Genomic DNA, 121896 nt, shown 5'->3' on the forward strand with positions numbered 1-121896 from the left:
TTCATATTGGATTCCTGGTAGAACCTCCTCGAGGACTGAGAAAGAGGGACAGACCTGTGAAAAGTGAATGAGTAGACAGCAAGAATGTTTTTCTTTATGGAAGCGATGGAATACGGCTGCTGTCTGAAATATGACCCTTGGATGAACAGAAAAATCCACACAGGAATACAAATTTGTTTCAACCCGCTTATGGAGACAATCAGAGGCCACAAAGACAAAGAGAAAGGAAAAATATATGAAAACAACTAGAAGAGATGTGGAAAACAGCAAGAAAGGATTGGACAGAATTCTGAACATTATTTGGATAGATTTGTGTACTTTTAAAGCAGCAGCAATAAGAGGATTGGATCCCTTTTGGAACTTGAAATATGGGTACCCCCAACAAAAATTTAAAATTAGGCTCTGTAATTCGGAACTTATGTGATTTGATTTGATTTGATTTGATTTGATTGGTCTGTTAATAAAAATTATTTTTTTAAAAAAAAATCTGCTGTATTCACTGCAACTACACAGCCCTACTTGCCTGTGATCACTTTCCAGACAATCTGTCAAAACTTACGGGAAGTGAAATGACACTGTGGTTACAGTTTGTTAATCATAATCATAATCATAATGTATTTATACCCCACCCATCTGGCTAGGCTTCCCCAGCCACTCTGGGCGTTCCAAAAAAAAAATAAATGTTATTCTTGCAGCCATCTTCAAAGGTATTTTTTCCTCCTGATATGGTGCAATAGCAAGTGTGGAGTAGTGTAGTGGTTAAGGTATTGATGGAGGATCCAGGGTTTGAGTCCAGAAGGGAGAGTGAACAGTCCCAGAGAGACCCTTAACATTTCCTGCCAGGGCTCTGGCTTCACCTTCTACAGCTTCCCCATGCACTGGGTGAGGCAGGCTCCCAGGAAGGGACTGGAATGGATCGCCTTAATATACACCGATGGGAGCAGGCAGTTTTATGCCCTCCCAGTGAAAGGACACTTCACCGTCTCAAGGAACAACCCTTCAAGCAAGTTGGAACTGCAAATGAATAACATGAAACCAGATGACACAGCTGTCTATTACTGTGTAAGAAGCTTCTTGCATTACCACAGCAATATATCACCCATCAAAAACCTTAGTGTGGTAGAAACTGGCTTGAATAGGTGAAATGATGGCAGAGGGAAGTTTTATATTTACTGTATTTTTCCTTGTATGAAATGTACGAAGTGTATAAGACGACCCCTATTTTGGAGGACTCAAAATTAAGGACATGTGGGGAGATTGCCCAGAGTTATTCAGCTTTTTTATGGGGGGATTGCCCAGAGTTGTTGAGCTATTGGGGGGGGGTGCCAAATACCACTCACCCAACTAACCACCACTGCCAATCTCACAACTCGCCAAAGTTACCTATCATCTGCTCACCAGCCACAAGCAACCGCCAATCACAGATTGTTAAAGGTATTTAGCTGAATCCCTGATCTGGACCTTGTTTAGCTATAAATGAGCTTTCCATCCCAAGAATAAGTTTCAGTGCTTTACTACAGAACAGTCTTAAAACTATCTACATATAAACTTTGCTAAGAACAAAGTAACACATTGCAATCAAGCAGCAGGCAATAAGGTTCAGTCCTTTAATTACTTTTATAAAGTTCAGGAACCTCTCTCTGATCCCAGAGAGAGACTGAAATATGCTGGGAGCTGGTCGCAACATGCTGGGCTGGGAATCTCTCTTCTGGCTTCCAACAACAAAGAGAATCTGACTTCTCAGGTTTCAGCTGTCTGCTGACCATAACTGCTTAACTGTATTAGCTGTATAATAAAGGCTCCTGCCTAATGTAAACTTTTCATTACAAGCATTTTAAATACAATGCATTCAAACACACATTTAAGTACATTAAAATGTTGTGTCTTTAACAAAGATGATTTGGCCAATTGGGGGCAAAGGGATAAAGCTCCCTATCCCAACACACATACCCTAATGGTACATCAGTCAAGAGTGCACTGGCTATTGGTGAAAGATGGCTTGCACCAGTAGCAAACTATATGGTTAACATCTCATGTAGTTTTTGCCCTAACTCCCACATGGAGCAGTGATTAGATGTGGAAAAACTGTTTGTACTGAGGGTGATCCTCTGAGACGAAACCCTACATAAGTAATTATCTTCCCCTGAAATTATCTGAAATGCACTCGCTGCTCAAAGGAGAAGCTTCTAGAAAAGCAACCAGGAAACAAGTCTGAAAGTTCTTTACTTATAACCCACCTCACTGTGTGCCATTCCGACTAGGGGCGAGAGGCACATGAGGTTTGGTCAGTTTGGGCGCTGATAATTTCCCCCTTACCTTGTATATTTCTGGCTTGAAATCAGTGGACATTTACTGGCACATTCAAGGCATGTTTTGGTAGCCTTAAAGATAAGGCTGATACACTTAGATATATATATTTATATATTTAATTAAGGATCTTGGCTGACTGTAACTTTTTCAAACTTTCTGATGCCAACAATGGCACTGTAGATGGGCAAAGAAGGACCTGCTCTGGTTTGCCATCAGATGGTGTGGTTTGTACTTCTGCTTCTGCTACCTCCTCTAGCGTGCAAAGCAAATGCTATGAAGTGCCGTCCAACTGGTCCCCTCCCTGTTCCCCATGAGTGGTACCAGCCAGGAGACCTCCTCATTGGTGGGATTTCCTCTCAGATCATTTACGTTTTCAACCCAGTTTCCTTCAAGGTACACCCTTCACAAGAGCTGAAATCTGATGTCCCACTGTAAGGATCCCCTCCGTCCTGCGTCACGTGAGCTTTGAAACCTAAGCATTTGTAATGCAAGGAAAGAGAATTTTGGTGTGGAGTGTCCACATCATCACATCTCTTTCTCATGCTGTGTGCATGTGTGAAGAGGAAGCTAGTAGTTAACAGTTACATAGGAAGCTGTCTAAGTAAACCACTGGTCCATCTACCTCAGTATTGTCCAGCAGTAGCTTTCCAGGGTTTCAGGCAATTCTGATTATGCATACAGTAGGCCAAAATATGCATTAAAATACACATGCTAATGAAAATGGCATAAAAATGAATTGTGTTAGGGGAAATTGGTTTGTAAAATGTGTGCGTTCAGGGAAATTGCATAGAAAATTTTGTACATTTGGATAAATTTGCATCAAAATGCTGATGAATTGTCTTGATGGCTTAAAAAAAAACCCAACCCATTGCAGACAGATGTGAAAATGTGGAGAAATGTGTTAAAACTAGAAGAAGGAAAAACTGAGAGAAACCAAAATTGACAGCTTCACCCATCCTTATGAGTTGATTATCAACTAAACCATTGCAGAAAGCCCACAGTTGGTAAGAGGGCAGGTAGACTGGATCTAAGGCAGGTGAGGTTGGGTTGATTGTGGGAGCAGACTGAAGCCATGGGATGGGCTGTGAGGACTGTGCATGAGCCTTATTTTTATGCACATCTTATCCTAGTAAATGCATGTTTGTATATATTACATTAAGGGATGTGGGTGGCGCTGTGGGTTAAACCACAGAGCCTAAGACTTGCCAATCAGAAGGTCAGCGGTTCAAATCCCCGTGACGGGTTGAGCTCCTGTTGCTCAGTCCCTGCTCCTGCCAACCTAGCAGTTCGAAAGCACATCAAAGTGCAAGTAGATAAATAGCTACTGCTCCGGCGGGAAGGTAAACGATGTTTCCGTGCACTGCTTTGGTTCGCCAGAAGCGGTTTAGTCATGCTGGCCACATGACCCAGAAGCTGTACACTGGCTCCCTCGGCCAATAAAGCGAGATGAGTGCCGCAACCCCAGAGTGGGCCACGATTGGACCTAATGGTCAGGGGGTCCCTTTACCTTTACCTATATATTACATTGCAAAATTCAGAGAGGTGTGAATTTAGCAGCATTTTGGTTTGCATATTGTTTCAGAAAGTGCAAATAAAGTAAGTTTGCCCTTCCCTAGTGATGCTTGTAGGAGTTTGTTTCAAAAATAGATTGTCTTATTTAAAGCCAAGCTTAGCCAAGCTTGCAACATCTGCTTCCAAATAAGCACTTCTCTCTGTTGGCAGTGTGATAACAAAATTCTACCAGCATGTCCTTGCCTTGGCATTTGCTGTGAAAGAAATTAATGAAAATCCCAGAATCTTGCCCAATGCTACATTGGGGTTCCACATCAGTGACAGCTACTACGATGCACAGAGGACTTACCGCACCACTCTGGACCTGCTCTTCAAATCACAGAAATTTGTGCCCAACTACAAATGTGGCAGGCAGAAAAACCTCATGACCGTCATAGGGGGGCTTGGCTCTGATATCTCATACCGCATGGCAGATATCTTGGATAGCTATAAGATTCCACAGGTAAGCTCTGTGCATGGGGATTTACGGAAATTGCAATCACTTCATGCTATTCTGGAAGTTTTTTTGTTGTTCAGAAAGTCAGGAGAGCTACACTTAATTTGCCTGATATTCCAAAGTGAAATGGGACTTAGCCTAAGGAAGAGAGCAGGATGGGAAAATATATTTATTTATTTAATGCAATTCGTATATTTATTTAATGCAGTTTGTATGCTTACTCATAAATATCTCAATGCAGTTTACATAAAATATACATTAGAATTAATGATTTAAAGGGTTAGTTGATAAAAAAACCAAAGTATGCATAAAATCAGTTATTATAAATATATTTACATATTAAAATACATATCTGGGTAATATACAGTCAATAATTTCTACCAGATATCTTTCCAATGACTAGTTCAAAAATATTACATTTTCACAGGCTGAGAAAATTCAGACAAAATACGTCTTTAAAATTCAGGTTTTCTGAATTCATATTAGGTTTAGCTGGAAAAATATTCATTGCCCAGACTGAAAGCCCTCATATGCAGATTCATTCAGGCATTCCTCCTTAAAAACTTCTTAAATCCCTACATTTTATTTCAGCTCACTTATGGCTCATTTGCCCCAGAGGAGAGTTATGCAATGCAGTCCCACTCCTTCTACAATATGGTCCCCAATGAAGCCCGCCAGTACATTGGGATTGTCCGCTTACTTCAGCATTTCAGATGGACATGGGTTGGGTTCTTCACTGTCAATGATGAGAGTGGAGAGCGTTTCTTGCAGACCCTGGAGCCATTGCTTTCCCAGCATGGAATCTGTTCAGCTTTCACAGAAAGGATTACACAACAAGCCCGGTTAAATGATATGTTTGAAATTAACAACCAGGTCCAGAGTATTTATAAACCTTTCACATTTAACAAAGTCAACACATTTGTTCTCTATGGAGAAACACTGTCCATTATGTGGCTGAGCTATTTTATTCTTCTGGGAAATCCTGAACGTAATAATGACACATCTCACGAAAAGGTGTGGATTCTGACAGCCCAGATAGATTTTGCATTAACTAGCCTTCAAAGAGGCTCAGATCTGCAAGTGTTCCAAGGGGCTATTTCATTCACAATTCATTCCCATGAACCACCAGCATTCAAGACATTCCTTCAGACTATAGAGCCTTGCTGGGCAGAAGGAGATGGTTTTATCAAAGATATATGGGAGCAAGTCTTTGACTGCTCATTTCATTGTCCAAAAGAGGTCGATGAACCATGTACTGGAGAGGCTAGGCTGGAGAGCCTTCCTGCGCCTCTTTTTGAAATGCGCATGACTGGTCACAGCTACAGCATCTATAATGCTGTCTATGCTGCTGCACATGCACTGCATGCCATGGACTCATCTACACCCAAACACAGAGCAGCTGTGGAGGCTGAAAGAGTTGCACTCCACCCTTGGCAGGTAATGTCTACACTATATAATTGTGTTTTTATTTGCCATGAAAAGGCTAATACAATATGCCTTTTTCCTAATGGTAAAATTATGTTAGACACACCAAAACATTGATGGAAATATGTAGGTTCACGTTTTCTCCTTTTCTTGGGGCTTGGAGAAGGGAAGCCGTAACTTTTGAGCATCCCTCACTGGAAAAAATAGCTTCATTTTCAGGCTAGGTCTTGCTGCATGACAAGAGAAGGTATTTGCCAAACTGAGTTATCTTGTTGAGTGACCTTTACGGAAGACAGGACAAGGGGAGTGTGACTTTGCTCCTCCTGCTTGATCTCTCTGCAGCTTTTGATACCATTGACCAGGGTATCCTCTTGGACCAGCTACATGGAATGAGAACTGGGGGCATTTGGTTACTGGTCCTATCTAGAGAGTAGAATTGCATGAGTGTTTTGTGGGGCCCAGGCAGTTAAGCTGGGGGGGGGGCATGGGGCACTGTTTCATCCTCAATGGTATTGAGATTGGAGGCAAGATGCTATCAGTATGCTGATGACACTGAACTCTATTTCTCCATGACATGGATAAGGAGAGGTCATGAGAGCCCTGTGGTGGGATGGGAAAATAACCTGAGATGGATGCAATGTGCATGAGTGGCTACCAGTTGCCATCTTTCCAAAATTGAAAATCCAAACAGAAATGTTGTTAAGGTGGTTATTTTGTTACGCTTGTTGAGTTTTTTTGTGGTGGGCAAAAGCTCCAAGAAAAATGAAGTTTTAGAATGATTTGCTATGAAAAACAGAGCATGAGAGGAGAGGAGAGCCCCACATGGCCCTGCCCATGCCCCAGCACTTCCCCAATGTAGGCGTGGCTGGGAACGGCTCTCCTCCCGTCTCCACTCGCACTGCCCTTTTGTGCTGGTGTCTGGTGTGGTGTAGTGGTTAAGAGCAGTAGTCTTGTAATCTGGTGAACCGGGTTCACTTCCCTGCTCCTCCACATGCAGCTGCTGAGTGACCTTGAGCTAGTCACACTTCTCTGAAGTCTCTCAGCCTCACTCACCTCACAGTGTGTTTGTTGTGGGGGAGGAAGGAAAAGGAAAATGTTAGCCGCTTTGAGACTCCTTAAAGGTAAGGGTAAAGGGACCCCTGACCATTAAGTCCAGTCGTGGCCGACTCTGGTGTTGCAGCGCTCATCTCGCTTTATTGGCTGAGGGAGCCGGCGTATAGCTTCTGGGTCAAGTGGCCAGCATGACTAAGCCAAACCAGAGCAGTGCACGGAAACACCGTTTACCTTCCCGCTGGAGCGGTACCTATTTATCTACTTGCACTTTGATGTGCTTTCGAACTGCTAGGTTGGCAGGAGCAGGGACCAAGCAACGGGAGCTCACCCCGTCACAGGGATTCGAACTGCCAACCTTCTGATTGGCAAGCCCTAGGCTCAGTGGTTTAACCCACACGCCCCCCACGTCCTCGAGACTCCTTAGGGTAGTGATAAAGCGGGATATCAAATCCAAACTCTTCTTATGGGAAATTGTTCAATTGCCTGCCCTTGATGGGGTTACAATCCCCCTGAATGAGCAGGTATGCAGTCAGAGGCAATGAGTGTCTGGATCCAGCTTTGTCTCTGGAGACCCAGATACCTCAGCGGGTAGAAGCACCTTTTACCAGCTGTAACTGGTGCATCAGCTAAGACTGTTCTTAGACCAGGAGAGCTTCACCACAATTGTTCAGGCATTGGTTACTTCAAGATTAGGTTACTTCAATGCACTGTAGGTAGGGCTTCTCTTGCTTTTCACTGGGAAACTGCAGTTATTGCAGAATACTGCAACATAATTGTAAAGAAGTGAGACTATATCAGGACCTAACATAACACTGACATGTGGCAGGTACCATCACTTTGCTAACTATGGCACCTGCTTAAAACAATTTTGTTAAGGCATGCCTATCAAGACCCATTCAAATCATTGGGAATTTTCATGAACTCATGAATTCAATGTCATGAATTTCCAGCAATGCATGTCTAACTCTGGATCCAGCCTATTATTTTGTTCTCCCCTTGTTTCTTTTTCTCTTTCAACTAGCTCCACCTGATTCTTCAAGACATAACATTTAACAACTCAGCTCAAGAAACAGTGTCCTTTAATGACAAAAGAGAAATGGAAGGTGGATTTGACATCATGAGCATAGCCACTTTCCCAAACAACTCCTTCCAGAGAGTTAAAGTCGGAAGTGTGGAGCCCAGAGCTCCTGAAGGAGAAGAACTAATCCTTGATGAGGATTTAATTGTGTGGCCCAGTGTATTTAACCAAGTATGGGTGCTAGGATATTGATTTAAGACCTAGGAATTCTCTCTTCTGTATCACTGGATGATGAATGATCTGTCTCTATAATAAAGACAATACCACCTATTGCATTAAGAAAAACAGAGAGAGCTGTAGCCTTAAAGTGCCTAACAGTGGGAAATGTGCAATATTCTGTTCAAGTGAAATAAAAAATAATATCCTCTATAACAATAAACTTTGATAGGGGATTTTGAACCAGTTTGTTTTTTTACAAAAGAAAATGAGACACCAATAGACACCCCTCTTCCTATGGAATGAGATACTGGATTAAGTTATTAAATTAATTTCTCTGGTATCCGCATTTTGGAGAAGGTCCCTCAGCTAGAGATGTAAGAGAATCCTGATGAAAATTAAAACAGAAGTGGAAATAACCAATCTGGACTAATTTATCCTACATCCAAATGGAAAATAATCCAGGCTTTTATAATACTGGCTTTTGTATTGTTTTCTACTTGGAAGCAATATGTGATTGATTACTTCTGCCTGCTTCCATTTAGATTGTGTTTGCCTTGCACTGAAATTAATGGTGTGGAATTAATTAAGTGTTTACTTATGTTAAATTCATGACCAGCGTCAATAATTACATTAAATAGTGGACAGTGTTACAAATAACATGGTGTTTCGTGGAAACCAAACTGCAGTGCAATGGAAATAGAGCCAATTGTGAGATAGGATAGATAGGAATAGAAATGACTGCCTTATTGCATCCCTAGCCATAGTTTGGTGATAGAGAATCTGCTTTGCATGCAGGTCCCAGGTTAAATTGCTAACAATTCCAGGTAGGGCCAGGAGATGTCTCTGTCTGAAATCTTGGCGAGCTGTTGCCTGTCACTGTGAACAATACAAAGCTGGAGGAACCAAGGGATCGGCTCAGTATTTAGCAACTTCCTATGCCCCTGTGTAAGGGATGCAGGTGGCGCTGTGGGTTAAACCACTGAGCCTAGGACTTGCCGATCAGAAGGTCAGCGGTTCAAATCCCCGCGACGGGGTGAGCTCCCGTTGTTCGGTCCCTGCTCCTGCCAACCTAGCAGTTCGAAAGCACGTCAAAGTGCAAGTAGATAAATAGGGACCGCTCCGGCGGGAAGGTAAACGGCGTTTCTGTGTGCTGCTCTGGTTCGCCAGAAGCGGCTTAGTCATGCTGGCCACATGACCCGGAAGCTGTCTGCGGACAAATGCCAGCTCCCTCGGCCTATAGAGCAAGATGGGCGCGCAACCCCAGAGTCAGTCACAACTGGACCTAATGGTCAGAGGTCCCTTTACCTTTCTATGCCCCTATGTTAGCCAAGCAATAGATGGCAAAAAACAATATCATATTCTGGGAAGCATTAGCAAGAGATGGGTGAGTGTATGCATGAATGAATGAATGAATGTGTAATGTTCCATTTAAGTTCATTATTCCATGTCAACAGTTTGTTTGCTTATTTACTTATTTAGTATGTCAGCTTATGAGCAACAAAATATTTCTTCTTTCTTCTACCCTAAATTCCAATGATGTGTACTGAAAGGTGCCACCCCTTTCTGTGTGTAGTAACTCTTGCCACCCTGGTTATCAGAAGAACAAGAGGGAAAAGGAGAAATTTTGCTGCTATGATTGTGTTCCATGCCCAGAAGGGAAGATTTCAAACCAGAAGGGTAGGTGATGTATTGCAATTATGCCCTCACTTAATTTTCATTCAAGCAGCAAATAATCATTTGCCCCTGCAACAATAATGAAGAAACGAGACATGGAGTAATGGGCAACTTAATTCACTGGCTAGATCTGTAATAAGTACAGGAATGCTAGGCTCCAATTATTCCTGACCTTGGCTATTCTAGCCAGACTGATGGGAAGTGTAGACCAAAGGCTTCTGGAAGGCACTACCCATAATGTAAGCAGTCTTCTGCAGGAACCTTCAAAACATAACGAAGGTGTTCAGCAGACAACACTGCACACAACCTTAATCGGAAGACCCGGACGTATGGCAACTTGGGCTCTTTTTATTAAAAAATCAAAGAAAAGCCCCAAAATGAAAAGAGCTCAACGGAAATATAGCAATCTTATATATACAAGCAGCAGTTAGATGATAATGTATGTGAACAGCAGCTTCCATCTTGCTTCCACACATAAAGTTTATTTTATTTATGTCTTAAATATTTTTATATTCCACCATTCCTCTCTTCTGGAACATAGGGTAGCTGACAACCCAGAATCAATAAAACAACCATGCAAAAGAAGAAACTATTAAATCAGAACACTACAATAAAATACAGTAAAATAACAGTGATAATTATCTGTAGTAACAAACTCCGAAGCCAAAATGTACTCCTCATCAGATGTGAATTCCTATTGAAATGAACCTTTCTTCTTCTTTTTCCAGACATGATTAACTGTGTGAACTGCCCAGATTATCAGTATTCAAGCAACAACCAAGATCATTGCATCCCCAAAACAATCAGCTATCTTTCTTATGAAGAACCTTTAGGGATCAGTTTAACGTCAATCACTGTTTCTTTTTCCCTGATCACAGCTTTGGCACTAATAACTTTTATTAAGCATAGAGATACCCCCATAGTCAAAGCCAACAATAGGGACCTCACATATGCTCTCCTCATATCCCTTCTGCTCTGCTTCCTCTCTTCTTTGCTCTTCCTTGGCCAACCTGGGAAAGTGACCTGCCTTCTCCGACAACCCACTTTTGGCATCATTTTCTCGGTGGCTGTTTCTTGTGTGTTGGCCAAAACCATTACAGTGGTTGTTGCTTTCATGGCCACCAGGCCGGGGTCCAGCATGAGGAAGTGGGTAGGAAAAAGATTGACCAACTCCATTGTCCTTTTCTGCTCTTGGATTCAAGCAGGCATCTGTGCCATGTGGCTGTCAACCACTCCCTCCTTTCCAGATTTGGACATGCAGTCACTGACTCAAGAGATCATATCAAAATGTAATGAAGGCTCTGTCACCATGTTTTATCTTGTCCTGGGCTACATGGGACTTCTAGCCATCATCAGCTTCACTGTGGCATTCCTGGCTAGGAAACTGCCAGACACTTTTAATGAAGCCAAGTTCATCACCTTCAGCATGTTGATGTTTTGCAGTGTTTGGTTGTCGTTTGTTCCGACCTACCTGAGCACTAAGGGGAAATATATGGTGGCTGTGGAGATCTTCTCCATCTTGGCCTCCAGTGCTGGTTTGTTGGGTTGTATTTTTTATCCAAAATGTTACATTATTTTGCTGAGGCCTGAGCTGAACAGCAAAGAACAGCTAATGAGGAGACAAAGTTAAGAACTATGCTGCAGTTCCCTTCACAATTTCTTGGGGTAACTCTTCTGGAACACAATGAAGCTTTTTTTCTGAGTAGACATTTGACTGCACTTTACCTGTCATGTTAGAATCCTAGAAGTGTAGAGTTGGAAGTCCACTAGAAGTCCATTCCTCTGCAATACAGGAATCTCAGCTAATGCATCCATGACAGATGGCCATCCAACCTCGGCTTAAAAACCTCCAAGGAAGGAGATTCCGCAGCCTCCTAAGGGAGTCATTTCACAGTCAAACTGCTCTTACTGTCAGAAAATTCTTCCTAAGGTTTAATTGTAATCTCCTTTCTTATAACTTGACATCATTGGTTCAAGTCCTACCCTCCAGAACAGGAGAAAACAAGCTCGTCCCATTTTATGCCCTTTTAAAATGTGGGGTTTGGGGGGGGGGTTGGGTTGGTTTTATTTTGATTATGTATTTTGTAGTTTTATGTTTTGATTTTATTCTGTGAACCACCCTGAGACCTCTGGGTATAGGGTGGTATACAAATTCAAGAAATAATAAAATAATCTTCCATATGGCAGCCCTTTATATAAGTGCAGATCGCTATCATATCTCCTCCTAGTCTGTTATTTTCCAGGCTAAGCATTCTCAGCTCCCTCAACCATTCCTCTTAAGGCTTGGTTTCCAGATCATCTTGGTCATTCCACTCCACACATGTTGCAGGCAGCTTCTCAAATTTGTCTGCTCCATACACATAATGTTTGAGTACATTATCCTACAAGAGAGTCACACTGCTCACTTATCCCAGAATGAAGACATTAGAGCAGGGGTGTCAAACTCAAATTCATTGGGGGGCCGCATCAGCAGTTTGGTCACCCTCAAAGGGCCGGTTGTTCAGGCAGCCGTTGAATCTGTCACATCACAGGATGGCATGCGCTCAATATAAAAACAAGTGGAGGTTTCCTGAATGCATGTAAAGTGGAGGTTTCCTGTGTAGAATGGCCGGCGCCGCTAGAGGGCAGACGTTCTCTGGCTTGTAGGCTGCCACGCATGCGCTGAAGAGGCGGCTTTCTTGTGTCAAAAAAAAAAGTGAGAATAAAAGGTGAAGGCTGGCGGCCGGTGGCGGGCCACATGACGAGGGCCACATGACGAGGTCTGGCGGGCCGGATTCGGCCCGCGGGCCTTGTGTTTGACACCCGTGCATTAGAGAAATAGAATTATTATTATTATTACCTGTGTAATACCATGCAGGAACCATGAATGTATGAAGCAATTGCTTTCCTGAAATTAAGATAAATTACCACAGAGCCTAGGGCTTGCTGATCAGAAGGTCGGCAGTTCAAATACCCATGATGGGGTGAGCTCCTGTTGCTCGGTCCCAGCTCCTGCCAACCTAGCAGTTCGAAAGCATGAAGTGCAAGTAGATAATTAGGTACCGCTCCAGCGGGAAGGTAAACGGCATTTCCGTGCACTGCTCTGGTTCGCCAGAAGCGGCTTAGTCAGGCTGGCCACATGACCCGGAAGCTGTACACCAGCTCCCTCGACCAGTAAAGTGAGATGAGCGCCGCAACCCCAGAGTCGTCCGTGACTGGACCTAACAGTCAGGGGTCCCTTTACTACAGCATTTTACAGCAATACATGCAGCTGAACTACACACAGTCTTTCCTATCCTAAGTAAATAAATGTTAAGCTAAGATTACAAGTTTCTGGGTCATGTCCAATACTAATCCACTCAGAGCAGAGCTGTTGATATTAATGGATATGACTAACTTAGGTTTATTGATTTCAGTGGGTCTACTCTGAGTAGAACTAACTTTAGATGCAAACATTGTTCATCTCTCTGGTAGTGCCTATCTAGTTCTTAAAAAAAACAAAAAACCATAGACTCATGTGTTTTTGTATGGAGCTGTATCACTGTGGCTTCCAGAATAACAAAGAAAAAAGCATGTTCTGAAGGACAGTGAAGGAGGAGGCAGCAGCAGCATCCATGGCTGGAGAAAACCCAGGGTGTTCCCAAGGTTCTTTTGTTAGTTCTTTGTGATATTCTTTGGAATGCTGCTCCAAACCACTGCTAACTGCCACTGCCTGGGGGATACATACCATCTCTTGGGTGCAAAGACTGCATTCAGGTCAGTTTCACAAAGATGGAGCTGATTTCCCTCATCAATCACTTTTCCCTTTGGACTGCTACTTCAACTTGTACACTACTCTAGCCCTGGCTCTGTTCATCAGCCTCTTCCAAATGATCCAGTATAGCACCTTTGCATAGTACAAGAGACTTGACCAAGCATAGAGAAGCATCTTGTCCTTTTCAGTCGAACCTGAAGTCACTGAGAATCCCCACTCCCTGGAGGAACAGCTGGGCAGTTGGTTCCCCTCTGAGACTGGCACACTGATGGTGAGTTTCAGTATCCCCTTTGTTCATGTATGAAGTTGACTCAGCCCACCCCCCCACATATGGATTTTTCAACTCACAACAGCAATATGTACTTACAAATTTAAGAGATTTCCTACCTTTCCTTCAGCACCAAGATTCCCAGGGCAGGTTACAGCCATATAATCAAATAATATCAAAATCCAAAACAAAACAATTACAGCAGTATCTCGGGTTACATACACTTCAGGTTACAGATGCTTCAGGTTACAGACTCCGCTAACCCAGAAATAGTACCACGGGTTAAGAACTTTGCTTCAGGATAAGAACAGAAATCATGCTCTGGCAGCGGGAGGCCCCATTAGCTAAAGTGGTGCTTCAGGTTAAGAACAGTTTGAGGTTAAGAACGGACCTCCGGAACTAATTAAGTTCTTAACGCGAGGTACCACTGTATATGACAATACAGATGATCTCACACAAATGGCGCACTTCTCAACTGTCAAAAGCAAGGCTAAGAAAATGAGCATTCATGGGGATGGATCTCCATGTTTTAGGGAAGATCAACAGCAATATGTACTTACAAATTTATTTAAGAGATTTCCTACTTTTCCTTCAGCACAAAGGTTCCCAGAGCAGGTCACAGCCATATAATCAAATAATAAAACAATTATATCCAAATTAAATCCAAAATAAAACAATTATATGACAATACAGATGATCTCACAGAAATCACACACATGTTAACTGTCAAAAGGTAAGGCTGAGAGAATGGCAGAAACTACTTAATGAGCATTCATGGGGATGAAGTTCCATGTTTTAGGGGCCTTCAATGGGCAGAAAGCACCAGTGGGGTGCCATGATCATAATGAAAATGTCATTTTAACAGTCTGGAGTCTTGCATTTACACAAGCTTCGATACTGAATGAACTTCTAAGTGAGATGGGAGGAGTCAAAAATGACCTGACAGTATTGCATGCTTTGGCCACCAGGAGACAGGAATGCAGGAATGCAGGAAGTAGCCTTATACAGATCCAGACTATTGGTCCATCCAGCTTTGTACAGTCAAAGCAGACCAGTGGTAGCTCTCCAGGGGTTCAGACAGGGATTTTTCCTGGTCCTACTTAGAGATACCCTGATGAAACTTGGAACATGCCTCATTCTGCCTGATGGCATGGTACCCTGTTTGGTAAGGTGGTATTTCCAACTGGTTGTTCTTCCTTTTGAATAACTTTGCTGCCTCCTCTCTTCCTAGAAGGAACATGTGGAACACAGAAGCCATCTCCAAGCAGCTGTTGGCAAAGAAGAAGGTAAGCCATTGAGACAGGAACCAGCTCATCCTGGTGATTTGAGAGAGAGAGAAAGAGAGAGAGAGAGAGAGAGAGAGAGCGTAAAAACTACTGCTGACATTTGATAATTCACATGGTATTTTCTTAGCATCTGTGAAAGTGTACATACACACCCTTGTCATTTGTTGCTTGGTTTATAATAAAACCCAAATCAAAACTCTTAAACAACAACCTTATTTAAAACTGAAATACACCGAGGAGAACTCGTAGAGGATCACCTAACAAAAGTACTTAGAGTTGAGTTAGTAAATGCAATCTAGAAGTTGGCTTTCAATGCCCATTACCCCTGACCATTGAACATGCTTGCTAGGGTTGATGGGCACTGGAGTCCAACAACATTTGGAAGGCCACAGGTTCACCACTGCTGCTCTGAAATAAAATCAGTGCCTCTTGGGTCTCCAAGTTGGTATATATGTATTCTAATACGTCTAATAAATATATAAATGTGTCACAAGTGCTGACAGGGAAGTATCAGGCCCCTCCAGGTAAAAAAGAGACAGGGCGCTTGGAATGCAACTGGCTTTTTATTCACAGAAAGTAACACAGCAAAGTCTTCCCTGCTCAACTCCTTCAGCTTGAGAAGTTGCAGAAAACTGAGCTTCGGGTCTGCCTTTCCCCTCTACAGCTCTTCCCAACAAATGGGGACTGCAATGTGGCAGTGAGCTCCTTTCTAGTTTTATTTATTTTTATTACTGCATATCCAATTCATATCTATTTACTAATTTCCCCTTATGTTCTCCCTAGCTTTCTCTTACTGCACGTGCTTATATCAGTCCTGCTAATGTTTTGATTTGTTTACAATGTATCTTCAGATAGTCAATAGTTCCCCCCCCCCTCCATTTAAAAAATGTCTGTGTACTTCCTTCCATTTTGGGGCAGAAATTATGGAAGGGATTTCTTTCTCTGACCCGCTCCCTCCCTTGATCACTCCACCCTCCTGCTTCTAGCACCTCTCACCACCAGGACCCAGGGTCTAAGTCCTCGTCTTCTCTGTCTTCCCTGTGGAGCTCCTGGGAGAGAGGCTCCTGCCACCAGTGGCGGAGCTTCATGCTCCGGCACTGGGGGGGGGCGGAGAGGAGGCAGGGGTGGGGCTGCTGCATGTCCTGGGGGCAGGGTGCCCAGCGCAGGCAGGGGGGCAGCCACAATGGCGTCCTACTGGGATCGCGCTGCCAGGGGCGGTGCGCTCGCCCTGCACTCCTCTTCCTCCGCCAGTGCCTGCCACTCCTCCTCATCCAGCCAGTTCCTGAAGAAATATAATTATCTCCATACCAACTGGCTCCATACCATCCTGGAGGTGAAGGAAAGGTCACCAGTGCCTTCATTTGTCTTACAGGTACCAAACACCAGGAGATAGACCCACAAAATGGAGGCAGTTGCCATTCCTCCATCCGCAGATTGCTATGTGACAACGTGACCTGTGCCATATGTGACAGGGCAGCCAAGGAGGCTGAGGAAGTGCTGCGTGTCTATGGATCAAAACCTGGGCTTCCTGCTTTGCAAATGCCATCACTTCCCGTTGCCTCTTATGTGGGGAGCTCCAGCCTACCAGCCATTTCTGCTCAAAGAGATGACACAATTTTTCCATGGAGCAGCAGTAAACCTGCCACAAACTGTGGCCATCCAGAATTGGGCCCAGAAACAACACCTTCATCCAGAAAGGAGCAACACATTCCCAAAGGCAAGAGGCAGAAGGAGAAGCCACTCCATTCTGCTCAGCAAGATGTTCCCATCTCCAGGGAGAATGACATAAGTCCCAGCTGTTCTGACAGTCATTCCATGTTTAGTATAAATAAATGTTATGACAGCTCTGAGGACAGCAGTGGGGAAATGAGCGATCCCTTTTGCTTCTCTTCAAGCACATCATCAGAGCTGTCTTTCAATAGTTGGGAAGATTACAGTCCCCTTTCCGACCTGTCCGAGTTATCAAATTTCAGCAAAAAGAGCCACATGCCTTTGAGGCATAAGAAAAATGAAGGGTCCTCTCTGAGTGAGAGGAAGAACCACCAGGGCATGAGATTCCACCATAAAGGAACAAGGCATTTCCCCAGTTCTTTACCTGTGATCTCCCAAGCAAATATCAAATCTCCTAGGGTTGAATTTGCTACTGAGGACACTGCCTTTGTGGCTAAGGCTGTGAGAAAGACCTTGGAGTGGCATTTGGTTGTTAAAAGTATTCAACACAAATTGGGTCTTCCATCAGTCGTCCTCAGGTCACTCAGGGCCTTTTTGCCTCTTGGTATGGATTTCACTTGCCCGTACCGTCCAAAGAGGGAGCATACTGTGTTGATGAGACCTCGGCTTCTTCCTTTCATGAGTGGGGCAAAGAGGAGGACACTAGAGAAACACATGAAAAAGATGATTCACATGCAATGTCGGGTGTTGCCAAAGCAAGTCCAAGAGGCCCTCAAGCACATGAAGCTAGATTATCCCCTCACCACAGATATAGCATCATCTGCACACAGGAAAGGAGGCCGAGGAGGAGTCGTCAAGGGTGAGAGGGAAGGGAAACTTCATAGGCATGTTCTACATTTGGAATCCACAGCCAGGGAAACAGCCCTCAAATCTCCCCCTCCTTCCAAAGCAAACCCCCAGACTACAACTGAGAAGAAGTCCTTTGAGGCCAGACATGAGATGCTACTTCAGTCACAGCACACTGTTGCGTTTGTCCAAGCAAGGACAAGTTTTCTTCCTGCTAATGAGAAGCAGTCTTTGGATTCCCATGTGCTTAAAAAGAAGGTGCAGCACCCATGGGACCAGCCCACACTGATACAAGAGATCCCATTCATTGAGCAGGGGACTTGGGAGGATCTGGAATGGCACGTGATAAAAAAGAGGTTGCAGCATGCTTGGGGGTTGCCAAGCCTTGTCCAGAGATCTCTCCATTCTGTTTTCCCAATTGTCCCCCAATCACAGCAGCACCGGACATTGCAACACGTGGAGGTGAATGTTCTTCTGGCTGAGCTCTCCTTCCTTAGTGATGCCATTATCCAAGAACTAGAGCAGAATCTGCTGAAAAGAATCATGCTTCACCGATGGCACTTACCACCAAGGGTCCTTGAGTCCCTCAGGCTACTTTCCCCAGAGATGGTGACTGTTGCAGGGAAACAGGATGGAACTAGGATAGGGAGGAGGACAATGCCAAGTCAGCCTTTGATGTACCCCACACTTCAGTCTGAAGCAGCAGAGAATAAGATATTCCACTTGGATGAAAAATGGCTGGACGTTTTCCCAACCTTGGCCATGAGTGCAATGAAGCCCAAACTGCTGCCCACGTTTCCTAGAGCTAGAGAAGTTGCTGTTGAGTTCTTAGAAGTGAGGACAGAGTTTCTCTATGCTCAGGTCAGAGAGAATCTGGAACTGCACATTAGAAAAAAGAAGCTACAACATGAATGGGGCTTGCCTAGTCTTATTCAGAAATCCTTGCATGGCTTCAAGTCACAGGCTCCTCCACTGCCCAGTCTCCAAAGGACTAAAGCCCATGTCTACATTCTACTGCAGAAACCGTCATTCCTTCCACAAAGCACCTACAGTCAGTTGGATTTCCACATTCAAAGGATGAAGCTACAGAGACAATGGAAGTTGCCTAAGAGGGTTTTGGAATCTATCAAGCTTTTCCGCCCTGTGTTTGGGACAGGTCCCTTGGAACCACAAATTACAGAGTACCAAAATAAAAGCTGTGACTCTCTAGGCAGATTCTCCTCTCCCATCCCAGTAGCCAGAGAAGAGCTGGCAGAGGCAAGGCAGGCGATGTTTGTGGGTGAGAACATCTTCACACATGGACCCAAGGCTTACAGGGCACAGCAAATGGTCAGGCCACACCAGGATATGGAGGCAGGAGAAGTCCCTGAGGGAGCTTTTTCTGAATCATCAGCTGCCTCTACAGATCACCCTAGCCTCAGGAGAAAGTCCACAGAATCTGATCTCCAACCCATGGGAAGCTTCAAGATCACACTTGAAGACTCTCTCCAGAAGTTTACCCCTCTTTATAGCCAAGTGAAGCCCAGAAGCACATTTCTGCCCTTTGTGGAGGGTGAAGCAGTGGATAAGGTGGAGCTGAACATCAGGCACGAGTTTCCAGAGCACCAACCTAGTCAACAGAGTGAAATCTTGAATAGGAAAGATGCCATAGCCAGGGCAGCAGTGGAAGACCACTACTTCTACTGCCCTTGCTATTGGATAACATATAAGCACCCAGGATTCAGTACTGTACACCAAGAAGTAAGCAACAGAAAAACATTTGGGTTGATGCCTGCCTCCCCACAGTCAGCTCAAGTTCTTTCTATGCTGAAGCCCCATAGTTTGGACAAGATGAACCACCACTTGGCCAAGAAGCACAGGGAGATGCAGTTGAGAGATATTCCAAATGTTGCCACCTCATCTTCAACAAGGGAACATTTCACTTTCTTGGGGGAGTTGCCCAGCATGCACTTGGAACCTTTGGCTACAGTGTTCCAGGAAAGATGTTCCTCTTCCCAAATCAGCCAAGTGAAGATTAGGGTCCAGGAGCTGGAACCCCCAATATTCCAGAATGAAGCAAGGGAGTTGCTTATGACTAGATCCCCGCGGCCGGAGGGATCTGGATCTTCAGAGACATCAGCGACCCGTGCTTCAAATATAAGACTTCCTAAACATTCAAATATGAATCTTTTGGAAGACCATCTCAAGAAAAAAAATATGGAGGCTAAATTCCAATTGACGGAAGTATTCCAGGAGCCAGTGTCAACATTTCTTACAAAGGAAGCCTGCGATCTTCTGGAACTTCACATACAGCGCAAAAGACTCCAGCATGAGTGGGGGCTGCCATCTCTTGTGCAGAAATCTTTGCATGCCTTTGTCCCTCTTCCACCTGAGCTACAGAGGAGTAAAAAAGCAGGAGCATCAACACATGTCACTGTTGAGAAACTGGGATATCAAGAGAAAGCGACTGTCCATGTACCACACTCTGTGTTAGAGGCCATCCCCCCTCAAAAGGCCCTGCATGTTGTAAGTCCAGATGTCAAGAATGGCCTGGAAGCCCACGTGAGGAGCTGGGCCATGGAGCACCAGTGGGGACTTCCCAAACTGATTCAGGATTCTCTGAGGGCAATTGCTCCCACTCAGCTTGAGTCCCATTTCAAAGAAGAAAAGCATCATACACCGCTCTCAGAAGATCATCGTAAGTCCTACGAGCAAGATGAAATCCCTACTCTTTCTGAGGGAAGAGAGCCTTTGAAGCAACTCACACCCAAAGCAGGAGCCAGGGGTCATCCAAAAGCTACTATCCACCAAGGACATGGAGTGGCAACCACAGGCACAGGTGTGGAACTGACTACGTTTGAATCATCTGAGATGAAGCCACCTTTGCTCACAGAGGAAGCTTGGAATCTTCTGGAATTCCACATTGGAAAGAAGAAAATCCAGCACATGTGGGGTCTTCCCTCCACTGTCCTGAAGTCCTTATGTGCCTTTGCCCTATTTCCCCCTGATCCAGAGAATCATCGGGGAGAAAACATAACAAATATTCACCCCTGGGATTGGGTAGAAGTGAGAACGATAATCAGTAATCTTGCGTTCATCAGCTCAGATATAAAGGAGAGACTAGAGGCTCACATGAGGAATATAACCACAAAGCACAGATGGGAAATACCAAAGCGGGTACAGGAATCACTGAGGGCATTTCAACGGCCCAGATCACTTCCTCAATCTGAACTGGATCCGTTATCTTGTCAATACAAATCTTCCCAGGGGCATACTAAGGGTTCCCAGACTGACGATGACAATGAACACTCATCAGAAGATGCCAAGAGAAGGGTAAAAGGAAAGCAAGAGAGAGCAGGAACTGTGCCATCAAACTTTAAAGTAACTGCTTTCTTAAGCCTTGAGGTGAACCTAAATTTTCTCACAAGGGTCACCCAGGACCTGTTGGAATTCCACATCCAGCATAAGAAGATCCAGCATGCATGGGGCCTACCATCCTCTGTGTTGAGGTCATTGAAGGCCTTTGGCCCATACCCCCTTGAGATGCAGATGCGACACACAGGAAGGAACATGACAACGGCAGCGCAATGCAATTGGATGGAGGTACAAGTAATTATCCCAAGTCTCTCCTTCCTGAGTCCCAACACAAAAGAGCACCTGGAAGCTCACATGAGGAAGAGGGTGGTACAGCACAGGTGGGGCCTTCCAAAGCGGGTTCAGCAATCACTGGGAGGACTTCTCCATCACAGACAACCTTTCAGATCAGGAAAGGACAATGTGCGGCCTTACCCCAGCAAATTCTTCCAAGTCCCTGCAGCTGATTCCCAAACTGAAGATGACAAGGAAGACTTGGTGAAGGAGGAAATGGGCAACAGAAGGACAGCAGGGAAGGGATGGGGCTTCCCTCAAGGAAAGCAGGGAGCAACCACAGCTGTGAACTTTGAAGAAACTACTTTCTTATGGCCTGGGGCAAAGCTTGCTTTCCTCACAGATGAAGCGCAAGATCTTCTGGAATTCCATATCCGACAGAAGAAACTCCAGCACACATGGGGCCTACCCTCCTCTGTGCTGAAGTCCATGCATGCCTTTGCCCCATTTCTCCATGGGTCTCAGACGCATGTGCAAAACTTAGACAAGAGAATGACTAAGGCAAACCAATGGGTTAAGGTAGAAGTGAAAGAGATTGTCTGGGATCTCTTCTTCCCAAGTCCAGACACAAAAGATCGCCTGGAAGCTCATGAGAGGAGGAGGGTGGCTAAGCACAGGTGGGGGCTTCCAATGAGGGTTCAGCAATCACTGGGAGTATTTCTACATCCCAGACATGCTTTAGGATTGGAATTGGAGAATGCACAGTATTTTTCTCCTTCTCACTACAAATCCTCCCAGGTGGCTAGAGATTACTCTGAAACAGAAGGTGACAATGAAGACATGAAAGACTCCATGGTCAAAAGAAGGACAATAAGGAATATGGAGGCCTTCAACCAATTGAAACAGGGAGCAGACTCAACTATGAACTTGAATGTAACTGCTTTCTTGTGGCCTGGAGTGAAACTTGGTTTCTTAACCAATGAGACCTGGGAATTTCTCGAATTTCACATCCTGCGCAAGAAACTCCACCATGCTTGGGGCCTACCCTCCAATGTGCTGAAGTCCTTGCATGCCTTTGCTCCATTTCACCTTGAGACAGAGAAACACAAGCAAAGCATGACCATGAGATACCCATGGGAGATAGAAGAAGCCCATATTATTTCAAGGAGTCTTACGTTCCTCAGCCAAGACTTACAGGAGAACCTGGATGCCCATGTGAGGCGTATGACTACACACCATAGGTGGCAACTTCCAGAACAGGTTTCACAATCACTGAGGGCATTTCGGAATCCCAGAGTATTTTCCCAATGTGAGTTGGGTGAAGCAAGGTCTCTAACACCTTTTCATGGCAAATTTCTCCAAGAGCATACTGTTGATTCCCAGAGTGAAGATGAAAATGAAGTCTTGGTGGAGGAGGAAATGGACAACAGAAGAACAGCAGCAGGAAAGGGATGGGTTGTTCCCCAAGGGAAGGAGGGAGTAACTCTACAATCAAACTTTAAAGTTAGTGCTTTATCAAGCCTTGAGGTGAACCTAAATTTTCTCACAAGGGTCACCCAGGACCTGTTGGAATTCCACATCCAGCATAAGAAGATCCAGCATGCATGGGGCCTACCATCCTCTGTGTTGAAGTCATTGAAGGCCTTTGGCCCATACCCCCTTGAGATACAGAAGCAGATGCAACACACAAGAAGGAACATGACAACGGCAATGCAATGCAATGGGATGGAGGTACAAGTTGTTATCCCAAGTCTCTCCTTCCTGAGTCCCAACACAAAAGGGCACCTGGAAGCTCACATGAGGAAGAGGGTGGTACAGCACAGGTGGGGCCTTCCAAAGCGGGTTCAGCAATCACTGGGAGGATTTCTGCTTCCCAGACAACCTTTCGGATCTCGTCAGGATAATGTGCAGCCTTCCCTAGGCAAATTCTTCCAAGTGCCTACAGCTGATTCCCAGACTGAAGATGACAATGAGGACTTGGTGAAGGAGGAAATGGGCAACAGAAGGACAGCAGGGAAAGGATGGGGCTTCCCTCAAGGAAAGCAGGGAGCAACCACAGCTCTGAACTTTGAAGAAACTACTTTCTTATGGCCTGGGGCAAAGCTTGCTTTCCTCACAGATGAAGCGCAAGATCTTCTGGAATTCCATATCCGACAGAAGAAACTCCAGCACACATGGGGACTACCCTTCTCTGTGTTGAAGTCCATGCATGCCTTTGCCCCATTTCTCCATGGGTCTCAGACGCATGTGCAAAACTTAGACAAGAGAATGACTAAGGCAAACCAATGGGTTAAGGTAGAAGTGAAAGAGATTGTCTGGGATCTCTTCTTCCCAAGTCCAGACACAAAAGATCGCCTGGAAGCTCATGAGAGGAGGAGGGTGGCTAAGCACAGGTGGGGGCTTCCAATGAGGGTTCAGCAATCACTGGGAGTATTTCTACATCCCAGACATGCTTTAGGATTGGAATTGGAGAATGCACAGGATTTTTCTCCTCACTACAAATCCTCCCAGGTGGTTAGAGATTCCTCTGAAACAGAAGGTGACAATGAAGACACAAAAGACTCCATGGTCAAAAGAAGGACAATAAGGAATATGGAGGCCTTCAACCAATTGAAACAGGGAGCAGACTCAACTATGAACTTGAATGTAACTGCTTTCTTGTGGCCTGGAGTGAAACTTGGTTTCTTAACCAATGAGACCTGGGAATTTCTTGAATTTCACATCCTGCGCAAGAAACTCCACCATGCTTGGGGCCGACCCTCCAATGTGCTGAAGTCCTTGCATGCCTTTGCTCCATTTCACCTTGAGACAGAGAAACACAAGCAAAGCATGACCATGAGATACCCATGGGAGAAAGAAGAAGCCCATATTATTTCAAGGAGTCTCACATTCCTCAGCCAAGACTTACAGGAGAACCTGGATGCCCATGTGAGGAGGATGACTAGACACCATAGGTGGCACCTTCCAGAACAGGTTTCACAATCGCTGAGGGCATTTCGGCATCTCAGACCCTTTCCCCAATGTGAGTTGGGTGAAGCAAGGTCTCTAACACCTTTTCATGGCAAATTTCCCCAAGAGCCTGAAGCTGATTCCCATTCAGAAGAGGATAAGGAAGACTTAGTGAAGGAGGAAATGGGCAACAGAAGAACAGGAGAGAAAGGATGGGGCTTTCCACAAGGAAAGCAGGGAGCAACCACAACTGTGAACTTTGAAGAAACTTATTTCTTATGGCCTCCAGTGAAGCTTGCTTTCCTCACAGATGAAACACAAGATCTTCTGGAATTCCATATCCGACAGAAGAAACTCCAGCACACATGGGGACTACCCTTCTCTGTGCTGAAGTCCATACATGCCTTTGCCCCAATTCTCCATGAGTCTCAGACGCATGTGCAAAGCTTAGGCAAGAGAATGACTAAGGCACACCAAGGGGATAAGGTAGAAGTGAAAGAGATTGTCTGGGATCCCTTCTTCCCAAGTCCAGACACCAAAGATCGCCTGGAAGCTCATGAGAGGAGGAGGGTGGCTAAGCACAGGTGGGGGCTTCCAATGAGGGTTCAGCAATCACTGGGAGTATTTCTACATCCCAGACATGCTTTAGGATTGGAATCGGAGAATGCACAGTATTTTTCTCCTCACTACAAATCCTCCCAGGTGGCTAGAGATTACTCTGAAACAGAAGGTGACAATGAAGACATGAAAGAATTCAAAGTCAAGAGAAGGACAACAGAGAAAATGGAGGTCTTCAACCAATTGAAACAGGGAGCAGACTCAACTATGAACTTGAATGTAACTGCTTTCTTGTGGCCTGGAGTGAAACTTGGTTTCTTAACCAATGAGACCTGGGAATTTCTTGAATTTCACATCCTGCGCAAGAAACTCCACCATGCTTGGGGCCTACCCTCCAATGTGCTGAAGTCCTTGCATGCCTTTGCTCCATTTCATCTTGAGACAGAGAAACACAAGCAAAGCATGACCATGAGATACCCATGGGAGAAAGAAGAAGCCCATATTATTTCAAGGAGTCCCACATTCCTCAGCCAAGAGTTACAGGAAAACCTGGATGCCCATGTGAGGAGGATGACTAGACACCATTGGTGGCACCTTCCAGAACAGGTTTCACAATCACTGAGGGCATTTCGGAATCCCAGAGCATTTTCCCAATGTGAGTTGGGTGAAGCAAGGTCTCTAATACCTTTTCATCGCAAATTCTCCCAAGAGCCTGACGCTGATACCCATTCAGAAGATGACAAGGAAGACTTGCTAGAAGATGCCAAGGTAAGAAAAAAGGCAATAGAGAAACTGGAGAGGAGGCTCAATTATGTTCAAAAGGCAGCAGCTACACCTGTATTGGCTCAAGCGACTACTTTCTTATTGCCTGAGGTGACTCTTCCTTTCCTCACGGATGAGACCCATAACCTTCTGGAATCACACATTCAGCACAAGAAACTCCATCATGCATGGGGCTTACCTTCCTCTGTGTTGAAGTCCCTGCATGCTTTTGCTCCATTTCTCATTGAATCAGAGAAGCACCCACCATACATGGAAGGAGAGAATATAGCCAACGGAGTTTCATGGGACAGAGGGGAAGTATACATTATTACTCCGACTCTCTCATTCCTCAGTCCAGACACAACAGAGTGTCTAGATGCTCATGTTAGGAGTATGACTGCAAAGCATAGATGGGGGCTTCCAAAACATGCTCAAAATATGCTTAGAGCATTTCTACTTCCTGTGTCACATCAGTTTGAGGAAATCAGGCCTCAAACTCATCCCCACAACTCTACATTTTATCAAGACTCTCACACCCAACTTCTGGGGGAGAGTGAGGAGGAGAGACTTCTGGCAAGAACCTCATCTATTACCCATTTTATAGACTGTGTGGCAGAGTTGCCTTTCCTCACTGATGGTGCTCAAGATGTTCTGGAAGTCCACATCCAGCACAAGAAGATCCAGCATCAGTGGGGCTTGCCAGCCATTATTCAGAAATCGGTGCGTGCATTTGCTCCACCCCCCTTGGAGCCACAGGAGAGCCCCCAAACTTCAGTGGGAGTGAGCACTGCTGGAAGGAGACAAAATAACTTTATTGATGAATGGAGAGCTGGTGCCAAGGAATGGCCTGCGGCAACAGAGGTTCCTGTTTCTTCCCAGCACTCGCATTTCTTACACTCAAAATCAAAAGAACACCTGGAAAAACACACCAAGAAGCTCAACATAGAGCACCAGTGGCACCTCCCTAAACTGGCTCAGAAGTTAACAAGGGACTTTAGCCCAGAAGTCGATGAAATGGAGGAGGAGCCTTTGACTTATTCTGGCACTCAGACCCTCCAAGTGCCAAACACTCCTTTTCAAACAGGAGCAGAAAAGGAAGCCAGCTCAGGGTCAGAAGATCAACCCACATACACCTCAGAGCTGTTTTGGAAAATACAGCATAGGATGGTTTCCTGGCCAGATGCCGAAAAGGATAGTGAATCTCTCTATCCTCTTACAAAAGTTCAGCATTTCACAGTAATCCAAGGGACAAGCAGCAGCTCAGAGGGTGAAAGAGAAGCACCGCAAGTGAGTGCACTGCAGATATTTACACTGAATCTACATCATGCTGCACAGTATCCACAAATTCCTGGCAAGACAGAGGAGTCTTGTGAGATATTCAACTGTCCCTGCTCATGTCATTCATCAACATCCACAAAAGGCTCAGCTTCATCATTACAATTAGTTGCAGAGCAAAGGTGGAGGCAAGAGCAGCAAGAAAATTCCCAGGAAAATGGAAAGGAGACAGAGGAAGGGTCCTTTTCTCAGATATCAGAGAATAATGGGCCCCAGGACTCTGTTTCATTCCCAGGAAAAAGTAGAAAAGATCCTTCCATTTCAAAGGAAGCCGAGGTGGATTTTTCTGTTCAGACATCAGCTAATATTGAATGTCAGGACTCTGATTCATCCTCAGGAGACAGAGATAAGAATACTTCCCTCTCAAAGGAAGGCAAGGCTGACTCCTCTTCTCAGCTATCATTGAATACCAAACTCCAGATTCATTCTTCATCCTCAGGAGATAATAAAGATCCTTCCCTCTCACAAGAGGCAGAGGCAGATGCCACTCCTCAGATATCACATAATATTGAATCCCAAGTCTCTGGTTCATCCTTAGGTGAACATATGAAGGATGCTTCACTCTCAGAACATGAATTTTCCCAGGCATATTTTGGGCCTTTGAAGGCAGATGACACTCAACAGTACAACACTCTTGTCTCCCAGCAAGCCTTGGATCCCACCACACAGCCATCCCATACCCTTGACTCTCAATGTTTCCATGAGCATGTGGTGGACCCCGTGCATTATAGCCAGGCAGATCAACAGCACCAGGCAGAATGGGACAAACAAAGCTGTGACAGTGAGGAAAGGAAGCAAATAGCCAACCAAATTATTGAAGATACAGCCACCAGCAGTGACAAAGGGGGCCAAGCACCTGGACAGCTAAAAGGGTGGTCCTCTGAATCCCCTTGCTGTAACCTGAAACCTCCCCCACCCACCCCCAAAAGTGAGGACCACGTGGAGCACCAAGGTATCCAAGTATCTGAGAATAGGGAGACCTCAAGTGAAGACTCCCAAGATGATGAACAATCCAACCAGCAGGTGTCACATTTATCTCAAAATCAAGATTCTGCAAACACAGAAGTTGAATTCCAAATGCAGCCCACAGATGGTTCCCTGCTACAGACAAGTGATGATATGGGGAAAGAAAGGGAGGAAGGTGGTGCCTACTCATCTTCTGAGTACAGCACAGAATGTGAACTGGAGAGAGTCGGAGACTGGGATGGTGGCGAAGTCATAGGCGAGGAGAGCTCATGTGTGAGAAAGGAGGAAGGAGTCAGTAGTGAAGATGCAGAGGAGATGCCCATGGTAGAGCCCAGAAGCCTGAAATATGCAGATTCTCTGACAGCAGGAGCACCCCAAGTTTCTCCAGAGGATGTTGTGCCTTCCTCAGAGACCTCAGATGAAAGGGACAGCCTAAGCAAAACAAAGGTGTTTGATGTGGCAAGGCAAGCGGTTTCTGAACAATTTGAACACCTCCGTACACCTCAGTCAGTTGCAGATGAAATGACAGAAGCTCTGGAGCTCTCCAGGCCACTGTCTGTATCTCACAAAAGAGTGGCCTTCTGGGAGGAAAATCATGATTTTGAACAAACAGAGATCTTGGGGAATGACAGGGAAGGCGAAGGAAATACTGGTGGAGAAGCATCCACAATAGATCCTGAAGGTGGGAAACACCAAGGAGCTGGGAGGAAGGATGAGGAGGAAGAAAGAGGAGAAGCAGGAGAAGTAAGAGATGGAGGAGGTGAAAAAGAAGCAGAAGTAAGAGATGGAGAAGGAGAAGTAAGAGATGGAGAAGGAGAAGTAAGAGATAGAAATGGTGAAGAAATTTTGGGTGGAAGAAGAAAGGCATCCCATAAAGAAACTATTGGAGAAAAAGAGTTATCAACCAAACATGAGAGCAAACAGGTAGCTAAGACAACAAGAGGGGAAGAGGCCCCCAGGTTAGAACAAAGGATGGACAAGCAGCCGGTGCAAAAAGGCTCCCACCCTCACTCTGTAGGTGGCATATCTTCAAAACACACTGTGAAAACAGATGGGAAACTGTCTATACTTGGTAAAATCCTGGAGAGAAAAATGCATCTGCGGGATGGGATGAATATCTGGATGCAGAATACTGAAAAGCCAGGGGTCATTTCAGAAGGGAAGTCAAAAAAAGGAGGCCATGCAACGAGCGGTATGGGAAAACACCCTGGAGAAAGTCAGAGAGAGAGAAAGGATTTGGCCCAATCCAAATTTAGGAAGAAAAGTGAAAGGAAGATGACTCAAAGCATGTTGTACAAGAGGAAGCAGAGTGGGGGTGCTGGTGAAACAAGGCTCCTTGAGAAAAGAGAAGGGAGATCAGTCCAATGGGATCATGAATCTAAACCCAGAAAAGGGAGAACAAGTTTCAGGAGCTGGAAGCAGAGCATAATGTCAAGGCTCAGAGGAAGCAGCAGGGATAAAAAATCAAGCAGTGGATCGAGAAGCAGGTCAAGCAGTAGGGAACCAAGATCAAGCAGCCGGACAAGGAGCAGGGCAAGTAGCAGAAATCTAAGATTCAGCAGCTGGTCAAGGAGCAGGGGAAGCAGCAAGGGCCGAAATTCAAGTAGCAGGTCAAGAAGCCGGGGAAGAAGCAAGGACCCAAGTTCAAGCAGTAGAAATCCGAGATTGAGCAGCCGGTCAAGAAACAGGTCAAGCAGCAAGGACCCGAGTTCAAGCAGCAGGTCAAGCAGAAATTTAAAAAGTCCAGAAAGCACCGGGACAAGCAGCAAAGATGGAGCAGCAGTTGAGTGAGTGGCAAGGCGTGCACTAAGGACTGAAAACTGAGCATCAGCAGGGCAACCTGCAAGATCTAGTCCCCTTGACAAAGAAGCCAAGAGAAAATGATAAGCTGCTCTGGTGGAGTGTGTAGGATACCTTGATGACAAGGATTTTTTAAAATGCAGCACCATGAATATCAAATGGTGGTGACAGGAAAAGAGCACAAGGCTCCACCTTCCACTGATGGTTGTCGAGATGCTGAAGGCTCAGCAAACCTATCACTTACCTTTTTTTACCCTGTATGAAGCATTCTTAAATTGTTTTGTAATGTAATACGTTTTTGTCAATAAATCTCTATGTTAGCAGCACTGTGTTGGGGGGTTTGCAGTGCTTAAATATAATAGCCACCTTAGAACATGGGTGGGGAATGGAAACAAATGCAGTCCACCAAGAACCTCTATTTGGCACTTGCAACCCTCACCAGGTCACACACATGCCCCTCATCGGGCCTTCTTTACACACCCCTTAAGTGTTTTCGTCTGCTTTTCTTTTCCCCAGTACAATTTATTCTTTGTAAAATACATTTTCTAACAAATACAGTACAAATACTAACAGTCCCCCAGAAGGGAATGCAGCCATTGTGATGAAAAAAGTTCCCCAATCCTGCCTTAGATGACCACTCTGACTTTACTGTAAGGTAACTACTGTAGGCAGCTCTAGGCCCTATACAGCCTTGGACCCTCGTACCTACGGGACCGCCTCTCCATGTATGTCCCACAGAGGAACTTACGGTCTTCAAACAAAAACATCTTGAAGGCCCCAGGCCACAGAGAGGTTAGGCTGGCCTCAACTAGAGCCAGGGCTTTTTCAGTTGTGGCTCCCCTCTGGTGGAATGCTTTGTCACAAGAGGCTAGGGCCCTACGGGACTTGACATCTTTCTGCAGGGCCTGCAAGACAGAGCTGTTCCACCAGGCCTTTGGTCAGGGCACAGCCTGACTCCCTCCTTTGGCAATCTTCACAGAACTCTAGCCCAATGGTTGCCATCAATTTGATTTGAATTAATTTTATAATACATGATTTTAGAATATTGTACCATTTTATTGTTGTTAGCCGCCCTGAGCCTGGCTTCGGCTGGGGAGGGCGGGATATAAATAAAATTTATTATTATTTATTATTTATTATTAGGGGAGCAACTGCACATTCACTCCATTCAAGTCTAAGCTGGGTGGTCTTCTATTGGGACTGGCCCATGTGCCTGCTGGTCCTGGTGTTCACCTTCATTGGTTCACAAGAAGTTATTGGTGCTCTGGTGCCAACCCATTGAGAGGTGATCTGGCTCTTGGGAATCTTCAGAGGCCACACAAATGGCCACACAAATCCCTGGTCCTACTTCACCTTCTTAGCTGGTTTTTGTTCATTTGTTCATTGCCTGGTTGGTATGTGTCATTGAACTATATTGATACCTCTTTGTAGCCTGGATGGAGAGAGGTACCCCTGGCTTTTATGAAGCTTGTATGATTGCAGCCAATTGTACAAATATAAGAGTTGCATCCATTGTCCTACCCACCACAGGCATGTGGACCCCAGAAGATTGCCCACTAGGCCCTCAAGCTAAAAAATAAATAAATGTTCTCTCCTGTCTTAAATCCCTATTATGTCACAATGTGCTCAGGGGTAGGTTTCATCTGTGCTTTTTCTTAGCAGGGGGTGGGGGACACACAGAAATAACCACTATGTGCTGGTTTGGCTCAACTAGTGTTCTGTGACCCATGTAAATAATGCACAAGAAGTCAATTCAGTTCATGAACAGTGGTAAAATTGACAGATGATCCAAGAGTCCTTGAAGCCACACTGGAACACACTTTTCAATCAGGTGTTGTTGTTGTTGTTTAGTTGTGTCCGACTCTTCGTGACCCCATGGACCAGGGCATGCCAGGCACTCCTGCCTTCGTCTGCCTCCCGCAGTTTGGTCAGACTCATGTTTGTAGCTTTGAGAACACTGTCCAACCATATCGACCTCTGTTGTTCCCTTCTCCTTGTGCCCTCAATCTTTCCCAACATCAGGGTCTTTTCCAGGGAGTCTTCTCTTCTCATGAGTCTTCTCTTCTCATCAGGTGTAGTTTGTGCAATTCATGTATAGCTTATTAAACTTAAAGATCTCTTGGTGTTTGGGATCTTAGTACTGTTCCTTTGCATGAAATTTAAATTGTAGCCCATTTTGTTTGAGGATAGATAATACTGCCATAGATCTAGGGTACCAGAGTCTGCTAGAGAATGGTAGAAATTAATAAACAGTAGTATTAAGATGCTATTTAGGATATGAAGAGAAAATACAAGCTGCAGAATTGTGCCAGACAAGAAATTCCTGGATTAGTTTATGCAAAATGGCCTGGCTAAATGGAGAGACATCAAGGAACAATGGAGACCCAAGTACTGAGTCATTAAGAGTCATTAGAAATGCAAAAGCACTCCCTCCCCTCCCCCCAAGCAGTGGAAAGAGACAGAAGAATTGGCAGGTTGCCAAGATGGTGGGGAGGAGGTGATGTCAAAGGAAAACTTGTCCCTTTTGAAATCTAAAGGTGTTCTGGGAACAAAAAGGAGGAAGTAGGCAGAACTCCATGTAGTGCTGGTTGGAGGAGGCTGCGCTGAGAGACCAGAAACCAGGACTGAACTGCTACTCTCAACACAACCTTGAAAGGAGCAATGAGAGACACTTTTGAAGCATAATGTTCTGCACCCCCTCCATGGAATATGTGTAACATAAACCATATTTCTTAAAGACACTAGCCTCTGCTAGTGCCTGTCACCATCATGCAGTTGGGAGAGATCCTTTTGATTTGTTTATAACCCTGAATAATTTGGCACCATCCACAAAACTGGCCACCTCACTGTTCACTGCTAACTCCAGGACATTTATGAATAAGTGAAAAAGCAGCAGTCCCAGTATAGATTCTTAGAGATCCCAATCCCATGGAAGTCTATACACAGCTGACTCAGGCTGAAGGTGAGCCTGGAATCTGACATTGCTTGGCTCTAGAATCTTGTCATGTAATAAGAACAGCTCTGCAGTAGGGAGAGCTGAATCTGTAAATTTTGGGTTTTCTCAGTATGCAGTTTTCTCAACTTTAAGTGTAAACTTTTGGGTTTGAAGAAAAGCATCACAAAAATCAGAAAAGGGTAGATTTCAAAGGACATTGTGTTTCAGCTCACTTATTGGTTGAGGAAGTACAAGTTAGGCAAACAGCCCAACTGTTCAGCACCAAATACAGGGCTACAAATATGTGTAAATTAGGTATACCTCTAGAGCTATACAGGACATTCAAAGCTGACTGGTTTCTGTAAACTAACCTGAGAGCTTCAAGTGCAGGTAATAACTGTTATACAGTGGTACCTCTGGTTACAAACTTAATTCGTTCCGGAGGTCCGTTCTTAACCTGAAACCATTTGTAACCTGAGGTACCACTTTAGCTAATGGAACCTCCTGTTGCTGCCATGCCACTGGTGTGCAATTTCTGTTCTCATCCTGAGGTAAAGTTCTTAACCCGAGGTACTACTTCCGGGTTAGCGGAGTCTGTAACCCAAAGTGTTTGTAACCTGAGGTGTCTGTAACCCAAGGTACCACTGTAATTACAAATTCCTAGCAACCCCAGTAGCCACCATATTCAATGGCCAGAGATTATGGGAGCTGTTGTCCAACAATATCTGGAGGACCACAGGTTCCTGAATCCCTAAGAAACCCTCTTCACACTCCTATTTCCCTTTGGAAGGCTCCAGATGAACATTTTGATGCAAGGTTTATTGGAGGCTAATGGTTTTATTTTTTTATTATTTAATCAATTAATTATTTTATTGATGGTATTTTCACCCCACCTTCTTCCCCATGGGCATCAAAGTGGCATAAAAGGTTTTCTACTTCCTCATTTAATCCCCACAGCAACCATATCAGGCAGATTAGGCTGAGAGGCAAGTATTAACCCAAGGTCACCCAGTGAGCTTCATAGGTGAGTTGGAATTTCAATCCTGGTCTGACACTCTAACCACTACACCACACTGAGGAGAGAGCATGGAAGGAGAGAATAGGTTTGGGCTATCAGTGGGTTACCACCACCCATCCATTATTTTAAAGCTTCTATTGCTATCCAGAAAAGCTACAACTTTGAAAATGAAAGCTGAGATTAATAAGAGACGCCTGCTTCTTGGGAGGAAAGCAATGACAAACCTAGACAGCATCTTAAAAAGTAGAGACATCACCTTGCCAACAAAGGTCCGTATAGTAAAAGCTATGGTTTTCCCAGTAGTGATGTATGGAAGTGAGAGCTGGACCATAAAGAAGGCTGATCGCCGAAGAATTGATGCTTTTGAATTATGGTGCTGGAGGAGACTCTTGAGACTGCAAGAAGATCAAACCTCTCCATTCTTAAGGAAATCAGCCCTGAGTGCTCACTGGAAGGACAGATCCTGAAGCTGAGGCTCCAATACTTTGGCCACCTCATGAGAAGAGAAGACTCCCTGGAAAAGCCCCTGATGTTGGGAAAGATGGATGGCACAAGGAGAAGGGGACGACAGAGGACGAGATGGTTGGATAGCGTCTTCGAAGCTACAAACATGAGTCTGACCAAACTGCAGGAGACAGTGGAAGACAGAAGTGCCTGGCGTGCTCTGGTCCAGGGGGTCACGAAGAGTCGGACACGACTAAACGACTAAACAACAACAAATTCTGTGCCAGACTATCAGATTCCATCCAATGTGGATGTGGATGTAGGATGCATGCAGAGGACTCTGTGGTGGGCTGAATTCCATTTGAACTCACAAGCACCAAGCCGCAGTGTTCAGTTTGACTGCTCCATCAAGAATTGAATGTATTGGCTTGATCTGCTTCATTGCTAATTTCAGGTTCATAGCAAAAGCGGGGGCGGCAACATGGAATCATCACGTGTGCATTTTGACTGCCAAATTTGCACTGATCATAAGACTGCTGGAACCTGTTTGCCCACTGCTCTGATGGAATGCAATTAAGTCCAAGCAGGCGGCAGCGGCATCCATGACTGGAGAGAACCCAGGGTGTTCCCAAGGTTCTTTTGTTGGTTCTTTGTGTTGTTCTTTGGAATGTTGGAACGTTGCTTTAAAACACTGCTAACTGCCACTGCCTGGGGGATACATACCATCTCTTGGGTGCAAAGACTGCATTCACAAAGATGGGACTGATTTCCCTTATCAATTGCTTTTTCTCTTTGGACTGCTACTTCAACTTGTACACTACTCTAGTCCTGGCTCTGTTCATCAGCCTCTTCCAAATGATCCTATGTGGCTCCTTTGTGTGGTGCAAGAGAGTTGGCCAAGCATGGAGAAGCATCTTGTCCTTTTCAGTGGAACCTGAAATCACCAAGAATCCCCACTTTTTGGAGCAACAGCTGGGCAGTTTGTTCCCCTCTGAGACCAGCACACCGATGGTGAGTTTCAGTGACACCTTTGTTCATGTCTGAAGTTGACTCACATTGGGGGTTTTCAGTTCCCAACAGCAATATTTACTTCCTCATTTATTTAAGAGATCTTCTACCCATCCTTCAGCAGAAACCTTCCCAAGGCAGGTCACAGCCATATAGCATCAAAACCCAAAATAAAACAACTATGTGAGAATACAGACAAGCTGACTCATCCCCACCACATTTGGTTTTCTCAGCTTACAACAGCAATATGTACTTACAAATTTATTTAAGAGATTTCCTACTTTTCCTCCAGCACAAAGGTTCCCAGAGCAGGTCACAGCCATATAATCAAATAATATCAAAATCCAAAATAAAACAATTATATGACAATACAGAAATCACACACATGTTAACTGTCAAAAGGTAAGACTGAGAGAATGGCAGAAACTACTTAATGAGCATTCATGGGGATGAAGTTCCATGTTTTAGGGGCCTTCAATGGGCAGAAAGCACCAGTGGGGTGCCATGATCATAATGAAAATGTCATTTTAACAGTCTGGAGTCTTGCATTGACACAAACTTTGACACTGAATGAACTTCTAAGTGAGATGGGAGGAGTCAAAAATGACATGACAGTATTGCATGATTTGGCCACCAGGAGACAGGAATGCAGGAAGTAGCCTTATACAGATCCAGACTGTTGGTCCATCCAGTTTAGTACTGTCAAAGCAGACCAGTGGCAGCTCTCCAGGGAATCAGACCGGCATTTTCCCCAGTCCTATTTAGAGATACCAGGGATGGAACTTGGAACATGCCTCATTCTGCCTGATGGCATAGTACCCTGTTTAGTAAGGTGGTTGTTCTTCCCTTTGAATAACTTCACTGCCTCCTCTCTTCCTAGAAGGAACATGTGGAACACAGAAGCCATCTCCAAGCAGCTGTTGGAAAAGAAGGCGGCAAGCCATCGAGACAGGAACCAGCTCATCCCGGTGATTTATTATTATTTTTAAGAGCCAAGCTCAGTGTTGACATTTGATCATTCACATGGTCTTTCATGGCATCCATGAAAGTGTACATACACACATTTGTTTGTTGGTTGGGTTTATTCAATAAGATAAGTTCAAGATAATAAAACCCAGATCCAAAATCTTTTTAAAAAAACAAAAGAAAATGTATTCAAAATTTAAAATTATAGGAGGAGACAGAATACACACAGGAAAACTAGCCGAGAATCATCTAACAAAAATACTTAGAGTTGAGTTGAGTTAGTCAATGCAATGCAATCTAGAAGTTGGCTTACAATGCCCATATAATCCCTGGCCATTGGACATGCTTGCTAGGGCTGATGGGCACTGCAGTCCAAGTACATTTGGAAGGCCACAGATTCACTGCTGTTCTGAAATAAAGTCAGTGCCTCTTAGGCCCACAAATTGGTATATAAGTATTCTAACGCATCTAATAAATATATAAATATGTCATGAGGTCTGACAGGGAAGAGTCAGGCCCCCACAGGTCGAGAAGAGGCTAGATGCTTGGAATGCAACTGGCTTTTATTCACAGAAAGTAACCCAGCAAAATTTCCCTGGCTCGATGCCTTCAGCTTGAGAAGTTGCAGGAAACTTAGCTCTGGCCCCACCTTTCCCCTCTACACTCTCACTCTGGAGCCCTCCCTAACAGACGGTGACTCCAATGTGGGAGTTAGGTCCTACTCTTCTGGTTCTGTATGACTCATTGCTTGGCAGCAGGCAGGACTTCCAGCACCACCCAACTCAACCCTTCCCCACTGTCCCACCACCAGGACCCGGGCTCTAAGTCTTTGTCTTCCCTGTCTTCCCTGGCGGGCTCCTCATCTGGCCAGTTCCTGACAAAATATGAGAGTCAGTGGGCTCCATACCAACCTGGAGGTGGAGAAAAGCTCACCAGTGGCTTCATTTGGCTTACAGGTACCAACCAGCAGGAGAGAGAACCACAAAATATAGGCAGTCGCTGTGCCTCCATCCGCAGATTGCTATGTGACAATACAGCCTGTGCCTTATGTGACAGGGCAGCCATGGAGGCTGAGGAAGTGATGTGTGTCCATGGATTAAACCCTGGGTTTCAAAGAGATGACATCATTTCCCCATGGAGCAACAGTGAACCTGCCCCAAACTGTCACCATCCAGAATTGGGCCCAGAAACAACAACTTCATCCAGGAAGGAGCAAGTTCTTCCCAAATGCAAGGGGAAGAAGGGAAAGCCACTCCATTCTACTCAGCAAGCTGTTTCCATTTTCAGGGAGTATTGCATGAGTCCCAGCCATCTCAAGAACCATTCCATGTTCACTATGAATGAACATTATGATAGCTCTGATGACAGAAGCTGGGAAATGAGGGACCACTTCTACTCCTCTTCTAGCACATCTTCTGTGCTGTCTTTCAATAGCTGGGCAGATCACAGCCCCTCTACTGAACTGCCTGAGTTATCCTATTTCAGCAAGAAGAACCACATTCCTTTGCAGCATAGGGGAAATGAAGCATCCTCTTCATGTGAAAAGGAGAACTACCAGGGCATGAGATTCCACCCTAAAGCAGCAAGACATTTCCCCAGTTCCTTACCTGTGGTCTCACAAGCAAATATCAAGTCTCCTAGGGTTGAATTTGCTACCGCAGACACTCCCTTTATGGCTAAGGCTCCAAGGACCTTGGAGCAGCATTTGGCCATGAAAAGAGTTCAACACAAACTGGGTCTTCCATCCGTCGTCCTCAGGTCATTCAGGGCCTTTTTGCCTCTTGGTATGGATTCCACTTTCCTGCACCCCACAAAGAGGGAGGCTACTGTATTGATGAAGCCTCGGCTTCTCCCTTTTGTGAGTGTGGCAAAGAGGAGGATTCTGGAGCAACACATGAAAAAGATGATTTGCATGCGGCGTTGTGGGCTGCCAAGGCAAGTCCAAGAGGCCCTCAAGCACATGAAGCTGGCCTCTCACCTCACCACAGATACAGCATCGTCTACACACAGGAAAAAAGGCCGAGGCGTCGTCCTCAAGGGTGAGAGAGAGGGGAAGGTTCACTGGCATGTTCTACACTGGGAATCCACAGCCAGGGAAACAGCCCTCAAATCTCCCCCTCCTTCCAAAGCAAACCCCCAGACTACAACTGGTAAGAAGTCATTTAAGGCCAGACACAAGCTAATAGAAAATTCCCAGAGAATAATTGTCCCAGAGGAGAGGAAAGCCCCCTTGCCCAAACTGACCCTACCGCACAGCAGTTACCCTCAGCAACTTAGCAGGCCAAGGCCAAGTCTCCGGGGGAAGGCAGATTGTGTGGATATGAATGTTAAGTATAAAGGCATTCAATTCCTATGGGGCCCCCCTACACTGTACATTCAACCCCTGAGCAATAAAATACCCAGTGCTCCCGAGTTGCTAGCTCCCCCATCTTGGTCGCATCACACCACTGAGTTTGTCCACACAAGGACACCTTTTTTTCCTGCCAATGAGGAGCAGTGTTTGGAATCCCATGTCATCAGAAAGAGGGCTCAACACCCGTGGGGCCAGCCCATAGTGACACAAGAGTCTTTGCAAAAGTTCCACCTGCCTACAGCACCCCATGCTTCCTCCAAATTGTACTCGGGAGGGGAAGTGAGGGTATCCCCTAGGAGCTCCTTGCCTTTTGCCACCTTGGAGACCAAGAAGCACCTGGAGGGCCACATCAAAGAGCAGGGGTGGGGCATCCCCAAGCGAGTCATGGAGTCCCTCCACCACTTCACTCCACTAACAAAGGAGCCCAAAGGCAGTCAGGAGATGTCTGCATCCCACAAGGGGAAGAGGATTCTGGGGAGCCTTCCATTGGGGAAAGCACCAAATTTCTCTGGGATGCCAAAGCCACAGTGCAACCAGCATCAAGTGCTGGAAAGACCCGTGGACCAAGAGACTCTTGAAATCTCACTGGAGCTTGTTGACCCCATGTTTCATTTGCCTCAGTCACCTGGCCACCAAGTCAAGGAACATGACCTTCCTAAAGTTGCCCCACTTGGTTTGAAAGCCCAGCAGCCTCAATCCCACGAGCTTCCATTCGCAGAGAAAGACATCACCGTTCATATCAAACTCAACATTGCAAGCAAAGGTTTGGCTCACAGGCAAGGATTGCCCACACTCTACAGAAAACCTTTATCCTATTTGTACAAGGAGGACAGCATTCAGGTGCCCTTTTCCACCGTGCCCAGAAAGGATACCATATTTGACTTCACCTCAGCAGAGATCCCATTCATTGAGCAGAGGACTCGGGAGGATCTGGAATGGCACGTGAGAAAAAAGAGGTTGCAGCATGCTTGGGGGTTGCCAAGCCTTGTCCAGAGATCTCTCCATTCTGTTTTCCCAGTTGTCCCCCAATCACAGCAGCACCGGACATTGCAGCACGTGGAGGTGAATGTTCTTCTGGATGAGCTTTCCTTCTTCAGTGATGCCATCATCCAAGAACTAGAGCAGAATCTGCTGAAAAGAATTACACTTCACCGATGGCGCTTACCCCAAAGGGTCCTTGAGTCCCTCAGGCTGCTTTCCCCAGAGATTGTGGCTGTTGCAGGGAAACAGGATGGAACTAGGATAGGGAGGAGGACAATGCCAAGTCAACCTTTGGTGTACCCCACACTTCAGTCTAAAGCAACAGAGAATAAGATACTCCACTTGGATGAAAAACGTCTGGACATTTCCCCAACATTGTCCAGACATGCTTGGCAATGCATGCCAGCTTCATTGAGTCAGTTTCTCCCCAAGACCCTCCACAGTCATGGGCTTCTGGAGCCACACAACGACATCCAGCCATCTGATTGGACAGAAGACATGGACCAGGTTGAGTCAGCCATGCAACATGACCATTTGCTGTCTCTCTGGGGCATGAAGGGTCTGGCTGGAACAAGCCACATGTCACCACTGCAGCCTTTCATTCCCAGAACAGCAACCACCTTCATGTTTTCAGAAGCAAAGACACCATTCCTCTTGGAGCAAGAAAGGCAAGCCTTAGAACTCCACATTAGAAAAAAGAAGCTACAGCATGAATGGGGCTTGCCTAGTCTTATTCAGAAATCCTTGCATGGCTTCAAGTCACAGGCTCCCCCACTGCCCAGTCTTCAAAGGGCTGAAGCCCATGTCTACATTCTACTACAGAAACCATCGTTCCTTCCCCAAAGCACCTACAGTCAGCTGGAATTCCACATTCAAAGGATGATGCTACAGCGACAATGGAAGCTGCCTAAGAGGATTCTGGAATCTATCAAGATTTTCAACCCTGCATTTGGGACAGGTCCCTTGGAACTACAAAATACAGAGTACCAAAATAAAAGCTGTGACTCTCCGGGCAGATTCTCCCCTGCCATCCCAGCAGCCAGAGAAGAGCTGCCCTCTTGGGAAGAGGCAAGGCAGGCGACGTTTGTGGGTGAGAACATCTTCACACATGGACCCAAGGCCTACAGGGCACAGCAAATGGTCAGCCCACACCAGGATACGGAGGCAGGAGAAGTCCCTGAGGGAGCTTTTTCTGAATCATCAGCTGCCTCTACAGATCACCCTAGCCTCAGGAGAAAGTCCACAGAAACTGGTCTCCAGACCATGGGAAGCTTCAAGGTCACACCTGACGACCCTTTCCAGAAGTTTGCCCCTCTTTACAGCCAAGTGAAGCCCAGAAGCACATTTCTGCCCTTGGTGGAGGGTGAAGCTGTGGATAAGGGGGAGCTGAACATCAGGTACGAATATCCAGAGCATTTACCTAGTCAACAGAGTGAAATCTTGAATACGATATATGCAGACTCTGCAGCCTGGCCACACATGGATGAATGTTTCACAGGCATAGACTCAATGAATGTTTCCCTGGATGGAAGTGAGGCTAAAGAGAAACCAGAAATTAACGTCTACCAGGAGCATTCGGTGGCAATGGCATCAGTGGATGACAAAATGATTGACCTTGCAGCCTCTCAAGATGAGGCTCAGGAGCAACTAGAACCCTACACCAAACATAAGAAAATCTTTCACCATTGGGGCTTATCACAAGTTGTGCAGAAATCCATGAGAGCATTTTGCCCACCTCCTCCTAAGTCCCTTCCTCCTATTTGTCCACAGGTCACCAAGGAAATCATGAGCATGGATCCAGACACTGAAAAAGAAGAAAGTGCCACGGGTGATAGTCTCTTTGTGGAAGATGAAAAGGTTCTCTATTGGGAAGAGCAACAGGCCATGGAGCAAGTTGACATTGGTACCAAGAAAACACAGAGAGACAAGAAAATGAGCACCATTGATGGAATCCCACAGGAAATTGAGAATGGAGTTCCTACTGAGATAAGCCTATACTCCTCAAAGGACACCACTGGTGAGAGACCACAAATGTCAGCAGAAGATTCTGTGATAAATGAGCCGCTAGAAGTCATGAAGGAAGTTAATAACAGCCCACAGGCCACAGATGCCCTGAACATTTTGGGACCTGAGGCTGCAGATAATACTTATTTGGAGATTCTGCAGGGCACAGAGGAAGCAAATTATACGGGGGAGACCCCACAAAGAGTTGAGGAACTGGTATTTAATACAAAGAGCCCACACGTAGTTAAAGAAGAACTATCTACCAGTGAAAGCTCACAAGCCACAGAAGAAGCAAGGTTCATCGGACTGGAAGCCACAGAAGATGCTGCTAGTGAGATACCACAAGCTGCAGACACTGTATCTGGTGAGAGAAGTCCGTATAACACAGAGGAAGAGAACCTCACTTATGAGAACACACAAGTAGCCACTAGCCCAGAGAGCTCAAAAGAGGATGAAGAAGTGGCCATTGCTATTGGGAGTCTAGAAGCCACTGAAGATGCAAGAGCTGCTGAACAACAGGCTAGTCAGGTTTCACAGGTCACAGGGGAGGAGGTGACCATTGCTGGTGAAAGCCCACAGGATCTGGAGAGTGAGAGTGTGACTTCCAGGAGCTCACAAGCAGAAGAGGAAATTATTTATGAGATTCCCTTGGTCACAACTACAGGAAGCTCCCAAGAAGATGATGAAATTGGCCTTATGGGTGAAAATCCACAAAATAGAGAGAAAACAAGCATAGTTCCCGGGAGCCCACCAACACCAGAGGAGAAAGCAGTTGCTAGTGAAAGCCGAGAGGCCACAGATGAAAGGGACAAGAGCTCACAGATTGCAGAAAAGCAGAGCATTCAGACAGAGTGCCCAACATCCAAAGAGGAAGTAACTGCAGAAAGGGAAAGTCCCCAAGCAGAAGAGGGTGTGCCTGGTGAGCACCCACCAGTCACAGCTACAGAGAGTCCGCAGGAAGAAGAAGGCATTAGAGTTGCTGATGAGAGGTCTCGGGTGATAGCTCCTGAGGTTGAAGAGGCTGGGTGTAGTAGGAAGCCATTTCAAGACACTAAGCAACATGGGGAAGCCCACTCCAGAAGGCAGGCTGCGACCTTCAGGTGGGGCTTTCTGAAACGAATCCAAGAATTCCCACAGGCATTCTTGCTTCATCTGCAGCCCAGATACCACAGGGGCTATAAACTGACAGGAGGACTTGGAGACCAATCCCAAGCCAAAACGAAATCAGGCCTGCGGAAGAAGCCACCAGTCTTCCGGACTGAGCTGCGGCTCCAGGTAGAGCGTGGTGGGAAAATCAGTATTTGTGGGGCCATGAAGAAGCCCCTTCCTTTATTTTCTCCAAAAGCCCATCCCACTATGGTGATCCCAGAGGGGGGAGGCAAAGGAGGCAGCCAGGAGATGAAACCTGGGAAGTGCCTGGGCAGACCTTCCTATCTTAAAGGAAGGGCATTGAGGCACAAGGCGGTACTGAAATCCACTCTGCATGTACATATGCAGAAGATGGCACCAGAACAGGACTCGGAGATTCCTCTGGAGCCAGAGAAGCATGAACAAAAAGTTCTGTTCCCTGGTGCCACGCTGCTCGATTACAATGCAAGCCCTAGATCCAGCCAAGTTCCTGAATCCCGGGGGCTCAGGTCTCTAGACAAAAGCAAAGAGCCAATTCCATGTACTTGCATTGAAAGATTTATTGGGGATAAATGCAGTATTTCGTGGCAGCTCGAATCCAGCCTCCAGGGGATGGTACAGAACAACCAACATCCAGTAGGACCGAGGAAACCTCAGCCTCTCGATATCTCACATGCTACTGCTTCACCCTGTGTGTGCCATACTGCAGTTCTTCAAATAGATGCCAAATTTCCATGTGTAATGGGTGCAGATCAAAAGTGTCAGCAGCAACAGGGGGTCCCAAGGGATGCAAAGACCTCCCAGTGTGGAACTGTAGTAAATAATGGAACTCAGGGGTATTTGGATTTGCCTTCTGTGGAAGGCAAAATGGATACTGATTGCCCCAAGCAGGAAGTCTCAGGGGACAATCTCCTTAAGCCTTCTGAAGTAGCAAGAGATCACTTGCTCAGGACCCACATTGCCCAAAGAGCCTTGGGGTCCTTCATCCTTCCTTGCCTTGTCATCTCCTCACACACTGCCTATGAAGACATGGTGGCTGAACTGGTCAAGAAGGCATCCAAAGAACGTCAGGAGAGACTCAGCAGCCAGTTACACAGGAGGAGGGTCAGTTTGGGGATGCCCAAAGAGGAAAGCCAAGAGCTGCCCTTACAGACCCAGGGACATAGAGCTAGTGCAAGGGGGCAGCAAAAGACATCTGCAGTGGCATATACTCAAGAACCAAGGAGCAGGCGGGCCAGCAATTACTCTCATGATATATGTTCAGGCATGGCACCTGCCCCATCTCTCAACATCAATAATAGCTCTCGGGTTCTGCAGGACCAGGAAGACATCCAGTCTGCTGAAGAAAGTAGAAGTGCTTCAAGTGAGAGCTCTGAAGATTCAGGAGAATCTGAGGCCTCTGGAGACTCGTGTGCATCTTCTTTGGATGCAGACAGTGAATTGCCAGACCCTCCTTCGGATTGGATTCACTTGGAAACCAAAGGTGAGGGTGTAGAAAGAGAGTCTGGGAGCATCTCCATCTTGGTCCCTAAGCATGCTTCTCAGGTGCGGCCAGAGACCCCCTGCAAGCAATGCTACCCGCAAATAGAAGGCCAGTCCCAATTCAGGAACGTATGTGAGTGGCAGAAAGCAGGAGACTGGGACAGCGACAATGTCCAAGTTGAAGAAGACAACAGAGATCAGAAGGTGGGACAGAGGCCTAAAGATAGATCTTGCCTGAAGTCTGGAGCCATCTTGAGACCCCAGGGAAGGCGTGCCTCTTCCAGTTCCCACAAGGATTCTGACAAGAGGATGTCTATTATTGGCTCAGTCCTGGAGAGGATATTGCACCTAAAGTATGGGATGCACATTTGGTTGCAAAGCCATGGCATAAAGAAAGCTGCCTGGAGAGAAAAGAAGAGGCAAGCGTTCACCACTGCCAATTGCCCTGAGAAAGAGGACATGTTAAAAGGGTCCGAAGAGTTCAGAGATGCTGAGCCTGCTATGGAAGGAGGTGCTGTGCGCTAGACAGGTGGGTGTACACATATTCTGTAGCTCAAACTGATGAAGAGGCCCACAGACCAGAACCCATCTTCTAGAAACATGGTTCATTTCTGGCAGAAAGACAGAGGATCCCATTACAGCCCTCGTATTTCAAAAAGCATCTTGCAGATGATATTTGAAGCCCTCCAGAGCACACCATAATGGAAAGAAGAGTATGAGGTCAGAAGAGAAGTTGCCCAGGGTTGGTGTAAGTATGTGGAGACTCCAGCCCATGGGCCTAATCAGGCCAATCATGTGTGCATGCCATTTCCCCCAACCCACATATCAGGTGTGGGGCAGGTAGCAACATGTCCCCACATCTGCTTCCACAACCCTCATTTGCAGTTGGACTGTGACATTCTGTGGATTCCCTCCCAACCCACAACCTACAAGAATGTCCTTTTGAAGGTCCAGGAAATTTCAGGGCTTGCCAAACCCTGGTGAATAGTTTGGGTTTTGTTTCGTTTTTTACTTAAGTGTTTTCCCAAGGTTTAAAACATATAAGTTTTGATTACCAGCAGCTGCACCCCTCCAAGGTTTCCCAATTTATCATTCTGCTGCATAGCATTCTTGATTTGTTTTGTTTTAATGAGATGTAGGGGAGCTTCTTCTGTAAGGAATAATGTTGGTTGCTTTTGTTGCTTTAATAAACCTCCATTTTGTTAATATGGGATGCCTTGGCTAGAATTCTTGGGAATGGTCCTGTAGTGGTAGCTCAACCTTCTCCAACCAGATGCCCTTCAGCTATTTGGACTACATGTTTGTGCTGCCTGAAGATGATGAGAAATATAGTCCAAGCCATATAGCAGACATGAGGCTGTTCTCCAAGGTAGCCATTTTCCCAAATGACTTTCATCCTACCTATCCATTCTCCTAAATTCAGGCGTACTTTTTATCTTTGCCAATGTTTCCCAACCTTGGTTCTCCAGCTGGTTTTGGACCACAGTTCCCATCATCCCTGGCCATTTGTCCTGCTAGCTAGGGATGGTGGGAGTCGTAGTCCAAAAAACAGCTGGAGACCCAAGTTTGGGGAACCCTGATCTGTGCATAGAGATATAGATATACAGTGGACGCTCAGCTTGCAAACGTGAACCATGTGGGATGCATGTTTGCAACCTGTAGCATTCGCAACCTGTAGCATTCGCAACCCGCAACTACGCACATGCGGGTTGCGATTCGGCACTTCTGCACATGCGCAAAGTGTGATTAAGTGCTTCTACGCATGCGAGACCGCCGAAACCCAGAAGTAACCCATTCTGGTACTTTCAGGTTTCGGCAGTCCATAACCTGAAAAAACACAACCTGAAGCATCTGTAACCCGAGCTATGACTGTAACTATAAACATCCCCAATGGTAGAAGCACATAGATACAGAAAGAAACATATTTTCAGCATTTTGTTTTCTTTATTGACTCCAAACAACAAATGGGAATGAAATGTACTGACACCCCAATCCTCAAAAAAGTTGTGTTCTGCATGAGGAAGATCCCGGGTTCAAGTCCCAGCATCTCTAGGTAGAACTCGGAAAGGACTCTTATCTGAAATTCTGGAGAGCCAGCTGCTGGTGGTTAGGGCAGACAATACTAAGCTAGATGCACCAATGGACCCATTCAGCTTCCTAAGTACCTGCCTGTGTGCCTTGGACTTAAGCTGAATAAAGACATCTCTGCCTTGACCCATCCCTTCCTCTTGCTCTTAGTCGCTCAGTAGATATCACTGGCAAAGATCTAGAGCAGGGAGGTTTTTGTAAGGGTCTGTATCATTGTGGGAACCACGCACAGTGATTTTCCTCCATACCAATACCACCGTCAGCCACTGAAAGCCCTGTGTTTCGCTTTTGAGCTCAAGGAGGTGTCTCACATTGACAGAACATTTTGAACACAATTTGAAAAAGAGCTTCTGCAAAACAAAGAAAAAACTTTATTTAAAATGTACAATCTGCTTTTGGACTAGGAAACAAAAGATGAGCTTGTCAAATCCTCTATGACATACTGGGCAATAGATATAGGACATAATACAGATTTTAATCTCTGGGGAAAACTTTGGGAAAGCGATTTGAAGTTGACAGCATGTTATTCCTTGAAGGAGAACTACCGTACTTGAAAATGATTTGCAGATGGCATTTAACTCCGAGTAGGCTTGCTAAGATGTATAAGACAGAATCAGATAACTGTTGGAGATGCAATGAGATTGAGGGAATGTTCTTTCATATGTGGTGGACCTGTAAAAGGGTAAGAGTTTTGGGAAATAATTCATAATGAATTGGGGGGGTGTACCTTTCCCAAAAAACCAGAGTCCTTTTTGTTGGGGGTAATTCAGAGTGAGATTCCCAGGTGTCAAAAAAGGTTATTTATGCATGCTACTACTACGACCCACATTTCGTTAGCCCAAAAATGGGAAACGGGCAAGGTCCCAACTAAAGAATAATGGCAACTTAAGCTGATGGAATATGTGTGGATAAGTTTTGATGGATGTAATAATGGGATACTGAATGGTTTAGTTTATGTAAAATGTGCAGGGTTTTATGATATGCAAAATGAACTATAGAAAGAGAAGAATGGAAGTCATTGATATTTAAGGTTGTTTAAATGAGTATTTTAAATTGTAAAACAGAAAATTTCCCAGGATTATTTGAGGAAAGCTACAGCTGTTTAAAGTGGCATGATATAGCTTTAAATATACAGTGGTATCTCGGGTTATGTACTTAATTCATTCCGGAGGTCTGTTCTTAACCTGAAACTGTTCTTAACCTGAAGCACCACTTTAGCTAATGTGGCCTCCTGCTGCTGCCGCACCGCCGGAGCACGATTCCTGTTCTCATCCTGAAGCAAAGTTCTTAACCCGAGGTAATATTTCTGAGTTAGTGGAGTCTGTGACCTGAAGCAAATGTAACCCGAGGTACCACTGTATGGTACAGATGGGGCCTAAGATATAAGCTATCACCTTTAAAAGGGAAATGCAATGTTGGATGAATGAGAACAGACTAGGAAAATGTGATTAACAAAAAACAAAAACAAAACAAAGCCTTGAGGGCTGGGGAAAGAGATGTGACAGGGATATATGATATCTGACAATACCTGGAGATTAGTTTCATTTGAGAGAGAGAGAGAGAGAGAGAGAGAGAGAGAGAGAGAGAGAGAGAGAGTCTGCACAATTCAGTAAAAACCTGAAAGGGTTTTGAGTTCACTGTAGACAAGAGTTTGTGATTTCCCTAAGAGGCTTGATCCCATTATCCAGTGCAGTGAATGACTGCATTTTATTTCTATCAGAACTGTCCTTCTTGTTATGTGCCAGCAGGTGGGAGCATTTCATAACAAAAGCATAGTTGATGGAGCTGTATTTCCACAGAGGTCCAGGTAGATTGTGAGTCCATTTGCCCTATTCCCATAGCTGCTTGGAAGCGATGCAAAAGTCCTTGTAGAAGCTCCTATCCATGTCAGCCTGTCCCAAGGCCACCGTGCAGATGACTGCCAACCACGGAAGTCAGCTCTAATGGAGCTTTTGTCACACATGCACCAACTCTTCCCATTTACCTGAGACTGCTCTGCTTTCTCACGCTTCTCCCTGGTAAATCACTGTCCTAATCCTGCCTAAGGGGACCTGGGCGATGCCTCATAAATGGAGATATATGCACAGAAGTGAACCTTGGCTTCCCTACCTTTCTTGGAATGTGTTTGTTTCTTTTATTCATATCGCAGAATCATAGAATTGCACAGTTGGAAGGGACCTTGAGGATCATCTTGTCCAACTCCCTACAGGTAAAAGGTAAAGGACCCCTGGACAGTTAAGTCCAGTCAAAGGCGTCTATGGGGTTGCGGCGCTCATCTCACTTTCAGGCCAAGGGAGCCGGCGTTTGTCCACAGACAACTTTCCAAGTCATGTGGTCAGCATGACTAAACTGCTTCTGGTGCAATGGGACACTGTGACGGAAATCAGAGTGCATAGAAACACCATTTACCTTCCCGCCACAGTGGTACCTATTTGTCTACTTGCACTGGTGTGCTTTCGAAATGCTAGGTTGGCAGGAGCAGGGACAGAGCAATGGGCGCTCACCCCGCCGCAGGGATTTGAACTTCTGACCTACTGATCGGCAAGCCCAAGAGGCTCAGTGGTTTAGACCACAGCACCACCCACACCCAATGCAGCTCTCCTCATATGGGGATCAAACCTGCAACCTTGGCGTTATCAGCACCACTCTTTAACCAACTGAGCTATCCAGTAACATTGAAATTTTAAAGTTGCATTTTTTTTTTATTTTAAGTAAGAGGGTGGGTGAGGGTTGGAGGTATGGGGTGGCATCATGGGAAAGGAGTAAGCGGGCTCTGCCAAGGCAAAGGGTAGGGTAGGTTCAGAGACAACAGGCAGATATCAGCTGGACAGTGCCAGGAGTCTCCTGAAGTATGGTACCAGGCCTGATTGTAGCCAACCATGTCACACACCCCAACATTACTCAGATGAAAATAAGGACATTTCTCAATCCCCCACAACTAACCCTCCTCAAGCCCACATTCCACTTCTGCCCCCAGAGAGAATTTCCTTCCCCCCTCTCCCCCCCTTTTGATAATTTTATTTATTTGGTTTTTCAAATTAGAATTTTACAATCGCATATCCAACATACAACATAAAAACAAGATTCCAAAGAATCTCTTGGACTTCCCTCCTCCCCTTTGTGGGTCCTATTATTAATCATTTCCTCCTGCATCTTTTATAATAATCCAGATCTTTTACACCTCTGTTATATCCAAAATTCACCATTACACTACAAGTGTTATTCCAATCCTACTAACGATCTTAAATGTTTACAATGGTTTTTAACGTAAGTTCTAAATTTCCCCCATTCCTTATTAAAATTTTGGTCTTCCTGATTTCTGATCCTTCTGGTCGTTTTGGCATAGCCCAGCAACTTAATCTGCCATTCTTCTCTGGTCGGGTCCAGAGAGCATTTCCTATCAGAAGAAGGGCGAATCCTGCCATCACTACCTCAATGGGACCCAGCACACACACCCTCCACCATCTTAAGAAAACCCCTTAATCCTGATTTTATTTTATTCTTTGGTAGATTTACAAAAAGAAAAACACACCAATCAATGAATTTTAGAGAGGGGCAAGATTAGACGTGTGTGCAGCGGCGGAGCAAGCTGATTGGGCACCTGGGGTGGCGTGCATGCCCTGCGGCTAGGGGCGGGGCCAGCTGCTGTGGGGGCGGGGCCAGCCAGGGCAGGACGCTCAGCAGGGCCTCTGAGGAGTCTGCCTGCCTCCTCCCACTCAGCCGCCCTACAACTGAGGGGGAGGCGGCAGGCGGAACATTTGGGGCAGTGTGGAGCCTGCGGGCACCCAAGCCACTGCGTCACTCCCAGGAGAGATGCGTGGCTCAGGCGCACTGCAGGCCCCACGGTGAGTGCCACCTGGCATTTTGTCATGCCCCTCAGTGAAGACACCTGGGGTGGACTGCCCCCACCGCACCCCCGTTCCTCCGTCCCTGCGTGCATGCACAAAACATTTTAAAGGCTCCTTGCACTCTGCTCTGCTCACCCTTTCTTCCTGCCTAGGGCTGCCTAGTCCTCTGCCTGTCCCTCTTCGCCTGCTCTCCAGAAACCACTACAAGCTGCCCAAGGGAGGAGTCCAGCAGCAGCAGCCATGGAGAGGCAACAGGATGGTCCTTTGCTGCCATCACCACTCGGGACAAGCACAGGCTCATCCTACTCCCTGAGCTTGGCAGTAGCAGCACTGGCAGGGGAAATGGGGACATCCTGGGGTCAAATCAGAAGCCAGGACGGCTTTCGTAATTCCAGGCGGGATTCTCCCTGGAAAATGGGGACAATTGGAAGGCACGCTGTATCAACAGGAACAGAGTGCACACCCCATGCTTACACTTAGTATTTCCCACAAGATCATTGGACGGTAGGTTTTTGTCAAGGCTTCAGTGACTGTGGATGGGGTGGGAGCCACAGTGCTACGCACCCATACGAAAACCAAGATGGGAAAACTGCATATTTGCACAGTGGGCTGGGCCTAAGTTTAGAGGTCTCAACACAGAGTGAATTGGTTGATGAACTTCCATCTGTGTGTTGGGTTCTGATTGCCCTTTTTGGTGCAGCCACCTGTTTCCCTTCCCTCTCCCTGTAAATCTTAAATTAACTGTTGGCTTCAAGTCTGTGTTGCTTTTGCTTCCTCCCACTTAATCAGGGAACCTGGTCAATTTCACCAAGGTTGTATGGTCGGACAGGAGGAGCTGGAGGAAATAATGCACAAAGTGATTGTTGGATTGAATAGTGCAAAAGATACAGAGACCCTTTCCTCTCTATGTATGAGAGCGCACACTCATTTGCATTCTCCTGATGTTTTGTCTGTCTGTCCATCTCTCTGAGACATCTAGACATTGTTAAAGTACATTGTAAAAGACTTTTCGGCAGTACTTTTTGGCCAACAGGAGTTGAGGTCCAACATCTGAATTAATACTGACAGGTGACACTGATGGTATACATTTGACATATCTAGTTCAATAAAATCACCTGTCATTAGCTTCAGAACACTTCCTGGTTCAGGTACCATGGTTCCATAACATCCCCTCAATTTGAAATGTTGAGTGCCCTGTTTATTCTTAGCTTTTTACTATGCTGAGTGTTAGGAGACCCCTCCCATTCCCCTCACGAAGCTACAATTGCCAGTATTCCATGGGGAAAGGGAGGGATGTCAAACCACTCTAGGAATTGTATCTCTGTGAGGGAAGAGGTGTCTCCAGACTACTCTCAGCATCTTTAATGAACTACAATTCCCAGGATTCTTTGGGGCAAACCGTGACTGTTTAAAATTGCATGACCCAGCTTTGAATGTACAGTGCAGACAATGCCTTAGGTACCTTCTAGGGGGACAGTGGACATGATTTTCACTGCTCAACAGCTTCAAGAAAAATGCAGAGAGCAAAATGAACCCCTGTATATGAGAGCTCAAACACAGAGGGCACTTCGCGGCACCCATAGAGGAGGTGATGATGATGACTACTGAGGAAGTGGGAGAGACGGGCGGGGTTTTGTGTTTTTTGGGGGAGATTCACTCATTATCCAAGAAGCTGGGTTCTATAGCCTCTCTCTGTAAGGTTTGAAATAAAAAAGGACTTTAAGAAATTGTTCCTTGTCTTTATACTTTCCTGGGCAACCAGCCGGGAGCCACTGACAGCATCTTGACACCACTGTGGAAGGACGTGTGGATCCAGAATTGGCCTCCACAGTTACTTGGAGACTCACAGTTAAGATCGTGTTCATGGAAGAAGATCTTACTCGGCTACGAGTGATCACCAAAGAACTATAGTGCAGACAATGCCTTAGAGATAAGGGGCCACTGTGTTACAGTTAGAAGGGAATTGTCATATGGGATGGAGGAGAACAAACCAGGATGATGTGGCAAACAAAATGAATTGTTGATCATTCGATTTTGAACTTTTCTGTTCTCCTCCCAGAATGCCTGGCTCTGAAAAAGAACACCTTTGGCCCTTTCCCAGGTGCCAAGGTGCAAACAATATTTAGAGAAAGAGAGAGGATGGGGGGAGGGGTTTCTGCTAATGCAAACAGAAAGATGGGGGTGCGTTTGTCTCTAGTGGTTGGGTATCGACTGGCCCATCCATATCACCAGGAACAGAGTGTCGGTTCCATACTCCCACAAGCTCATAGGATGGGATGTTTTTGTAAAGGGTTCAGTCATAGTGGATGGAGTAACAACCACAGTGCTAATCACCCATACAGAAACCCATTTAGAAGTCAAGATAGGAAAACCACAGATCTGCACTTTTGACTAGGGCAAAAGTCTCAGTTCAAACTGAACCGGGTGATGAATTTCCATCTGTCTTTCTGTTGCATTTCTGATTCTCCCTTTGGGTGATGGCAGTCCCAGTTGACCACCTGTGTTTCTCCCTTTCTTTCTCTTCCATTGAATCCAAATTTAACTTTCAGCAGGAAGCCTGTGTTTCATTCTGTTTCCTCTCACTAGAAACTCACCCACACTTTCACTTGAATTTTGATTGTGTTGTGTACCAACTAATCCCCCCGGGTTCAAGGGCGTTTCTTGTTGCTCCGTGGCTGTGCCTTTCAGAAATCTGATCATATCCACTGAATCGAGGCTTGATTAAGAAAACTATCTCTCTGAATTTTCCATGCATCTGATAAGATCTGATTCAGCAGACTATTGTGATCACTGTACTCCATAATATAACAAAAATAGTTATTCCCCAAAAAACTTTTCTTCTTCTTCTTTTTTCCTTTTGGGAATTATAGGGACAGAACTACCTAAATTGTATAGAAATTTATGTATGCAAGAATGCTATTTGCCCCCAAATGGAAAGAAGCAGGAGTCCCAGCGAAGGAAGAATAGATACAAAAACTTATGGAATAGGCAGAAATGATGAAACTCACTGGAAGAATTTGCAGCTGGAGTCAGTCAGGGCCCTGCCCACCCAGGCCAGGTGGGAAAATGGGATGCAAGACAGAGAGCAGGTCAAAACTCACAGTCAAAATTCTCATGTGTATACACAACATATACACAATGGGACTGATTTTTTCTTTCATATGTGAAAAGTTGGAGGGTATGGACAACCATCACAAAAAAGACAGTGCTTGTCATAGTGTACTGAATCATGTGCATGCCAGTCACTGAATATATTTGCAAAGGGTTCTGTGAGAAAGCTCAGATACAAGGAAATCCCTTGAGTCTTGGGTGGAATCTAGACACATATTAAAACCGCTCAAAAAAAGCTTTTTAAAAAGCTTTTTAAAAAATACATCGAATTTTCCATAAGGCTTACCATCACCATCGTCACATTGTATATTGCACTTAAAACACACTCAAAACGTTTTATTTGTAGCTGTATGGCTGAGTCTTTGCTCTCTGTAGACCCCACCCCTGATTTCTTTCCTGAACAACAAAATGAGGGGTGGAGAATCACTTTATTTCCTCTATCCCTGACCCCAAACCTTGTTGGCCTATTTTTATCCAATTTAGGACAGTGCTCAAAAATAAAAAGTACCTACAAATGCACAAATGCTGAAGCAGCTAAACTCAAGCATTTTCTTTACACATTGAAGCATTATGCGTGTTGCTGGCAATATACAAACATTATTGCTGCCAATAATGCTAGTGATAAATGAGCAGTAATTTTGGAAGCAGCCTTTGTAAAGTGAGTCTATAATGACCATTTGTTTCCCTCTTGTCTTGCCTCTGCCTCCAACACACAAGCTTGTTACAATTTGTCATTTCTACTGAGCGGAAAAGGAAACGGAGTGTTGACCCTGGCATCTGTCTTAAGCCTGCTTGAGGCATGAATCTACTTTATGCAAATAAATACTCCACACAATTCTAATGTTTTGTCATTTCTTCAATACCACCCAAGACAATGAATTCCTTTATTTGGATTCTTACTCATGATGAGTGTGTAAGGTCTGTGTTACACATCATCTAGGTCTTACTGAGACCCTCCTCACTTCTGATCTTCCCTCTTTCCCTACCTAGGTGCCTGGTCTGATATCCAACTTGTCCAGTTCGGATCTGGGACAGTGTCTCCAGGAGAGGCCCTCAGCCTCACCTGTACGGTCACTGAATTCTCTGTTTTGTGTCCTTATTTGCACTGGGTCCAGAAACATTTTTGAAAAGGGCTGGAATGGAAGGGAGCAGTAAACTGGACTAGGTCCAGATGGGACACAAACTATGCCTCGTTTTTACAAGGACAAATCACCATCTCTGCAGATACACCCACCAATTCATTCTCCTTGCAGCTGAAGTCCTTGACAGCTGCAGACACTGAGACATATTTTAGGTAAAGGACCCCTGGACCTCTCAACAACTTTTGTGTCTGGATTTTCACCATTTGAAACATGGCACCCCTATTTTAGCCTGCCCTTCTTCTTAAATAGAGGACAGGACTGAACTGGCTTCCCTTTATGGAAATTGGTCAGACATACCCTTCCTGTTTAAATAGCAGTGTCCTGTGGTACTCTGTGACCTGAAAGGGCCTCATACAATCTGTACAAAAGACAGAGGAGTGAGTGATTAAAAAGAAATATGAGATCCTTTTGGCTCATTCTTCTGAGCATCTCACCTGGTGGGTATTTATCACTGCTGTAAAATACACAAAGCTTATTTCAACCAAAAGAGCATTTATTTCAGAACTCTGTAATTCCTGTCCCTTTTCTGCAGGTATCTTATCCAGTACACAACTGACCCAATCTGGTACAGGAGAAGTGAAGCCTGGAGACACAGTCAAACTGATTTGCTCTGTCTTGGGTGTCCAAGTCGGTGGTTATTACTGGGGCTGGATCCAACAGCCTCCAGGAAAAAGGATGGAATGGTTGGGTCACATTCGGAGCACTGCATCTGGAGGAACTTCGTACTACAGTCCAGCTTTCAGCAGCCGAGCCAGCATCTCCAGGGACACATCCAGAAATGAAGTGTATCTCCAGCTGAGCTCCCTGACATCTGCAGACACAGCAATGTATTATTGTGGAAGGGCACCAGAGTTAAGCAAAGCAATGGAGCATCCATTCAAAAACACATTCCACCATGAATGCCTCTACAGACACCATTAGACCCCTGTTTTGACCAGAGCTCTGGCTAGTCTGTTCATACAGCATTCTTGCAGCATTCTTGGAGGGAAGATTTATTGCTCAGGGAATCCCACGGAAGCTATTGAAAACTTGCTTATGTGCATTGCACAGCCCCAGATCTCATTGCCCCATTAATGGTGGGTGAGGCCAAAATCTCATCTCACTGAGCATTCTCACTGGGCATTCATCTCACTGAGCATTATATTGAATGAGGCCAATAGTCCGTCTAGTTCAGTATAGTCTACACTGGCTGGCAGCTGCTCTCCTATCTGTCAGACAAAAGAATTTGGGGGAAAAGTATCCGCTATCCCTCTTGGACTTTGAACAGGATGCCTTTCCCCCCTGTATTTGATCTCGGCCATTCCTAAGTGGTGACTGTGTCACTGTTGGCGTTGCTGACGTGGAGCCTAGCCTGGCATTAGCAACAATAGAGAGAAGCCTGAAGGATAAATAAGAGCTATAGCTCAGTGGTAGGGCAAGTGATTTGCATGCATCTTCAATCAGGCTGGGAAAGATTCCTTCCTGACACCCAGTATAGAGAGTAGACATCTAGATAGATCAATGGTCTGACTTGGGATGGGGCAGCTTCAGGTTGAATTCTTGGTGCTTGACCTTCCAGTTTGGCAACCCCTGCAGGAGTGCTTCCTTTTATCATATTCACTTCCTAAATGCAACACCCAATGGCCTTCATGCAAATCTCCAGAGGAAGTTTTTCTGGTTTAAATAGCATTGTCTGATTTTTCACCGTCATTCTCTTTTGTTTTCTACAGAACAGAGGAGGCAGAGGAGCAAGTGAGAAGCAGAGATGAAATCTATTATGTTGGTTATTCTTGATCTCTTGGCTGTTTCACCAGGTGAGGATTTTTATGCCTTAGATCTGTTTCAAAAGCAAATTGAACTAATCAGAAAGTGAATGCTACCTTTAACTGTATCATTTCTGCCCCCTTTCTGCAGGTGTCTTATCCAGTACACAGCTGACTCAGACTGGCCCAGTTGAGCTTAAGCCCGGAGAGTCCCTCCAACTGACCTGCACTGTCTCTGGTGTCCAAGTCAGTGGTTATTACTGGAGTTGGAACCGGCAGCCTCCAGGGAAAAGGATGGAATGGTTGGGTTTCATTCAGCACTCAATAAATGGAGGAAATGCCTATTACAACCCAACTCTCAGCAGCCGAGCCAGCATCTCCAGGGACACCTCCAGAAATAAAGTCTACCTCCAGCTGAGCTCCCTGACAGTTGCAGACACTGCAACGTACTTTTGTGCAAAAGCATCACAGTTTGGCAAAGCGGTGGAGCACCCCAGCAAAAACCACACTCTGACTTGAATGTCTACAGCGACACAGCCAGCTCTCCGTTTCGACCAGAACTCATTACCAAACTTAAAACCATGGAGAGACCTGGTCTGAACAAAGACATTGGATTCTTATCTCATTATACATGACAAAGCCATTTTTCACCTTCTCACCCCTTGCTTTTTCCTGTAAGACCTATTGCAGTCGTTAAGAGTCGTCAACAGGCTCATCACAGCTATCTGCCAATCACCCATTCCCACCACCCTTCTGAGGAATACCCCTCCCCACCTTCTCACTATATAGAAGGATCTGGCAACTTCTGTTTCAGTGTATCTGAAGAAGTGTGCATGCACACGAAAGCTCATACCAAGAACTAACTTAGTTGGTCTTTAAGGTGCTACTGGAAGGAAAAAATTTTTTTGTTCCAAATAAATAATCTGCATGGTCTGGATGGAAGATTATTGTTGACAAACACAAGCAAAATACCCACCACCATGGCAGGGCGGGAGAATGAGTTAACAGTACTTTTTTTCAGGCCTGGGCAGGACTTGTCTGAGGTCCCTGGAGGGAGTCTTGTTAGAGGAAAGTTATATACTCAAACCAAAAAGCAGCTGGTCCCTGGAGGCTGACCTCTCCAATGAAGGGATGTGGGTGGCGCTGTGGTCTAAACCACTGAGCCTCTTGGGCTTACCGATCAGAAGGTCGACGGTTCGAATCCCCATGACAGGGTGAGCTCTCATTTCTCTGTCCCAGTTCCTGACAACCTGGCAGTTCGAAAGCACGCCAGTGCAAGTAGATAAACAGGTACTGCTGCGGTGGGAAGATAAACAGCGTTTCCATGCTCTCTGGCTTCCCTCACGATGTTCCATTGCATCAGAAGCAGTTTAGTCATGCTGGCCACATGACCTGGAAACGCCAGCTCCCTCGGCCTGAAAGGGAGATGAGCTCTCAACCCCATACTCGCCTTTGACTGGACTCCTTTACTTTTTACCTTTACTTTAACCCTCGGAGATCCGGGGCAAGTATACTCGGCTGTACCTCTTTTCTGCAGGGGCCAACTTATTTTGTCTCATAAAATTCTGTGTAAGCTATTGAACATTTTCCTTAGCATGGCACCACCCTTTCATCTCCAGAGCCCCACCCCAGGATCCATTCATTACTCATGCTCAATGTGCATTCATGCAGACATAGAGACACAAAAATCGGCATACACACAAACTGTTCCACTTTGAGTGCGACATCCCAAATCTACTGAAGTCAGCCCAGCTTCTGTTTTAATTCCCAGATGTCCCTCATCCAATGCCACAGCGAGGCCTCCTCCTCCTCCTCAGCTAAGCCCAACACCCTTACCCACTACTCTTTTTCATACACATGTACACCCCTGACTTTTATGCTGTTGCTGTGTAGGAATGAAAAACACGGCAGACGAGAGGTAGGTGTCACATGAGGTGTCTGACTGGGCAAGCCCCAGGCGTCTCACTTTTATTGAGTATTAACAAGCATTGCCACAGGTGTGCTTGTGGCTGATTGGTTGATACAAACACAAAGAAACTTGTTGCTGATTGGTTAACATAAGTACAAGGCGGGAATTACATGTGAAAGGTGGGAATTACATGTGAACATTAATCATCGATAGATTAAAGGCTGGGAAACAAGGTTGGGACTAGACAACCATGAAACCTCCTAATTAATTATAACTAAAGATTGATATAGCATAAAACAATTACTAATGATTGATCATAACATGAAAGAATATAATAATCAAGTTCTGTAGATGTGGTCAGCTATGCATTGAGAACAGGTCATCATGAACTTGAGATGAACTGAGCAAGGAAGGAATGTCTTGGTGTTTGGAACAAGTTTGTACAGTGTGTGCAGAAACAGAGAAAAGAATATAAGCGAGACTTCCCATTCCCATAAAGCCACAGTTATGTGCAGTAAAAGAACTTATGTGCAGAAAGAGAACTTCCCTTCATTGCTGACTCCCGGAGAGCACACACACACCCATATTCTGGGGCAGACACAAGAACTTTTGACAGAAAACAAGAGGGAAATCCAGGCTTCTAGCACCACTGCCACTGGGCATCAGTGTGCCCCCTCTCACATATGGAGCAAAAGGCAGCAACAAGGACAGAATATCCTGTCTTTGGGCATTCAATGTGAATTTGGAAATTTGCTATTCTGTCAATGAGATGCATTACTCTGTAATTTTCCTTTCTCCGTGTCTTCAATATTTTATATTTCTCAAAACTCACTGGTACCTGCTTTGATTCCTTTTCAAAAGGAGACAGGCATATTTTCAAGTAAATCACTGTACACTTCTTATGTATGGAGTATTCTAAAATACGTAATGACAGCTACCTTATTTTTGGGAAGACTGTTTGTGTCAATAGAATACTAAATTTGCAGCCTTAGCAACTGTGACCTTCTTTAAACCTCTCTGCTTCTTAAATACAGGACTGGACTAGACTGAGTTCTCTTTATGCAAATCTGCCAAACAGGATGCCTCTGTTTAAATAGTCTTCTCCAATGGTGAGACATGGGCCGGTTGAGTCACTTACATTCTGTATAAAAAACAGAGGAGTGAATAAACAAAAACAAAAACATGCAATCTTTGCTAATTTTCCTCATTGTCCTAAGTGCCTCACCTGGTGAGTATTTATGCTAGCTGTAAAAACAAGAATCTGGAACCCAACCCAGAAAGAATCCATGTTAGAGTTCCAATATTTGCCCTCTTTTTGCAGGTATCTCCTCCAGTCCTCAGCTGACCCAATCTGGCCCTGGAATCGTGAAGCCAGGCAAGTCCTTCAAACTGACCTGTTCAGTCTCTGGTGCCCAAGTGAGTGGTTATTACTGGGGCTGGATCCGAGAAACTCTAGGGAAAGATCTGGAATGGATGGGTAACATTCGGCCCACATCAGGTGGAGGAAGCAGCTACTACAATTCAGCTTTCAGCAGCCGAAGCACCATCTCTAGGGACACCAACAAAAATGAAGTCTATCTTCAGATGAATTCCCTAACAGCTGCAGACACAGCAGTATATTATTGTGCAGGAGACACAGCAAAGCAAGACAACGAATCATCCATGCAAAAAACCAGTAATACACCAGCATTAGAGCAAGGAATGAGGGTGGGTGGAGGGAAGATCTATTGCTCAGAGAATCCCATGAAAGCTCTTGAAAACTTGATCATGTGCATTGCACAGCCCCAGATCTCATTGCCCCATGAATGGTGGTTGAGGCCAAAATTTCATCTCACTGAGCATTATGTTGAATCAGGATAATAGTCTGTCTAGTTCGGTATAGTCTACACTGGCTGGCAGCTGCTCTCCTATCAGTCAGACAAAAGAATTTGGGACAAAAGTGTCCCCTATCCCTCTTGGACTTTGAACAGGATGCCTTCTCCCCCTGTATTTGACCTTGGCCATTCCTAAATGGTGGCTGTGTTGGTGTTGCTGACATGGAGCCCAGCCTGACATGAGCAACAATAGAGAGAAGCCTAAAGGGTCAATAAGAGCTACAGCTCAGTGGCAGAGCATGTGATTTGCATGCAAAAGGTCCCAGGCTCAATCACTGGCATCTTCAATCAGGCTGGGGAAGTTTCCTGCCTGACACCCAGGATACAGAGTAGACATCTAGATGGATCAATGGTCTGACTTGGGATGGGGCAGCTTCATGTTGAATTCTCAGTGCTTCAGCAGGAGTGCTTCCTTTTATCTTATTCACTTCCTAAATGCAGCACCCAAAGGCCTTCATGCAAATCTCCAGAGGAAGTTTTTCTGGTTTAAATAGCATTGTCTGATTTTTCACCCTCAGTCTCTTTTGTTTTGTACAGGGCAGAGGAGGCAGAGGAGCCAGTGAGGAGGAGAGATGAAATCTATTGTGCTGCTTATTCTTGGTCTCTCGGCTGTTCCACCAGGTGAGGATTTTCAGATTGGAATATTCCTCTGGCAGCCTTGGCAAGTGTGTCTCCTTTAGTTCTTCTGCTTTTTAAATTCAGGGTTGTTCCTCTTTAAATAGCATTCTCTTCTCCAATGGTGCTATATGGGCTGCGTTGTATTCATTCTGTATGAAAAGCAGAGGAGCAAGGGATTAATAACAAAGATGAAATTTTTGTTACTTTTGCTCATAACCCATAGCATCTCACCTGGTGGGAATTTACTCCTGCTGTAAAAGCAAAAATGCTTAACCCGCATCAAAAAGAATGCAGATTATAAGTTTGATTTTCTGACATCCCCCCCCCCAGCAGGTATCTGCTCCAGCCCACAGCTGACCCTGTCTGGCCCAGGAGCGGTGAAGACAAGAGAGTCCTTTAAACTGACCTGCAGGGTCTCAGGTGTCGAAGTCAGTCTCTTGTACTGGGGCTGGATGCGATAACCTCTAGGGAAAGGTCTGGAATGGTTGGGAAACATTCAGAGAGAAAGAGATGGAGGAAGAACTTACTGCAATTCAGCTTTCAGCAGCCGAATCAGCATCTCTAGGGACACCTCCAGAAATGAAGTGTATCTTCAGATGAATTCCCCAACGGCGGCAGACACAGTGGTGTATTTTTGTGCAAGAGACCACAGCGAACCAAACCAATGAAACATCCATGCAGAAACTTAGTAATATATCCAGTACCAGGGCAGGCATTGAGGGTGGCTGGAGGGAAGATTGATTGCCAGATAGAATCCCATGAAAGCCATCAAAAACTTGCCTATTTGCATTTTACTGCCCTAGGTTTCATTACCCAGTTTAAACAAAGGAGCTTTCCTGGGTCAGGCCAAAGGTCCACCTAGCTGAGAATTCTCACTGTGGCTAACCAGATGTCTGTGAGAAGCCTGCAAGTAGTCCAACAGTGCTACTTTCCCACCTGAGATTGCTGGCCATTGGCATTCAGAACATTGTTGCTGTTGCATTTATTATCTAGGCTTAAGGAGTAGGGCCCATGTCAGGTTACAACAGTTTAAAATTCAGAATTAAAAGCAGTTGAACAGACTCTGTAATCACAAGCACAAGTTTCAGGTGTGAAGGGCCAGGTAATAATGTCAGTGTACTGGAAGAAGCAAAGATCACCAGTGTGATGCAATGATTCTTCAACATCAACTTCGTTGGACTGGTCATGTTGTTCGGACAATGGGTGATATAATGCAAGGGAGATCGGGGGTAGAGGGTGCGGAGAGAAATTGCCCAATATCAGGGAATGGTCCAAATAATTTGGGATGATTGCAGAAGGGAGAAGAGGTTGGAGAACATCCCTTCCCTAAACTTTCTTAACTGATGTCTTAGGATGCAATCCTATGAAACCAACTCAGAGAGACTCCACGGAGTGGTACTAATTTCTCTCGCTTTGTTCAGGTGTCTTCTGCAGTGTGCATCTGACCCTGTCTGGCCTGGGAGCAGTGAAGCCCGGACAGCCCCTCCAGCTGACCTGCGCTGTCTCTGGTGCTGAAGTGAGTGGCTGGTACTGGGGCTGGAACCGAAAGACTCCAGGGAAAAGTTTGGAGTGGTTGGGCGGCATTCAGAGTGTGGCTGCGGGAGGAAATGGATACTACAGTTCCAGGTTTAGCTCCCGAATCAGTATCACCAGGGACGCCTCCAAAAACGAATTCTATCTTCTGCTGAGATCCCTCACAGCTGCAGACAACGCAGTGTATTACTGTGCAAGGGACAGAGCAGCACTCTGAGGCAAGGCAATGGAGCATCCAGACACAAACCGTGCAGAGTCATTCGGCCTCCTACACAGATTCAATGTTTTATGCTTGATTGCTCACCGTAAAACATTTCTGCTCCACTCTTCTTCAAACAATTTTGGGAAGGGCAGTAGCTCAGGGGCAGAGCATGCGCTTTGCAGGCAGAAACACCCCAGACTCACTCCCAGGCATCTCCAGGTAGTGCTGGGAAGGAATTCCAGCCTAAAACCTTGGAGAGCTACTGCCAGCCAGGGCTTAGCCACACATCCCTTTTACCCCACACTTTCCAAGCACAGGTCTACACTTTAAAGCTATCTTTTTTGAACCAAATGAAAACCCATTCTTTAAAGCAGGTACACAACAAAAAGCAATGTGGGTTTTCCAGGGTTTGTCATTTGCTCTGACTCGGGGTAAAGAGGAGAGAGAGAGAGAGAGAGAGAGAGAGAGAGAGAGAGAGAGAGAGAGAGATCATATGGCAATAGTGCTAGGTTTCCCCCAAGGTTTAAGAGACCACACGTATTGCATGCGTCTGACATCATGCGTATCTCACATGATATCACACACATCTCCCAGCACTTGGCTGGCTGGTGCAGCCTTCCACTAGGCACTGCTGGTCCCCACAGTACTGGCAGATGCAGTGTAGACTGGTGCAACCTTCTGCCAAGTGCTCCAATCCCTGCAGCATCTCCTGGCACCAAACACACTGGTGCAGCCTTCTGCTAGGCCCCGCTGGTCCCCAGGAGATGCGCCAGGTGTGACTGTCCCTGTGGCGTCTTCCAACACTGTGCAGGCCAAAGTACAGGCCCTACCTGGAAAGCACAGAGGAAAGGTAAGTGTGGATAAGCCATCAGTACAAACAGCACAAAACTAGATGGATCATTAGTCTGAGGGTGCTATTTGACCGTGAAATACAAACAGTGCCACTTGGAGTCATCTCTGCAAGAGCATCCTGTTTTTATCCCCTCTGCTTCTTAACTCAATGCCACATATGCAAATTTCTCAGCCAGGCCCCTTCTATTTAAACAGCATCACCTGAAGTTACTCCATGGCCTGGCTGTGTCTCTTTCATTCTGTACAAAGAGAAGAGACACAGATAGACAGACAGACAGAGAGACATGAGATCCCTATTGGTTTTTTCCATTCTCCTAGGCATCTTCCCTGGTGAGGATTTTTGTTTAGTGGGTAACTGATAATGTCGATCCCAACACAAAGGGATAATAACACAATTTGTTTCCTTTTTTTGCAGGTATCTTCTCAAGTCCACAGATAACTGAGTCTGGTCCAGGACTGCTGAAGCCCGGAGGGTCCTTTAAACTGACTTGCTCTGTCTCTGGTGCTCAAGTCAGTGATTATTACTGGAACTGGTGCCGGAAGCCTCCAGGAAAAGGGCTGGAGTGGATAGGGTTTATCCGGGCCGAAGCAAATGGAGGAAGCACTCAGCTCAATCCGGCACTGAGCAGTCAAACCGGCATCTCCAGGGACCCCTACAGTAATGAAGTGTTTCTCCATCTGAGTTCCCTGACAGCTGCAGACAGTGCAATGTATTACTGTGCAAGAGACACAGTGAACCAAAGCAATGAAGCATCCATGCAAAAATCACACTACAATTCTGCCATGTGCACTGGCACTGCTAGCTCTCTGTCTTCAACAGACATCCATTGCCCTAATTCTGGCTGAAAGATGTACTGGAAATCTCTCCCTACACAGTTTAATGTTTAGCACCCAAATCAGTATAACCAGGGATGCTTGCAAAAATAAAATCTAACTTCAACTGAGATCTGTCACAGCTACACAAATCTGAACTAGACGGACAACAGTCTTACTAGATTTCTATGCCAAGATGGCAAACCCGAATGGAAAACTCAGAAACCTAGAGGATAATTTTGTTATAAAAGAATGGGGGGGGGCGGGGAATTATTTAGGAGACCATTGTAAGCAGATGGAAACAAGAGCAGGATTTTGACTCACTTGTAGTGTAAAAATTTTATGGACAATATGGTTTGATATAAAATTTGGACTATGGATGAAAATGCAGTTGAATATGTTTAAAATAAGACCCCATGGAGGGGATGGGGGAAGCCTTGAGATTCAGAGAATCTCTTTATATGGATTTGTTTTTTACAGTCTGTGTCCATTTATATTTTGTATCTCTAAAACCAATAAAAATAATTTCATTTTAAAAAAGAAAAGAGGAAGGTAATTTCCTTTGTTCTTAAAACAAAGGTATCCATAGAATCATAAAACTGTAGAGCTGGAAAGGACCTCAAGGGTCATCTAGCCCAACCTACTGCAATGCAAAAATCTTATCCATGAAAGATGGCCCTCCATCTTCTGCTTAAATACCTCCAAGGAAGGAAAATCCACAATCTCTCATGGGAGTCCATTCCACTGGTGAACAACTCTCCCTGGTGTTTAGTCATAATCTCCTTTCTTGTAAATTGGTTCCATTAGTTCAGGTACAACCCTCTGGAGCAGGAGAAAACAAGCTTGCTCCTTCCTTCATGGGACAGCCCTTTAGATATAGGAAGGTGGCTATTATATCTCCTCTCAGTCTCCTCTTTACCAGGCTAAACAGACCCAATTCCCTCAAACTCATCAGGCTTGGTTTCCAGACCCTTTATCATCTTGGTTGCCCTCCTCAGGAAGGAAAATACAATGTACCATGGACGAATGCTGGAAGAGGATCTGAAGTGGAAGGCAATATTTGGGGAGAGTCATCCCTGCATATGGGTGTCCTCTAATTCCCTTTGCTTCTTAAATTCAGGGCCAGAAGAGACTGAACACCCAGTATGGAAATCACCCCACTAGGCTCTTTCTGAATGATGTTCCTGGCTTAATTAGCATTTAGGGAACCCACCTATCAAAATGTGTTCATGTGTGTGGTCTTTTTTTCATTATGCAAATTCTCTCGAGTTCAAATAGCAGCATCCTCCTTCTTTCCATGTCCCTGTAGCTCAAGAGAAAAGCTGCCTCTGTTCCACTACTTTTCTTATTCTGATTAATAATTTCCTCTTCCCAGGATAAAAAATGGCAACCCCCTTTCTCCCCTTCTTCCTCATGGCCCTGCTCCCAGGTAGGCTATCCCCTTTCGCATACTTTGAAATGAAATACACTAGATTTTAGGCAGGAATCTTAAGAGTACAAAACAACCCTTTCCATGTTTTTAGGATTAACTGAGCAAATCAAGCCCTAACTCTGCTTCTCCTTTTCTTCTCCCTGCTCCTTCAAACCCTGCAGGTGTTTTCTCCCAGGTCACGCTAAAGCAATCTGGGCCAGAGACCGTGAGGCCAGGAGAAACACTTGAGCTGACCTGTACAGTCACTGGTGTCTCCGTCACAAGCGGCTACCGGTGGGACTGGGTACGGATGAGACCTGGGAAAGGGATTGAATGCATGGGGTATTGGGTGGGGACCACAATGTATGCTCCATCTTTACGCAACCGAATCACCATCTCTGTGGATCCTTCCCGAACCAAGTACTTTCTCAGATTGAGCTCTGTGACAGCTGCAGACAACGCTGTGTATTACTGTGCGAGGTACACAGTAGGAGGAACTGAAGCAGAGGCTGGCACAAAAAGGGGGAAGTGGTTAGAAAATAGAAACCCACTTCAAGAACCTTGAGGTGATATGTAACTCAATGGGGTTTGCTTCTCTGTAGACACAGTTCCCACTCTGGAAAAAATATGGAGTGAATGGGGAGGATGAACCCACTTTAAGGCCTTAGACTGATGTTGATATATCTCTGTCTCAGAGATATGGAGTTTGCTCCTCAGAAGACCTGTCTAGAATTGCACTAACAAGCTGCTCTTCAGAATTCAGGGTGGGATGTTTCTCTCATTCTAGCATCCGGCCTGTTAGTCCATAATAACAACAGCAGCAGTGCAATCAGATGCTGGGACAACCAAAGGAGTTCGATTGTTATTACTGATCATCTGAGACTGGCCCTCAGCCAGATCCCCCTTGTCCAAAAGGTGGCAGCAGATTCACCCACCACCCCATGTTCCTTCCTACAGAAAACCACAGCCTCTTAAATCACCAGACTTGCAACCACCTGCAAAGTCCCACAAGAGTGTTTGATACAAAGAGCCCCAAAGCTAAAAAAGCAGCTGGATTTCAGATCTGCTTCTCACAGAAGAACTGAAGTTCTTTATTGGGGGTGAGGGGGGAAGAGATAAATTGGTTCATTTGACCTTTATTTTTTTCACAGCTGAGCCATCCTTTATGCATAACTACTCTCTACAGATAATTCTGAGGATGAGTAATCCCTCTTAGCTGAGCATGATAGCCTCATCATTCTTTTTGTGTGTGATATAGCCCAATACACACATTTCCCTAGTTCAATACATTTCACAAATAAATGTATTCTTATGCACACTTTACCCTCTCCCCCTCCCCATTCTAGGGATCTGCATTTTTGCCTCCTTCCAGAGGCCATAGCAAATCACAAGCAAAGAGCATCAGCAAAAAGACCAGTTGTTTGGACTTTATGTGGCAGGACCACCTGGTCTGTGCCTTCTCCTTCAACCCCTGGAGGGTGATTCTAGCATTTCTGTATGGTTCCATCCCACTCCTTGGGGTATGATATTATATTTAAATGGGTTATATATTTGAATTTCTTCCTCCCAACACTCTTCTAGCAACATGGGAAAGTACAGATACTAAAACCGTCTGACTCCAAATGATGCTCCTGGTTCATGGCCTTTCAGAGAGCCTATTTACCAATGTGTGCATTTCTCTGAGTGTTTTACATTATGCAAATTTGCTCACTGCTCCCAATTCAAATAGTTGCCTCCTGAGTCTTTCATTTTCACTGCAGCTCAGAAGAGCTGACTTAGTTCCAGTGATTTTTTTTTTAAAAAAACAACCTATTATTTTTTCTTTTCTTAGAATAAAAATGGCATTGCTCTTTGCCCCCCTTTTCCTCCTCACACTGCTCCCAGGTAGGTATCTCCCCAAATGCTCACTGTCCCTTACACCCAGGATTATAGTCCTGAATCTTAATTGTATAATGTTAACATGATCTGTGTACTTTTTATTAATGGAGCCATGGTGCGGCTGCTTACGAAGTAGCTTTTCAAGCTTGGAGGGGAGACCCTGCTTAACTCTGGTTTCCCTTGCTTCTCCCAATCCCTTCAGGTGTCTTCTCCCAGGTCACTTTGAAGGAATCAGGACAAGGAACAGTGAGACCCGGAGAGACCCTTGAGCTGACATGTACGGTCACTGGGCGCCCTGTGACAAGCAGCTACTACTGGAACTGGGTACGAAAGAGCCCTGGGAAAGGGTTTGAATGGATGGGATATTGGACTGGGGTCACAAACTATGCACCATCTCTCCGTGACCGAATCACCATCTCTGTAGATTCTTCTCAAACCAAGTATTTTCTGAGACTGAGCGCTGTGACAGCTGCAGACACAGCCATGTATTACTGTGCAACAGACACAGTGGGACAGACCGAAGCAGAGGCCTGTACAAAAAGGAGGAAGTGGTTAGAAAACAAAAAAGTGATGTACTATAGATGCTTGGTTCTGCTTAAAAGAAAGCACAAAATTTTGGAATCACCGAAACTGTGCTCCTTCCTCTCCAATCTCAACTTCTCAGTTTGACACAAACTGCTGCAAGGAAGGAGAAATGCATTAAGAAAAGAGAAAGAGGATAAGGGGGGAGATTCTCATGCTGTAGATTTCCATGCGTTCAACCACAAAATCAGCTGCTATGATCATGATGACACTAAGCTCCACGAGAGCCATTGATGGAAGCAGTCCTTTTTTTCTGAAGGGATGCAGGGGTACGCATACCCCTAAATATTATGTAAATCTAAGTTTGACCTCATTGATGGGCACTCTTGCGATATGAGTAGGAAAATAACAGGACGCCTAAACATATATTTTTTTAATTAAAAGCAATGGATGGGTTCATGAGACACAACTCAAGGCTTAGGGAGAAAGTTGCCTTTATAGGCAGTGACAGCAGCCTGCAGCACAAACGGCAAACCCTGTGAAAGTGGGGGAAAGAGTGATAAAGCGAGACCATTTTCATTCATTTCATTTAGTCCAGAAAACCCAGCGAGTGTTGATTGTTTGATTCAGAAATATCTACTTGATGCAGCAAAGCCATTGGTAGGGCTGTGGCTGACTGGTAGTGCATACTGCACAGAAAGTCCCACATTAAATCCCTGGGAGAGACTGCAGTTTGAAACCCTGTAGAGCTCCTGCCAGCCAGTGTAGACAACACTGAACTAGATGCAGAGCAGTCTTACTAGGTTTACAGTGGTTTCCTAGGATCCTAAAAGAACTAGGAGGCTTCCTATATTCAAAAAAGAACTTGCTTAAGTGAGGAAAGTATGCCATGAATGAAAGGTGGAAGAGCAATTCAGTAAAAGGCAATATTTGGGGAGATGCCATTCGGGCAACTGAGTATCCTTTTGTCCTCTTTGCTTCTTGAAACGACAGAACGCCCTCTAGGCAAATCACCCCACCAACCTCCTTCTGTTTAAACAGCATTGTCCAGTGTGGCTCCATGGCCTGGCTGAGTCCCATTCACTCCTTACTAAAGTTAAAGGGGAGAGAGTGAGGCAAGGTAGAGAGAGAGAGAGAGATGAGTTTCATGTTGCTTTTCCTCATTGTCCTAAGCATCTCCCCTGGTGAGGATTTATTCTTTGGAATAAAAACAAAAATATTGAACCCAATGATGAGAGATTCCCGATTATGACACAATTTCTGCATTCTTTTATAGGCATCTACTCCACTCCACAGATAATCGAGTCTGGTCCAGGACTGGTGAAACCTGGAGAGTCCTTCAAACTGACCTGCAGAGTTTCTGGGGCTCAGCTTGATAATTATTACTGGCACTGGATCCGGCAGCCTCCAGGGAAAGGTCTAGAATGGATAGCACTTATTCGCCACACGGCAAATCAAGAAACCACTGAGATCAATTCAGCACTGAGAACACACAAGGGCCGCAGAAAGAAGTTGACATAGATCGATTTTTGAAGATAAATGGATTACAAAAAAATTCTCAAGAAAGTAAATTAATGTTGAACTGTAAAATATCTGAACAGGAAATAGAAGATGCCATTCAGAACATGCAATTGGGCAAATCTCCAGGACCAGATGGACTGACTTCAAGATATTACAGAACTTTAAAACAATGGTTAGTACAACCTTTAAAAGAAGTCTGTAATGAAATACTGGAAGGGAAAAAGGTACCAGAATCGTGGAAAGAAACATATATTACACTTATACCGAAAACAGAAACTGAAAAAACTCAGCTTAAGAACTACCGCCCCATATCACTACTTAATGTGGATTACAAAATTTTTGCAGATATTTTGGCTAAGAGATTTAAAAAAGTGTTGATGGAAGAGATTCATAAAGACCAAGCAGGCTTTCTTCCGAGTAGACATTTGTCTGATAATTTGAGGAATATAATTAACATTCTGGAAAAGTTAGAAGTGAATATTAACACCAAAGCAGTTCTAATATTTGTAGACGCGGAGAAAGCCTTCGACAATATTTCTTGGAGCTTTATGAAGAAAAATCTACAGGGGATGGGGGTGGGAGAAGGATTTGGAAACGGTATAAGTGCAATTTACTCTGAACAAAAGGCCAAGTTAATTGTTAATAATGAGGTGACGGAGGAATTTAAGATAGAGAAAGGGGCACGACAAGGTTGCCCAATTTCCCCATTGCTTTTTATATCAGTCCTGAAGGTTTTGCTGAATATGATTAGAAGAGACCAGTTGATTAAAGGTATACAAGTCAGAGCTAAACAGTATAAATTGAGAGCATTTGCAGACGATTTAGTACTGACATTACAGGAGCCAGAATCTAGTACCAAAAGAGTTTTGGAACTGATTCAAGATTTTGGTCAGGTTGCTGGATTCAAACTGAACAAACTAAAAACAAAGGTTTTGGGGGAAAAATTAACAGAGAATGAAAGAGAGAGGTTTCAGAATGAGACAGGTTTAACAGTGGTTAAAAAAGTGAAATACTTGGGGATTAACATGACAGCCAAAAACATGAATTTATTTAAAGATAATTATGAAAAATGTTGGGCGGAAGTGAAAAAAGACTTAGAAATTTGGTCAAACTTGAAGCTTTCACTGCTAGGCCGTATAGCTGCGATAAAGATGAATGTATTGCCAAGAATGTTATTTTTGTTTCAAGTATTGCAAATTGTAGACAAGATGGACTGTTTCAAGAAGTGGTGAAGCCTTAGTTTACAAGGCCTTCATTTGCCCGCTTGCCCCAGGACCGAGGAGAGAACAAAAGCACCAGGGAAGCAACTTCTTCTTCAGAGAAAAAAGTTTTATTGAAATCTGCGCAGAGGCCGCCAGTGGAATATCTTCCAAAGACTGGCGGCCCCAATACACGTAAACAAGCATTCTTATACTCAAGAGCATACACCCGTCTTCCCAATTTCCCCAATCAGCTGCCAAGGTTATAACTTGTTACCTTATATGGCATATGGATATATGGCTAGCTAAGCCCCCTCCCTCCCTTGTTTGTGTGTTCTTCTTCTCTTGCGTTACTCAAGCAGAAAGCATAAAAACAGGAAACAGGTCTGGCCCACAGCTGCTGAAAACAGCTGCGGTTTTTGCTAGCTGCTTTACCACAACTGCAGAAGTTAGTTTGGGTGAGATAATATTGAGTTTTTAACCCTTCCTTCTCCCTTCACTCCCTCCTCTTCTTTTGGACAACCTATCTCCTAGCTTCGTCCTAGTCTCTCAGGTTTATAATCCTGGAGGAGAGCAGTAAGGGCCATAACATGAGGCCCCATCATACGGGACATAATTTTTTGCATCATATTTTGTAAACATTGCACCAAGCAGGGTATACAGAGGCAAAGAAGCAAAAGGATTAATAGCGGCCCTGCTAATAATACCACAATATGCCTGAGCCAACTGCCATCAGGCAGCCAAGAATATAACCAACCCCATGGATCACCTCCTGTAGTTTTCAGCGGGTTTCCGCCTATCATTGTTTCCATGTGATCAATGGTGGCGGAAATGCTGACATTATTATCTGGAATGAACATACAGCAATGAGAATGAATCAGGGCGCAAACGCCACCCTTTGAGGCCAATATCACATCTAAAACATATCGATTTTGTAAGACAACCTCCCTCATGGCAGACACCTCTCGATTGAGCTCCTTTAATGCTTTGATGGTATCATTGAACAGTCCTTCGGTCCAATTGGCCAGCAAATGAAGATCTCTATAAGTCATGGCTGCTCCTAGGGAGGGTAACAAGGCCCGCAATATCTGGGTCTCAACATAGTGGTTAATAGGTGCATTAACTGCCCTGCGGTTACGCAGCCTGAGAGATGTTGGTAGTTTTTCCACCTTATATAAAAGGGGGATCACCATTCCCAAGGTACAAACTCCAGTAAGGTCTCGGGGAACAGATTTGAATGCTGCATCGCCACAAAGCAACCATAATTTTTCTGGAAGAAGGTGACTGGTGTTTCGGTGTTGCTCTGACCACTTGAAGGCTTGTGAAAATAAAAGGCTTATATGCCATTGCTCCTGGGTGAAATTTAACAGGGCCAAAATAGAGGAGCTAGATTTAGGACTATTGTGGAGGTAGTGCATATCTGTCATTAACTTGGCGCCAGTATCAGATTGATAACACCATGAGGTATTACCATAATTAATTAAGGCAGAGCAGGCCCTATTAAATACAAAGTTTAATACATATAGGCAATTGGGGTAAATCCCTCGTAGACTTGACCCTTCAGAAAAATTTAAACAAATAGGGGCTGGCTCAGACAGGGCTAATTTTACAGGTGGCCATTGAGCTTCTTCGGGGTTTATCCTATTTTCTATGGTATAGATGTTATCAATAGGAATTCCGTGTAGCATCAGACCTGGCCGCTTCGCATAAGGTGGTATATGCATACACAGCCAACAATTGGAGAGGTTCAACATTGAGGCGAACTTAGACATATCTTTGATATACGTATTACTTTTCCACATCTTATGATAATCCTCTCCCCTGGATGTCTTGTTTAATAATCCTGTCCCCTCGTGTCCCCGCTTGCCAGTCATTGCATTTCCTCCTACAACTGATAATATAAGAGAGACTAAGAGGACCATCAAGGGGATGGAAGGATTTGGCCGTTGCCTTCCACAGAGCCTGTGACGCTCATGCCAGCAAAAGAAAAGGCACATCCATATGACAAGGGCGGTTGAGATAACTCCCACCCACCAACTCCATTGGTTCCATGGCTCTTCCCACCAATAATCAGTCATTGTGGGGGCAATTGTGGGGAAGGCAGGGGCCGCAAAGCAGTCCGCAAGGTGCCTGGCCTTGCCCTTCCAGGGGGAAGAATACAGTAGCGGGAAGGGGTGGAGGGGTGGACCCTGAGGGTGTTAGCTGGGCAATGGAAAATGTCCCACAGAGGTACCCTATTTTGCAGAAGTGAATTCCTGTTGGTGGTATGTCAACCCACCGGACGGAAATGCAAGGCACTGAGGTGGGACCTCCCCCCATAAATTCGAAAGACACAGTATCTAGGCAGAGCAGGAGAAAGAAAGAGGGAGAGACAAGAAACAGGAGAGGTCCTGGTGGCTTCTTCAGCCGTGCGTAGAGGTATCAGCCTCCGGAGTGATACCAGCAGGGCGGTCGTCCACTGGGCGCCTGGAGATGGTCAACTGAAGTGAGTTCTCTGGATCTGATGTCACTGTCCAATCTGAAATAGCCTTCTTCACTCGAGTATGGTGGACCCAAGGGGTGATGCCAGCAACTTTTACAGCAGTAGGTGTTGAGAGCAGTACGGCGTATGGTCCCTTCCAGCACAGTTGCAGCGGCGTCTGTGCCCAATCTTTCACCCACACTTCGTCACCTGGCTCGAACTGATGAAACGGTTCAGTCAATACACACGGGGTGCGAGCCTGGGTCCACCTGTTAAGATAGAGAAAAACTCGGGAGAGTGACTGCACATAATTATCAAGCTGCACATCTCGACTAGCATGGGGGGTTATCATCCGGACATACGGGACTGGCCTTCCGAACATGACTTCAAAAGGTGACAAGTGAGTGCGCTTCGATGGGAGACTGCGGACCCTGAGTAATGCCAGGGGCAGCATTGCCACCCAATTAGACCCAGTCTCCTGGGTCAATTTGGACAGCTGGTTCTTTAGAGTGCGGTTCATTCTCTCAACTTTTCCAGAACTCTGGGGCCTATATGCCGTGTGTAATTTCCAAGTGATCTGCAATGCCTTGGCCAACTCTTGCAAAACTGAGTGGACAAAGGCTGGTCCATTGTCAGATCCTATTGACCTAGGTAGTCCATAGCGGGGAATGATTTCCCGTAACAGGCACCTGGTTACCTCGGACGCCTTCTCAGTTCTGGTAGGCCAGGCTTCAACCCATCCTGTATACGTGCAGACCGCCACAAGCAGGTAGCGGTATAGTCCACAGCGGGGCAGTTCAGTGAAATCTACAACAAGGTCTTCCATGGGCGCAGTTCCACTATGCTGGATCCCCGGGGGAGCCAAGGGCCCGGTTCTGGGGTTATTCTTTTGACATAGCAGGCACTTCCTGGAAATCTGGGCTGCCAGTTGATAAAGGTGGTCTATATAGAAGCACTTCTTCAGCTGCCTGGTTGTAGCGTCCGGCCCCATGTGGGTGGACTCATGGTATCTCTGAGTTATCTGCCGGGACAGGGACTCTGGGATCCATATTCTGTCATCAGGAGTAAGGTACCATCCTTCTTCGGACAATGTCAGCTCCTGAGCATCTGCAGTGTCCCTTTCCTGCTTGGTGTATATTGGCTTATCAGCGGTGCTTAAGATCCTTCCAGGGACCAGTGCTCCAATAACCGACACTGGGGCTGGTTCCCGGGCTGCTTCCTTGGCCACTCTGTCTGCCAGTCGATTTCCCCTGGCCGCTTCTCCTGGTCCAGCCTTATGTCCATAACAGTGTATCACTGCTACTGCCTCGGGTTCCCACACTGCATCCAGGAGGCTCAATAGTGCTTGCGGGTGCGCCACCTGACTGCCTTTGGAGGTAAGCAAACCTCTCTCTTTCCACAAGGCCCCGTGGGCATGTAAGGTTAGGAATGCATACTTGGAATCAGTATAAATGTTTATCTTCTGCCCCTTTGCCAAGCACAAGGCTCTGGTGAGCGCTGTTATTTCTGCCAGCTGGGCCGACGTTCCAGGTGCGAGTGGCTTTGCTTCGATCACTTGGTCTTCGAAGGCTACCACTGCATAGCCTGCCTTCCGCTGCCCAGCCTCAACAAAGCTGCTTCCATCCACAAACCATGAAGGCCAATGGGGGTCTGCCTCATCTTTAAGGTCAGGCCTGCTAGAGTATACTTCGTCCATAACCTCAATGCAATCGTGCGTTGGCTCCTCACCTTCTCCTACCGGCAACAGGGTAGCTGGGTTGAGGGCGGTGGTGACCTGGAACTTCAAATGCGGGTGCAACAATAACATCTGGCATTTTCTCATCTTTGCCTGGGAGAGAAAATAGGTACCCTTCATGTCAAGCAGAGCTGGGACTGCATGCGGGGTCACACAAACAGTGTCTTGGCCAAAGGTGAATTTGTCTGCTTTGTTTAGTAGGGTGGCTACTGCCACTACTGCTGTCATACACGGCGGTAAACCTTGTTCTGTAGGCGTCAGGCGCTCAGATAGGTATGCCACTGGCTGTTGCCAGCTTCCCAATTTTTGGCACAAGACCCCTTTCGCCGTCCCTTGGTCCTCATCCACGAACAGAGTAAAGGGTTTCTCAGGATTTGGGATGCCAAGTGCTGGGGCTTGCTGTAGTGCCCTCTTCAAATCCTCGAAGACTTGTTGTTGCTCTTCGCCCCAAACAAAGGGGTCCCTCTCAGTTCCCCTTGTTGACTCATGTAGAGGCTTGGCAATGATGCTGTAATTAGGTATCCATATCCTACAAAATCCTGCAGACCCCAGAAAGCCACGGAGTTCTCAGTGGTACTTTGGCTCTGGTATCAGGATAATAGCTTGCTTCCTTTCTTCCCTCAGGGTTCGCCGCTGGTGGGATATGTCAAATCCAAGGTATTTCACGGTGGGTTGGCATATTTGGGCCTTTTTCTTGGATACTCGGTATCCAGCCTCAGCCAGATGATTCAACAAGTCCTTGGTAGCTTTCATACACATGTCCTCGTCTGAACACGCCAACAGAAGATCATCTACGTATTGCAGGAGAGCCCTGTGTGGGGAGGTGGGGAAGCTGGCCAAATCTGAAGCCAGTGCAACTCCAAAAAGGGTTGGGGAGTTCTTGAACCCTTGTGGGAGCCTAGTCCAGGTATATTGGACCTTAGTGCCAACTCCTGGGTCAGTCCATTGGAATGCAAATAAGGGCTGACTTTCCTTTGCTAAGCGACAACAGAAAAATGCATCCTTTAGGTCCAATACTGTGAAGCTCCGGGCTGTGGGAGGGATCAAACTCAGCAAAGTATATGGGTTTGGTACATTGGGATGCAAAGTTTCCACAGCTTGGTTGACCAGTCTAAGATCTTGGACTGGCCGGTACCCACCATCTTCCTTCTTCACTGGTAACAGTGGGGTGTTCCACTGTGATTGGCATTGCCTCAAAATTCCATGTCAGAGCAATCGCTCCAGATGCACCCACACTCCTTCAGCTGCCCTTCGTGGGATGGGATACTGATTTACTGCAACAGGACTGGCAAATGGCTTGGGCTTCACAATTATTGGTGGGATATTCTTTGCCATTCCTGGAGGGTTGCCTTCAGCCCACACCGCGGGGTTCACTTGTTCCAGAATACTGGCGGGGATGGGTCCCTCCTCTTCTTTTACCATCATGAGGCGCCAGTACTCCCTCAGGGGTGCTTCCACAACCAGTTCCCCGAGTGGCATAGTGGACATTGTGGCTTCTCCCGATGGCTTAAAGGTAATTTGGGCTTGCAACTTTGCCAACAAGTCTCTCCCTAATAATGGAATAGGGCATTCGGGGATATACAAAAAGTTGTGTTGCACCACTTGGCCTCCCAACTTGCAGGTAACCGGTTGTAGAAACGATGCCCGCTGGGATTTTCCAGTGGCTCCTATTATGTTAATGGATTCAGTGGTTGGTTTAGCGACGGGGGTGGGGACGACCGAGTAGGCCGCTCCCGTGTCCACCATAAACGGTATTATTTGATTCCCTGTTTGAATTCTGACCATGGGCTCACGGGAACCTGTTTCAGCTACGCCCGGTCTGTCCTAATAACTGTCCTCATCCCCTCTCATTGCCATTACGCCTGGCTGCCGAGGTGGTGTCCAGGCCGGGCCTTGTCCCCTCCTTCCTTGGTTCCCTGGTACCCATGGTTGGGACCGTGGCACTGGGTCCTGGACATTGGTGGCGGCCAGGGGGCCGTAGCCCTGTTCTCTTCTTCGCACTTGGGGACATTCTCTTTTCCAGTGGCCTTCCTGTCGGCAGATGGCGCACTGATTCCATCCAAGACGGTTTCGCCCTCCTCCCCGGGCTGCTTCTCCTTCCGCAGGGCCCCCGGCTCGCAAGGCCATGAGCTTTTAAGCCTGCTATTTCTCCTTCTTCTTCTGAGTTTCCTCCTCTCTCTGATTATAAGTGGTCTGTGCTACATCCAACATCCATTCCAACTGGTGGCCCATGAACCCATTGGTTTTCTGAAGCTTTCTGCGAATGTCAGGGGCGGCTTGGGCCACAAAGGCTGCCTTCACGATCGGGGCATTAGCTCCGTCGTCCAGGTCTAGGGGAGTGTATCGGCGGTAAGCTTCCTTCAAGCGTTCCAGATAAGCCCCTGGCGGTTCATCGGGCTTCTGAACCACTTCGGATACCTTGGCCAAGTTTGTGGGCTTTTGGGCCGCCCTTCTCATTCCCTCCAATACGTTCCTCCTGTATGTCTCTAATGTATTCAGTCCTTCCTGGGTCTGATAATCCCAGTTGGGGGTAATCCTGGGATAATTAGTCTCGATTTGTGCATCAGTCAAATCTTGCTGTCTCAAATGGTTCCTGGCTTCGCTATGGATCTTCCTGACTTCCTCGGTGGTTAACAGGGAGTCCAGGAGGTATTGCACATCATCATAGGTGGGATTGTAAGTTTTGAAAATCCCTTCAAATAGCTTGATAATTTTGGCTGGGTTCTCCTCAAAGGAGGGGTTCTGATTGCACCAATTGCAGATATCTGCGGTCGAGAAAGTGACATGCTGGATCGTATAAGTGCGTTCCGCTACCCCCCCTTGGGCCGGCGGCCCCGGTGGGTCGTAGACCCGGCGGAGCGGCATCACGGCGGCTGCCTGTCTTTGTTTATGCTTTTCCAAATTCTTATGGGTCAGTGCGCGGTGGGCAGCATCGAGCCACCTTTTCTGCTTTTTCTTCCAGCCTTTGGACCCTGCCACCTCTACAAGGTGGGAACTCACATCGAGCTCTTTCTTATAGGGGTTTACCAATTTCTGGATCTGCCCCTCCTGTTCCTCTGTCCATTTCTTTCCTTCATCTGTCAATCTTGTCAACCTAGACAGAAATTCTTCATCCTCTTCTTCCTCATCTGATTCATCAACCTTGGAGGGTTCAGGCTGGGGGCCAGCTCCTCCCTGTGCCTGAGGCCCTGGGCCTGGGGGATTCACTAGAGGGGCAGTTGGTGGAGCATAGGGTGGCGGCGGTTTAATGACTCCCCCCTCTTCATCTTCTGGGTCTGGTATCACCGGGGGCCTTTCTGACTTCCCTGCCGGTCGAACTGCACAAATTGTATTTTGTGGGACGTCGCCTCGGCAGGCTTTCAGCCACGGTGGATTCTTTTCTACATTGGTTTTCCAGGTAGAAATATAAGGGATCTGGTCCGGGTGAATATTTAATATATTTTGCCAGAGAGGGTTAATCAATTGCAGGTCAAAGGTACCCTCTGAGGGCCATCCAGTCCCTTGTGTTGGCCAGTCCACTTCACATAGAGTTCTAAGTCTCTCCCTCTTCAACTTGAATCCCCAATCATCCTTCTTTGTTGCCGCTTTCCAGTTATTTAAAAAGCACTCCAAGGGAGTACATTTACTGCCCCCAGACCCCATGTCTGTCAGGATACTTCGCTCCTAACCGGGCTTAAAATCCTCTCACACTCCACATGCTACAGACTGTGACTTGGACAAGCTTGCGCTGCCAAGAAATGCACAGCCCTGCAATCGCCTGGCCAAGGGGACGCTAAGCCCCGACCTCTCATGCACTCATCCTTCCACTGGAGTATCCTCACACCACATACAATAATAATAATAATAATAATAATAATTTATTATTTATACCCCGCCCATCTGGCTGGGCTTCCCCAGCCACTCTGGGCGGCTTCCATAAAAACCAAAAATACAGTAAAATATCACACGTTAAAAACTTCCCTGAACAGGGCTGCCTTAAGATGTCTTCTGAATGTCAGGTAGTTGTTTATCTCTTTGACATCTGCTGGAAGGGCATTCCACAGGGCGGGCGCCACTACCGAGAAGGCCCTCTGCCTGGTTCCCTGTAGCTTTGCTTCTCGCAATGAGGGAACCGCCAGAAGGCCCTCGGCGCTGGACCTCAGCGTCCGGGCAGAATGATGGGGGTGAGACGCTCCTTCAGGTATACTGGACCGAGGCCGTTTAGGGCTTTAAAGGTCAGCACCAACACTTTGAATTGTGCTCGGAAACATACTGGGAGCCAATGTAGGTCTTTCAAGACCGGTGTTATATGGTCTCGGCGGCCGCCCCCAGTCACCAGTCTAGCTGCTGCATTCTGGATTAGTTGTAGTTTCCGAGTCACCTTCAAAGGTAGCCCCACGTAGAGCGCATTGCAGTAATCCAAGCGGGAGATAACCAGAGCATGCACCACTCTGGCGAGACAGTCCGCAGGCAGATAGGGTCTCAGCCTACGTACCAGATGGAGCTGGTAAACAGCTGCCCTGGACACAGATTTGACCTGTGCCTCCATGGACAGCTGTGAGTCCAAAATGACTCCCAGGCTGCGCACCTGGTCCTTCAGGGGCACAGTTACCCCATTCAGGACCAGGGAATCCTTCACACCTGCCCGCCTCCTGTCCCCCAAAAACAGTACTTCTGTCTTGTCAGGATTCAACCTCAATCTGTTAGCCGCCATCCATCCTCCAACCGCCTCCAGACACTCACACAGGACCTTCACCGCCCTCACTGGTTCTGATTTAAAAGAGAGGTAGAGCTGGGTATCATCCGCATACTGATGAACACCCAGCCCAAACCTCCTGATGATCTCTCCCAGCGGCTGCATGTAAATGTTGAAAAGCATGGGGGAGAGGACAGAACCCTGAGGCACCCCACAAGTGAGAGCCCAGGGGTCTGAACACTCATCCCCCACCACCACTTTCTGAACACGGCCCAGGAGGAAGGAGCGGAACCACTGTATGACAGTGCCCCCAGCTCCCAGCCCCTCAAGACGGTCCAGAAGGATGTTATGGTCGATGGTATCAAACGCCGCTGAGAGATCCAGCAGAACTAGGAAACAGCTCTCACCTTTGTTTCTAGCCCGCCGGAGATCATCAACCCGACCCCCTTTCCCCTCCCTCTTATCCCGTCCTCTACCCTTGTCTGGCGGCACCTTATTGCCACGGCCAGTTCCTTTCCTGGCGGCACTTTACTGCCACGGCCAGTTCCTTTCCTGGCGGCACTCTACTGCCACGGCCAGGTGAGGTTGATCAAGCCTCGTGCCCTTTTTCCCTCGGGCTTACCTTTTTCCACTGTGGATCCCCTTCCTCGCCGCCGTCCTTTTTTTCTCCCTCGACCAGGTGTCTCCACTCCGGAGCGGTGCGACTGGTTCCCCCCACAAACTGGCAGGGTGCGCGCTGAAGCCGCGAGCGCCGGTCCGAGCTGTTCACCGAGGTCGAGCCTGGCCCCCCGGTCCCCTGGGGTGGGGCGAATCCCGGACGAGCCCCCAAATGAAGCCTTAGTTTACAAGGGATTCATTTGCCCGCTTGCCCCAGGACCAAGGAGAGAACAAAAGCACCAGGGAAGCAACTTCTTCTTCAGAGAAAAAAGTTTTATTGAAATCTGCGCAGAGGCAGCCAGTGGAATATCTTCCAAAGACTGGCGGCCCCAATACACTTAAACAAGCATTCTTATACTCAAGAGCATACACCCGTCTTCCCAATTTCCCCAATCAGCTGGCAAGGTTATAACTTATTACCTTATATGGCATATGGCTATATGGCTAGCTAAGCCCCCTCCCTCCCTTGTTTGTGTGTTCTTCTTCTCTTGCGTTACTCAAGCAGAAAGCATAAAAACAGGAAACAGGTCTGGCCCACAGCTGCTGAAAACAGCTGCGGTTTTTGCTAGCTGCTTTACCACAACTGCAGAAGTTAGTTTGGGTGCAGATAATATTGAGTTTTTAACCCTTCCTTCTCCCTTCAGTGGCAGAGAGATATTTCTAGATTTGTCTGGCAGGGCAAGAAGCCCAGAATAAAATTTAAAATACTAACTGACGCAAAGGAAAGAGGTGGATTTGCCCTGCCAGACCTTAAACTGTATTATGAATCAGCAGCTTTCTGCTGGTTGAAAGAATGGCTACTCCTTGAGAATACAGACATTTTGGATTTGGAAGGTTTTAACAATGTATTTGGTTGGCATGCATATCTGTGGTATGATAAGGTCAAAGCACATAAAGCATTTAAAAATCATATTGTCAGGAAAGCACTATTTAATGTCTGGATAAGATATAAAGATTTATTTGAAAACAAAACCCCAAGGTGGTTATCACCAATGGAAGCAAAGGCCTTGAAAAAACTCAATATGGAGGCCAAAAGGCCGAAATACTGGGAAATTTTGGAACAAGCAGGAGACAAATTGAAATTGCAGAGTTATGAAAAACTAAAGAATAAAGTGCGAGATTGGCTTCATTATTATCAAATAATGGAGGCATATAATCAGGACAAAAAAAAATGGATTCGAGGTGGAAAAATCAAAATTGGAAACAGAACTGTTAGAGCCCAAAACTAAGATTTTGTCAAGGATGTATAACTTGCTGTTGAAATGGAATACTCAAGATGAAACGGTGAAATCAGCTATGATTAAGTGGGCACAAGAAGTTGGACATAATATTATGTTCGCTGACTGGGAACAGTTATGGACCACAGGTATGAAGTTTACGGCATGCAATGCCTTAAGAGAGAATATTATGAAAATGATATACAGGTGGTACATGACCCCAGTCAAGCTGGCAAAAATTTATCACTTGCCCGATAACAAATGTTGGAAATGTAAAGAAACAGAAGGTACATTCTTTCAGCTTTGGTGGACGTGCCCAAGGATTAAGGTTTTCTGGGAGATGATATATAATGAATTGAAAAAGGTATTTAAATATACCTTCTTGAAGAAACCAGAGGCCTTTCTTCTGGGCATAGTCGGCCAACAGGTGCTAAAGAAGGACAGAACTTTTTTTATGTATGCCACAACAGCAGCAAGAATACTTATCGCAAAGTATTAGAAGACACAAGACCTACCCACCCTGGAAGAATGGCAGATGAAGGTGATGGACTATATGGAATTGGCAGAAATGACCGGCAGAATCCGAGACCAGGGAGAAGAGTCGGTGGAAGAAGATTGGAAGAAATTTAAAGACTATTTACAGAAATATTGCAAAATTAATGAATGTTAGAATGATGTTGGATTAAAAGTTATGTGGTTTTTAGCTATAATGCTATAAGGAGTATGAAAAAATGGACTATTAATAAGTAAAAATCTAATGTTACATTATTTTAAGATTAAAGATTAGGATAAGCAAAGAGGGGAAGGATTTGCTGAACTGATAAATTAAACTAGAATACAAAAAGGGAGGTTAGAGGAGGTCCGGAAATTAAGTAAATGAAGGAATGTAATGGAAAGATGGAACTGTTTTTTATTTGTATTTTTCTTTTTCTTTTTTCATTTTGTAAAACTTAAAAAAATATTTTATATATATTGTGATGGGATGATGAGCTGCTTGTGCATAAAGTCCTAGTCCCTCAGAGTTTGGCTAAGTCCACAAACCTCTGTCTGTGACGGAGCTCCTTAAGCATGGCTCCATCAGTCGCTCGTAGAATCGGACAGTGGGCGTTTACGGAACTTCTTCCAGCATAAAAGTTCCTTAACGGAAACGCGTCTTCTGGACTCTCGGCGTGACAGTTTCCGGCGAGGAGTGGGTGTCCCTATGGGAGGTCCTGAAACCTCCCCGCTATTTTCGCTGGAAGTGTCTCTGAGCCCTCCCTCCGACTCACTTTCCCTTGGAGCCCTTCCTCTCCCCCTGCTGGTTCCCTCCCCAGCTGATAAGTCTCTCTCAGCCTCTGTGAGCCCTTTCACCTCCTGTTTCTCCGATGGCAGTTCCCTGACATCCACCTCCCCTCCAGGGCCCCCTTCACCCCCTCCCCTTCCCTCCTCTGCGGGAGGCGAGGGAGCAAAACCCCTGAAAGAACCTCCCTCATCTTCTGAAGTTTCGAACACTTCCCTCCACCGGTTGCTGTTACCGGTTTCTAAGTACTCCTCCTCATCGGAGTCTGTTCCTTCTTCCAACTCCGATTCCCTGAATCCTTCCAGTTCCTCCTCGTCGTCGGTGGTGCCAAAGTACTCCCTCCGGAACCTCGCTACTGGCTGAGGTTTCCTGGGGAACCTTTGGTGAAACGTTTCGATCAAGATCTCGTCACTGACCTCCTCTGCCGTCACCCAGGTGTTTTCCGACTCCGGTTCCCCTTCCCACGCGACCAAATACTCCACCTGATTACCCTTCCACCTGGAGTCGATGATCTCCGCCACATGGTTGCTGCTTTCCCTTTCTTCTAAGACTGGCCCCCGTGTGGAGACCCCTTCACCTTCCCCCCTATATGGTGACAGTAATGACCTGTGGAATACTGGGTGCAGTTTCATGTGGTTCGGTAACCGGAGTCTGAAAGCCACTGGGTTGACCTGTTGAATGACCTCAAATGGTCCCAATCTTTTGGGTCTCAATTTCTTGCAACCCCCCTTGAACGGCAACCCTTGGGTCGACAGCCAGACCTGACTCCCCACCCTAATGGTTTCACCTTCCCTTCTGCTCTTGTCTGCCTGCCTCTTATATTCTTCTTTGGCCCTTTCTAAGTTGAGTTGGAGTTGACGATGGATCGCTTCCATTTCTTCTACAAAATGTTCGGCGGCCGGGACACTCCATCTCTCCCCTCCTCCCCCTGGAAACGCCCTGGGGTGGCACCCATAATTCGCCAAAAAGGGGCTCATCCCGGTGGACACATTCTCCGCATTATTGTAGGCAAATTCCGCTAGCGCCAACTTTTCGACCCAATCGTTCTCTCTGTCATTGACATAACACCTCAGGTATTGTTGGAGGATACCGTTTGCTCTCTCCGCCTGCCCATTGGTCTCGGGGTGCCTGGCAGTCGAAAAATTGACCTCTACGTGCAGTAAGCTCATAAGTTTCCTCCAGAACCTGGACGTGAACTGTTTCCCTCTGTCGGAGACCACCCTCAAGGGGGCGCCATGCAGCCTAAAAATATGTTCTACAAACAATTTCGCTGTCTCTTCCGCCGTGACTGCATGTGAGCAAGCTACAAAGTGGCCCATCTTAGTTAACAGGTCTACTACGACCAGTATGGCGGTTTTCCCCTGGGATTTCGGCAGATCAGTCATAAAATCTATCGATACCGCCTCCCACGGTCGTTCTGGTGTGGGTAACGGTTCTAATAACCCCGCCGGCGCCCGCCTTTCTCCTTTGGCTCTCTGGCATTGGTCACACCCTCTTACATACTCCCGTACATCCTCCCTCACCTTGGGCCACCAAAATTCCCTGGTCACCAACCACATGGTCTTGTGTTGCCCAAAATGCCCCGCTGTGGGGTTGTCGTGCAGCTGTTTGAGTACTCTCCCCCTCAATTCCCCTTCGGGTATATAAAGTGCCCCTCTGTAATACAATACCCCGTTTCTTTCTTCAAAACCTCCGGGGTCTTCTCCCTCTCTCCTTAAACCTCTGAGCTTATTCTGGGCGTATTCATCATTCACCGTTCCCTCTACCAGTTCCCTTTGCCCCACCCAGGCCGCCCCACACACCCAGCGGTCCTCTGGGATGATATGTCTCTCTTCAGGTGCTCCCTCCCCCTCCAAATATTCAGGTTTGCGTGAGAGAGCGTCCGCTCTGACGTTTTCTGGACCTGGCACATAGCAAATTTCAAAATGGAATTTGGAGAACACCTGGGCCCACCTCACTTGTCGTTGGTTGAGCACTCGTGCCGTTCTCCAATACTCCAAATTCTTGTGGTCCGTACACACTTGCACCTTATGCTGTGCGCCAATTAGTAAATGTCTCCATCTCCGGAACGCTTCGTGAATGGCGAGTAGTTCTCGGTCATATACGGTGTAGTTCCTCTCGGATTTGTTTAGCTTACGCGAAAAGAAGGCACACGGTCTCCACTCCGACTTATTCTTCCCCGGCTGAAGAAGCACCGCCCCCACCGCCCGGTCTGATGCATCAATTTCCACTCTCATTGGTTTTTGTAAATCCACATGCAGGAGCTGTTCTTCTGAAGCGAATGCCCTTTTCAATTCCTCAAATGCTTGCTCCGCCTCCGCCGTCCAAACAAATTTCTTCTTGCTGCTGAGACAGTCCGTGATGGGAGCCGTTAAGTGGGCAAAGTTCTTGATGAACTTACGGTAAAAGTTCCCAAACCCTAAGAACCTTTGCACATCCTTTTTCGTTTTCGGTGTCTTCCATTCCAGCACCGCCTGGACCTTGCCTGGATCCATGGCTAATCCCTTGTCTGACAAGCGGTACCCCAGGAATTCCACCTCCTTGGTGTGAAACTGACACTTCTCCAATTTCACCCACAGCTGGTTTGCTTGCAGTTGGCTCAGCACTTCCCTGACATCCTTTACATGCTGCTCCTCATTCTCTGAATATATCAACACGTCATCTAGGAAGGCCACGCAATTCTTGTAGAGCAGAGGTCCCAGGACGTGGTTCATGAACGATTGAAAACATGCTGAGCCTCCTTGTAATCCGAAGGGCATAACTAAATATTCAAAAGCCCCCAAAGGGGTGAACATGGTGGTTTTCCATTCATCCCCTTTCCTTATCCGTATCAGGTTGTATGCCCCTCTCAGGTCCAGTTTAGTGAATATCTTTCCCTTCCTCACCCTGGTCAAAATGTCATCAATTCTGGGCATGGGGAAAGCCACTGGTTCTGACACTGCATTCAAGGCTCTAAAGTCCACTACAAGTCTGGGTTTATCCGTGTGTTTTTTGTCCACAAAAAACACTGGGCTGCCCCCCACCGCTCTGGACTCTCTGATGAAGCCTCTCTTCAGGTTTTTATCAATAAACTCCCTTAACTCCTGCATTTCCCTGTCTGACATGGCGTACAGCTTGCCCACTGGGAGCTGGGCTCCAGGGACCAGGTTGATTTGGCAGTCAAAGGCTCTATGCGGTGGTAGTTTATCTGCTTCCCTTTCGCTGAAGACCTTGCTCAGGTCAGCGTATTGTTTGGGCACCTTCCCTTTGTCCGTTACTTCCGTCCCTGCTAGAAAGGCTTTTGCCCCTTCCGGCGCCTTTCCCTCTTTGCAGTGTTCCAGGCAATGTGCTGACCCAAAGGAGACCACTCTCTGATGCCAGCCCACTAGCGGATCATGCAACGCTAGCCAGCTCATTCCCAAAATAACGGGAGCCCCTCCCAGGGTGGCCACATTGAACGCTATTCTTTCGGTGTGCCTGGCCACCCTCATAACCATTGGGACGGTCTGTAGGCTAACTTCTCCTCCCAACAGCTCCCTCCCATCGATCGTGGTCACCTGCAGGGGGTTACTTAAAGGGAGTATCTGTATCTGGTGTTCAGCTGCAAACTCCTTACTCATAAAATTACAGGAGCTGCCTGAGTCCAATAGCGCCTTTGTCTTTAGTGGGTGTCCGTTTGCCAGCTCTAGCAACACCTCTATCACTAGGGCTGGTCTTGGAGGTTCTGGCGTGGGCACTTTTACTGCTCCTTGGCCTGGCTGCTGTGCCCTGACGGTGGCAGCCAGGCGTTGGCTTTTACTTGCTCCTGGACTCCCTCCTCCTTTCCCCCAACAGCTCCCGCCATCCCTTGCCATTCCTTTCTTTGCGGGCAGACTCTGGCAAAGTGACCTGGCTGCTGGCAGAGATAACATTTCTTGGTGCTCTTCCCCTCCTTCTTCCGCCCTTCACTGGGATTTGAAACTGCGCGCGCGCGTGCTGTTCCAATTTCCATCGGCTCTCCTGGCGGGAAATTTGGCTCCGGAATCTCTGGAATGCGGAAATCCCTCCAACGCTCTCCTTTCCCTTCCCGCTTCTCCAAGGCTCTCGCCTCCTGGCGCGCTCCAATGGTCAGCGCTGATTTGGTCAGCTGGTCCATAGACTCCGCCCTGGGCGCCCGGGAAAGTTCGTCTTTCACCGCCGAAGAAAGCCCCTCTTCGAAAAGCATTTGAATGGGTTCCGCCGATAGGTCCCACCCCAATTTATGTATCAGCATGGTGAACTCAGTCCAGTACTCACGAACCGATCGGCTCCCCTGTTTACAAGCCATCAATTGTCTGCGCACCACTCCCTGCTCAATCTCGCTGGAAAACATCAAATCCATGGCGCGAAAAAACTTCCTCGTGTCCTTCAGCATTTCACTATTCCCTGCCATCAGGGGTCTAACCCAGTCTCTCGCCACCCCCTTCGAGATGGCCAACCACAAACGCCACTCGCGATGCCTCGTCGGGAAAGTCGTCAAACTGCAGATTGAGAGCATACTGCATCTCTGTCCTAAAGGCTTGATAGTTCCTGGGGTCCCCCCCAAACCTCTGCACCAATCCTGGCATCTTTCTTGCTAGTGGGGCGCCTTTTGCCTTTTCTGCATCCTGCGCCCTCCTTTCCTCTAGCCTCGCCGTTTGCAGCGCTAGCTGGACCTCCAACACCCGGTACCTTTCTTCCAGGCTTGGACCCTCTCCAGCTCCTCCTGCTCCCCCGGTTCCGGCTGGGTTGCTCATGATGCCTCTCTGCACAAGCTGCTTTCAGGGACTGTCCGATTGCTGTGATGGGATGATGAGCTGCTTGTGCATAAAGTCCTAGTTCCTCAGAGTTTGGCTAAGTCCACAAACCTCTGTCTGTGACGGAGCTCCTTAAGCATGGCTCCATCAGTCGCTCGTAGAATCGGACAGTGGGCGTTTACGGAACTTCTTCCAGCATAAAAGTTCCTTAACGGAAACGCGTCTTCTGGACTCTCGGCGTGACAGTTTCCGGCGAGGAGTGGGTGTCCCTATGGGAGGTCCTGAAACCTCCCCGCTATTTTCGCTGGAAGTGTCTCTGAGCCCTCCCTCCGACTCACTTTCCCTTGGAGCCCTTCCTCTCCCCCTGCTGGTTCCCTCCCCAGCTGATAAGTCTCTCTCAGCCTCTGTGAGCCCTTTCACCTCCTGTTTCTCCGATGGCAGTTCCCTGACATATATATAAAAAAGAAGTCAAACCCGCATCTCCAGGGACATCTCCAGAAATGAAGTGTATCTCCAGCTGAGCTCCCCGACAGCTGCAGACATAGCAATGTATTACTGTGCAAGAGACACAGTGAACCAAAGCAAGGAAGCATCACTGCAAGATCTACCCTCGGACAAAACCCCTTGCACAGCCACCAGCAGATCCCTGTCACCAACACACAACCATTGAATGAATGCAGCTAAATTTGTGCTGAAAATCTGCACCCTCTTTGAGAGCAAAATGGTGAGGGTAATGTTCAGCCACATTCTTTGGTCAGCAGAAATTCTGAGAAATGTTGAGGGTATGCTGTGCTCAGATTGGCTTAGGTTGCCTTTTGTCTTTAAGTGCATTAAGCAGTTATTCCCTTAGCTTTCCCGCCCCAATCTGACCACAGTGATCCATGCAGGCTTGACTACTGTAATACTGCCCTTGAAACTGTCCCAGAAAGTCCAGCAGGTGCAGAATGCTGCAGCAAGGCTCTTCACGGGGTCCCTACCATGGGAGCATATTCACCCAGTGCTTAACCAGTTGCACTGGCTCCCGGTGGAGTATCGGGTCAGGTTTAAGGTGCTGTTTTTGACCTTTAAAGCCCTTTGTGGCTTAGGGCCCTCATATTTATGGGACTGCCTCTCCTGGTATGCCCCACAGAGGACCTTAACGTCCATGAATAATCATAGTTTAGAGGTCCGGGGCCCTAAGGAAGTCAGATTATCCTCCACCAGGGCAAGGGCCTTCTCAGTGATGGCTCCGACCTGGTGGAATGCTCTGTCCCATGAGACCAGGGCCCTACAGGATTTAACTTCTTTCCGCAGGGCCTGTAAGACAGAGCTATTCCACATGGCTTCCAATTTGAACTTTTATTCCCCTTCCTTCCCTCCCATTCCCCTTTTTATGAAGATTACCCGCTCTGGGATTCCACAGCTAATTCTCCCCTGGTCTCCTCACTGGCCCAAATAGGACTAAATTAGCCAGCTAGCCCTCGTGATCATCTAATGTTTACTGGATGGATTTCCCCCCTAAACTAATTTTTGAATTCTGAATTTATTGTTATTCACGTTTTATACTGTATTTTATGCTACTTTGTTGCATCAATTAAGTGCTTTAAATTTGTTATTTGCCACCCTGAGCCTGGTTTTCTGACTGGGAAGGGCGGGGTAGAAATAAAAATTTATTATTTATCATTATTTATTATTATGGAGTCAGCTGGCACTTTAAATGTTACTAAAAGTTATTGCCTCTCACTTCTTAGGCACAATTATGATGAAAGTGTCACCTATGCTTATTAAACCACATGAAATAAATCGCTTTTATCGCTCTCAGACCAGCCTTCAACTATATTCTCTTTGTCAAGCAGTTGGCAGCAGAGACAATCCTTTCCAAAGCAAACGACAATCTCTCAAATCGCCAGACTGACAACCACCTGCAAAGTCTCACAAAAGAGGTTCTCAAAGCTACGAGCTCCCTGGCCTTACATGTAATGACTTCCACAAAAGGACTGCAGCTCTTTATTCGAGGGGGGGGGTGAAATGGATCTGCACACTTGTCCCCTTCTAGAGGCCAACATAGCCTACAGCCCATCACAGGCAAAGGGCATCAAGAAACAGTTCCATTGCTAAGGCTTCATGGATGTTGCAGCACAATCTGGTCTGGGCTCTCCTCCACTCCTCGATGGGTGTCTTGTGTCATTTTGCACTGTTCCATCCTTTTCTACATAGTACTATATTACATACCCTTTCAAGTGTCCCGGGGCATCACGGAATAATAGAAGCCATCCCTGCTTCTGATGGTCCCAGAATGTCACATTTCCCCCCTACAGCCACACTGAGCTTGGGGGAAAGGGTGAGCCAGCACTTGTGCTTACAGTGGTGTCACACTCTCGTGCAAGCCAACTAACTCGCCCTGTAGCATCATACCCCAATTTTCATCAGAGTAATGTTGGAGGATATATTATATGATATTTATGTTGTATGCTTACATAGACATCCACTCAATGTGCTCATCTCAACACAAGAAGTAATGCTGAGACCTATAGGCTCTAAATGGTGCTCCAGCCTTTATTTTGCGGGACATTTTTTACATTATGCAAATTCTCTCACTGCCTCCCAAATTCAAATAACAGACTTCTTGGTAATTTAGCTTCATTGCAGCTGAGGAGAAAGGCTGCCTCCATTCCAGCATTATAGTTTTTCATTCCTATTATTACTTTTCTCCCCTCTCAATAAAATAAAATAAAATGATACTGCTCTTGGTCCCCCTCATCCTCTTGGCCCTGCTCCCAGGTAAGTATCTCCTAAAACATTTTCCAACCCTTCCACATCTTATCAAATGAACTATCCTGAATAATAGATAGGATACTTAATGGTATAACAATTCCCATGACCCATGTGTTTTGGATTAAACGAGCAATGATAAAACTGTGCAAGAAATAGCCTTAAAGTTCTTGCGGGGCCTACTGCCTAACTCTGGTTTTCCTTTTCTTTCCCTCCCCCCATCTCCCTTCAGGTGTTTTCTCCCAGGTCACATTGAAGGAATCTGAACCAGGAGCAGTGAGACCAGGAGAGACCCTCGAGCTGACATGTACGGTCACTGGGCGCCCTGTGACAAGCAGCTACTGGTGGCACTGGGTACGACAGAGCCCTGGGAAAGGGCTCGAATGGATGGGAGGGTGGACTGCAAGATCGTACTACGCTGCATCGTTCCAAAACCGAATCACCATCTCTGTGGATTCTTCTCAAACCAAGTACTTTCTGAGACTGAGCGCTGTGACAGCTGCAGACACAGCCATGTATTACTGTGCAACAGGCACAGTGGGACAGACTGAAGCAGAGGCCTGTACAAAAAGGAGGAAGTGTTTCCTTCTGATACTTCTTGAGTAACACTTTGCCTGAGAAAAACAGATCCTGCTTCATCCCAGACAAAATACGCACATTCCCCCTTAACATGGCCTTGAACATTGCTGTCTCACATCTGGCCAGATGGTGGCCTAGCCATGCAAACTGTTAGCCATCACTGCCTCTTGAGGGAGTGAATTCAGTGTTGCTATCAAACGACCGAATGGTGACTGCCCAAACTTGTGACTCAGTATAGGGGTCTCCAAGAGGAGCAGGGGGAAAACAGGAAATCTGCAATGAAGTCACACCCTCCAACATTTCTCAGATGGAGACATCTTATTCTACATCAGGAAACTTCTCCCTGACACTTGGTGACTTTTTCATTCAAAATGGGCTTTGCATGGCAGCTTCACTGCTTTGAATAAACATTCACAAACCTTTTATTGATAATAATCAGCTAAATAGTTTGAGGATCTATACAACTTTGTAACATGCAGAAATCAGCATTCTCAGAGAAATCAAACAATGGAACTGAGGGAAGTTGGGGGGTTGGGGGTGGGTGGGTTTTGTGTGGGAGGGTGGGGGGGAAATAAGGGTGATATGTTTCTGGATAATCTCCCAACTTCATACAGGTCAATACCTTATTTTTGGATTGTCCTATTTCTCCTTCAGGATGACAGGGCTTACTGCCGCCTGAGTTTGCTACTATAGAGAATGATAAATAAAGACACTTCTCCCTTTCATCAGAGCAAGCTCAGTTTCAGGTATCACCAGTCCAAAGAATCCTACATCATACAGGAGATGTGCTGCTTCAACCATATATTTTTTTCTTTACCCTTAGAGTCTACTCCTTTCACATAGGCATTGAATCTAATGGCATATTAATTTGCTGACAATTTTGTCGACCATTTTACACCAATAAGTGTCAATCCGTAGTAGTTAAAGGGACTGTTTTACAGGAAGCAACTATGAGATCTGAGAGTGTCAGAATTTTATTTAACTTCAATGTGTGGTTTTCTAAATGCCTATGTTGTTTTTATGCTGCTTTAGTTCTATCAGAGTTTGATGACTTTTTATGTATTATCTTTTATATAAGTTTTTAGCTTTTTGCATTTTATTTGCTTTATTTTGTTCTGTGAAAGCTGCTTTGAGTTTTTAGCTTTTTGTATTTTATTTGTTTTGTTTTGTTTTGTGGAAGCTGCTTTGAGTCCCAGTCTGGGGGAAAGGAAGGATATAAATACCACTACTAATATTACTACTTTATAGTTTATTCATCTGGCAACCTTGTCAAGTGCTCCTCCTTTTAGCTTCTGATCCTTAAATGCAGAACAGAATTGGACGGACTTCCCATTATGCAAATATGCCAAGTACACCCTTCCTTTTTAAAGAGTGCCATTAAATGGCGCTTGATGACCTGACTGAGACTCACACACCCTGTTTCTAATCAACAAAGGACTGAGTGATTAAGGCGGGAAATATGAGATCTTTGTCCATTTTGCTCATTCTCCTAAGCGTCTCACCTGGTGAGCATTTATGCTCAGTGTAAAAACAAAAATCTTGAATTCAACCCAAAGTGAGGTCATATGAGAAGTCTAACATCTGCCTTTCTGTTTTGCAGGCATCCTTTCCAGTCCACAGCTAATCGAGTCTGGCCCAGGAGTGGTGAAGCCAGGCGAGTCCTTCAAACTGACCTGCACTATCTCTGGTTTCCAAGTCAGTGACTATCACTGGGTCTGGAACCGACAGCCTCCAGGGAAAGGCCTGGAGTTTATTGGTGCTATTCGGAGCTCTGCAGCTGGAGGAACCACCTATTATAACCCAGCATTCAGTAGTCGGATTTCTGTCACCAGGGACACCTCCAGAAATGAAGTATATCTTCAGCTGAATTCCCCGACAGCTGCAGACACCGCTGTGTATTTTTGTGCACGAGACACAGTGAAGTAAAGCAATGAAGCGTCCATCCATAAACACAATATATGCCATCACTATGGCAGGCAATGCGGGTTGATGGAGGACACATTCATTGTCCCATAGAGTTCCACAAAAGCCATTGAAAACTTGCTTATTCCCATAGCATAGTCTCAGCTTTCATTACTCAGATATGGTTCAAATTCGCATACAGGGAGAGAAGAGGAAATGGCTATTATGAGACAAGTGTTGCGCTCAGCATCATTCTCCAACCAGAAATTGTGAGTCCTTATACTGTCTGGGGTGGAAAGGCAGTTCTTTGACCAACACACAGGCTGACAAACTGCTTTGCATCACTGGTACCAGTGAAGAGCTGTGCAGAGTAAAGGGCTTCCATAACTGGTTGCAGAGTGACCATAAGTGATGGAACCTCAGAGAGAGGGAATCATTAAGGCAGAGTGCTCTCCCAGCTGGGTACCAGCTCAATCCAGTACCTCTGAACTTCCCAGATCTGATGGGCTATCAATTCCGTTAGTTATTGGGACTGCTATGTTTGGGTTCCACCAAAGGATGTCATACCTATGTTGTCTCTCTCTCTCTTCCCAAATACAGAAACACATTTACCTTGGAATGCTTTGAAGTCTTGCCTTCTTCGTTTTTGGAGGCAATTATACCAGAGTCCCATTAAGGCAGGGGTGGGGAACCTCAGACCCAAGAGCTAAATGTGGCCCTCCATGCCTCTCTAGGTGGCCCTTAGGACTCACCCCAGCTACTCCCCTCTCCATTCTCTCTTCCGACCCTTCTTGAGTCAAAAAAGGGAAATACAAAATTGAGCCTCACAAGGCTCATTTAGAAACCTGATAGGCTTGTGCTTACTGTGAAAGTGGAAGAAAAAAATGTGATTACTCTGAACAATTGGATCCTTTTATTCAGCTAAAGGTATTGTGCATCCAGTTATAGACCAGAAAGTGGCAGCATTTCATATGAACAGAGGGCTATATCCTGCAGATAGGGATGAGGCAGAAATGTGGTTCAGTTTTTATTTTGATACAAATCAACATTATTTGCATTTCTTGAAACAGGATGCAATCTGAGACACAGCAACCCTTTGAAATTTGCATTTCTCCCAATTTTGCATTGCAGTTCTCTAATTTTTAAAATAGGGCATGGAACTCCATATATCTAGAAAAAGTGTGTACGAAATGCAAATGTTGGTAAAGATGACATACAGCAATGCATTATGTTAGGGAGATTTCACGCAAAACATGCACATGAATTTTTGTAAACACACACAAACACACGTATATCAGACTGATGCAGAAATGAGGAAAATGGAACTTGAGTTTGGAACAAATGAGTAATGGAGGTGACTGAATCGAGCAGATTTACCCTCCTGTTACTGATGGCAAGGTCTGCTTTGAAATTGTGAGCACTTTCTGCTTATCCTCTTCAAACTATCATCACCATTACAACCCTTTTAAAATTAAATTAAATTAAAAACAGTTAAAACCAATTACAATCACAATCACAGGTATAAGGTGGGCCCTGAAAACCCTCATCTCTGGTGTCAAAGGCCAGAGAAAATAGGTCCGTCTCATAGTTGTCAAGCATCCCTTATTTGGAGGGACAATCCCTTATCCCAGTGCCATGTCCCGCTGCTGTCCCTTATTGATGGATGTTCCTTAAATTTCCCACATTTCAAAAGAAGCAGCTCCTCTCCCTCCCTCCTTGCCGGCCAGGGAGGAGGGAGGCTCCAACTGTGTTGCTTGGCTGCCCGGCCTGCCCCCCTCTGGCCTCCTCTCACCAGCCTCGGCCCCTGGGAGCCCCTCCCCACCGGGACTGGTGGGAGCCTTGGGCCCTTCTGCCGCCATCTTCCTCGCGGCCGCCGAACTGAGTGTTTCTGCCTGGGGCCTCCCCTCTGCCCGTCGCCGCCGCTCCCGCTCCCATTAGTACTGCGGCTATGCCGCCGAAGGACCTGGATGAGATGGGCAGCCTGGCATGGCCTATGAATTGCTGAGGAGCCTTGAGAGGAGAGTGAGGGCAACCATAGAGAAAGCAGTTCAGAGAGAGGAGGAAGAGGAGGAGGCGGAGGCGCGGGCAGGTGTTCCAAGGGCTACAAGGGAAAGACCGCAAGCGCTTCTCCCATAGATTTGTAGTGGTAGACTGGCATAGATGGTCTGATCTGCGGGTTTACTTCCGGCGCTATTTCCCCCCCCCCTTCCTCCCGCCCCACCTTATGGAATTGAAAGCTGCAGATGGAGCACGAGAGAAAAGATACAGAACTGCAGCAGCATCTTCGTAGCTTGGACTGCGTTTTGCGCAAAAAGTGGTTGCTGCTTGTAGTTATTTAATCGCAGTGTTTCATCAGCTGGTGTCTTGAGCAGCAACCTCTGGAAACGAAGGGCTAAAAAGCGGTGCTGCTCTCCCAAATTATCTGGTCCCTTTTAACTTTGTATTTCAGCTGGTAGACTAAAATCCCTTATTTTGGCTGCTGGTCCCTTATTTTCAAGGCTCCTGGTCCCTTATTTTCAAATCTGTAAGTTGACAGCTATGGTCCGTCTTCAACATTTGCCAAAAGCTAAATGGTGAAGAAGGCAGAAGCACGTCTATTGAGAGGGAATTCCATAACTTAGGGGCTGCCATAGAGACTGCATTCTCCAGGGAAGTGAGGGACCCCTTTGCTGATAGTCCTATATCCTGTTTCCACAATGGCCAACAATATGCCTATGGAAAGCCCACAAGCAGGATTCGAGCACAAGAACAGACACACACACACACACACAAACCCCACTTCTGATTTCCAGGAACTAGTGTTGAGAGGCATACCACCTCTTGGACTGTGAGCACCTTGATTTGGGCTCAGAAGCAAACAGCCAGTCAGCTTCCCAAGCATATCTCTATATTATACGCCTTTCCTGCAAATCAACCAAGCAGTCTCCTCCAGAGGGGCAATTCCAAAGAGGCAGGCCAATATTGTTGTATTTTGGGCACCAGGCGGAAACATTCTTATTTGTACACCTGTTTCAGAAACTGCCTTTCTATTTCCATCTGCTTCTTGTTAAGGATGTTTTGCACATTGTATTATTAATTGGATTTTGTATTTTAATGATGGTCAAATGGCCCTGCAATCAATAAACTGTTTTAACCCACCAACAAGTATACATTTTCCCACACCTTCAGAACATCACACCCACAGCCCGATAACTTTAAACCCCAGCTTTAAAATTGTGTTGTTGCCATCTAAGGAGCAAAGCCTCCTTTTATCCTCCTTGTTTCATACGCTCTGCTCACTTTAAACAAATCTGCCGGGCGGGTTCCTCCTCTTTAAATACAGCCCTTCAGCCTTGCTCCACAGCCTTCCATTCATTCAGAAAGAGAGAGGACTGAGTGAGTGAGTGAGTGAGTGAGAAGAGAAAGAAATGAGATCTCTGATGTTTCTTCTCCTTTTACTGAGTATCTGCCCAGGTGAGGATTTTATACTGGATCAATTACACATTGGACAGAACTGGGTCCAAACACTTGGAGCCTAAGATGAACTAACTTCAGGACAATTCATGGTGACATTAAATTTCTTTCACCAACAAAAAATAAGCCATCCCTAGAGTATTGGGGGTGGGAGGATGGGCAATAGGTGATATAATGCAAGGGAGTTTGGGGGGGGGGGAGAAATTGCCCAATATCAGGCAAGGGTAAAAATAATTTGGGATAATTCCCCCAACTTTCAGCAAACCACAATGCCCAGTCCAATGTTGAGCAAAAGGCTTCCCTTCCAATGATGCATTTCAGAGAACAAGAAGGGAGAAGAGGTTGGAGAACATCCCTTCCTTAAACTTTCTTAACTGATGTCTTAGGATGCAATCCTATGAAACCAACTCAGAGAGACTCCACGGAGTGGTACTAATTTCTCTCGCTTTGTTCAGGTGTCTTCTGCAGTGTGCATCTGACCCAGTCTGGCCTGGGAGCAGTGAAGCCCGGACAGTCCCTCCAGCTGACCTGCGCTGTCTCTGGTGCTGAAGTGAGTGGCTGGTACTGGGGCTGGAACCGAAAGACTCCAGGGAAAAGTCTGGAGTGGTTGGGCAGCATTCAGAGTGTGGCGGCGGGAGGAAACGGATACTACAGTTCCAGGTTTAGCTCCCGAATCAGTATCACCAGGGACCCCTCCAAAAACGAATTCTGTCTTCTGTTGAGATCCCTCACAGCTGCAGACAACACAGTGTATTACTGTGCAAGGGACAGAGCAGCACTCTGAGGCAAGGCAATGGAGCATCCAGACACAAACTGCGCAGAGTCATTCGGTCTCCTAGACAGATTCATTATTTTATGCTCGATTCCTCGCCGTAAAACATTTCTGCTCCACTCTTCTTCAAATGCAACTCTTTGCCGCCTTCCAGCTGCTCTGGTTTTCTGGTCTGTATCCTGAAGCATATGTAACCTGAAGTGTATGTAACATGAGGTACCACTGTATATCTCTAGCTCAAACTATAAGTTGAGTTTGCTCCTCAGAAGACCTGTCTATAATTGCACTAACAAGCTGCTCTTCAGAATTCAGGGTGGGATGTTTCTCTCATTCTAGCATCCGGCCTGTTACTCCATAATAACAGCAGCAGTGCAATCGGATGCTGGGACAACCAACAGAGTTCGGTTGTTATTACTGATCATCTGAGACTGGCCCCTCAGCTAAATCCCCCTTGTCCAAAAGGTGGAAGCAGAGGCACCCACCATCCCATGTTCCTTCCTACAGAAAACCACAGCCTCTTAAATCACCAGACTCGCAGCCACCTGCAAAGTCCCACAAGAGAGTTTGTTTGAAGCAAAGAGCCCCAAAGCTAAGACGGCAGCTGGATTTCAGATCTTGCATGCAACCTCTCCCACAGAAGAAATGAAGTTATTTATTGGAGGTGTGGGGTAAGGTTACCAGACGTCCCCATTTCCCGGGTAAATCCCCCGATTTACAAATCAGTGCCCTGACAAAATCCATCTATTTGGTAGGAAATTGAAGAGTATTCCTGGATTCATTGAAAAAAAATCTGGTAACCTGAGTGGGCGGGGGAGACAGATAAATTGGTTTATCGGGCCTATATTTTTTGCATGGCTGACCCATATTTTATGAATAACTATTCTCCACTGAATATTCAGAGGAAGAGTTATCCCTCTAGCTGAGCTCCATGACAGCCACCTCTTTATTTTTGAATGTGATATTGCCAATACACACATTTCCCTGGTTTAATACATTTCACAAATAAATGTGTTTTTTTATGAGCACTTTACTCTGTCTCCCTCTACATTCTAGGGATCTGCATATTTGCCTCCTTCAAAGAGGCCACAGCAAATCACAAGCAAAAGGCATCAGCAAAAGGTCCTCTCCCCAGTTACAAACCTTGGACAGCTGCTGCCAGCCAGTCTAAGTAATACTAAGCTAGATGGACTTACTAGGCAATTTTCCTAGGATCCTAAAAGAACTAAGAGGCTTCCTATATTCAAAAAAGAACCTGCTTAAGTGAGGAAAGTACGGTGTGAATGAAAGGTAGAAGAGCAATTCAGTGAAAGTCAATATTTCGGGAGATGCCCCCCCCCCCAACCATTGCTTGGAGTCATTCCTGCAACTGAGTCTCCCTTTTTTCCTCTTTGGTTCTTAAATGCAGTACCTGACACGACAGAACGCCCTCTAGGCAAATCACCCCACCCATCTCCTTCTGTTTAAATAGCATTGTCCAATGTGGCTCCATGGCCTGGCTGAGTCCCATTCACTCCTTACTAAAGCTAAAGGGGAGAGAGTGAAGGAAAAAGGGGGAGAGAGAGAGAGGAAGGAAGGAAGGAAGGAAGGAAGGAAGGAAGGAAGGAAGGAAGGAGATATGAGTTTCATTTTGCTTTTCCTCATTGTCCTAAGCATCTCCTCTGGTGAGGATTTATTCTTTAGAATAAAAAATGTTGAACCCAACGCTGAGAGATTCCCGATTATGAAACAATTTCTGCACTCTTTTGTAGGCATCTACTCCACTCCACAGATAATCGAGTCTGGTCCAGGACTGGTGAAACCTGGGGAGTCCTTCAAACTGACCTGCAGAGTTTCTGGGGATCAGCTTGATAATTATTTCTGGCACTGGATCCGGCAGCCTCCAGGGAAAGGTCTAGAATGGATAGCAATTATTCACAACACTGCAAATCAAGGAACCACTGATATCAATTCAGCACTGAGAAGTCGAGCCCGCATCTCCAGGGACATCTCCAGAAATGAAGTGTATCTCCAGCTGAGCTCCCCGACAGCTGCAGACACTGCAATGTATTACTGTGCAAGAGACACAGTGAACCAAAGCAAGGAAGCATTCCTGCAAGTTCCACCCTCAGACTCAACCCCTTGCACAGGAACTGATAGATCCCTGTCACCAACAGACATCCATTGAATGAATGCAGCTAAATTTGTGCTGATAATCTGCACCCCAATTGAGGGCAAAATGGTGGGGGTAATGTTCAGCCACGTTCTTTGGCCAGCAGAAATTCTGAGAAATGTTGAGGGTACGCTGTGCTCAGATTGGCTTAGGTTGCCTTTTGTCTTTAACTGCATTAAGCAGTTGGTCCCTTACCTTTCCCGCCCCAATCTGGCCACAGTTATCCATGCAGGCTTGACTACTGTAATACTGTAATACTGCCCTTGAAACTGTCCCAGAAAGTCCAGCGGGTGCAGAATGCTGCAGCAAGGCTCTTCACGGGGTCCCTACCATGGGAGCATATTCACCCAGTGCTGGCTCCCAGTGGAGTATCGGGTCAGGTTTAAGGTGCTGCTTTTGACCTTTAAAGCCCTTTGTGGCTTAGGGCCATCGTATTTACGGGACTGCCTCTCCTGGTATGCCCCGCAGAGTACCTTAAGGTCCATGAATAATCATAGTTTAGAGGTCCGGGGCCCTAAGGAAGTCAGATTATCCTCCACCAGGGGCAGGGCCTTCTCAGTGATGGCTCCGACCTGGTGGAATGCTCTGTCCCATAAGACCAGGGCCCTGTAGGATTTAACTTCTTTCCGCAGGGCCTGTAAGACAGAGCTATTCCGCATGGCTTCCAATCTGAGCTTAACCTGATCTTTTATTCCCCTTCCTTCCCTCCCCCTCACCTTTTTATGAAGATTACCCACTCTGGGATCCCACAGCTAATTCTCCCCTGGTCTCCTCGCTGGCCCAAACAGGACTAACTTAGCCAGCTAGCCCTGGTGATCAACTAATGTTTATTGGATGGATTTTCCCCCAAACTGATTTTTGAATTCTGAATTTATTGTTATTCACGTTTTATACTGTATTTTATGCTGTTTTTTGTTGCATCAATTAAGTGTTTTAAATTTGTTGTTAGCTGCCCTTGTTATGTACTGAAGTTCTCACCCTGGGCCAGCAGGGGGATACTGTAGATAGTTATGCAAATGAAGGATCAAAAGTGAAGTTCAGTGATTGGATAGTTTTAGAAAGTTGTTACAGTAACGTGGTACTGGAGCTCTATATAAGCAGGCTGACTGAGCCCTTCAGTTCAGTTCTGTTTCAGCTTACAAGTAAAGAGCTGCATTGGAAGAATCGCTGTGTCATCTGATATTTTCACCCACAACTTAACAGCCCTGACCCCAGTTTTCTGACCGGGAAGGGTAGGGTATAAATAAAAATTTATTATTTATTATTATTTATTATTATGGAGTCAGCTCCCACTTTAAATTTTATTAAAAGTGATTGCCTCTCACTTCTTATTATGATGACAGTGTCACTTATGCTTATTAAACCACATGAAATAAATCACTTTTAAGAACTCTCTGACCAGCCCTCAGCTATAGTCTCCTTGTCTGGGAGGTGACAGCAGAGACAATCCTTTCCAAAGCAAACGACAATCTCTCAAATCGCCAGGCTGACAACCACCTGCAAAGTCTCATAAAAGAGGTTCTTGGAGGCAAGGAGCCTCAAAGCTACAAGTTCTCTGGCCTTACATGTAATGACTTCCACATAAGGACTGCAGCTCTTTATTGGAAGGGGGCGAAATGGATCTGCACACTTGTCCCCTTCTAGAGGCCAACATTGCCTACAGCCCATCACAAGCAAAGGGCATCAAAAAACAGTTCCGTTGCTGTGGCTTTGTGGATGTTTCAGCACAATCTGGTCTGTGCTCTCCTCCACTCCTTGATGGATGTCTTGTGTCATTTTGCACAGTTCCATCCTTTTCCACATAGTACTATATTCCATACCCTTCAAGTGTCCCGGGGCATCACGGAATAATAGAAGCCATCCCAGCTCCTGATTGTCCCAGAATGTCCAGTTTCCTCCCCTCCAGCCCCGCTGAGCTTGGGGAGAAGGATGAGCCGGCACTTGTGCTTCCAGTGGTGTCGCACTCTCGTGCAAGCCAACTAACTCACATGGCAGCACCATACCAAAAGACACGCATCCCAAGGGTAATGTTGGAGGATATGATATGATATTTATGTTGTATGCTTACATAGACATCCACTCAAAGTGCTCATCTCAACACAAGAAGTAATGCTGACACCTATTGGCTTCAAATGGTCTCCTGTTTTTTTATTATGTGTGGCCTTTTTTACATTATGCAAATTCTCTCACTGCCTCCCAAATTCAAATAACAGGCTCCTTGGTAATTTAGCTTCACTGCAGCTGAGGAGAAAGGCTGCCTCCATTCCAGCATTATTGTTTTTCATTCCTATTATTACTTTTCTCCTCTCAGGATAAAATAAAATAAAATGATGCTGCTCTTGGTCCCCTTCTTCCGTTTGGCCCTGCTCCCAGGTAAGTATCTCCTAAAACATTCTCCCACCCTTCCACATCTTATCAAATGAACTATCCTGAATATTGGATAGAATACTTAATGGTATGACAATTCCCACGACCCATGTGTTTTGGTTTAAACGAGCAATGATAAAACTGTGCAAGAAATAGCCTTAAAGTTCTTGCTGGGCCTACTGCCTAACTCTGGTTTTCCTTTTCTTTCCCTCCCCCCAAATCCCATCAGGTGTTTTCTCCCAGGTCACATTGAAGGAATCTGAACCAGGAACAGTGAGACCAGGAGAGACCCTTGAGCTGACATGTACGGTCACTGGGCGCTCTGTGACAAGCAGCTACTATTGGAACTGGGTACGACAGAGCCCTGGGAAAGGACTCGAATGGATGGGAATGTGGACTGGGAGCACATACTATGCACCATCTCTCCGTGACCGAATCACCATCTCTGTTGATTCTTCCCAAACCAAGTATTTTCTGAGGCTGAGCTCTGTGACAGCTGCAGACACAGCCATGTATTATTGTGCAACAGGCACAGTGGGGCAGACTGAAGCAGAGGCCTGTACAAAAAGGAGGAAGTGGTTAGAAAATAGAAAGTGATGTACTATAGATTCTCGGTTCTGCTTAAAAGAAACTTAATAATAATAATAATAATAATAATAATAATAATAATAATAATAAATTATTATTATTTCCCCGCCCATCTGGCTGAGTTTCCCCATCCACTCTGGGCGGCTCCCAATCAAGAGTTAAAAACAGTACAGTGTTAAATATTAAAAACTTCCCTAAACAGGGCTGCCTTCAAATGTCTTTTAAAAATAGGATAGCTGCTTATTCCCTTCACATCTGAAGGGAGGGTGTTCCACAGGGTGGGCGCCACTACCGAGAAGGCCCTCTTTCTGGTTCCCTGTAACCTCACTTCTCGCAATGAGGGAACTGCCAGAAGGCCCTCAGCGCTGAATCTCAGTGTCCGGGCTGAACAATGGGGGTGGAGACGCTCCTTCAGGTATACAGGACCGAGGCCGTTTACATCATTTTGAAATCACTGAAGTTGTGCCCCTTTCTCTCCATTTTCCACATCCCAAGTTGACACTAACTGTGGCAAGGAAGGAGAATTGCATTAAGAAAAGAGAAACAGGATAAAGGGGGAGGGTCTCATGTTGTAGAACTCCATGTGTTCAACCACAAAATCAGCTGCTAAGCTAAGCTCCACGAGAGCCATTGATGAGTGCATGAGACACAACTCAAGGCTTAGGGGGGAAATTGCCTTTTTAGACAGTGACAACAGCCTGCAGCACAAACTGCAAACCCCGTGAAAGTGGGGGAAAGAGTGATTAAGCGAGACCATTTTCATTCAGTCCAGAAACCCAGCAAGCGTCGATTGTTTGATTCAGAAATATCTACTTGATGGAGCAAAGTCGTTGGAAGGGCTGTGGCTGACTGGTAGATCTTAGTGTACAGAAAGTCCCACATTCAATCCCTAGGAGAGATTGCAGTTTGCAACCCTGGAGAGCTCTGCCAGTCAATGTAGATGGATAGTGGAACACTGAACTAGATGGATAGTGGTCTTACTAGGCATACAGAGGTTTCCTATGCTCCTAAAAGATTGTCCTTTGATAGGATAAATACAGTGCACCATGAATGAAAGCTGGAAGAGCAATTAAGATAGAAGACAATATTGGGGGGGGGGGGTCCTCTCCTTAGTTAGAAATCTTGGAGAGCTGCTGTCAGTCAGTGGAAGCAATACTAAGCTAGATGGATCCTCCTAAAAGCACTCGTAGGTGGCTTCCTATATTCATAAAATAACTTGCTTAATTGAGGAAAGTCTGCCATGAATGAATGGTGGAAGAGCAATTAATTAAAGGGCAAAATTTGGGGGAGCCCCTACCCATCCACCCAATCCATCGCTTGGAGTCATTCTTGCAACTGAGTCTCCTTTGCTCCTCTTTGCTTCTTAAATGCAGGTCCAGACACGACAGAACGCCTTCTAGGCAAATCACCCCACCAGCCTCCTTCTGTTTAAATAGGATGGCCCAGTGTGACACCCTGGCCTGGCTGAGTCCCATTCACTCCTTACTAAATTTAAAGTGGAGAGAGTGAAGGAGAGAGAGAGAGAGAGACAGAGAGAGAGAGGAAGGAAGGAAGGAAGGAAGGAAGGAAGGAAGGAAGGAAGGAAGGAAGGAGATATGAGTTTCATTTTGCTTTTCCTCATTGTCCTAAGCATCTCCCCTGGTGAGGATTTATCCATTGGAATAAAAACAAAAATGTTGGACCCAATGGAAAAAGATTCCTGATTATGACACAATTTCTGCATTCTTTTGCAGGTATCTGCTCCACTCCACAGATAATTGAGTCTGGTCCAGGACTGGTGAAACCTGGGGAGTCCTTCAAACTGACCTGCAGAGATTCTGGGGTTCAAGTCAGTGATTATTACTGGAACTGGATCCGGCAGCCTCTAGGGAAAGGGCTGGAATGGATAGCATTCATTCGCAACACTGCAAATGGAGGAACCACTGAGATCAATTCAGCACTGAGAAGTCGAGCCAGCATCTCCAGGGACATCTCCAGAAATGAAGTGTATCTGCAGCTGAGCTCCCCAACAGCTGCAGACACAGCAGTGTATTTTGCTGTGCGAGGCGAGAGACACAGTGAACAAAAGAAGGAAGCATCCCTGCAAGATCCACCCTCAGACTTAACCCCTTGCACAGGAACTGATAGATCCCTGTCACCAACAGACATCCACTGAATCCAGCTAAATTTGTGCTGAATATCTTCACCCCCTTTGAGGGCAAAATGCTTCAACCACTTTCTTTGGACAGCAGAAATTCTGAGAAGCGTTGAGGGTACAATGTGCTTGGATTGGCTTAGGTTTCTTTTTGACTTTTATGGAGTCAGCTCCCACTTTAAATGTTATTAAAAGTGATTGCCTCTCACATCTTAGGCTCAATTATGATGACAGTGTCACCCATGCTTAAATAACCATATGAAATAAATCACTTTTATGACCTCTCAGACCAGCCCTCAGCTATATTCTCCTTGTCTAGCAGGTGGCAGCAGAGACAACCCTTTCCAAAGCAAACAACAATCTCTCAAATCGCCAGACTGACAACCACCTGCAAAGTCTCACAAAAGAGGTTCTTGGAGGCAAGGAACCTCAAAGCTACAAGCTCCCTGGCCTTGCAAAGTCTCATAAAAGAGGTTCTTGGAGGGAAGGAGCCTCAAAGCTACGACCTACCTAGCCTTACATGTAATGACTTCCACATAAGGACTGCAGCCCTTTATTCGAAGGGGGGGGGTGAATCTGCACACTTGTCCCTGGGACAAGCAGCTACTGGTGGCACTGTGTACGACAGACCCCCCGGGAAAGGGTTCGAATGGATGGGAGGGTGGACTGCAAGCTCCTACAATGCTGCATCACCATCTCTGTGGATTCTTCACAAACCAAGTCATTTCTGAGACTGAGCTCTGTGACAACTACAGACACATGCATGCATTACTGTACAACAGTCAGACACATTGGGACAGAGTGAAGCAGAGGCCTGTATAAAAAGGAGGGAGTGGTTAGAAAACAGTGACATGAAAGTGATATACAATGGATACCTGGTTCTGCTTAAAAGAAAAGCACCTCAGTTTAAACACACCTCTGCCATGTTCCATTCTCCCCACCCTTCCTCTCCCAGGTGTTTCCTCCCATCCCGGGTTAAACAGTCGGGGACAGAGAATGAGAACTGCCTAAGAAAATCGGGGAAAACATTAGCGGTGATATTCACGTCCATAGACTTCAATGCCTCAAGTCACAGAAATGGCAGCTCAGATCAATGAGACATTGAGTTAAGCCCCATTGATGGGTGCGGGAGGCCCAGCTCACATCTGGTGGAGGCCCAGTATCAGTGGAGCATTGGAGGACAGAAAAATGACAGTAAAGGGTCTTCAGTTAAAATCTGTAAGCGGTAATCTTCATCCATAGAGGGTTGAACAAATGGCTTGTGTCCTCAATGCTGGTGCTGGGGATTATATATTTTGCCAAGTTAAAAATTCATTTCGAAACTTCTCATTGACTTGAATGCTGCATTAAACTGGCTCAGTACTGGAAATTGGTGAACATTATTTCTATTCTTAAACAGGTTGTGATTAAAGGGGGAGTATTGACTTTGAGTTACCCATTATCTTCCTTTTCAACCAACCTACCGATCGTACCAAGTGATTCTGAGATGCACTGTCATCCTTATTTATATGCAACTGCATTTTAATCTCGAAGTCGCAGATACATCTAAAAAAGTCACGCAGCTTTGTAACCGTGAACAAGAAAAAGCACAGCAAAACCACCTTTAAAATTTGGATCATGTCAAAGGTCCATCTAGTTCAGCCTCTGACAGTGGCAAGCCAGAAGCCCTAATGGGAAACCTGAAAGAACAACCCAAGTGCAAGGTCACTCGCCCCTCCTTGAAATCCGATGCGAGCCAAACGATTTGAGGAGAAGAAAAGCCTTTGATGGTTTGTGGGGGGTTGAGCTTACTGCAGCTGCAGTGGAAAGGGCTGGCACACTGCCATTTTTATTGTAATTATCAGTATGTTTTAAACAGATTTCATATACAGGCAATCTCCCATTTACACGGGGGTTACGTTGCAAGGCATCGCATGCATCAGTGAAATTATGTATCCATGAAACACCATTGAAAAAGCTTTCAGAAACCCCATTCCACCCCTGTCCTGCCCCATTCCACCCCTTTTTGTGACATTTTCAGGTCACTTCTGTGTTCAGCTTGAGGCACGTGTGCATGGTAGCGCACATATTGAATGTGTGCAAGGGGGGGCGCATGTTGCCTGTATGTACATAGTTTAAATCAGGCATCCCCAAACTCGGCCTGCCAGCTGTTTTGGGACTACAATTCCCATCATCCCTGATCACTGGTCCTGTTAGCTAGGGATGATGGGAGTTGTAGTCTCAAAACAGCTGGAGAGCCGAGTTTGGGGGTGCCTGGTTTAAATTGTATCAATGTTCAATTGTATTTTAAGGTTTGATTTCTTGATGTATTTAGTGGTTCTTGTTTGTAAGCTGCCTTGAGTATATATCATAATAATGAAAATAATAATGACAACAACTGCTATAGAGCCCTGCAGTGGGAAGAACCTCACTATTCTTACCTTGTTGCAGCAGCCATCCTGTCTGCCCACCCCCAAATGTACTGGAATGATACTGCCTTAAGGGCACAGGAGGGTGAATGGCATCAATAGGAGCTCTGTCACACAAGCCAGCAATGAACTACTGGGATAGAAGGACATTGGTCTTATAAGGTATAAGGCTGCTTCCTATGCTCCTAAAAAGAACATCATTAGGGGTGCAAGGTACAATGTACTGTAAATGAAAGCTGCAATTAGGGTAGAAGGCAAAAACTGGGGAGTGTCTCCCCCAGCCCCACGACACCTTGACTGGAGTCATAACCATAAGCAGGTCTCATCTCATCCGCTTTGCTTCTTAAGTGCAGGACCAGATGTGACTGAACACCCTCTATGCAAATCACCTGACCAGGCCCTTTGTGCTTAAATAGCACCATCCAGCATTGCTCCGTGACCTGGCTGAGTCCCTTTTTGTTTTGTACTAAGAAAGAAACGAAGAAAGAAAGAAAGAAAGAAAGAAAGAAAGAAAGAAAGAAAGAAAGAAAGAAAGATGAGTTTCCCATTGCTTTTTTTCATTCTCCTGAGCTTCTCTCCTGGTGAGGATTTATCCTTTGTATAAAACCAAAATGTTGAGTAGAACACAAAGAGGCTCCCGATTATGACACAACTTCTGCATTCTTTTGTAGGTACGTATTCCACTCTACAGATAATTGAGTCTGGTCCAGGACTGGTGAAGCCCGGAGACTCCTTCAAGCTGACCTGTGCAGTTTCTGGGGTTCAAGTTGGTGATTATTATTGGAATTGGATCCGGCAGCCTCCAGGGAAGGGTCTGAAATGGATGGGGGATATTGAGGACACGGATGATGGTGCTGGCACTACATACAGCCCAACATTTGGAAGTCGAATCAGCATCACCAGGGACACCTCCAAAAATGAAGTATATCTTCAGTTGAGGTCCCTGGAAACTGCAGACACAGCAGTATACTACTGTGCGCGGCACAGTGAGCCAGAGCAATCAAGCATCTGTACAAAAACCACAATCAGTCTCAACCACCTGCTCAGGAACTGCTGGCTATCTATCTCCAATAGATGGAGCTAACTGTCAAGTTGATTAAAGCATTTGTCTTTGTGTAAATACCAGCAAAATGGCTTCATGATGGCACGCAATGAAGTCAAATTCCATTGAAGTCATTGAAGACACACCTCCAATATAGATGAAGAACTATGAAGTCATGTTCCATCAGATGGTTTGATAGGTCCGCTCACCTGATTCGGTGGGCAGCGTTGCGGCTGGGTCCTGAGCCCCGGGCCCTCCCGGTGATCTGGCCCAGGGATGGAGCCTTCCCCACCGCTGCTTGTCCACACCGTCAGTGCTGGGCAGGGCCCCGCTCAAGGGGTGCCCCCTGGTGACCAATCAGCACTGATGGGGGACAGTGCCACAGGGAATTTAAACCATGGTGTGGCGGGGAGATTGTCCTCTCATGCCCTTCACCAGATCTCCCATCCCTTGCCTCTTCTTCTGCTTTGCTGCACTACGACCTTGCTATGGACTAATATTGGTCATCATATTTTGGGGAATTTTTTCCACTTGGCAGATTGGCTCCAGCCATTTGGTTTTTGCCTACCTTGAAGCTATGGTCACAAGTTTGTGAGGTTAGGCATTGGGTAAGCCTTTGTTTGGATGGAGGGGAGGTTGTAGCCTCTGCCTGCCCTTCCTCATTAAGGGTATCCTGTTAAAGGAAGCCGGGGGCATGGATTCTGTCCAATGCGGCCCTCCAGATGTTTCTGGATTCCAGTTCCAATCAGCACCAGCCAGCATGGCTAGGAAATGATGGGAATTGAAATCCACCAACATCTACCTGGGATAAAGAGCTTGTCATGGCTATAGGAACTACCACAATGGCCAGGCATCCCCAAACTCGGGACTACAACTCCCATCATCCCTAGCGAACAGGACCAGTGGTCAGGGATGATGGGAATTGTAGTCCCAAAACATCTGGAGGGCTGAGTTTGGGGATGCCTGACAATGACACTATTCAAGCCTAAAACTCCATTATTCATCCAGTAGACCAAGGAAAATTGCATTCATTGATTTATCAAACCCACCAATGCTGGGTTGTTGTTTTGTAACAATGAAATTTATAAGAAATACTTAAAATTAGAAAGTGGCCAAATGAGATCATCAGAAGAGATCTCATTGCCTTCCCTAGGTTGATGCTGGGGACAAAATATAAAGTGCTGAGGAACAATGCTGTGTACCAGAGAGTAACAACATGTACAGTCCCACGTTCATAGATTGCATATCGAGATCACATACTTAAATAAATTCACATTGTATTAATCTGTCTATATTCTTTTGTGAGAAGAAACATCCCATATCCTCTCCAAATTTCTGATGAGTGCTCCATCAGTATTTGGAGTGGAGGCTTACATGGTATCCCTCATGATTTGAATTTCACAGTCAATGTTTTTTGTAGAGGAATACATCACTGTGGATCCTGGGAGTAGCATTGTAACACGCACCCTAGTAAAATCATCCATGCTCACAAAGAAAAGACACTAATGGAGAAGGAAGCGGTAACAGTTCACATGGGGTTGGGCTAGATTACCCTTGGGGTCCCTTCCAACTCTACAGTCCTATGATTCTATGACATTATAACATGCTGATTGTACATCTGCAAAGCAACTGCTTGTCTGGAATCAAAGTGGGCCAAGCAAATGTTTTTTTGCTCTTCCACTTCTTAAATACACACATGAACATTTTTATTTAGCTACATGATTTTCCACATCTGGAGGGTCATGTATTGTACTAAGAGAGAGAGAGAGAGAATGAACATTGCTGTCCAACTCTTGGATGTAATTTGAATAAGCATATTTACATCCCATTTAGGTCCTTATCCCTAACCCAGATCTTAGAGAATCAGTAGGGAGTTGAGGGAGCAATAGTTCAGCTCATACAGAAAAATCAGTGAGGGTCAGGAAGGCAGCAGGACAGTAAGGACAACTCAGCTCACCTGCTAAGGGATCTGAAGTTCTCCAGGGGCAAATTAGTGTGGTTCTCTCTCAATCCAAAACCTTTTCAGTCCAGGCAATTCATCAAAAAACATCGAGGTGCAGATGCCAAATTGTCTATTAAAAACAAAACAAAACAGTGATCTTCAAAATTAGGAGGAATTCTAGAATATTCAGATGATCAGCAATCCAAATACACTTTCTCTTCATCTACTTATCCATCTTGACATGAGTTCCTCTTGACTCTGCATTATTCTCTTCGCTCTCTGCATCCAAATTTATTCTCAGACAGGAAGCCCATGTGATTCTGGTTTCCACCCATACTATTAAAGGAGGAAGCTGGTAAAGACCCATGAAGATGATAGGGCAGATGGGATGAGACCAAATAAGTAATTACCAGGATAACTATTTAGTAGATGGAGAAACAGACTTGCCAAACAGAAATATGGAGGGGGGATTTCAATTTGTTTCAGGTGGAAAAGGAACCATAGTTTGGCTAGCAACTTGGTCTTTGTCATGATAATTTAAAAATGACACAGAAATATTGCTAAATCCTTACTGCAAAATTCTATGCACGCCTTGAAGTGAAGATTATTCAAAGCCCAGCTTAATCATAAGCCATACAAGTGAATGCATGCTTATTCCCTCAGTATGCATAACGAACTTCCGTACTGCAGAATTTGCAAAATAATCTGTATTTCCGTATTGCAGAATTTGCCATTTTTCTGGTGAACAGGAAGGTGAACAACCTCATACGTAAAATGCACAAGGGGCTCACTTAAGTATAGTACATCAAAGACTCAATCCTATTGGTGTTTTGTGGGGGGGGTATTATTTTTATTAAATTTCATGAAACATATACTTACAATGTATATGTTAATTGCAAAAAAAACCAAATCCTTATACTGACAATGCTTCCCTTCCCCTCATCCTCCCTCCAGCACAGCAAAGGACAAAGCATATCTAAGGCATATCTATGACGCATGACTTCTCTCAAAGAATCTTGGGAACTGTAGTTTGCTGAAAATTGTAGCTACTACAGTTCCCATGAACCTTTGGGAGAAGTGGTATGTTTTAAATTAGTATTGCCTGTGCAGTGGATGTGGATCAGCCCTGTGTGAGGTTGGGAGGAGCTGTCCAGCAGCTGAAGAACAGAAGAGATGAAGGAGGCCATTCTAAGGCCCAGCAAACTGTAGAGTTGGGTTGGTTGAGTGATGGTAGACAACTAGGCCCAGGGCTTCCTTGGTCTTGCCTGCAGAGGAGCCATCATCAGAAAGAAGAGCACAGTAAACACTACAATGCCTACGCCCAAGTCTGTGTGTTGACTTTCTTATTCACATGCAAAACCCTTCTGCAACGGAAAGTATTTAATTTATGTAGTCACCTCTTTCTGAAAGAGCAACCAGGGAAGACCAGCTCTTTCCCACCTAGGGTCAGATGGGGAGACTTCTTTGCTTAACCCAGTTATCACCCGTTGTGATGTTGCTAAGGAAAGGAAAAAGCAGCAGCACAGTCACAGTGAAAAGGATTCTTTGCACTTTTGCTTGTCCAGTAGATGGCAGCCATGCCCCATAAAAATCTGTGCCAACAGTGTGCCAAACCGCATGACCACATTGCCACAAGATTGTGATGCACCTTATTATAGAAAGTTGCTAAATCTTGAAATGCTCTTCTTCAAATGTGTGAGCGTTCACTCCTTTCCATTTGGCAAACAAAACATGTTCCTTTTGGGAACATGATACTGTCCTACTTCACATCTGGGCACGGTTTTGGACTAATTCTACTCAGACGTAGGCCCTATTAAATTCTGTGGGTCTTGCTCCCATGTAAGTGGGGTTAGGAGTGAGGCCAATGTCAGTTGAACTTAGGACCCAGTGAAAACAATGGGGAAATTTACTAATAACTTAAGTCCTGTTGATTTCAGTAAGAAGGCTCCAAAGGGACAGTGGTGTGTGTGTGTGTGTGTGTGTGTGTGTGTGTGTGTGTGTGTGTTTTCCACCTTGCTTTCTGAATCACGGTGAATTTTCAACCTTTTAAAAAATAAGGTATTATATGGGTTTTTGTTGAACTACATATCACAGTGGGGGACACATAGCGTCAAGCTATTGTACCAATATATCCCATGATAGATCTGGACTATCCTTAGAAGGTGAACAAATACATCCAAAGCTTTCTGGGAAGGCTGCATAGGAAAATGAAGAGTTCTAGATCACCACAACTTCCTCTACATACAAGTGCAGCAATGCATTTCTATAGCACCCAGATCACTGTCTCAAAAAAATTCGGAGAGGAATGGAAGTTATTGTCAAGGCTCCATTCACAGTGCTCCATTCACATGCCTATGCAAAAACTCCATTCACTACGTCTGAGCCAGAAGTTAGCAGGTTCAGCATGAAGTGAACGGGTGCTGTTCTGCCTCCCCAGGAACAGCAGGTGGGAGGAGACCAGAAATGTCTCCTATTCACTGAGAGCCTGCTGTGGAGGCAGCATTGGACAGTGGCTGCTGACGAGGAGGCAGATCCAGCAGCCAAAGGAGTGTGCTGTTGCCGAGACTGTGACAGGTAATGCGCTCCTTGGAGGCCGTATCTGTGGATCCTGCTGCCTGAGGCGGTAGCCTTACCTTGCCACATGGGCGTGCTGGCCCTGTTGATGGGAGATGGAATCCAACCTCATCTGGAAGGCCACAGATTCTCTATCCCTGTCCTAAAGTCAACCACATCCACAGCATATTTATATGGAAAAGCAGCATACAAACTTAAAAGGATTAATAACAATGATGAATAAGATAAACATTGCTGTTAATTTTAACTTGAGGGTGTTGATGACATGATATAATTGCTCACTCATTCACTGAGTGGGCAAAACATTCATGCCAACTTTACAGACGCTTTTGTACAGGGAAATATCAGGGTGTTATTATAGTTATGGGAGCTATGACAAGAACACACAGCATGCTCAAACTCCATCCATCTCCCAGAAGACATGCATTCATGGGAGAACTTCAATCTTGAAAACCCATTGGTGCTGGTTTTCTACAATGGCACCTGAACATGTTCTTGAGTCCTTTAGATTTTGCCAAGCCATGTATCATGGTGCATATTATGGCAACTACCACAGTGATTCATGCTCTGTCAAAAACTGCTGTGCAAATCAAATCAAGTTACATCCAAAGCCTACCTTCTACATACATGAAACAATCATTTTTCTGCAGCACAGATTTAAGTGGGAAAGAGTTGTGGCATATTTTTTTTAAAAAAAGACTGTTTTTCTAGCAAGCCAATCAAAAATCTAGACAGACTGTTTTTTCACTTCCTCCAAGTAAAACATAATATTCCTTCCACGTGTGCAAGGAACTGATCCTTCAGTGTGACAGCACCTACTGTACACTTTTGAACTCCCTGTCTACTGAAATTAGGCTGGTTCCTTCACTTACCAAATGTTTTTTGGTTAAGCCAGTCTACCCAATCATGTAAAGTGAGCACACATTCGTTTTTAACCATTGGCTCATTTGAGAGGAAGGGCAGGGCAGGGCAGGGCAGGGCAGGGCAGGGCATACATACATACATACATACATACATACATACATACATACATACCAGCATGCCATTTTGTATTAGAAGGTGTATTTTTAAATCTGCTGATTTTATTTGACTTCTGATCTTTCTGATCTTACCAGCACTTTTAATATATTATATATCATGTAAACTGCTCTGAGGTTTTGATAATTAACTGGTATATATATTCTGTTAAATAAATAAAATAAAATTCTCAAGCACTGTCCCCTGAAATCTGTATTCCCTCTCCCCCACCCCCGGCACACACCCTAATACACTATCCACTGCCTCAGACCACCAGCAGTTCAGGACTGAAGCTCAGGTGGATGCCAAAACCAGGAAAGTAACTATCCAAAATTGAACAACACAAAGATGGCAGCTAACAGGCCCAAATACATAGCCAGTGGACTAGTTTCAGCTGGTCGGCCACCAGTTGGTCAACAATGCTCTAGGCAGATCCTTCATGAGAACACTGCATGAGAAACAGGTGGTCCCTTCAACATCCAATCTTGCCATGGGATTTTGCACAGCTCTGCAGCATGGTGTAGAATACTGGAGTGGCAGCTACCACTGTGAAAAGAACCCTATCAAAAAGCTTGCAAGTACAGTTTTAACCAGCAGAAAGTGGCATAGAAGAGTAGAAGAGTTTCAATTTGATATCCCACTTTATCACTACACTAAGGAGTCTCATAGCGGCTAACATTCTCCTTTCCCTTCCTCCCCCACAACAAACACTCTGTGAGGTGAGTGAGGCTGAGAGACTTCAAAGAAGTGTGACTAGCCCAAGGTCACCCAGCAGCTGCATGTGGAGGAGCGGAGACGCGAACCCGGTTCACCAGATTACGAGTCCACCGCTCTTAACCACTACACCACACTGGCTCACGTACCACTAAAACTGCAGCAATCTGAAATGTGGCAATTGCTGCCTGCCCCCCCAAAAAAAATCAGCTGCAAATGGTTCTAAGTTTCACATCAGATGTAAAGTTGGTTCTAAGTTTTCACATCAGATGCAAGAATGAAATCTATTTCTCAAGCACTCTCCTCTGAAAACTGTATTTCCCCATCCCCCCGCTATCCATTGCCTCAAACAATCAGCAGTTCAGGAGCAATCCCTAGAAGATGCCAAAAGCAGGGCAAGTAGTAGGAACATCTCCACCCTCATTGTTCTGCCCGGACACTGAGGTCCAGCACCGAGGGCCTTCTGGTGGTTCCCTCACTGAGAGAAGTGACGTTAAAGGGAACCAGGCAGAGGGCCTTCTCGGTAGTGGCACCCACCCTGTGGAACTCCCTCCCATCAGATGTCAAGGAAATAAACAACTATCTGACTTTTAGAAGACATCTGTTTAGGGAAGTTTTTTATGTTTGAAGTTTTACTCTGTTCTGTTGGGAGCCGCCCAGAGTGGCTGGGAAAACACAGCCAGATGGATGGAGTATAAATAAGAAAATTATTATTATTATTTTAAAAAATTATGATTAGTAAAATCCAAAATCAGGCAACCAAAGGACAGCAGCGGACAGGCCCTAGTACATGACCTGTGGACTGTTTCAAGCTGGTTGACCACCAGTTGGGCTGGAATTATCCACCAAAATCCTTCATGAGATCATTGCATGAGAAGCAAGTGGCACCTCCCCTAATCATTCCTTCCATAGGATTTTGTACAGCTCTGTAACATCATGTACGATGGAGTAGCGGCTCCCACAGTGAAATGAAGTCTATCAAAAAGCTTGTAAGAGCAATATTAACCAGCAAAAATGCCACATGGCTAAAACAGTAGCAATTTGAAATGTGGTAATTCCACCTCTGCCCCCCATTTCAATCACAAATCATTGCAAGTTTCACATCAAATGTTGACTCTGAATGATATTACAGGTATTATACACAATACCTTTAAATCTTCATATGCCAGGGAGAGAGACAGCGGAGGAAGATTGGAAGAAATTTAAGGACTATCTTAAGAAACATTGCAAAATTAATGAATGTTAGTATGACGTTGGTTTAGAATGTATGTGGTTCCCAGCTGTATTGGTTAAGTAAAAAGAAAAGAAAGGTCAATAATTAAATGAAATTAAGGGAAAGGATTTGCTGAATTAATAAATTAGAAATTGGAATACAGAAAGGGGAGGTATGAGGAAGTCGGGGAAGTAAGTTACAAGAAAATAAGGGATTGAAAGTATACTTGTTTTTTATTCTTGTCTGTTTGTATTTTTGTATTTTTGTTCTGTTTTGTTTTTATATAATCTTTGAAACTTCAATAAAAATCTTAAAAAAAAAATATTCATATGCCAGGTGCAATGCATATACACACTGATTTTTACAAACCCCCTAAGGCAGAGATGCAAAGCCTGTGGCCTTCCAGAGGCATTAGACTACAACTCCTATCATCCCTGACTTTTGGCCATGTTGGCTGGGACGAATTGGAGCCGGAGTCCAACAACATTTGGAGGGTCAAAGATTCCCTATCCCTGTCCTAAAGCCAACCGCATCCACGGTAGTGAATGTTGGCAAAGGTGAGGACAAAAGCTTTGTGAAGAAATGTGAATTAAGAGGATTTGCTTGGACATCTCCCACCGTGCAAGTAAGTTGGGCAGTGGCCACCTTAGATGCTCCTTGACAGATCAAAGAGAGCCCCGAAGTTTCTCCTACTCTAGGCAATGAGATTTCCATTTGTTTTGAGCTCTCAGTTTATTTATATCTTGAAGGTTATCTAAACCGGCAGGGTTGCTGTTTTAAACTTGTGGATTAGGCTGACACATAGCTGAAAGTCCTTCCTCATTACTTCCCAGACAGAACCGGCCGGCAAACCTGTTACAATGGTTTTAGTATAGGGAAATATCATGGTGCTAACTGTAGTTATGGGAGCTATGACAGTAACATAAACCACGTCCAAATGCCTTCTGTCCAACCAGTCAACCATCTCCTAGAAGACCTACATTCATGGAAGAACTGGAGTCATGAAAGCACTTTGATGCTGGTTTTCTACAATGGAAAACGAAGGATAAATTTGAAAGTGTTGTCGAATCTTTCAGATTTTTGTCAAGCCTTGTATCATGGTGTATTATTATAGCGGGGGCTACCACAGTGATGGGTGCCCCATCAAAAACCTGTTCTATCAGCCAACAACTGAATGAAATGTGATTGTGGCTAGATCCTTTTGCAAACATGAAGTCATACTTTTTCCACATGGGACAGAGTTAGGTAGAAAAGAGACTTGGCAAATTGTGGTGGTGGTTGTTTTAAGTGCTACGTGTTCCCTAATACATCAATCAAAAATCTGTGGTGACTATTTTTAAGCACTGCAATATTTTTTGTTTCTGGTGGCAGCTCACTGCGCTGAGCTAAAGCCCACTCTGGAAGCTCTCCCAAGTTTGGTGTCTTTGAGGGGGTGGCATGGCATGGAGCTTGCTTTCAGCAAGAGGTGACTCAGAAGGCCGACTGTATACCCAGAGACGCCCAGAGCGGTCCCCATGGCCAGAATCGTAAACAAACATACTGGGAAGGAAATAACTTTAAATTATTGGGACTCAGATGAGAATGAGTTGTGTGGAAGCCTTCAATACCTCAGAGCTTCCACTTCCTCAGTCGCTCTTACTTCACCATTCTCCCTCTCTCTTTCTCTCTCTTATACACACAAGAAACTGAGGGGAATTCACACAACCATGCCCAAGGTCACATGTTCATCAGTTTGTTTGTTTAATTAATCAGTGCTGGTTTTCTAAAATGTAATTTGAAGTATTTGGAAACTATGGGATCTGACCAGATGAAAAACATGGAGTAAGAATGTTCAAAGGAAACCATGCCAACTGCTACCAACCATCTAAGGTAAAAGAGATTCCATTGGCCTTAAATGATCACTTTGGAATAAGCGACTCCCTGGAAATTTCTTTTCTACCACCCCATTTAAAAATGACAACAACTTTTGGTTATGGAGCCATGAGCAAAAGCCTGAGTGGATGGACAATCTCAATGAGCATTATTGTGGGATCCTCTAGATTTTGCCAAGCCGTGTAGCACTGTGTGGGTAGCTGGCCCTACACAATGATGGGTCGCCTGTCAAAAACCTCCTCAGATTATGTACAGACAACTGTTTCAAATGGCTGCTCCTGCTAAATCATTTATTCTGTTTCATACATGGATTGCTACTTCTCTTTGGACCCTGTTTAGGGGACCCTTATAGTTCATTAAAACTATGTGTTGTTTTTTTAATCTAATATGTCAAGGAAATGTATATTATGGGTGCAATTCTATGCAAGCGTACTAGGGATGAACTCAGTACTCTTGTGTAAGATAAGGTAAAGATAAAGGACCTCTGGACAGTTAAGACTATGGGGTGCAGCACTCATCTTGCTTCAGAACGAGGGAGTTGGCATTTGTCCACAGACAGACTTCCGGGACATGACTAAACCACAAAGCTGGCTGTATTTACGTAGGTCCCATTGGGATTAATGTGAAAAGTTAGCAGTGATGTAACGCCCATTAATTTCAGTGGGAAATCTGAGTGCAACTAACTTCCTAGTGAGGAGCCAACTCTACGAGCTTGCACCTCTTCCAAGAGGAATGTTGTTTTATTTTATGGATATTTACTATTATGGTGATTATTATAAACACACACACATAATGTAGGTTCATTTTTGCAATAGACATAGTCACCTAGGTAAACATAATTTATGGGTAGCAAATATGCAAATAGAGATTTGGTAATTAAAAAAAATAGAAAAGAAGGGCTAATTGTTCACCTTTTTCTTTCCATGCTCAACCTTCCCAACTCAGGATGAGAGAGCTATTTGCTTGAGACACAGTTTAAGTCACATGCTGAAAAGTTGGATTTTGCATAGGAAACTGTCTCATAAATACCAAGTCAGATCATTGTTCCATCTAGCTCACTGCTGTCTGACTCTGCCACTGAGCTACAGCCCTGCACCAGAAAGAACTCCAATCTGAACAGGCTCTGTTTTTTCTGAGCTTACAGAGCACGGTGTAACAGACTGGGACAGCACATCAATAAATCACATTCCAGAAGTAGCAAGCACTTTGTGAACTTTTGCAGGGGGGGGGGACCTAGCATATCTTTTCAAACTTATCAAGAGTATGCCATCAAATTCTTCAACATTTCATCTCAGGCAAAAGGAATTTCCGTTGACCTTTGTAAGTCACTGTCCCTTAAGAAACCTTTTCTTAGAGCAATCTGTGATATACTTCCTATACTTTCCCACCACACACTCCATTTTTCTGTATGGGAGTGAATCACTGTGATGAATACGGGGGTAGCGGCACAGTGATTAATGCCCTTACAAAATCTTCTGTGTTCAGAATGAAAGGATACCACTGAGATAAACAGTACTAGATGCATTGTTCCCTAACACATCAATCATGCACGCTGAATCAAAATTACAAAGGCAAATGCCTCTCTCTCTTTCAACATAAGTTTAACAATGAACTCATATGTGTGTGAGTTCTTAAACATACTCTTCAACCTCTTCTATATATCTGATTTTTTCCTCCACACACAGTACTCAAAGGATGAGATTAGATAGATGATAGATGATAGATAGATGATAGATCTGTCCAAATCTTGTCTATGATTTGCACTAATAGTTATGCTTCCCATCTCAGGTTTCAAAGGAAGTTGAAAGATCTTCAGGGTACCTCAGATGGAAACATCAGAGTCAAAAGGAGGACAGTAAAGGCACCTCACCTTACTATGTCCTGATGATGTTCAAGCAGATGTTGTTGGCTTCTTGTCTCACACAGCAAAAGAGTTTTATAATCTTTGAATATATTTATATATTGTGAACAATTATCAAGATGCAGAGGTACACCGAGCTTCCATTTTGAAAAAGTCAACTGTAAAAAAGTTGCAGCATATGCGTGAAATTAGCCTCTCTCCTCAGCAACACAAAAACATGATCACTCCTGTGCTTCTGTGTAGCCTTCTACTACTCAGTTTCAACATACAAATATATTCATGCACAAATGTATGATTTTAAAAAGAAACTCCATATGGTTCCCTATATATCTTGAGATGAATCGCTCTCTTCCCATCTACCTTGTGTCCAGCTGATAATTCTTCACCTCAAAATTTGTCACATTTACCGTGACTGCTGTTTACAGCTCTGCATATTCAAAGCCAACTTTGACAGTGAAGTCACTAGCAAAGAAAACTGGCATGTCTCTAACAGTACCGCAAATTAATCTTGGACAGGAAGCCCATTCTGTTTCTGTTTCCTCGCACAGTTTGAGGAGGAAGTTGGCAAAGACCTTAAAGGTGGTTAAGCAGATTAATGAGATGAACAAAATTAAGATCTCGAGTCAATTTATACACCAATTTTTGAGGTAGAAAAGTCACTGCATGATGACCTTCCCCATAATTGTTGGATGACGAAGAAACAGTGAACTTGGTCTACATGGAACACCACCAGAAACACCAAAATTCTACTTCTTGGGGGAAGGCCATATGCTACCTTCATACACAATATATTTACACTCAACAGAACTAGATATATTTCGATGGTGAAGTTTGTGATTGGTGGTTGCAGAATTCCATACATTCTCCCTTCCGCATCTGTATACAAAAGGATGGTTTTCTGTCTTGAGTGCTGGTAAGCATTTTAGTACTGGCACAAACCATTGTGTGGGGATATGGCTACCACAGTGTTACTTCTCAATACAAAAACTCCTTATGGAGACACACACAGGTATGAGCGATGCTATCTTTTGGTACAGGCAGGTCCTTTCTCAAACTGGCACAAGAACCTCTGGCCCCTTGACATCTACCACAGGTTCCCACAAAACCACTCCTAAGAAAGCAACATGGATATCGCCTTCTGTTATGCTTCCACATCATCCTCAGCCTCCCATTGGTCACATTGCTGATTGACAGGGGAGCATGGACCATAGCTTAATGTTACTATTGCTGGGTCTCACAAGTTCCCTATGCACTCCAGCGGTGAGTCAGCTCTGCACATCTGGCAAGGCCCAGCTAAGATAGAGATGCCTTACTACCATACCATAACACAGTGGGACAGGGACTCTTCAGGTGTGCTGCTCCTCAAGACTGGCCCCAGCATCAGTTTACCAGTTACTGGAAACCACAGAAGGGGAGAGTGCTGTTGTGCACAAAGCCTGCTTGCAGACTCCCCAAAGGCATCTAGGGAGAACAGGATGCTGGAGCAGATGGACCATTGGGCTGATCCAGCAGGCTATTCTTATGTTCTTAGTACAGGTTGTTGGGCCTACAAAGTCCCTGGTATACAGATGTGCATATGGACTCATTTTCACTGGTTCAGGCAGCATCACACCATAAACCAGTTCAAAGAAACTCATTTCCTTTCAATCATACTGTGTTTCAATCATACTGTGTTGATCACAGCTGAGGTTGGACTTGAATCCAAAATACCATATGAAAACCTACCCATCAAACAACATTGACTGACAATACAGTGTATATATACTGTATGCTCTGGGAAGATGTCAAAGCCTCCAGAGGACACTTTTTCTCTCCCTTGAGTATTTGTTTAAAAACAGCAAGCAACACATACCCTATTCATCTCCTATCAGACAGACTTCTCAGATCATTAAGATACTCCGTCCAGATGCCAAATGAGGTTTCATTTTGTTTGTTTTTTATTTTGTTGCTTGTTGTTTGCCACCCTGGACTCCTTTGTGAGGAAGGGCAGGGATATAAATTTAAGAAGAAATTAATATTCAGCTGGGAGAGGGACCATGATATTGTTGAACAAAAACATGGTGTATTGGCCCTGGGCAATCCTGAAAAGAGAGCAGTCATCTTAAGCAGTAGCTGATGGGCTACATTCAAACTTTGAAAGGGAGACTGCAATGACACCGAACAGACTGGGGAAAGCTACTCTGTGCACCATCAGAGCTGTGCATATCTGTAGGACTGGGACCCTCTCACTTATTTGCAGGAAGCAACTCCCATAAGCTGAGAGCAAAGGAAGTTTTTGTCAAGACTCCCTTCACTGTGGTTTGGGGCTGGGGCACAGTGATACAATCCTGTACAAATAGTCTTTGAAGACAATGAGAGGGAACCAACAGATTTGTTATGCTGGCTGCATATGAGCCAATAGTTAGCAGTGATGGCCCAAGATATTCTGTCCTCTGCCACCCCTAACAATGAGAGTCCTCCTTCCTTCACTCCTTCACTTCACTCACTTTCCTCCAAGGAGCTCAAGGGGGTGGGCATGATTCTTCAGCCATCCCCATTCTATCTTCACAACAACCCTTTGAAGTAGAATCCTAGAATTGTTGGGCCTAGAAGAGTTGGAAGGGACCCTGTGGATCATCTAGCCCAACCCCTTGCAATGAAGGAATGTGCAGTTGTCCCATACGGGGATCAGCCCCACACTCTAGCCAACTGAGCCATCCAGGTAGGTTAGGCTTTGAGATAGCGACTGACCTAAGGTGTCATGGCTGATTGGAGACTCAAATCACGGTAACCAGAATTTTTTAACAGGTTATATAAGTGCCCAAGGAATTGCATAGCTCTTCTGAGCCTTAACCATTCTCTTTTAAGATACATAAAACTTAAATCTTTGGCATTCAGTAAGAGTCTGCTTCAAAGAGAAAATGGTATATGTGTGCATTGTTTTTATTTATTAGCTACAATTATAAATGTTCCAGCAGCACAATGAAGTGACCACAGAGCAGTTTTCAGCACATAATACAAAACAAAACAAAAGTAGGGTAAATAAATCACTGGCCACAAAATCCAAATGATGGCCTCAACACCACAAAGGAGCAAAAACAGGTGTAACAAATACAGGAAGCTGCTCTCTTCTACATCCAACAATTATTTCAGAAACATAATGGGATGATGGTTCATGTTGGTGTTTCAGGAGGTTATCAGCTTTGTTCCTATGTGAAAAAATCTACCGTTCACCTACAAGATCTAATTGAGGAGGAAAATAATCTGAACATGACTGAAGTTTGTGCACAGGAATGTAGCACGGTGCGACAGTATGGAGGCTACCACAGTAACAAACACCATGCCAAAAACTCTGACCAATCAAACATCCTGTAGACCTTTGTCCATGGAGAACAACATTCTCCATGTAGTTGGATTCAATGACCCTTGGGGTCCCTTCCAACTCTACAATTCATAGATTTATCTACCCCAACTGAACTCAAAGAATATATGTGGATCAGTTAAACCTGGTCAGAATAGGGATGTATAAAGGCAGCCTGCACTCAGTCCACCATGAGACACCTAAACTGGACAAGCTCCCCTTGGCTGAAATAGGTTAACACTGGAGTCATGGTCCCACATCCAAACTTTACATTCCCATCTGTGATCAAAGAAACCTGGTGCCTCAGAGCAAAAGTGAAGAGTGGATGACATGTCTCAGGACTTGCAGCTGAGCAGTGTTTTTGAATTCTCCAGATTTTGTCAAGTCATGTATCACAGTGCATACTATAGTAGCTGGAGCTCCCACAGTGA

At 45.5% G+C, this 121896-nt stretch overlaps 2 protein-coding genes and 9 gene segments (V, D, J or C); all 11 read left to right on the forward strand.

Annotated features, from left to right (window-relative positions):
* Positions 1-873: 873 nt before the first annotated feature.
* On the forward strand, positions 874-11337 carry LOC128399215 (vomeronasal type-2 receptor 26-like). Its single transcript, XM_053360465.1, has 7 exons — positions 874-1062; positions 2626-2741; positions 4033-4324; positions 4910-5755; positions 7818-8045; positions 9584-9710; positions 10436-11337. The coding sequence occupies exons 1-7, from the start codon at positions 874-876 to the stop codon at positions 11335-11337; spliced, it is 2700 nt and encodes an 899-aa protein (XP_053216440.1).
* A 2057-nt stretch (positions 11338-13394) lies between these two features.
* On the forward strand, positions 13395-29771 carry LOC128400584 (uncharacterized). 2 transcript variants are annotated; one of them, XM_053362891.1, is made up of 4 exons: positions 13395-13711; positions 14940-14994; positions 16367-28408; positions 28442-29771. In XM_053362891.1, the coding sequence occupies exons 1-4, from the start codon at positions 13709-13711 to the stop codon at positions 29437-29439; spliced, it is 13098 nt and encodes a 4365-aa protein (XP_053218866.1). In that variant the 5' UTR covers positions 13395-13708; the 3' UTR covers positions 29440-29771. The 2 variants fall into 2 exon arrangements, with proteins under 2 accessions (XP_053218866.1, XP_053218865.1); XM_053362890.1 differs by having other exon boundaries at positions 16367-29771.
* Positions 29772-58743: 28972 nt separating this feature from the next.
* On the forward strand, positions 58744-59467 carry LOC128399216 (immunoglobulin heavy variable 4-38-2-like). The segment is given in 2 exon segments: positions 58744-58835; positions 58929-59467. Coding segments are annotated over 2 exon segments (585 nt in total).
* Positions 59468-62923: 3456 nt separating this feature from the next.
* On the forward strand, positions 62924-63565 carry LOC128400590 (immunoglobulin heavy variable 4-59-like). The segment is given in 2 exon segments: positions 62924-63016; positions 63102-63565. Coding segments are annotated over 2 exon segments (477 nt in total).
* Positions 63566-64820: 1255 nt separating this feature from the next.
* Positions 64821-65475, forward strand: LOC128399217 (immunoglobulin heavy variable 4-38-2-like). The segment is given in 2 exon segments: positions 64821-64928; positions 65093-65475. Coding segments are annotated over 2 exon segments (429 nt in total).
* Positions 65476-89422: 23947 nt separating this feature from the next.
* Positions 89423-90144, forward strand: LOC128399218 (immunoglobulin heavy variable 4-38-2-like). The segment is given in 2 exon segments: positions 89423-89547; positions 89771-90144. Coding segments are annotated over 2 exon segments (420 nt in total).
* A 1376-nt stretch (positions 90145-91520) lies between these two features.
* On the forward strand, positions 91521-92043 carry LOC128399219 (immunoglobulin heavy variable 4-38-2-like). The segment is given in 2 exon segments: positions 91521-91622; positions 91718-92043. Coding segments are annotated over 2 exon segments (372 nt in total).
* Positions 92044-97830: 5787 nt separating this feature from the next.
* Positions 97831-98408, forward strand: LOC128399220 (immunoglobulin heavy variable 4-59-like). The segment is given in 2 exon segments: positions 97831-97905; positions 97993-98408. Coding segments are annotated over 2 exon segments (462 nt in total).
* Positions 98409-100645: 2237 nt separating this feature from the next.
* Positions 100646-101357, forward strand: LOC128399221 (immunoglobulin heavy variable 4-38-2-like). The segment is given in 2 exon segments: positions 100646-100766; positions 100990-101357. Coding segments are annotated over 2 exon segments (414 nt in total).
* Positions 101358-102878: 1521 nt separating this feature from the next.
* LOC128399222 (immunoglobulin heavy variable 4-59-like) lies at positions 102879-103503 on the forward strand. The segment is given in 2 exon segments: positions 102879-102989; positions 103082-103503. Coding segments are annotated over 2 exon segments (468 nt in total).
* A 2830-nt stretch (positions 103504-106333) lies between these two features.
* Positions 106334-121479, forward strand: LOC128399223 (immunoglobulin heavy variable 4-59-like). The segment is given in 3 exon segments: positions 106334-106471; positions 106562-106876; positions 121295-121479. Coding segments are annotated over 3 exon segments (546 nt in total).
* The last annotated feature ends 417 nt before the right edge of the window (positions 121480-121896 follow it).

Source organism: Podarcis raffonei, chromosome 13 (assembly GCF_027172205.1).
Source record: "Podarcis raffonei isolate rPodRaf1 chromosome 13, rPodRaf1.pri, whole genome shotgun sequence".
In the NCBI taxonomy this organism is placed as follows: Eukaryota; Metazoa; Chordata; class Lepidosauria; order Squamata; family Lacertidae; genus Podarcis; species Podarcis raffonei.

Coding starts and splice junctions, on each gene's coding strand:
- LOC128400584 (XM_053362890.1), top strand. Junction 14,995..16,366: donor AGCTGTTGGCAAAGAAGAAG/GTAAGCCATTGA, acceptor TTTGTCTTACAG/GTACCAAACACCAGGAGATA.
- LOC128399215 (XM_053360465.1), top strand. CDS start 874: ATGCACTGGGTGAGGCAGGCTCCCAGGAAGGGACTGGAATGGATCGCC. Junction 1,063..2,625: donor ACACAGCTGTCTATTACTGT/GTAAGAAGCTTC, acceptor GTTCCCCATGAG/TGGTACCAGCCAGGAGACCT. Junction 5,756..7,817: donor TTGCACTCCACCCTTGGCAG/GTAATGTCTACA, acceptor TCTTTCAACTAG/CTCCACCTGATTCTTCAAGA.